The sequence below is a fragment of the Gallinula chloropus genome (assembly GCF_964237585.1).
Source record: "Gallinula chloropus genome assembly, chromosome: 4".
NCBI classification, from domain to species: domain Eukaryota; kingdom Metazoa; phylum Chordata; class Aves; order Gruiformes; family Rallidae; genus Gallinula; species Gallinula chloropus.
In genome coordinates this window covers 41,874,827-42,019,005 of record NC_140088.1, presented here as the reverse complement: position 1 = coordinate 42,019,005, position 144,179 = coordinate 41,874,827, and positions in this window count along the sequence as shown.

Sequence of the window (144,179 nt, the reverse complement as noted above, 5' to 3'; positions counted from 1 at the left end):
AGAGCTATATAATTAACCTCTTTGCAGCTAGGCTTGGTGACAGCAAGCAGCAGGGTATGAAGGCATTGCTGGATCCAAGAGAGCACTGTTTCTTGCAGTAAACAGGCAGCACAAATCATCATAAAACAGCAGTGTGAATATCTTAGATCAGCTTGACTAATTTAAAAGTGTGATTTTTCTGGTCAGGAGCAACTTATCTACAGCAGCCCAAAGCATTCCAGTAAATCTTAGGAACAATCCAATGATTTCATATTATAAAGTTTGTTATAATAAACAGACATTTTAAGTGCTAGGAAAATGTAAAGAACAGTATGTTGCAGCAAAATGTTGTAAGGGGATGCATGCACTTCCAATTACATGCTGTCTTGACCACTCCTGTATGCATTCAGTTGCTTAGCACCACTGTGTACGCTCACACTCTCAGCAGGAGTGTTCATAATTCTCAGCGGAAATGTTTCTCTGATTAGGAAAAAATAAGGGTTAGAGTACAGAGAAATGTATTCAGGATATGTTAAAGGTGATAAAATGCTGGGGAACGATACAATCCCCTAAAGTCTTAAGAGTGGGATTTATTCTGCAAGGCAAAATACAGCTGTTTGAAGTTCTCTCCTTTTTCAAATGATAGCTGGCACAGAAAGAATGAGATTAACTTTTTTTCTGCAGAAGCTGGAAAGTTGGGTCTGTTACCAGGGTTTATAATTTATTCTGTAGAAACATTTAGAAAGTAGATCTTGTGAAATGTACTTTACCAGGAGAGTACCTTGTTTTGTTTTATTTAATTGAATATCAATAAATAGCTATTTTTGCTGCATCATCTTTCACCAGGAACTTGCCAGGTGTTCGTTAAATAATGGCTGTATTTATTTTCCCTGACAGGTTAAAAAATTAGTTCCCATGAAGAAAATTTAAATCAGGGATTATGAGCATGTGTGGCACAAGGCAATTCCAACACCTTTAGAAAGCTCAGTCTCAATACGGATTTGAAGAATACTGGAAGGGGAGAACAGAAATATCTGGAAACACACTTGCAGACTGCTTACTCCATGCTTAGGCACAGCTGCTAGTGACTTCACGGAACTCTCTCAGTAAAGATTGGAAAGCATTAAATCACTGGCTGATGGAGAAGAGGTAAGATCTTCTATTAGACCACAACACTACCTCTTTCCAAGTTTCAGTACCTTTGAATTTGAAGCATCTCTCCCTCATCAGATGCAGGTTCTGTGTGATCCTTTGCAAGGAAGGAAACACCTCAGATAAGATGCTTTGGCTCACAAGTGCCTTGAGCTTAGTCCTGTTTTCAAGCAGATCCTCACAAGGATTTGTATTATCCCCCCAGCCTGCACCTCTAATCTTCTAAATAGAAAATACAGACATTTAAAATACTGGGTCAGTATCTCTCTAAGCATGCAGAGAAAGGGACATGGGACCTATCCCAGCACCTGGGCCCAGCTGTGCTGGGTCCAGATGAAACGAGCTGAGGAAGAACCAGAGGGAGCAGAAGCTCTGTCCCTAGCTTTCTCTTGACAATGCTGTCTGTTGCCACAGGGCAGTCAAACCCTAAAACATTGTCCCTTTCTGCTGGATGCTTTAGATGCTTTCATGCTCAGGTTGGGGATACTGCTCTCAGCCAGTCAACTTTTCCCAGGAGCTGAACAAGTGTTCTGCTTGCCTCAGTGGACTCTCTGTAGAGCAGCAGGATGGCTGCAAGTCAGACAGTCCTTCTGGTCATTTTTGTCATGAAAGCCATAAAGATTTAGAACTGTAACCTGCACACTTTAAATATTTTTAACCTTCTTAGGTACCATTAGCAAACAGAGAGGAACTCTTCTTCAATATGCACCATAAATCTGGCCTTACACTTGCTCTCTGTGCGGGGAGTGTTCAGAGGCCTGGACTAAATTCTGTATGTGAAATAAAAGTGTAGTCATAGAGCAGAGGCTTTTCTGCATGTTGTTTTTAAGGCCCTGATCCAGAAATGCAGGCATTTAATTTTATATGTGTATATGTTGTTTCCATTGAAAGCCACAAAACAAATCATATCTCTAAATGTGCTGCCATGCTTTTCTGGCTTGCAGTGTAAATCCCTGACTGAACAGCTGTGGCAGACTACTTTATCAGATGAAGGAAAAGAAAGATTCTTGCAGAATACAGTTGTATATAATTCTTGCAGAATGTAGTTGCATATAGAACCAACTGACATTCAGAGTTAAAAATTGTCACAAATAACTCACTGAATAGAATCATAAGACCATGAAACCAGAGAATCATTCAGGTTGGAAAAGACCTTTAAGATCCTTGAGTCCAACCCTAAATCTAACACTGCTGGGTCCACCACTAAAGCATGTCCCTAAGCACCACATCTACACATCTTTAAATACGTGTTCCAGTGCTTGATAACCCCTCCAGTGAAGGATTTTTTTCTAATATCCAATTTAAACCACCCTGGTGCAACTTGAGGCTATTTCCATTTGTCTTATCACTGGTTACTTGGGAGAAGAGACTGACACCCACCTTGCTACAACCTCCTTCAAATTAGTTGCAGAGAGCGATAAGGTGTCTCCTCAGCCTCCTTCTCCCCAGGCTAAACAAGTCCAGTTCACTCAGTTGCCTCGTATAAGGCTTTTGCTCAAGATCCTTCTGCAGCTTTGTTGTCCTCCTTTGGACATGCTCCAGTACCTCAATGTCCTTCTCATAGGGCCTGAAGCTGAACACAGTACTCGAGGTACTGGACATTACACAATCTCATTGTAACACTTATCTACACTAAGCAGATAAATGATTTTGCTGTCTAAAAGGCAGAAGGGAAAAAACCCACCCAGCACAGTATTCCACAACACATGCTAATCTTTCACCCTAATTAAACCATTAAAATAGTAAATGTTAATTCTAAGCTTTTATTAAACAGAATTGTTGAAAGAACTTGCACTATGTTTCCTCTGGGATGTACAATATCTTAAGTGGCTTATATTTTTGTGAATATATGGGGGCTGTTTCCTATCACACTGTTTCTATTTGTTTGCTATGAGGGAGAAATGTGTCAAACCTTGTACACAGTGTCTCTTGATCTTGTATCAAAAGGAATCATTCTGCTCTTACTGAAGACAACAGCAAACATTTCACTGGCTTAAATGGGAGGTGGACTTGTTCAAGAATTGCGTGAGAATTTTGGAAGCTTCTTTTTAATTTTGCAGTTCTTGGTTACATTAAGTAGTGCCAAGGAATCACTAGACTTGGGCTGGGTGGGTGGACATGTAGCCTTCATCAGATATTTGATTTTTGTTCAACTAAAATGGACGTAGTTTTGGTGCATGATGGTCAATTTGATTAAAGTCTGTATACAGTTACTCAGGAATAAGTGGATAAAGGTACATTTTCCCTGAAAACCGAGGGTATAAGAAACAGCAGGAGCACAGCATGAAGATTACAAAAAGAACTGAAGTGGACTGTTTAACAGCTAATTAGAGTCATCAACTGAGCACTTTTAGTTTGCATAACTGGAGGCATTATGCCATCGAACAGGGATGTGCATGGAATGTGTCATTAGTTTCTGGGAATTTCAATAATGGAAAGTTACTGAGAAATATTTAAAGAGGGAGAACTAAAATTGCCAGAGGTCAGGGATCAATTTAATACGCTATCTAGATGTGTATGAAAAATTCACACGAACAGGTGGGCAAAACATTAACTGAAAAAGAAATACGTTAATAATCTAGCAATTAGGAATGAAGAAACTTAATTACCTTATTTTGAATGTACTGGTAAAACCAAAATTTCCATTTAAAGTCATATATGTTCTCCCTGATTTCAATTTCACTTGCATTCTCTTATCTTTTAAGTAGTTTTTTTATCCTTGACAAAATCAGCAGTCTTCTTTAATTGCAGAGCCACAAATGGGCATTGCTGCCACCTGTCTCAGCTGGACAAATCAGAGCCACAATTTCTTTAATTAATTAGTCTTAGAAGACGAGTGATATTTTAAAGGTGAAACATCTAGATTTACTTTAAATATGTTCTACAGATGTAGAATTTACAAACCACAGAAGACTCTTTCAGTAGTTAATTATTACCAATATAAAAAGAAACAAAACACAGAAAGAAATAATTAAGCTATTTCCAGTATCAATCAATGGACTTAAACCTAGGACCATGAAGCTCTTCAGTTTTCATTTGTATTTCCCATATATTGACTGTACGTCAATGCAGAAGTCCTGCTCTAATACGTTTAGCAGAGAGAGCACCCAAGACTTGCATTACAAGGAATATTTTTCAATGTTTTAATTTTTCTTGGAGCATTAAGGGTCATCTTTTCTGGACTGTGGATGCAGTTCTTCTGTACCAAGTCTATCACTGACAGCACAGAAGTAATAAACCCAGCTCCTAACTTGATTATAAGTCCAAGAATTAGAATAAACCTTTTAGTCACCACCCCATGGAAGTTAAGCCTTCTACCTGCTTAACTCCCAGGAGCCTGTCTTGCACCTTCCACTGTCACTGTTTCCCCAGTCAGGCTACACTACTCCTCAGCCATAGCTTGATTACTTGTTTTTTTGTAACCCTGAATCCATACATTTAGGTTTGACTGTCTTGAGGAATATATTTGCTAATCTCCATTTTACCAACCCATCCACATCTTTCCATGATTTTGAGAAATCATCTGGAGGATCATTCCCTCAATTTTTCTACCTTCTACCCATTTATCAGTCATTGTCTACTCCTTTGAGATCACTTCTCACAGTGTTAAACTGCACATGGGCAAGAAATTATCCTGAAGACCCTGCTACAAACTCAACCTTGTTTGCAGCTACATTGGGGGACCATGGCTAAGGAAAGCTTTAGTACACGCAGGGTAAGCTGTGCTGATTTTTGTCCCACCTCTGTTTCTTGTTGTGATGCCCAGCCTGTTCTGGGAATCTACCTCCCTGGTAGTTATTTACCCATGCTTACTCTCAAATGCACATACAGCATGACCTCACTCTTCTTCCCTGAAGTATTTTCTGGAAAGAAAACAAAACACAAGCATACAAAATAACAAAAGAAAGCCACTATCCGCTTGCACAACACAGGCATGTAGATTTAACATTATTTGATGATGCTAAGCAGGGTTCTGGAAATCCCTTCCCCAGTCCACCATTCCCTGAAGCCTCCTCTTCAGTGAGGCTGGGAACAATGGATCTCAGTTTAGATGAGTTGAGAGCTCTGCTGCCTGCATTGTCAATTATTCATCTGAGTCCCAGAAGTAAAGAGGGGTAAACTGGGCAAGGCTTGACTTGTAATCTCTGTTACTGCCTGTCTAACACTTTTCACCGCCAATAAATTAATTTAGGGAAAAAAAACCAACCAAACCAGTAGTGTCACTTTAAATGTAAAGAGTCCTAACATGCTGCTCTTTGGTATTAAATTCTAAGAGTGTAGCAGATTACAATAATAAAATGACAAAGAAAAATACACTTTCCACTTTTCAGGCACAAAGAAAGCATTGATCAAACATAATATGCACAGCGGAACAGAGAGCAGGGTTCTTTTTAAAAATAAAGATTAGCTAAAAACATTTAAAAGGCTTTACACACAAAAAACCCCTACAGGGTGGGCTCTCTGAATAATGATTCAAAACATTATCACAAAAGAATATGATTCATTATTATGGCTTTTATCAAGATGACTTCTCACACAGCTCTTCAAATGCATTCAACCTTGGGAGCTAATCCTCCTGCTGACAAGTGAGTTTATGCTATTTGGACTTTCAAATCTTGAGCGTGAATGACAAGGACTGGATGAGGACAACTTGGGTCAATCCAAGCCCTTTTTTGCTCCCCAGACAACTCCCTTGATGTCACTGCATGGGGTGCAACCCAAATACTTTAAAATAACTTTCTCAAAGTTTTTTCTTGTAAAGTACTCCGAGATTTTTCTGAAGGGCTAGATGTCACAGCAGGCCTCAACAGAGAGAAATCTGGCTAAATATTGAACTCAAAAAGATTTAAGATTTCCAAGTAATTTAATTACCCATGTTAATTACATAAATTTTTATTATTACACAGTTATTAAATATATTTCTGTATGAAATACTGAATTATATAATGATATACCCCTAAAGGCCTCCAGTGTTAATTAATACCTGATCAACCTCAAGAGAATTAGTTCTTCAGTCAAGAACACCAGGCAAAGCCGTGTAAATGCTTTGGAAGTGCAGCATCACCTGAATGTTGAAGGATTCCACTAAACTTCAGTAAAGCAGTGACACCTCCAGATAGTACCATGGCTACTGGAAGTACTGTCAGGTGAGGGTTTCCCTGTGCAGGATTAACGTGCATGGGAATGCCCAAGTCATGATCAAATATTCTCTGCAGGGCAAACAAGCCTCTGCCTGGCCTAATCCTCTCTACGCATGCCACCAAGATGAAAGTCTTGAAAGAAAGATATCTTAAGAGATTTTACAGACAGGCTATTTGTTTACCCTGCTGTCCTTTCTCCTAATTGTAATGCTACAGTTTCCAGCTAGATCTAAAAGGTGAAGAATTGGAGAACATATTAAAATGTAGGTTGAAATACCCTAATGACTTTTCTCCTATTTTGGCTGAGCACTGGTCCACACGTGTCTCTGGCAAACCATTTAGATACACAGCTTTCCTCCGTATACCTAACAAGTTTCACTCTTCTGTGTACACATTACGTCATTCCCAGGGTTTTCACATTAGTAAAACTTTCTTTTTCTTTCTTTTTTTTTTTTTAAATTCTATATTAAGTTGTTAAAAACTTTGTTATAAGATGCTTGTAGAGACAGGAAAAGCAAACTTAAGTTGCAACTGTATAGTCCAACCTTTGATAATATCCCCCAATAATGCATGAGGAAGGATACCTGTATCAATGAGCATCCTCTTTCTTGCTTTTGGAATAAAGTTGTACACTATTAAGGCAAAAGACTGTCATTTTTCTCTCCTGATATAAAATGCTCAGTCTTTGCAGCTCTTTCCAGCTTTTTGATCCATTATGCTCTTGATTTTTTTCAGCGTCCCTTTCTTTCCAAACTACGTGCCAACTCTGGACCTTCATGGGCTGCAGATTGTAGCAGGGACACTGCTCTCATTCAAGATTTCTTTAATCCTCTTGGCTAGCATTAGCACTCTGAAGAAAGAAGGCTTCTGAATCCAGGCTGTGAGCATGGCATAAGCACTGATTTTCTGCACACCTCTTTTTAGGGATGTAGCTGAGTGCTTGCCACCGCACGGTGTGTGCAAACTGCCACACAGTGAGTCCCTTGTGGAGACATCCTTAAGAAAATGCTATGTAGGACGGGAAAGGGAAGATTTTTGTTGTTGGCTTTTTTTTCCCCAATATCCTACATGATTCCAAGCTTTGTGTGACTGATGAATTTAGTGGAAGGGAAAGCATTTCCTCTCACAATGCTGCTGATCTTTCTCCAGCCAAGAAAAGGAATGATGTCATGTACACAGCATAATTGGAATGATTCACAGAATCCAATTACAAACTAATTTTGAAGCCATTCCATCTAACAGCAAAAAGCAGCAGTATATATGAAATAAAACCAGAATAAACACATGGGAAGTATAACAGTCTTTCAGGATGGTGCACAGCTGAAAATACCTGGGCAGACAGAGTGGCATAAATGCTGAAAATACATTGCATATGTGATGCTGTGTTGCTCAAAGTCCTCCATTTTTTCCCCATTACTGGGCACAGGATTCGCCATCTCACAACACTGCCCTGCAAGTTACTTCTCTTCTTGCCAACACAACCCAGCTATGAGAGGTGTAAGCTGGAGCAAGGCCGGGGGCTGAGCTCTGTGCCCACATGCGACCATAGCCTGTCACCTGAGGCTGTCAAAGTGCCAGTCAGTGACAGCTTTGATAGCAGCCTCGGATCCAAACTTTGGTGACTGCAGAGGGAGTCCTCATCACTCCCATTTCAGACAGGCAGTCATGCAGATGTCGAAATAGGACTGTCTCACAGCTGAGCAGGGCTCGGTTTGAAATGGTGAAGGTCACTGATTCTGAACTGTTCTTGTCCGAGCCCGAGGAGGGCAAGAGATTCACATTGTTGCTACCAGCATTTACATTCTTGCATCGAGCCAAGGCTAGAGTCATATTGATTCAGGTTACAAATCTCATCAGCAAGTAAACAAATGCACTGTTAGTAAAATGCAATTGATGAGAGAGAAAAAAAAATCCGTTTCAAAACAGCTTAGCTGTGCCATCATGCTGCTTCTCTTTTCAGGTCAGAATTAGTATTTCTGAACTGTCAGTGCAGCAGTCTCATTCCTTCTGGTGATTTCCAATTAAGTTGTGCCCTTCCCTTGTCATTATCAGCTGCCGGGGATAGCACGTGGAATCTGAGTGTGAGCTGCCAGCGGGGCTCTGGGATGCACTGGGGAGCCCAGCTTGTTCTTCTGCAATGATACCAATTCCAAAGTGCTGAGATGGGTGAAGCTTGTTTTTTGTCAGCAGATCGCCACATACATGGTTTGGGAAACACACAGGAAGCAAAGAGCGCAGGGGCAAGATGCCATAAATACATTCCTCCAGGATTTACAGCTTTCTTGTGTATCTACCTGCAGTTTTGACCAAGGACATGACTGAGACCCTGGGAAACCTCTTTTGAACTTCCTCCAGTCCTTATGTTGACTGTGAGGAAATAGAGTCAAATTGAAAGTGGATGGAGGGAGGCTGCATTTGCTTCCCTTGATCTGATATAGGACCAGTTCTGAGCTGAGACATCCTCTTTATCTGTTAAAGGGGTTCAAAAGTTTCTGTCTCTTTTACTTTAGTACAGACTGAACATACTTTAAAAAAAGAGGGATCTTCAAGAATACAGATTTCAGTAATGTTTTCTTTTAAGCAAAATACATTAATTAATGCATCGGAAATTTCTTGTTTTGGCTTATTCCAGCAAAATTATGTAATATACAGGAGGGACAACTGAAGGAAGGAAAGAAGGAAAGAGTAAAGCAACACTAGTCTGGGCCTAAAGAGCTGACAGCTGTTCTTTTTCCTCTTACATAGACTTTAAGAGTTGTGTAATCTATGTAAATACACAAGATTCCCAAGCTAGTCAGCCAAGATATCTAGCCCTGGAGTCAGAAGTAATACAGCTGCATCAGCATGGCACAGTGCCCAAGCCAACAAGCATTGTTAGAGAGCTAACAGAGCAATGCTACTTTGGGGTCTCAAGACAGTTTTGCGGCCACATCAACATACCAACTTTCTTGGAAACCACTTTGCTGTTTCTCATATGATGCTGAATTTTAACAAGGAGCCTCTAAGCCTAACTCCGTGAAGCTATTTCACTGCCTAAACTCCCACTGATTTTCAGGGCCCAGGCATTTGTCTCTCTGCCTTGTTTGCAAAGAGGCTACAACCTCGTCTTTCACCTAAGCTGTATCTCTTCAGAGCAGGGTTCATTTCTTGTTATGCAGTACATCCTTACACAATGGCCACTTAATGTTGATGGAGGCCCCTGACATCTTGTGAATTTTAAATAACAGTCACAATTTGGCTGAGCTTATAAACTATCAAAAGACAGGAATGGCAGGTAAGAAAAGACAACCTGCAGGAAAAGAAGCCATTCGTGCTTTTACGCATCATTGGAAAGTTCTCTTGAGGGCAACAAATGAAGGAATATTTTATTCAAATTACTCACCTGCTCTTTAAAGCAAGCTAATGGGAGCTTATGTGTACCATCCATCAGTGTCAATTCACTAACTGCAGGAAGGGCACTCAGCCTATAGTTTTCATGTTCTGCCTAGCCTGAATCCAGCTTTAGTGATGTTGAAGGGGTCACTGAGACTCCTGCTTCAGCAGAGACAAAATTCAGGGATTTGACAGCTGCTTTCTACTCTTTTGTGCTTAGGAACAGTTATTACATTTAAATAGGTTTCTTCTGAAATGCTTAGATAACCGTTCTCCAGCATTTATTGCAATTGATTAGAAAATTATTAAATCAATTTTCAGAACTCATGAGCTTTAAGCCCAGGCATGACTACTTATGATTTTTATCAATAAACCACAATAATCAGATTTCTACAGTTCTAGTCCAGCTTCTATTGGCTTTTAGTTTGATAAATGGAAAATGGTAAAAAATGCAATTACAGCAGACAAAATTAGAGCTTGACCACAGATGCTCACAGAGGATGAGGAGGTCACAACTTCTTCTATAGTTAGTACAACCAGTGTGGATACTTTCTATGGGGTGCAGTCCTTCAGGAGCAGACTGCTCCAGCATGATCCCCCCTGTGGCACAATTCCCCGCCCTAGCAAACCTGCTCCAGTGTATGTCCCTCTCTCCATGGGCTGCTGGTCGTGCCAGGAGCTTGCTCCAGCGTAAGCTTCCCACTGGGTCACAGCATCCTTCATACATCTCCATCTGCTCCAGCGTGGGGTCCTTCACAGGCTGCAGGCAGGACCTCAACTCTCCATCATCTTCCATGGGCTGCAGGGGAATCTCTCCTCCAGTGCCTGGAGCGCCTCCTACTGTCCCTTCTTCACTGACCTTGGTGTCTGCAAAGTTCTTTTACATCTTCTCGGTACTTTGGAGGTAAAAAGTGTCTGCTTGCATTTTTTTCCCCTTTTGAATATATTATCAGAGAGGTGCTATCAGCATTGTTGATTGGCTCGGCCTTGGTCAGTGATGGGTCTGTTCTTGAGCTGGCTGGTATTGGCTCTGTCAGACCTAGGGAGAGGTTCTAGCAGGTCCTTGCAGAGGCCACCTCTGCAGTAACACATCCCCTCCTCCCCCCATCACCACCAAAACTTAGCCACTCAGACCCACACCAGAACTCAGAGTTGACTTTTGGATTCCATGTCAAATCCAGTGTGAGGGGTTCAATTTTCAACAAAGGAGAAATCATGACAAAATAAACGTTACCATCTGTCCTGGTTCTAGCCAGGCCAGTGTCAACCTCACCAAGCAGCCAGCCCAGCTTGTCTGTCTGTCTGTCTATCTGTCTGTCCTTCATTCCTTCCTTGCTTCCTGCAGCACTGTAAGTACTTGGCTCAGTAAGTACCACGTGTTGTCAATGGATGTGAGTATAATTTGCTGTTGTTTTTCTACTTTCATGGTGGTTTTTGTCAGTAAACTGTCCTTATCCCAACCCATGGAGGCTCTGCCTTGTTTCCCCTTTGGGAGTGAGCAAGGGGTATGTGGTGCTGAGCTCTAGCTTGGGCTGAAACACCACAGTCCTTTTTGGTGCCCCATGGGGGATCCAAAGGGTTGGGACAATGGTAGATCTGACCCAGTTGTGTTAAAAAAGCTGCAATAAAATGTTTATCATGTTATTTGAAGAGGTGATGGTAACCATGTTTATTTCCCCTGTTCACCTGGCTTTGGTATGTGGACCCATACCTGCTTTATGTAATTCCTGCCCAGCTGTTTATCACCTTGGGGACGGGAGTCAGGCTCCTAATTCTGTTATATTATCCAATACTTATTTATGGCAAAATATCATCTGTTTTTATCAGTCTCAGAGAGTATCTATATGTGCCATTTCTGTTATTTCCAACTCTTGGGTCGTGTATCTTAACGTTATTTAATAATGACACTCAATTTATGGGGAAGATGGAGGGTTTGATTCCTCCTCCCCTTTTTCCTTCAGGCTTGTTACAACAGCCTTTGAGAACTTTGACTATTCCTGGGATATTCAGACTAGTGTGTATCTGTTGCTCATTCTCCTGAATGCCTTAAGTGTTACAAGAAATTGTTTTAAGGATATTGTGAGGAGATTTTTCCCTCGGTCTGAAGTTTCAGGGGTGGCATAGTGCATGGGATGGTATGAGCAAATATCTAGACAAGATAAACAAATTCATAGACTCTGTGGCAACACAAACCTCAGGAACTGACCCTGTAGCTGATCCAGAAAGAACCCTTACAACAGGCACTGTAGCTACCCAGACCTCAGAGATGCCATCACATCAGCAAATTGCTCTGGTGAGCACTAGAGAAGTGGGTAGAAGGACAGAAGATTCAGGTGTGCTGCCTTGTCCTTCATGGTCCTGAAAGTCCTCTAGAATTCTGAGCATGACCCTCCTATTTTCTGCCAGTTTCCAAATGTACAACCAATCTGACAAGCAGCATGGTTGAGAAGGGAAGTCTGAACAATGGAGATCTCTGAATATGTTTATTATTAAGGTTTATACTGTTGTCGTGTGTAGAAGTCAAATGGACAATAGTCTATTATATAGATATATTAGAAACATATACAAAACACTGTCTGGCCTCAAAGGGTCTAAAGGGAACCATGGGTTGCTAATCCTTCTGAAAAAACCTAGATTTTAGTGGTTTTAACAGATGATCATGACAACCATGTCAATGCATCTTATTTTGCCCAAAATGCTGTGTTAATTATCAAACAGATAAGTAAACCAGAACATAGTGGGAAATGTTTATTTATTGACTGTATGCACATAACACTAGGCATTAGATTTTTCTCAAATTGATTTCATAATTGAAAGCAAAACACTTAAATGTGACATAAAATCAGTTTTCCCAAAATTTAAAGCACAGCTATGTGAAGTAGTACCATCTACTTTCTTCAAGAAGCAAGGTTTGTTCTACAACACATCACACAGCAACAGCAGAACAACACTGAAGAGGAACAATCCATTTTTCAATGTAAAAATGGATGATGTGAATCCATGCACTGAAATGCAAAAGATTAATCATTTAGCTATCTGAAAAGAAAAATGCCCAGATAAATTAATTGCTAGAATCCAGAATTCGGGAGACTAATCCAATTAAACTTGTAAGTGGTGTACCTATTGTATTCATTTACAGTGTCCTTCAAGTTAATAATTAAATGATGGATTTTAAAACTAATTGTTAAGAAAAGTGTCAGCTGTTAGCCTGAAATTCAGAGGGCCTATAAACATGTGCTGCCACATTAATCCTTGAATGACAAAGTCAACTCAGCTCCAAACCTTCAGCTATTCCCAGCTAAATGTACCGGACAATAAAATTTGTTTTTTACTGTGGAAATTGAGATGGTTAGAGTAAGTCTAAAGTATGTTGTCCCATGTGTTCAGCATCCTGAACATTTGACAAACTAGTCATACTGGGGGCACTGAATAAGGCCACCCTTTAGGTGGCAACATAGCAGTGACCAGGGTGGTTTGGCACTTTTCTCAGAAACTACCGTAGCCTAGAAACAGTTGAACAAATACATTCCTGCAGCCTGGTCTCCAATTGAAATAGCCTCAGACAGGAGCGGTGATGATCTCTGCACAGCAAAGCCACATGATGACCACTAGTTACGTTCTGCTATTGTGTCTTATGACTAATTGATGTCATTTGCCTTGTCAGACTGAGCATGTAAAGATCACACTTTTCTCTGCAAATTCTTGGCATTCATCTTAAAATCAAGTGTTTTAAAAAGAATCTATACATTTTGGTCTCAGACATAAGAACCTTCAAGGTCTGAAAAACGTGGAAGAATGAGAGAGAGCATTTCATGGTCTCATAAGACTGACAGGCTGCCTTTCACAAGAAGAATTATTCTCTGATACAGATGCAGGGGAAAAAAAATCACAGCTTTTGCTTTCAAATAACATTTTTGCCTGCAAATTCCTCAAAAATGTTTGCCATGGTTTGGTGAGAAGATGCAACTGAATGAATTTGACTGTGCTATTTTGGTGTAAATGTTCTTACAAGTATTTATAGTTTTAATTGTCATACTGCTGCTTTCAGGAAAATTATCCAGCTTACCTGAGTACCCAATGCTGCATATACCAAACCAGTGGGTTTTATTTTTCCACTAAATTTTAGTTTTTCTCACCTTATTTTTCTATAATTGGCAGTTAACTATACCTGCAATAGTTTTGCCTGATAGCCTGGCATGGTAAAACTATCAACATACTTTGTGGGTTCTGTTGCATCTGTGTTGTAGTTAAAGCACTCTTACTGGTTTCTCTTCCATATATGTGGTTTTCTACTGCTCACAAGAAAGCTTCACTAGCCTTTATTTTTTTTGTTTTCAGTAAATGTAAATTATCCCACAAGCCGGAATACTGTTCGTGCCTGGTATCAATGTTTTAAGTGGTTCCAGCTACATTCAATATGTAGTATCTGGCAAAAACAAGTCTGAAAATAGGGAGCAATGATGGCATCTGTGAGAGTCCAGTGAGAACAGTGACACCTATGAGAGAGTGAGTGAATCCAAAAATCAACACAGTGCATCACCAAAGGGGTGTGTTTTTCAGAGATGTGTCTCTTCTGGTTGAAGGCTTGCCTCAGAAACTGGTAATGTGAAACAGCTCTGTGATATGTGCTTTATGCTCAGCATTTCCACTTTATTTTCTTTGTTGAAAGACAAGTGGGTTTGGTCCTGTTAGTTAAAAGGGAAGTGCAAAATGAACACAATCAAACCAGAGGTGTGACTCAGTTTCCCAGAAGTCTGAAGACAGCATGAAGTGCTATTGCTTCAGCCACTTTCCTGGAACCTACAGCTGTCAACCCCAAATTATAAACATCCCCAATGTTCCTATAACTTTGGATGCTAAAAGCATCTAGGGGATCCACTTCTGTTTTCTGGAGTAGGCTATAAGCATGCAACTCTTTCTTGTCTTGCACATGCCCTAGAATTCATATTATTTTCTATGGTTAATTTGCCTTATTGAGGAACCAGACATTTAGGGATTTTAGTCTTCTCACTCTGTCTGGAGCTGCATCTAATCCTACAATGAAGAAATAATTGGATCACAGTGCTCACAGCACACCCAGCAGAAGCACTGCTATAAATGAATATGTTTAATTGAAAACAGTGTAACTATACCACTTGATAATCAGTGAAGAATTCAAAAGCTGTCTGTGGGCCTCACAGTAAAGGCAACACAGAGTCAAGAAGGTGGAGTACCTCAGGCTGCCTGGAGTAAAAGCTATCTTCAAAATTAAATCAATGATAAAGATGTTTGATCTGAATAAAATGTTTCCACTTGAGAGCTTCAGTCTGTTTGGGAAGAGGGATGTGGTTGATACGTCAACAGTGGGTAAGAGCTGGCATTGCTGAAGCAGGTGCTGATATTCTGAAGAGCACCTGAGCATCATAACTGCAAGAAAACTACTTCATTGCCTATGAAGCCTCACCACCCAAGCCTGAGTGTCCACTGCACAGCTAACAATGGGTGAAGTGAATGTCGCTCCCATCTGCAGGCAGGCTTGTTTGCTGTTGGAATATATGAGAATCTTACATCCAGCCTGGGCTCACCTGATTCTCCAAGCAGCCCCAGTTTATGATGCAGGAATTATGGGACAGGAGGTTTGTCATGTAAGTGTCAGCCTTGGCACTATGCTTCCAAATGCTCAAGCGATCTCTCTGAGAGACAACTTCAACATGGTGTTTGTAAATGCCTTTATAGTTACTTTTTTCTTTTATAGATGATTCTAGAAAAAAAATCCTGCAACTGCCTTGGCTGTTTTCTCTCCATCTTCCATGCCATATCCTGGCTTTTAAGGTTGCACAAAGCTCAATTTTAGAGAAGTCATGCCACTAGAACACTGCCTAGCCTTTTCTCTCCTGCACTGCCTAGTAAAATCTCAGTCTACACTGCATTATCAGAAACCTTTTATCTTTCCGAACAGTCTTTTGTCTGCCAAGTAACTTAAGATTACCTTAGTCCTTTTATGCTGAACACCTCCTGAGTGGCGTTATACTTTCTTGTGCCTAAATATTGCTCCAGAGTCCTAATGATCTGAACTAAAATGTAAATTTTTTTTCTCATGATTTGGGAACATTTTTGGTGCTAACCAAAGGAAAAACATCAGTTTCAGACAGATAAAATAGCAGCAGCCATGACTTTCTTCATGGTTTCCTTTGTCTCAAGGAGACTGTTGCCACAAAAGTTAAATCTCTTGAAGCACTTTATTAGCTGCTTCTAGGTTTCACAGTACCTAGGGTGTGCCATGAACAGGTAATACTAGGAGCCAAATATTTACTTAGAGTTTAATCAAGTATTCTGCAAGTTTACTTATTTTCTTGCCTATGTCTACACTAAAATTTCTTGCAAGGAGAAATTAATTATGGAGTGCAATACTTCATACTGTACCTGATGATTTTTTTCATTGTTCAGAGGGGCTATAGATATATTTGAGTGCCTGTTCAAACAGAGTAAGTCTTTTGAGATCCCTCCATTTCTAGAAACCAAATGAAAGAATGTATTTCTCTGACTATTTTTATATACATATGCACACTAGCTATCTAGATGACATGTGAGCTAAAGCCCAGACTGCTGCCTTCCCTGGCTCTGAACATCTGCAGTGCCAGAAATTTGTAGCCTGCAGTTTGGTGCAGCATATTACTCGCTGTACTAGCACAAGTGTTACCTACCCCTGCAGATGGGAGCCCTGTAGTTGCCCTGCAGCAGTGCTGGGCGGAATGGGATAACATGGCAGAACATATCCACGCTACCAGTTAGCAAATATTAAGCTTGGCTCATGAAAACTGATGCAAAATTGAGTTTTCCTGCAGTATTCTCTGAAGCTGGTATTATCTATGTGCTGTTACAGTGTATGGTCACAGGGAATCTGGTCTCCCCTTTCAAGTAATAAATATTCTACGAGCTTGCAAAATATCTTCTGTAGCTTTTTCAACACACTCTAGCCATGCTTCTGATGTGTTCGCATATGGCTGCTTGCATAAGTCCATGCACCGTGGTTAGGAAATCTGCAAGTCTGGCTGGATCAGTTAGAGGTATCCTAGTTTCCTAGCTTTTTTGCTTATTACTCAAAATTGTATCATTGCTATCATTACTATCATTAGTTCTCAATGCTTAGCTGTGTAAGTGCCCATTTAATCAGAGTCATGATGTGCCTCCCCCCTCTTACCAGGGCCATAACGAAAACATACATTCCTTTCCTTAGGCCTAAGTGATCCTAAATCCATATTATGTCTCCAATACAGCAGGGTGTCTTGAGTGAGTTGTATTTTGTAACTTGTACATACTGTCAGGTGTACTGGTCTTTTTTTCACTGCTACAAGACTACGTCAACACAAAATTAAGAGAAACTAAGGCAATATATCTCTTCTACCTCCCCACATGAATGAATTAGGTAAAAGCCCGAAGGCAAGTGCCACACAGAAGTGACTAGTTTACCTGCCAAATGGTTTCAGACATGTGCAGAATCCCAGCAGGTGCAGTTAGCATCAGAAGACTCGGAATTTTCTGCCTTTCAGTTGCCCTGTTCACCTGCTGACTTGGTGGCATTCCGTTTCAGGGATGCATACAGCTAGAGCTGGAAAATACTGACCTATCTCTTGCATGGCCAGAACCATGAGGCACAGACAAAGATCTGTAAGCCACCTTTATGCCAAGGGCAGCTTTTGTTTGTAATCTGAGAAATTGAGAGAATTGTGGCTGATGAATAAGGACAGGATGAAATCAGAAACTAAAGGTCTGAAAGCTGGCATAACAACTTGGCCTTTCCTGACCCTGTATCTGCCTGCTCTGGTCCTGCTTTGGCTTGCTACGGTTCATTTTCATTTTCATTCCTTTCAATGTTTTGGGAAATGGCTGAGAAGAATGTCTGCTGTGGCCCCAGATGTTATCCCACCTGGAGGTTATCCCCAGTCTGGGACTCAAAGATCTGTAACCACTCTTCCAACACCATCTAAGTGTGATGGGTTGGCTCTGGGAGAGGGTGAGGAAACACGGCTATTCCTTCCACTTCTCACTATACAGTCTTGCATTTGTTTTGTGCTTGATGGCTTTTGTGGAAGCACTGACTCTTCCCAGAGAGTTGAACCAGAAATTTAGACACAGATAATCTTTCTTCCTTCTGAGACGGGTTGCTAGAGTAAATGAAACTGTAGATGAACATTTTCTTTACGTTGGAAAAGTACCTGTAGGATTTTATTGAGATTGTCTTGTATAGCACACTCATTAAAAAAAAAAAAAATCAGTACAATCGTTAATGACTGACATTTCTTTATATAGATTGCAGAGTTAGATGTCCTTTAGATATCTTCTGTAACGGTGAAGCAGCTCAGCCATAGGTCAAATGCATCAATAAGATCATCCACCATAAATGTTTGGATTCTGGATTAAGGATAGACTATAAAGGACCCTGATTTTCCATGTTTTGTGTTTTCAAAGGGTACATAAACCCTCAAGGGTCTCCCAAGTTTTGCATACAAACATGGAGGTACCTACTGCTTTTGAAATTCCAGACTTTTGAAATTCACTGCTTCTCTGTCATTCAGATCTGGATAAGCTAAGGAAGTTGGTTGCAATGGTGTTCCAGCCAAAGTAATACCTCTACTCTGGCTGCAGATTTCAAACACAAGTAAATAAGTATTAATTGTAATTTGTCTTTCTCCCTGTGCTTTGTAAAGTACGTGGGCACAAAGATAACTTTGTTAAACGGAACAGGGAGGAAGGTGACTTCCTGCAAGTGCCAAATTCGAAGTTCTGGACCGCATCTTAAAGGAAGGGACTTGGCTTTCCTGCTGCCTCTTCATTAAAGAGTCAGCACTCTGGAGCAAATGGCAGCTTGCAGCTTTTGCTTCCTGCCCCAGGCAAAGACCAAGCAGCTCCAGCACAAGGTGCGTCTGGGCTCGGACCTTGGTTCCCAGCTCCAGCAGTCTGTGTCCTTAAGGTGGCAGCAGCTATCAAAAAAGGTGGTTAGTTTTTATATATAATTTTTTAAAAAAAATTTTTTGGTGGGAGAGAAAGGGAAGAGTGCTGGAGAAGCAGTCTTAGAATTGGAAAAAATGAGAGAACTAATTCTTCAGAACTCCTTCTTTAATCTTCCATTTTCTGCTCAGCAGAATCATATTCATAGCTGGATTATTCATTATTAAGAGCTTATTTCAGATCAAACCCTGTATGTTGGTAGATTAGGACACTGAGGAAGATTAGCTCCTTGCTGTAGGTGGTGGGAGTAATTTCTTTATCTTATCATTAGCACAGACTTTCATGGGTTTTGATCGTAATTATTAATTCTACCAGCAGACTTCCATGCAGGGATTAAAATGCAGATAGCTGTCATTTAAATAGCATAATCAAGCTGGAAGTGAGAGTTTTGTGGCAGGTAAATCCTCTGGTTTATGACAGTCAATTTAATTTTTTGAATTTTCAAACTTACTTGGTTGTTTAAAAATGGGTTTGTTTACTTTCATATCCTTGTAATAGAATTTAATTAAGTATTTTTCTCCCCAAGAAAAATATTTTTGGTATTCAAGAGAACTTCTGTTCTAATTAGTATAAATGGCATATAAAATTCTTAAGCGATGTATCTGCACATCCTTGCACTGTTGTAAGTGGAAGCCAAGCATTTAGATGAAGAACTAGTGAATGAATTCAAATTAAATAAATCCCCCCATTTTCTTCCTCCTCGCCCTCATCACTTTTTTTTTTCCTGATGCTTTTGGGCTTTATTCTCTCTGTGAATGTGGATTAGTAACATAGCTTTGAATATATAAGAATCTAAGAGTTCTTAATGTCAACCATGGTGAACAGTCTTAGAACATCAGAAAATGTAAACTCGCCACATTTCTGAATATTATGAACAAAGCAGCAAAGAAAAAGTAGAAAATATTTACTCACCAAAAGCTTTTAAGTCAGAGTTTAGATTAGAACCTCAGCAAAACAGGAGTCTGCTCCATTTGCTAAAGTGTACAAGTGTTTGGCTGCATAAAGGGACTGAATGGTAATATTATGTTACTGAAGTGCTCATAGAACTCTGATTTCACAAAATGTAAAATGCAGGAAGGTGAGGAGCAGATACAACCCACGCAGCTGCAGTGGAGATGGCTAGTTCACAGCTGTGTCTGTTTTAAATTTGAGAGTAATCAGGCAGGTGATATGATGAAATGCTTATGGCAAAGGTAGTGATTATACCCTTACTTGGAGATTTGTCACCTTCACATTTTTTCCACTTATATTTTGAATTTCAGCCTACATTGCATGCTCTCTAGAGAAGGTGTGGCTTTTTGTTGCATTTTTATACATCATCTGGTTTGGTGGGTCAGGCTGTTTTGGATAGCTTGGCAATTAGCCATGAAGATCTACATTTAAGCTGCATATGAGAGGAGACAGACAGAGACGTGGTAGGACAGCCTGGACGACTGGCACACTATCATGGATGGCCGTATGCTTTTCAGGAAAGATAGGCTAGAGAGGTGAGGTGGAGGAGTTGCTCTTTATGTGAGAGAGCACCTAGAATGTATTGAACTCCACCTGGGGAAGGATGAACCATCAGTTGAGTGCTTGTGGGTAAGAATCAAGGGGCAGGCTAGTATGTGTGACATTGTTGTGGGTGTGTGCTATAGGCCCCCTGATCAAGAGGAACGGGTTGATAGTGCATTCTATAAGCAGTTAGAAGCAGCCTCAAGATCCCAGGCGCTGGTCCATATGGGGGACTTCAATTACCCAGATATTTGCTGGGCAAGCAACACGGCCAGTCGTATGCAGTCCAGACAATTTCTGCAGTGTGTAGAAGACAATTTCCTGCTACAGATGGTGCAGGAGCCTGCAAGGGGAAGATGTGTACTGGACCTTGTTTTTACCAACAAGGATGGACTCGTTAGAACAAAGTGACCATGAAATGGTCGAGTTCAAGATCCTGAGTGGAAGAAGCAAGGCAAAAAGTAGGATAGCTACCCTGAATTTTGGAAGAGCTAACTTTGATCTCCTCCGAAATCTAATAGGAGCTGTCCCGTGGGCTACACTGTTTGAAGGAATGGGAGCCTGTGAGAGCTGGCTAACATTCAAACAGCACTTCTTCCAAGCACAGCAACGATGCATCCCTTTGAGTAAGAAATCGGGAAAGAGAGGTAGAAGACCTGCGTGGATGAGCAGGGAGCTAATGAGTAAACTCAAAGGGAAGCAGAAGGTCTATGAGCTGTGGAAAAAGGGTCTGAGCACGTGGGAAGAATACAGGAAAGTTTTCAGGGCCTGTAGGGACGCAACTAGGAAGGCTAAAGCCCACTTGGAAATGAAGCTGGCGAAGGACATAGAGTATAATAAAAAGGGTTTTTTTAGATATGTGAATAATAAGAGGATGACCAGGGATAATGTAGGTCCCCTGATGAACAAGGTGGGTGTCCTGGTAATGGGGGATGACCAGAAGGTGGAGAAACTGAACGCCTTCTTTGCTTCCGTCTTCACTTCAAAGGGCCCCTGGGACCCACAGACACTGGATGAAAGAAATAATGTTTGGGAAATGAAGAGCTTCCCTCTGGTTGAGGTGGAGGTGGTCCAAGAGCATCTCAAAGGGAATAACACACACAAATCCATGGGCCCGGATGGGATGCATCCACGTGTGCTGAGGGAGCTGGCAGAAGTGATTGCTCAGCCGCTCTCTATCATCTTCGACAAGTCTTGGAGAACAGGAGAAGTGCTTGGACACTGGAGGATGGCCAATGTCACTGTGGTCTTTAAAAAGGGCAAGGAGGAGGATCCCAGCAACTATAGGCCAGTCAGCCTCACTTCTGTCCCTGGAAAGGTGATGGAACAGCTTGTTCTGGATGCCATCTCCAAGCAGTTGGAAGAGAAGAAGGTCATGAGGAGTAGTCAGCATGGATTCACCAAGGGGAGATCGTGCTCGACCAATCTCATAGCCTTCTATGATCTCATCACCTGCTGGGTAGATGTAGGGAGAGCAGTGGATGTCATCTACCTTGACTTCAGCAAGGCTTTTGATACTGTCTCCCACGACATCTTGATAACAAAGCTGAGAGAGCACAGGATAGATGAGTGGACAGTGAGGTGGGTTGAGAATTGGCTGTCAGACCGAGCTCAGAGAGTGGTGATCAGTGAAGCAGAATCTGACTGGAGACCTGTAACTAGTGGTGTTCCCCAGGGCTCAGTGTTGGGTCCAGTCCTGTTTAATATCTTCACTGACGACCTTGATGACGGAATAGCATCCACCCTCAGCAAGTGCCGATGATACAAAGCTGGGAGGAGTGGCTGACACGCAGGAACACTGCGCTGCCATCCAGAGAGACCTGGACAGGCTGGAGAGCTGGGCACGGAGAAACCAGATGAGGTTCAACAAAAGCAAGTGTAGAGTCTTGCATCTGGGAAGGAACAACCGGTCGTTTCAGTACAGGCTGGGGGATGACCTGCTGGAGAAGAGCTCTGTGGAGAAGGAACTGGGTGTCCTGGTGGATGACAGGTTGGCCATGAGCCAGCAGTGTGCCCTGGTGGCTAAAAGAGCCAATGGGATCCTGGGGTGTATCAGGAGGAGTGTGGTCAGCAGGTCAAAGGAGGTGATCCTTCACTTCTTCTCTGCCCTGGTCAGGCTCCACCTGGAGTACTGTGTCCAGTTCTGGGCTCCCTGGTATAAAAAAAGACAGGGATCTCCTGGAGAGAGTCCAAAGAAGAGCTACAAAGATGATTAAGGGCCTGGAGCATCTCCCCTATGAGGAGAGGCTGAATAAGCTGGGATTGTTCAGCCTTGAGAAGAGAAGACTAAGGGGGGACCTTATTAATATTTTTAAATATCTTAAATATGGGATGCAGGGGGAAATGGCCAGCCCCTTTTCAGTGGTCTGTGAAGACAGGACAAGTGGCAATGGCTGCAAGCTGGAGCACAGGAAGTTCTGCAACAACATGAGGTAGAACTTTTTCAGAGTGAGGGTGCCAGATCACTGGAATAGGCTGCCCAGGGAGGTGGTGGAGTCTCCTTCACTGGAGATATTTAAGATCCATCTGGACACCTCCCTGAGCAATACGGGCTAGGGAGCTGCTTTGGCAGGGGGGTTGGACCAGGTGATCTCTCGAGGTCCCTTCCAACCCCTACAATTCTGTGATTCTGTGACAGAGCTGCCTGGTTATGGGAAGGCTCTGAAAGGTGGGAGTATATTGAAGCCTGAGAAATGGTAGTGTTACAGTGATGCCAGAAAAGGAGATAATTTTAAAATGCTAATTTGGCAAAAGACTTAATCATGTGGAAATAGTCTGTCCAATGTGCCCTGGGTTCAGCTAGGACAGGGTTAATTATCAACAAAGTTGAGATGGGACACAACCAGGATGGGTGACCCAAACTAACCCAAGGGTGTATTCCACACCATAGGATGTCATGCTTGGTGTAAAAGGACATAGTCTGGGAGAGATGGCACTGCTCCAGGTTGTGAGGCTTGGGGACAGTCCAGATTTGTGACTGGTCTCAAGCATGCAGTCTGAGTTGTATGGTCGCTGGTGAGACACTGTACTGTGTATGTCCTGTTTTTTATGTTCTAAGTCCTGTTATTTTCCCCTGCCTGTGCTGCCCCAGCAAACTGCCTTTATCAAAAAGGTGTGCCTTTGTCTCTCCATTCTCCTCCCCATCCTGCTGGGGGAGCTCATGGCTGGCTGAGGCTAAACACAATGTCATACAGTCACTGACCTCTAAAACCAAAATAAGACCTAGATAATCTGGAGGTTCCTAGGAATTTCTGTATACTTGCCTAGCTTCTCAGTGTTTAATGATAACTTCCTTCTGACTCTTTTTAAATGTGTGGCCATGTCCACGTTACATCCTCCTTGCTCCATGGTTCCTTAGAGCAATTCCTCGATGTTTTTCTGTGGACATAAAGACTACTGCCTTGGGCAAACAGTACATGCAGGGCTCATAGAGCTTTCTGGGGAACATCTGACCTGTTCTCCCAACATCTGAGAACACTCAGCTAGGCACATGTGTGCATAGTGGGGAAGGTTTGTACTAAGAAAAAAAAACAAATCCAGAACTAACTATTGAAGTTTAAGAGTAGTTGAAGTTTATTTTTGTTAAGATATATCCCTAGTGAATATAAGACCACCTTTTTTGAAGCAGTGAATGCACAAAAAAAAAAAAAATTCCCCATGGCTATTATGGTATAAGGAATTGGAGCCCAACACTCCACGTAAGTACAACTATTAAAACTTAAAATATGCTTTAATGTATTCCTATCTGAGGTGCATCAGGGATTAAAACATTGGAAATAAAATATTCATACTACTTATTGTAATCAGTTAACAGAATTAAATGAAAACAGGTGTAATTTTTTTCTCTGGCTGTTCTCAGCTGCAAAAGGATTTCAGCTTTTTCTTGTGTGACAAGGTGCCAGCAAATCAATTCTGATCAGTAGATTTACCTGCTTGTTCAGTAGGGTGTTGTAAACCCTTATGATTTAAGAGCACTAGCTGCTGTTGTGCATTTGTGAGAAATCCAGCTGTATCTTCAAGGTCTGTTAATGCTGAAAAATTTTCTGTGCTGTTCACTCATCCCAAGGTTCAAGTCATATCTCATTTCTCTGTTAATGATATGATTTTATGGTGCAGAATCCAGGATTAATTAAAACTTGCTTGCACTCATTGGGATCAAGTTGTGCTGCCACCCGATTGAATTCAGGGTGATTTTTGGATGTTTTCCTTAACTATCAACAGTATAATCTCTTCAGAGGGACCTCAGACTGAACAGAAACCAACTGAAGACTTTGGAAAGTTAGACAAATATCATGTGCTATTCAATACATGCATGGCCTTAATAAAAGAAAATATCCATGGGACACCTTGGTCCAACCTTATGTCTCTATTATTGTCTTGGGAGAATAATATTATGGAGCTGGAAGGACTGTTTCTGATCCTCTCAGTGGAAGTGCAGAAGAAGATTGCTTGGTAGACTTGGGGAAGGTAGAATTTTATGCTAGACAAGGCAGTAAGGGAGAAGGTGTGGAATTAAGAGAGGGGAAAACCACAAAGATGCTAGCCTTGCTAGAAATGAGGGGGGTGAAACAAAGAGAATGAACAACAGGGTAACACAGGGAGAAGAGGCAGCTGAGAGAGCTTCTACATCAAGAGGTTTGAACTTAATATGAGGTGGAAAAGGGTAGATAAATATCACATAGTCTCTAAATACATTAACTGAAAAAAATCAAGACACAAAGTACAAAGCAAGACCAGAAGAGAAAGATGTTTCTGCCAAGGTGAAAATAAATCTTCAGTTACAGTAACCTTCATTTTTGGAAAAGCAATTTAACTGTTCACTTGATGGAAATCTACAAAAGCTTTACTACTCTATGAGGGCTTTTTACAATGCTTCCCCTGGGCTGGAGTGTATCCTTGAGTTATTTTCAGAGCTTTCCATCTGTTTACCAAACAATTTCCACTTGAAACTTAAAAGTAGAAGGTAATTACCATTAGGGTTATTATGTGTATGTTCTCTCTGTGCCCTTTCCATATGCAGTGAGTAAGCTGTTGCAGAGGAGGAGGCTTGGCTTAAATTAAAAACTCGGGATGAACATACAGATGAGCAAATACATACATTTACTTAAAATATACTCACAGAATAATCATATAGACACACTAATGTACTCCTATAAATCCCTCAGCATATAAGGAAACTGTTATAGTATAAATACATAAAGAGAAGAAAAATGATAATTTATCTCCCTGGGCTCTTTGTTAATGGGAGTATCAGTTTGCAGAGGGGAGAGTAACTAGCTTTAAATAGGTCTTACCAGTCAGGTTAACTGAGGATGTTAAGATACCCTGCTAATGTAGAGTAGGTCAGATTTAATCTATGAAGAAGTTGCCTGGATATGGTAGAATAGATTTTCTTGTTTGTCAAGCAACAAGCTATTAGCCTTTTCCTGTCTAGTGAGTATTTCATGCAGGTGTAGCTTTGGTTGGTCTGGGTTCCTGCATCCCTTCTGATACCAGTTCTGTGGAATGGATCAACACATCTGTGCTGTGTAGGGACTACTGTCGGCTTCACTGACACTTCAGAGGACAAGTTTTGGTCTAGTAGCCAGGCAAGGCTTGTTTGCACATCTAATGAGCTTTTTTCATCCGTTCCTTGATTAATTTCTCCATTTTGTTATATGAGTTCTGACTATGTCTGAGAAGATTTTCCTTATAAAGAAGGCTCACCAAAACTCAAATAAAAAACCCACCGTGTTCTGCTTGAGCACAAGGCAAAAATGCTTTTGAAGAAAAGGAAGCTGCATCGACAGTAGATGAATGAATATATAAGCAGCATGAAATAGATCTCAATTTTCTTTCACCTGGGGGGCGGGATTATAATCATGTAATCTATGGAGTTAAGGCCAAGAGATCTGTCTGTAAGAGTTAGTGTTCTAGCAGATCAGAGCCTCAGTTGCTGCGACAGAGTAATATATGAGAATGCCAAGGAGAAGAAAGAAATCTTAACCTGAAGAGACAGGGCATAAAACAAATAGAAAACTAAAATCAGAGCAAAAGGAAAGAAACTGATTTAAAGACAAATAACAACAAATTGTTGAGTCCAGGTGTGGGCGTGTTTTCAGATAGTCAGAATTATCAGGTCCTCAGGGTTTTGTTATCGTATGGAAAAGATGTAATTAGGGAAGGGATTTCATAGACATTCATAAAGTCCTGAAGGCACATTGAAAAGACTTGCTCACTGGCTTTTCTGATGCAAGGATTAGGTAACATAGTGTGGTACTTTCAGGTTGCAGAGTAAAAATTATGTATTTCAAGCATGAATTCCTTGAGTTTGAGGCAAATGTGGATCAATTTTTTACTCGGGTTCAAAAATGGAATTAATATTTTAATGGAAGACAAAGCCTGTAAGAATTGTTAAACATAAAACCAGGTATGTGAAGAAGTCCTAGATCGAAATTGAAGTCTGGCAAGATGCTCTGGGGAACTATTGTTATGTCCTGATTTTAAACTCCTCCATAGGCACTTGCTGATGGATTTTTATTTTTTTTTTGGAGACCTCTCTGTTACTAACTTGTGTGCAACAGTGGATATGGCAGTTCTCATTTTCTAGTGACACTGAGTCTTGCATTCTCTTTAGAAATAGGTAAATTTTATATATATATATATATAAACATATATCTATATATATAAACACACACCTCCTATTTGAGGCATTTTTATCCTGTTCAGGAAATAAATATCTTTGGTATTCATTAATCCTCAAAAGCTGTTGTAGATGTTAATATTTGCTGTTAAAATTTATTTTTTAAAATTTCATTAATGTTGATTGTCAAGATGGTCAACAGTGTTTAAACAGTGTGTTGAGCAAAGATTTCCAAGCCATGTGGGAAGTTAAAATACTGAAAACTGAAGCTCCCAAACCCAAAGCAAAGCTTCAGTGAAATAAGAGATTTCATATGCCAACTGAGGTGCAGAAAGTAAGTAAAAAAGTAAAAAAAAAAAAAAAAGTAGCATCTTTGCCCTCATCCGTCCTCAAAAATTTTGAAGATTCCTGTGAATGCGTAGGAATCAAAGTGGTAACAATTACATTAATTTCATTACTAAAAGATCAAGGTCACAACAACAGCAATTACCTGCAATTTCCCATTCCTGCAATTATATTATTATGAAAATGAACACTTGCTAACTACAGTAAAGCTTTCAGGGGCACTAAAGTGAAATTCTTTCATTTCAGCACACTTGCTAATTGTGTCAGGACCTCAGTGTAATGTGATTACCATTGCTTTGGTCTCATCTGAACAACAAACAGTGGATAGGTCACATCCTAGAAGTGCCCGCTTCTAGGCTTCATCAGCACGTAAGTTTTACACCAGTATAACTATTTAGATTAGGAGCACTGTGTTTTACTGAGATATTTATATCACTATAAATCCTAGTAGAATAAACCACTTGGGAATGAGCTATATTAGCATAGGTATGCTTATACCAATATAATTTGGTCCAAAATAAGCAGCTTGTGTAGGTTTGTGACACTGTTTAACAAGATGCAGAGAAACATCCTGTTTCTGATCCAGCTATGTTGGTGGAAGGAATTACCACATTTTAACTGCTAGTCACCCAGACCTGCCAGCAAATTACTTTTCATGAGCATTCCCTAAACTGCTCCAGGCAAAATCAGCCCCTATACCTCAGTGAGAGAATATTAAGTGACCTGGCAGCTTTCGCCTGTGATGACTTGGGGAGCACCCGCACAGGCTGCTCGGCTGCTTGCCTGGCTCTGGCAGTATCTTCAGCATAGGGACACTCACACCAGCTGTTGGAAGCAGCTGGCTCTTTCATTGGCAAGGATGAATTTGTAGTGTGTGTCCACAACCCTATAGCTGTGTTGAGTTCTAGTGGAAATATGGTTTTCCCGCACTGGATTTCAGCTAACAAACACCTGATTTCAGCTGAATCTCAAACTGCAGAGAGCCATGGTCCAGAGCATTTTCTAGCCTTGTCCTGTAACATAATATGGGTTTTGCTTCTGCTGCTGTAGTAGGAAAAGTAGACTATTCCAGGGTTTTACTCCTCTAGTAGCTAGAAAGCTTCTCGATTCCAGTCTGTATTTACTCATAGTCTGTTTATAATTCCATGCTCCATGGTCTGTTTACATTTAGCTTAAACAGCTCTCTTCTCGCATTGGCATTTGTGTCCCAGAGTTATCTGTTACCATATCTCCTCTTAGCCTTTGTCTTACCTAAGCCTAGTTCTATGATACACTCTCACTGACTCTGCTCTCCAGACATTGCTTGCTCCTAATACTTCTGGTTGAATTGCTTCAGACTGAATTAGTCATTCTTGAACACGAGTATCCAGAACAGTCTGCAATAAACAAGACTTTTCTGGGTGCTTTTACAATATATAACTTCTGTGTTCCTACTGGAAATGCTTGTCCTGAAGCATTCTTGATAGGTTTTATGGCTGAATCATTGTAGTATCTCATTGTAACCCAATTATCTATAGATAATGTGTTTCTAGCATATAGCAGAAATTCTTCTTTTATTCCTGCATGCATGACTTTGTACTCTGTCCTTTTATCTCCTACTTTGGACCCAGAGGACTTTCAGTTCTTCTTTTGTGATATTCCAATTTTTCTCTGTATTGACCTTATCTCCCAACCAGTGCTGGCAGTGAATTTCATTAGCACATTTTTTTGTGCCAACATCATTAGTAATTTTCTTTTTGTAATGTTATTAGGACACTTACTTGTTCAGCACGATCACTTTTTACTTCTTCATTAACTAGTTCTTATAATTTTTGTGGAATCATGTTCTTTAGCTGATAGTTTGGCAGCCTACAAATGGTGTTTAAAAAGAGTAGGTCTCCCATATAGTATGTTTTTTGGGAAAATACATTTATCTTTGCAAAAAGACATTCTGTTAGATAAATCAACAAGAAAGCAATAATGGGAGAAAGTACTGAACTTTATAAATACTGAAAGAGGAGTGCATGGAGGTACCATCGAGTGAAAAATGTCAAAAGATAGCAAAGGGTTGCTGATTTCTGGGTTTCATTAAAGCTGAAATTATTAAAGTGGTAAAATTGGTCAAAATGAGACCAATGGGAATAGTGTAGAGGTAGGTGGGTTGGCTGGTTGTGGAGAGGGAAAAGGGAGAAAGGGAGCATGAGGAAAACACAATAATGTGATCAGAGCAGGTAGAGAGTATCTGCTGAGCAGCCCTGTGCTCAGTCAGAAGAGCTCTAGAAGGGCAATAAACCAACGATGGGGTCATGCAGAGTATTACACTTGCTTCTGCAGTCAGGGTTGGGCAAAAATTAGGGAGTGTTAGGCATTTCCTTCTCAAAAAGACCAGTGATGACATTGCTTTCACTGCTCTGTGGTTCTACATGAGGTTTTTTTGTTGGCTGGTTGTGTTTTTTTTTCTTGTCTTTTTTCCCCTTGAACAAACTGGCCACCTTTGGGGGACACTGAACACTTGTGGGCTTGGATCCCACACCCTGAGACTCTGTTCCTGTGCTTTTGGGGTCTGCAGTTAGTTACTGGTATGTAGCTTCTCCCGTTGTAGCTCTCCCTTTCAGGATATTCTTGTAATAGGTAAAGTGAAAATGTATCTGTATGCCTTCTGGACGTTTATGAATCAGAATCCAAAGCTGTATAATGGCTTTTCACTCCCATTATTGTATGTTATGAGAGACTTAATTTTTCATTGTAGTGCCAACCTGCAAAATATCTCTCTAGAACTTGTATTTTTTATAAATATCCATATTTATGGAAGAAATTCTGCCTCTTCTTTTTTCTTCCTTTTATTCCACCTTTTTATCTTTTTAATATTTTTAAAAATTTTTTTAGCATGAGCATAATTTTAGGGACTGGTAGTAGTTCTACAGCCCTGAAAACACAGGCAATAATTTAGGTAAATTTATCATTGCTAACAGTGTATCAACATCAGGACTTGGTGTAATAGGATAATTTAGTTGTGATCTTTTATGCTTTAAACAAAGCTCGTGATATTACTTAGCACTAACAATAGTGATGAGTACTATAAAGTAGGACCAAGAAACAGAACAGAATTGCATCACATAGCACAGTTCATTGAATCGCGTGTCCTTTGATGATATTGTCATTATATAAGTAAGTTGGATTTGAGCCCAGATCATTGGCATGTTATCTTTGATAATTAATGACATTTAGATGTCAAGTTGCACTTCTTCTGTACTTTAGTAGCCAGCTGTGTACATTATTTTATTTCTAAACAGGTGTGGTTGTTTTTTTTCTCCAGTTCTTTCATTTCATGAGTCATTTTATTTTAAAGAGAAGAGGAAAACTTAGGAAAAATATTGTGATCTGGTTTTCAACTAATATGTCAATGTGCTGTTAGAGAACTCTTCAGTTAACAAGTTAGTGAACTTACAGCCATAAGAAACAGTTTTGAAAAATAGAAATTTACCCATGCCTGCAGTATTTAGCAGTTTTAACATATGTAGTTAGTGGTGAGATAGACCATCCAGCAGAGATGTGAAATGGTTTAGTATTTTCATCATGCCCTGGAAATATCAAGTGCCAGTAGTGAAAGCTTTGTCTCTACTGGAGAAAAGTAAAAAACTTACCTTTGCAATAACCTTTTTGCATTTTTTTTTTACATCAAAACAGTGAACCTATATAGAACCATAGCATAAGGAAAGAACGGTAGGGTTTTTTACATTGATATAGCTGCTCAAAGTCTAGCAAAAGGTATTTCTGTTTTGGTCTCCAACAGGTTTTTAGATCAAGATAATTGTCTTGATTCTGGAGGCACACCTTTATTGCAAGGAAGGGCTAACTTCAAGTGGGGCTGAACGGTTAAGAGGGTTTTAAAGCATGGATGCAAGTCAAGATCTCCGTGTTCTTCAAACTGATATTCCAGCAAACTCTCAAAGGGAAATCTGTGACTCAGGACAGTGCTGCCTTCGGTGCAGGGACAGGATGGTTTCAGCCTATGTGCAGTGACTAGCTTCAAATTATTGCCTGCTTAGAATTTGCTTTATAGAAAGGTTTCCAAATATACTTGGCACACAGGCCTGTATTTGTACTATAATGCAGCAATTATTAGTGACAACTTATTTATCTGTGTGGTGGGTTGATCTTGGCTGCAGGCCGGGTGCTTACCAGAGCTGCTCCAGTGTTGGCTCTGTGGACCCAGGGGGAGTTTCTAGCAGCTTCTTGCAGAAGTCATCCCTGCAGCCCCTACCCCCATCAAAACCTTGCCATGCAAATCCAAAACGCCACAATACTTTATTTCTGAAAACTCTCTTGCTCACTCTGCAGCCGTAAGCTCTTCATGTCTCTTTGAGGTAGGGATGCATACTCATTTTATTTTAAGCCTGGAGAAACTGAGGAACACGTAGCCAGGTAGAATTGGGCATGGTTTGCGGTCCAAAACGTGTCTGTACTAGAAACCCACATTGCAATGATAGATTTTTTCTACAAAATTCTAGACATTCTGGTTTTCCTGTGAAGTAGCTTAAGTGAAATTAGTAACATAAACCTTTCCCAAGGACTGATCTTACCAATGAAAGCTTGAACTGTTTATCATGATAAAGTGTGGTAAGAGTATGCCAGTTTGGATATCTCATGATCAAACTAATAAAAAAAAGATTAACTGACAGAGGTCACACTTAGAGAATGACAGAGTCTTTATAAGTATTTAAATTACAGCTGTAGGTAGATGTGAGTGCCATTTGGATTTCTGACTAGGACATCCCTACATGATAAGATGATTCCAATCAGACCAGCTTTTTTGTAATGAATTCTATTATAAATGATAATACAATAAAAAAATCACATTAAAATCCTGGAAAGCCCTGTAATTTTTCCCCCAATCTTGCACAGAAAACTGAAGGGAAAATAGTCTTATATCAAACACATGGAAAACTGCGGTAACCCTGCAAATTACCCACATGCCAAATTACCTCTGTATTGGCCCTGTACAACCATTTCTGATAATTTTTGGCTTTGTTTGTCTACCACTGTGTGTAAACTGTATCTGAAATCTGCAATGCCCTCCACAATTATGGACTTGTTAAAGGGGACATACACTTATTTCCTTTGTTGTTTTAGCCTGAAAGCTAAAAACCAGGAAACACATCATGCCTTCAGTAAGCTCTGCTATGAAATAAACCATGATCTTCATTGTGGCTTAAAGGATTAAGGGCATTTTTGTTGGTAGCATGAAATGTAAATTGTAAATAATGTGTTATACTGAAAGGTGTAAATGACTTATGCCTAAGATGTTGATTTATAAGCATTCAGACCTTGGTGGAAGATGCTGCTCAGATTACAGCATTCTTCTTCTTCTGGTATCTAAATATTCAGGGCTTCTTTGTGTTTTGAAGAAACTGTGCAGAGGATGCATAGTCACCTTTCTTTTAAAGGCTGTGATATTTTGAAGGCAGTTGTCAGAAATAAAGTTTAAAGCTTGGAGAATAAAAGCAAGATCTAGTATGTTAGACTGGTCTGACATCAGAGAGAAGAGGTGTCCAAGGTGGCATAAAGAACCTTTGTGGAGTTGGTGCCAGATGGCAGTCCTGTACTCCTTTGGTTTCTCCTCAGCGTGAGGGAATGGGTTTGTACACAGACAAGTCCTAAAATCAAATACCTAGCTGGGTGTCATTGACAGCCAATCTGAAGAGGTTTCTTGCGCCCTGAAAAGGTGAGGGATTAAAATCTGGACAAAAATCTTTTTGTAGGGCTTTCCTAACTACTGCATGTTGCAAACAAAACACAAGTGTACTAAAGCATTAGCCCAAATAAGGGGAGAGTGGTAGGAAGGGTATATTAAAAAGTCTTTTAACTTATTGGAATAAAGCTTGTCTCTTACATACTACATAAATGAATCTGTAATCTGGCTCGCTTTATGTGCTAGTGATAGAAGAATCATATAAAGCCATTCCCCACGTCCCCTGTAATTTGTTGCCAGCTAGGTGACAAATTGCACAGTGGGATCCTCTCCTATACCTTTAAAGGTCATCTGCCCCCCCCCGGAGCTGCTGCTGATAAAGTCACATTAGTAAAAATGAGTAAGTGAGGGGTGGAGGGTGGGGGGGAGAGACATCAGCATGCCTGAAGAATGTCTATGGATAAATAAGCCTTTTAAGTTGGAAGGGTTTTTTTTTTTTTCCCTGAAATGTTGAGTTATCATTGCAGTCAGTTTGCAACACTAATCAACACTAGATAGACAGGAAATCAAACTGCGTAGTGCTCACGGGGTAAACATGAGGATTTGTATCAAACTGCAGCACTTACTTCCTAGCTAAGCCAGATTGTTCCCCCTGAGCTATTTTCAAAATGCATCAGCAAGAAGGAGGTTATGTAAAAGGGCCTTAAACCATATGTTACCAGGTTGTACCCACTTACATCAAATACATTAGGACTGATTCTAGATATCTGTGCACAGTAGACATCACTTGCATTAAATGAATTTTTCCCTAATGCAAAGTCTTTTGCCAACACAATAACCTGACACTAACTCCTAATGACAGAAGCTGATAGGTAATGTATGCTGGCTTTGCATTTTGCTGATTGAATTACCAGGGAAAAGAATACCTGTACATAAAGCAAACATCTCCCTGCTGTGGAAGAACAAGTGTTTAGTGGATTTATCCCAAATATATTAAGTGGACTGCATATGAAGACAGGAAAAAGCTTATTTCCAAGATGAAATATTGGTCTAAATTGTTCAGCAGAACAAGCTAGGACAAGATTGTGAAATAGCGAAGGTCAAACTATCTGCTATTTATTTCCCCTTTGTGGCTAATGTGAGACATTAGATAAGTAGTTCTGGCTACTGGTTTGGCTTTAATTGCTAATAATTGATTTCAAATGAGGCTAATAACTCTATGTATTCTATTCATATTCTTGGTAAATATTCTATAGTCTTCATCCAATATGCATTTACTTTTTAACCCTGATCTCCTTCATGCCCCATTACTTCTGCCTTGTGACCTTGAATTTTCAGCAATGTTTTTATGTTATTTTTCTAAAGTTTTACAGGTGAGTTTTAAAATTATATTATTTTGGCTTGGTTTTTTTTTAAAGTTGTTTACAGGGAGTACTAACTTCTATAGCTCAGCTGTGTGTTGGATAAAATAGTTTCAAATTATGTGTGTAGCTTGGGCAGACAACATAAAGCAAATCAATTCCCAACGTAACATCTTTTGTTTCTATGGGTTTGCCTAGTTGCACACAGGTGAAGAGAAATAAAGCAGCTCAGTTGTTTCTGTTGGGGTTTTTTTTATCTCTCTCCATCTTACTCATTTTGAAGTGCCATTCTTCAGGTGAGCAGTATTTCTTTCCCAGACTTATTTCAAAAATTGCAGCATATTATAAGCCTGGAAACATGTGCGAGTAGAGTAGCTTTGGTTTTATTTGGAGGAAATTAATTCAATTAAATTTTCAGTAGGTTTGTGATTGCATTAGTGTTTTGAGACGGAGTGTGATTTGCAGCTTGTAGCTTATGCAGTAGCACCCGTACTGACAATAAATATCTGATTAGACACTCCAGGTAGAACACCTTTTCCCCTTCATTTCAGACAGATATGTGGTCTCTTCTTATTTAAAATGTAGCCTCTTTCTCTACCCAATAAGCTAATTAGATAATAATATCATTAAAGAGTGGACATTGTATTATTAATCGTGAAAATAATCAAATCAAATTAAATCGGAGAAAAGATAAATCATAAATGGAATCAAAGGGGAGAAAAAGCACTAGGCTATTACATTTAAGCTAGATTCTGAAATGCTTTGAATATAATTTCCCTCACAAACTGTGCTCCATAGGCTTCAGAAGGGCTGCTACTGATGCATGGGAACAAAACAGGCAATGTGAAGCTGGGTATGCTTCATGAAGTTAGATGAAGGGATAGCTGATATCCCAGAAATCCACTCATGTTGTCTCTATTAAACTTGAATCTACTCCTAAAAGACAATGAAAGAAAACTTTCCTGCACTTCTCAAATCCTCTGCTCTTAAAAAGGGGGAAAAAACCAACAGAAGACACAGTCATTTCCAGAAAGCTGTGTGGAGCTATAAGGAAAGTAAACGTAGATGTAAAGGAATGAATGTATTTGAAACCAGGTTTCATTTTAGTTTTGGGTTTCACGGTTTAGTCAAATGAAGACTAATGGCATGATCATTTTTTCTAACAGGTTTTACAGGGAAAAGGTTGAGTCATTTTCAGATGTGAGCAGAGGTAGGCTTTTCACTGGAAATAGTAGCTGCTGAGCAGTGTGCTGGTAATGTACTCAGTGCTGTAGTTTTGCTGTGGGAAAGGATGTGAACATGATATGAGTTAGTCAATTCCTCTCTGACATGGGCTGACCTTCCATCTGGACTCAGCTTTGACACAGTCCTACGGAGTGCTGATTATTAAAACCTTTTTTATTGGCTATTCAGCTGAGACATTGGTGTGCCTCTGTTAATATAAGACACTCTTTGACAGGCTTTCATAAATGGCAAATAAATTCTGAAGCTTATCTCGAGTTATCCTGGAGTTTCTGATGAGTGAGTAGTGCATGAGGACAACTATTGCTGCTGAAATGGCTGCGTGGGATGGCTTGAATCCAGGCTGGTTTAGGAAGGAAACTGCAGCAGGTGGGAGAAAATTCCTATGGGTGCAGTGGATAACTGTAACTAGTGGATTTGTCTTCAACTTTCTAAGAAAAAAATGATACTTTCTGAGACACTTTTTCTTAGAAAAGTTACATATCAGGTTGTATGCCAGTCTAGAATCTGGGAAAAGTTGATAATAAGCTGCAAGATGGATAACACTCAGCTAGCCTTTGATCTATCACAGAATGAAAGCTGGGAAGACATCTGGATACAGGGCTTTGGATGAGTTTATAAATGGAGCCGAAGACCCTTGTAAAAAAAATAACACCAAAGATATGTAAAATGTGTCAACTTCAGCAACAGCATGAAAAATAATGTTTGCTTTCTAGTATTTGTTTAAGAGAAAAAATAGAGAGGGAGTGAGGACTAGTGTCTGGGTGACCACAAAGGCAGAATAACATCCCAGTGCAAGTGAAAATTGTGTATTTTGTTGTACTCTTTTCACAAGTAGCATTATTACATATAATTAATCACATCCTGTCTGTTAGAGAATAGGGACTGAGACATTCCATGTCTTATACACACGTACATACACTTGGCACTGCTTTCTTTTGGATGGAAACACAGCAATTAACTTGCCTGTAGCATGCTGTAGTTATCAACTGGTGTTGGCTTAATCTCCCTTGTAACTTAAATTGTGGGGTATTATTAGAGGATGATTTATTACAATGTACTAATAACTACACTCAGCAATGTGAAAAAACAATGTCAGTGTGCTCAACACATGATATGTGATAATATTTAGGAAGATGCCATTTCTCTGGGAGTTGTTACAGTGAATGTCATGGATTGAGAGAAATCTGGCCTGGTTGAAAACAACTCAGGAAACTATAAATTCCAGTCTATTTGAAGTTTAACTTTTTAATTCAGTTTTACAACTTACTCTTTCAATCTCATCCAAGCAAGGCTATGTGTGTTATTCTGTGTTTGTAAAGTGTTTAGTGGTCAGTGCAATGGGGTTGCTTTAGAGGTAAAAGCTAATACGAAGTCTAAGAAAAGTCAGTAGTTCAGACAGTCCTGCTTGACAAAGAAAGGTGCACACTGTCCTCAGGTCTCTGTTTAGTTTAGCCATAGAATCATAGACTGGTCTGGGTTGGAAGGAACCCCAAGGATCGTACAGTTCCATCCCCCCTGCCACAGGCAAGGACACCAACCTCCAGGCCTGGATATACACAAGGTTGTCCAGGGCCCCATCCAACCTGGCCTTGAACACTCCCATGGACGGGGCATCCACCTTCTCTCTGGGCAGCCTGTTCCAGCATCTCACCACTGTCTCTGTAAAAAACTTCCCCCTGATATCTAATTTAAACCTTCCTTCCTTTAGCTTCAATCCAGTCCCCCTTGGCCTGACATTATCTACCCTTTTAAAAAGTTGATTCCCCTCCTGTTTGTATGCTCCCTTCAGGTAATAGTGATTCCTAACACTCTGTTGCTCTTTGCTTGCCAGCACACATTAGTCCTCTTTACAATATGTGTGATCTCTAGTGTGTATTGCAACCTCTTCTTATTTTTATGTTTACATGTGCCTTTTCCTTTTCTTTGAGATATATTTTATGGTTGCTACCATAGCTTTTGTTTTGGAAATGGGCCCTATGCAGATGGGACCTTTACACTAATGAGAACTAAACCACTCAGGATCTTGCTTCCTTGACTAAAAATAGGTTGCATAAATCCTGGATGGAACCAATATGGGCTCAATGCTTCTTACTGTATAGTAGGTGACTTTTCATACAATAATCTTGAACAGACACATACAGAGGAAACTTATCTTACAGAACGACAGGTAAATTTTACTGTAAGATAATAAATTTCCTTCCTTTGATATTTCTTTTAATGATTTTGAGCATCATATATCTTAGCAAGAAGTGTTCCCAGGCACTGTGATTAACATGCAAAGCTGTTTCTTAACAGTGTTCAGTCTTTTTAAAAAACTGGCACTGAGAGCTTAGAGGCCCTTGTTCTTAATTTTTAAACCTGCTAATTTCATTGTGTCTAACACAAAGCAGAACATCTTTGCCATAATTACTGTATAAGTTATTTTTTTTCCATAAAGTTCTAATTTTCCTAAAATAAGCTAGACTGCTTCAATTATGTAAATCAAATATCTAGAGAATATAATGACTGCATCGGTGAAACACAATAGAACTTAACAAGAAGCCAGCAGAGAGAAGGGAGAGAGTGATGGGGAAGGCAAGAGCCCAAATGAGGATTTTTTTTTCAATTAGAACCGCAGAAAATTCTCTGCCCTGCTGGTAAACTGGCTCCTGCAGCTTCTCACTCTGCCAGATTTGCTCCTCCCTTGGTGCCTGAGTGTGACCATTAAGACTGGCAGGAAGTCTGGGCTAAAATGAAAGCTACTGTGCAGAGACGGAGAGTGGCTGTGAAAAAACAGAGCTTTGTTTCTGTTCTTGCTTTTGTGTATTTGTACTGAAGTAAATGTATAAGTGGTAGTGCCTGAAAGAGCCAAAGAACTAAGGATAAATTTCATGTGAGATGTCTCAAGCAATATAAGGTGAGACAATGACTAGTAGATGAAAAAAGGACATAGTAATGGCTAAAAAATAAGTTAACAGTCAGGACTGACAACCTGCATCAAAAGGCTGGCATGATGTGGCCTTGATCCTGAAACTCCTGACAACAGCTGACTCTTCCATACTCGTCTTATGTCACTCCTCCTATAAATCCCAACCTTCCCTCAATCAAGACCTCCTCAGAGACCTAAATTACACTGTTCTTAGGATGCATCTGTTTCTGTCTCTTTTCTCCAGATGGAATGATCAGATTGAAGACAGCTCTGCAAAGGTGAAGTCACACCACTGATTTATATTACGAAGTCACTCAGCTTTATTTTCCAATCTAATCTGTGTGGGTTTCCGTTTGAAAAATCTTTTTTTAGCAGCTGACATATTCAGCAGAGACCTTCACTGATCTCTTTTCAGTGATTCCCATTTTTTTCCTAAAATATAGCTAATGTAGAAGTTGTGAGAGTATAAGATTATTTCTTTCTGAAATGTTTCTTTTTCTCTAGGTCAGCACTGACTTTTAATGTGGCGTAGAGCTTGATTAAATTCTTGTGACAGTTTGCTTTGCTCAGAGTTCTAGAGTTCTTTGGTGTTTGTTAGGCTTTGGCTAAAATGTGTGCAGAGTATGTATTCGTATGTGTGTATTCAACATTGCTGTAGCTTGAGATCTTGGACACCCAAGTGTTGATGGTCTGTCATGATTTATTGTAATAATTTTGTTTTACACAGGGACTTTACTTTTCATCCTTAACTATTAGTTTTACAGTTTCATGGCAGAAGGCATCCAGTCTGATTTAGCACACTCTAATGACTTGATTTTTGTGTTCAAGTAGCTCCATGTCTTACAAAGGGCTTTGTCAAAGCCTACATTAAATTCCAAATAGAATCTTGCCTGGGGTTTGGCTAGGATAGTGTTAATTTTCCCCAGAAGTTGAGATTGGATACAACCAAGACAAATGACCCAAATTAATCAAAGGGGGCATTCTGTACCATGTGAAGTCATGCTGGGTATAAAAGGGGGCTAGTTGGGAAGAGGTGGTGCAGCTCCAGGGTGTATGGCTCAGGGATGGTCCAGCTTCAGGACAGGTGTGAATTGTGAGGTTCAGTAAGAAACTGGATTCTGTATCCCCAGTTTTGTATATTTCAAGTGCTCTCTTTCTTTGCTGTCCCAGTAAACTGTCCTTATTCCAACCCATGAGGTTTGCTTTTGTCTCCCCAGCCTGCCGTGTAGCGAGAAGCTGTGTGATGCTCAGCTGCAATCTGGGACTGAACTATGACAGTAGTTTTTGGTGCCCAATGCGGGGCACACAGGGTTGGCATAACAAAATATCTGAGCTGCTTGTGTTTAAAAACGGAATTGTGATAAGTGTTCATTGTATTATTTAAACAGTTGCTGGTCACAGTGGTGTGTTGTCTGAAGATGTGACTGTGGTACGCAAGCCCAGACTTGCTGTATGTATTGTTTGTGGAACTCTTTACCAGCTCTGGGAGAGGGGTTTGGATTTGCATTTTACTGTTCTGTGTGATATCAACTTTGACATGGTAACATAAACGGTCATGTACTTAAGCTGGCATTTGTATGGGATCTTGCTGTCCCGTCCATACCTCTGACCATGTTTTTTTGAATCCATTAATAACCATATCCAATCTATGGGTAAGAGAGTGAGTGGGTACTTTTTCCCACTCTTTCCCCTCATCTTTTCCTTTCAAGCTGGTTACAGAAGGTTTTGAGAAGTAGAATACGCTTAAGGTATTCAAGCTGGCATGTTCTAATTCTTATATCTCCTGAATGTGTTTCAAGCCCTGTTCAGGGTTGCAAAATACTGCTTTAAGATACCACACAGATTTTCCCCGAAGCTGAATAGTCAGGGATGGCATGGCATGTGGGACAGCATGGGCAGGTATTTAGACACCTCACCCCTGATGGTTTGGAACTTCATTCCCAAACAAGTACAGGACTCTGATAAAGTGATGGAATATTTAAGTTAAAAAACTGTGGCTATTCCAAGGAACTACAACTCCCTGCGCTAGGCCCTGCACTGTCTATTGAATGTTCCTCCATCAGGGGAAAGAGGGAAAACAATGACAGGCACCGCAGCTACCTCAGCCCCCACAACAGGCAGTGTGGCTACTCAAACCCCTGCAGCAAGCGCTGTGGCTATGCAAAGGCCCATAACAGACAGTGCTGCTTAGCCAGAACCACAACCTGTACTGGTATCAGCTGCCTCTACAGAAGAAGAAAATCACAAAGAAATCAGTTTGCTTCTGATGGCTGGTCGTGAACTGGGACCATCCTGAGAACATGAGGAAGAGGCAGAACCAGAGGCCATCACCTGATGCCTGTCTTTAAGTGAGCTGTGAGATAGGCGAAAAGATTTCAGCTGCCTTCCAGGTGAGTACTTTATTACCTGGCTGCTCCTGATGCTAGGATAATGGGGCCAGTAGCCTGGAATTAGAGCGTAGGAAGGCCAAGCAGCTGGAATTCTTGCTTAGGGAAGGGGGCATTGACAAGGTGATCAGGAAGAAGACGCAAGCTCTCAGCAGCAAGTAGTACTTAATGATAGGATTAATGGCTGTTCCATGTGAGAACAAACATTCTGTGGGCAAAGAATCATTGGATAGCATTAGTTGTATTAGTCCTGCTTGTAGGTCAAATACATTTCACTTGGTCTTTTTTTTTTTTTTTGGAGAGACTTAGTGGTATATTGATTAGAAACTTTCCTTGCATATTCCTTTTCCTTGGTGGCTATGCTGAAATACAAGACTACTTATTGTACTTAATTGCTCTGCTGTACAGAAAACAAACAGCTTTACATCATTTGTGACTCTAGCAGAACAGTGCCAGTACACTGCTAACGTGTAATAATGTTTCTTTCCTTGGTCTTGCATGTCAGTTTAGGTTCTGGCAGATGTGTTTTATGGAGGTTGAAAATGAAGGGCTAGTAGAAATTGTGTGTGCCATAAGAGTAAGAGAAAGAAAAATGAGAAGTGGAACAAATTACATATAACACATAAATACTTGTGTTCTGTACATATACTGGTTGCTGTGAATCACTCAAGTGCTGGAGAGAACAGAATGAACATGAATATTTGCATATTTATTGATTTTATTTTCATGTTTTCCAAAGTTGGTAAGTGAGTGTCATGACAGTGCCATTTGCTAGTCTACAACATGTTTTGCAGAGCTTGCTTCCAAGATGACATGATTTTATTACCATAGTTTAAACTGTGTGAAGGACTGTTTCCGGGTAAGTTTTGCTAATGACACAAGAACACAGAGGAAAAATAGCACTCATAATGGCATTCAGTAGCATGTATTACAGGCACCTTTTGTAGGAAATTATTGTCATGATCCTTCAGCATATGAAATAGGCTTTAAACTCTCAGATATATGAATTTCCAGTATGTGTATTAGATTCCAGTTATTCCAGCATATAAGAGAGAAAAATGCTGTCACTTAATTGTGACTCACAATGGTGGGTTTTGGCTGTACTGTTGCAGCAGAACAGCTACAATATAAGGGAATTATTACTTCCCTTTTAAATGAAGCCTTGGATAAGATGTTGTCTTTGAACTCCTTTGAACACTATCAAAAACAAGACTGAGCGAAGCAGACCTTAATTACTTCATTTACCACATGCAGTTTCATCTGATTTGCTGTGGACATCTGCAAGGGAACCTTCAGTTACAGCACAGATAACAAAGTTCTGTGTATCTGAATCTGAGCACCAAAGGATGCATAACAAAAAATAAAAAGAAACTCACAAGAAAATACTTATCTGATTATTTATTTGCCCTCTTACATTTCATCTATGCTATGTGTTTTTGCTAACCAGGCTTTACCTAAACAAACATGAGAGAAAACAAGATTTTATAGGACTAATCTTCTTCAATTTAAGACAGGTAAAAAAAAAAATTAAAAATAGTATCCTGAATGAATCAGCATGGAGAAACTTTTTCAAAGAACTTTAGGTGCTTATTCTCATTTCAGGAAGGCCTGTGGATAAAATAAGGAAATAATATTTTACCTCAAAGGGGAAAGGGGAAAAAGGTAACCTGACTTTGAGCCAGGTATAATGACAAAAGCTTGGTGAAGCTACAGCTTCATTTGCAATTTTTCTTGTTATCACTTTGGAAATTATAAAAATCAAGAGTTTATGGGATTAAGTGAGCTTGTACTAGCAGTCCATTTTATGAGGAATCTGGCAAAATCCTTAATTGATATCTGGTTTAAGTGGATGGAATTTTATGCACTGTTAAACAGTGTAGAAGCTCTTTAGAAAACTGTGAAAAGCAATTTATCCATCATTAGAGACAGATAAAAACAACCTGTCAGCCTTAGCTGGTCCGCTCACAAACCCTGAAGAAATGAGGGCTCAAAACCATTGGCATAGGTACCAGCACACTGGAAAACCTGCTGGACTCAGAGGGGTTTTTTTTTAACTTTTATTTTAAGATGCAAGTTTTTGCTGGCCATTTGGATTTTCTGTGTGGAGAAGAGAAGCTGCAGGCTCAGTATGGTCTTTTCACTCATTCTGTCTTTTCTGCATGTCAGACTTTCAGACATTACAGAATGGTGAGGGTTTATTACTGATTGTAGAATCATAGAATGACATGGGTTGGAAGGGGCCCCCAAGGATCATAAAGTTCCAACTGCCCTGCCACAGGCAGGGCCACCAACCCCAGAACTGGATCTACACAAGGTTGTCCAGGGCCTCATCCAACTTGGCCTTGAACACCTCCAGGGATGGGTCACCCACCCCCTCTCTGGGCAGCCTGTTCCAGCAGGCTCTCTGTAAAAAACTTCCCCCTAATATCTAATTTAAACCTTCCCTCCTTTAGCTTCAATCCATATCTTGCCGTTGTCTACCCTTTTAAACAGCTGATTCCCCTCCTCTTCCTCTGCTCCCTTCAGGGACTGGAAGGCAACAATGAGGTCCCATTCCCAAATGTTCTACCTGGTACGAATATTAATACTGGCAGCTTTAGCAAAGCTCTGGTCTGATAATCACAATCAAATTATCTTCCTTCTTCCATTTGCACTGTAAAATTAAATAAAGAAAAAAAATCACCCTCTTTCAGGTTTCCAATTGTATCCAATGTCACAATAACCCCCCAATTACTTAGAGTGTTCATTTTCTTAGATATGCAGTGATATATAGCATTACTGTAGGTTTGACATACTGTGGTAACAAATCAAGAAAAGAAAATATAATCCACTGGAAAACATGTTCTGTTCCATCTGTTTTCTCCTAATTACGAAAGATATTTTCATACATGCATGCATGCACATGCACAAAGAAAAATAGTTTTTGCTTTGTCAGAATATGGACTTCCACTCTGGAATAAATGAAAGGAGAGAAAGTACACTCATGGGAAGAATTACCAGCCATTTCGTTTCTTGTTTTTTTTTCCCTTTTAATATTTATACATAAAAGGTACTTGTTACTTCCTAGCCCATCTTCTTTCTCTTATCTGGATCCTGCAGTGAAATCATAATAATGAGGGGGGGAAAAAAGTCCAGCACAGATAATTAGTCTGTTTAACTGGCTCTGAGTTTCTATCACTGCTGAATAATTAAGAAAATTTGTGTTTACTGTCATGGCCTCAGGAGAGGTGCATTTTGTTTCCAAAAGCATCCTGCAGGACAACCATCATATAATACCACTCAAGTGTCCTTCAAAGCAGTGTAGACAGTGTAATGCAGGAGATTTATTACAAAAGAGCAACACTGAATTTATTTCAGTCTATTTAACAATCCTGAGGCTTTTTAAGGTCATGCATCAAACAATGTTTTGTCTTGCTTGCAATAAAAAGTGAGTCCTGGGACTATCCAAACTGTACTATGCTACTCTTTATATAAAGAATCCAGCCCTTCTGCACACATACTGGTCTCAGATGAGGTGATTTACAATATCGTAATGGAGCCAAGCATATACTCTTTTAGCTAGGTAAAATCATCTGGCTGATTTCAGGGAGACTGTCCTTGGCTGGGATTATGAGCACATCCCAGTGGGACATGGTTCTGCTCTTGCTGTCAGTGCAGCTCCTTGGTAGGACAGTCCCATACAAAGTGTGTATGTATGGTTTATTAGCAGAACAGGTAGCATCTGCCCCTTATTTACTGGTATCATTAGGAGCCTATTTTTGGATCTGTGCTTAATTTGCCCCTTTCTGTTTTATATGTAACTCTGAGGAGGAAATTACAACACGAAGGAAAGACAAAGCTTCTATTCTGCTCCTTCCCCTTGAACAAGTGATTAAAATGCACATACTTCACAAAAGATCCCACTGCTGCTTCTGCTCACAGATAAGATTATTTTCAGTCTCAAATGTACCTGTTTGGAGATGCTTTGTAGTAATCTGTTTAGTTCTATTCCCTCCTCTACCTAACAGTCCATGAAAAACTTGAGACTCTGTGAAGGCTGTGTCTTTCTGAAGCCTCTTGCCCCCTGTAGCATGGGTCCTTCTGATGTCTCAGCCCTTGACTCTGTCGCATCTGCACAGCAGATAATAAAATCCAAGTTCCTTTTCTAGAAAAGTCATGGCTCAGTGATCTCATTAGGAGCATACCTTATTCTTTCTCAGCAGATCCTTTGGCTCTGGTCCTTGAAGCTGTTTGAAATTTTGGCAGCTCAGGAGGGAAGCTGAGTAGCACGATATTTGTTCACTCCTCATTGCCAGTCTGACAAGTGAACAGCAGTTCACCAGAGTTCAAACATCTGGCAAACAGCTCGCTGCAGCTCTAAGCTGTCACACATTAATAAAGACCAATTGTTCTGTCAAGAACATGTTGAGAAGTTTAAAGGAAGAGAAGAGCCAAGGGGAAGCATGCTAATTAAAAGTATCTATATAGAGCTGTAGTGAATAAAGGATGATCAATTTAACTTTCTTAAAGTTACATCTATGTTGCAGGATCGGGCATGAACATTGTTTAGCCTAATTGAAGAGGAGAAGCAGCTGCCACCCTTACTCCTGTTGAATAACACCTTATTCACTGGGTAGTTCCATGGGATCCCGTCGGACTCTGAAGAGTAATTCTGTGGTTGGTGTTAAGGGAAGATGGAAGGGTACATTTTCATACCAATTCTTTCTCTTATTTTAAAATACACTAATCTGCTCCTGAAAGAGGACAGTTACATATCAATCCTCTTTGTTCATGTCTTCAAACTCTTTGCTGCTCATTATCTGTCAATACAGTATACAATATATATCACACTGCACATTGGGTTTAAAGAGAGGCATGTGGAGAAGGTCATGAGAAACTCTATTTGTTTCACAGACAGTTCATATGCTATCCATTTCAAGAGATGTAGCATTTGCCCCATCACTTTACAACTGTCAGTTTCTCTGCTATTTTCAAATACATGGCTTTTGTAATGTACTGTGACATTAATTTTTAAAGAAAAATCCATAGTTTTGTTAGATACAGACACAATAGTTTAGCTTTTGATTCCATGTCACTGACTACTCTTTCTAACAGCTTATAAAAGATGAAAAATCTCCAAAAGACAGATTCTTCTCTCTTTGTTTCAGAGAGGATAAATTCAGAAGCATTTTTACATCTGGAATAATCTTGTAAAACATGCTGATAACTTAGGAATGATACCAGGAACAGTCCACTCAAGAATTCCCTTGAATTTTGCCCTTCAAGTGTGAGAGATGAAGGTGGCTCACTCCCTGGGTGTGGTTGGACAGGAGTGAAGGATGAGGGAAGAAGAGCTTGCTTTTCCTGCTGCTGCTGTGAGAAGCAGGGGATCCTAAAGCTCAGCACCCTGGTCTCTTGAGATATTCCTTGCCAGCTAGCTGCTCGCAGAGATCTGGTGAGGGCCATTGAGACCAGGATCATTTTGCAGCCTGCCAGCCTGCGTGAATGCCCACTGTTTGGCACTTAGAGCTAGCCCTAGCCTTAAGCAACTGGAAAGGACTCTTACACAGCTTGTCTGTATAATCGGAGGATTTCATGTGAAAAATTAATGTCTTTTGGAGACCAGAAATGGGTAAGGTATCTGTAAATCTTTGGATCATGATCTGAAACTGTTTTATAGCAGGTGGTCGGAATGATGATTTTTTTTTTTTTTTACAACTTAATGATCTACTTGCAAACAATTTTGTTGGAAACAAGCTGCTTGTCTTACAAATGCCCACATAGGTCAGTACAACTGCCAGATAGAGACTAAAGGCTAGGAAGACATGCAATATAATGAATTAATTGGTTTTCTTTGGAGGCATAATATGGAAATGTATGTTATTACTACAAGTGTCATACTAGTGCTGAGAATACAGACCTGCACTTCAATAAGCTCCTTTCACAGCCTTTATTTTTTTAAAAGCATTTTAAAATAAACGTGCAGTCAACCTGCCAATAAGTTTTCACAGCCAAGACTAAGCAGGGGTGATTCTCTGCACAGTATTTGTCATTGTTGGCCTTGTGGTAATTAATCCATCTGTCCATTGCTGCAGCTGATCCTCTGCATCTGTTCAATGCATCTTTGCTGAGTTGCTGGTTGAAGATAAAGTGCTTAGATGTGGAAAGAAGCATACAGCTCTTCTTGGAGAGGCTTTTTGTCAGCCTTCCCATTGCTAGCCTCACATCTGCTTCAGCATATGACAGCTGCATGGGATGTCTTCGCTATGAGCTTTTGAAAGCATTTGAGAGGCATGGTGAAGCCTCTAGAGAACAGGCTTTATGAGGAACAGTTGAGGGAACTGGGGTTGTTTAGTTTGGAGAAAAGCAGGCTGAGGAGAGACCTGATCTCTACAACTACCTGAAAGGAGGTTGTAGCAAGGTGGGTGTTGGTATCTTTTCCCAGATAACCAGACAAGAGGAAATGGTCTAAAGTTGCAGAAGGGGAGGTTTAAATTGGATATTAGGCAAAATGTCTTATGTGAAAGGGTTATCAAGCTTTGGAACAGGCTGCCCAGGGAAGTCGTTGAGTCACCATCCCTGGAGGTATTTAAAAGACATATAGATGTGGTGCTTAGGAACATGGTTTCGAGGCCAGACCTGGCTGTGTTAGGTTTACCATCAGACTTGATGATCTTAAAGGTCTTTTCCAACCAAACAATTCTATGATTCTGTCATTTCTGGGGTAAGATGGAGGCACAGTTCCAGGCCCACTGGGGAAAAAAATAATTGTATGTTTCTGTCAGGGAGAGTCCAAAGCCTTAAGCACCTATACTGCTTATGGGTGTCCCCATGGGGCATTGCTAGGATGCTCCCTGAGGCAAGGTAAGTCAGTTTATCCCTATGGCCATTGTTGGAATACTGTTGCAAGACAGTATAGGTACAACCTTGCACCTCTCTCTACCAAGCTTCCCTCCATTGTGAGAGGAAGTTTCGAAACATATCAAATACTGTTGCAAACTACTACAATAGATGCTATAAGCTTTATTAAAATTTGCTACTGAGTATCCCAGATGTTTAAAGTGCCAGAACTGAAACTTTACTGGGACCAATTACAGTTTCACAAGAATGGAGATAAGGGCTTTTGTTTCACTTCAAAACAGCAATATTCTTTTACAGTAGTACCTAAGTGTGAAGCATCATTTTAAAACAAGAACTTGAATTACTACAAGTTGCAATTTATTGTGAAACACATTGGATGTATTGTATTTGAGTGATCTGTTTCTCGTCATTTAACATTGTAAATATGTCAAACGAGATTCATTTCCCCTTGGGTTGTATTATGGGGGACTTTGAGGCAGTGATCTTTGCTGTATGTTAATGCACAAAAGCAGGTGGATCAAATAAGTTTTAATATGGGAAATAGACCAAAATTGGTACAGAAGTAGTGATGTCTTTAGAAACCATATTGCTTAGAGATCTATGGCAGACTTTTCTTCTCTCCAAGATTTATCTGTAACATCTGTACTGGTACCACAGAAATTGTCTGAAAAATTATAATTTATCATGGTTTTATGGGGCTATTTTCCCCCTGGATATCCTTAAGCGTTTACGGAATTTCACTAAACACCATGGTTGTTTACAGTGTTCATCTACACAAGTGATGGCAAAATAATCTTCCAACACATGATTCATGGTGAAAATTATTGCTGTTAAAATAATGTCTCTTCTCACTTTCTGATGAGCTGATTTTCCTCAGTGCATCTAAAAAAGGTTCTATGATCATAATATTGAGTGTAGGGTAAAAGAACAGTGAAGGTGAAAGTTACTCAATAACAGCTGACTTCTGAAATCTCAGAAGACCAGTTCTTTCTCTAACAATAATAACGTTGTTGTTGATGAGAATGCAAAGGTGATTATATTCAAGTGTCCCAGCAATTCTTTATTATGCTCAGTATATAGCAATGCTTAATCCATAGCTTTTGGAGTGTCAGAAAATATATTTTAAAAAGTACCTATACAAGTTAATATTTAAGGTGTAAAATGACTATAATAAAAAACTGGAAAAAGAAAGCATATGAAAAGATGAAATTTACTATCTAGTATAAATATGCCGAAAGAGCATCTTCTAAGAAATCAGTACTGTGGAGGCAGCCTCATCATTTTATTATGAAATCATTCATATTGCCTTTCTTGAGACTTAATTTTGCCAAACACTTTAAGGTTCTATTATCCATCATGAATTATTTTAATGCAGGACTTCACTCTATAAATTTTAGAGAGAAAAAAGCTAAAAAATATAACCTCTGCTATACTGTATATTTGGTTCCAACTTGAAATATATAAGCGAAACATGGGAAGCTGTTAATAACCAGTAATAAATTTAAAGGATCATGGTAGTTTTAAAGAATTCATGCTTGACAGGATGTGTGTTTTTCATTGCCACAAAGCTAAAAGAAAACCCATGCCTTGGAACCCCAAAAGGACCAAAATTATTTCAAGCAGCAGGGTTTAAAAACAAATTTATTTGCATTTTGGGGAAGGGTAGATGTTTTGCTCAAGATCTCCATTACATAACTGTTTCTCTATTACATCACTCCATAGGCAAACATATCTCTGTAGATTCTAGGTTGCAGTAACTGAAATCAGTTAGTCAGATCTTCATCTGGTGGATTGACACCGCGCTGGTGATTTCAGTCTGAGACTTTCAGAGACCAGTAAAAGAATGGAAAAATAAAAGCTTAAAACTCCTATTGCTCTTGGAGTTGAAATTACTCTCCTAATTATTAGTGACTTCCCCTAGCAGTATAGAAATATTTATAATAACTGTGCTAAAATACTGGACTACTCAGTGACAGCTAAGAGAGGCTGATAAGAGCTTTTGATATTTCTAAATCAAAGATATCTAAAAGCATATCAGTTGAAAATGAAAGTAGAAAATGAAGGAGAGATAAGGGACTCAAAACAAAATAGATGTGTATGCAAATATTATGTCTTGGGTCTAGTAAGACCAACCCTGCTGATAAAAGGTAAATGGGAAATAGGTTTGGGAAGGTAAATCCAAGATGAATTTTGGAATTATTATTTCTTAGGAAGTATGTTTGTGTATATATACCTCCTCTTTGCCTGTTACATGTGCCTCCCTTTAGCATGCTTTCTATAAAAATCAATACCGCTCTTCAAGCGGCACGTTTATTTTATATCATTTTCACATAAAATAATTTTTTACGAGTTTTCTATTGTCTCAGTTTTCTGGCCTCCACTTCCCCTTCCTGTCCTTTCCCTGGGCTCACAAAAACTATCACTTTTATAATGTACAGCACAGCCACCCATTTATATCCACATAACCCCTCCAAGTCTCCAGGTGTGGCTGGGCAGGCAGGAACTGCTTGTGGGAGGAAGACTTTTCTACAAACACCCACAGCAGTGCCTCTCCCACACCCCTTTTCTAGCTGCTCTTCCTTTTCACCCATATCGGTTTCCATCCCTCTGGGACTGTAAAATCATAAATCATCTGTGTATGACATCCTCCTTTAACTGAGGGTATGAAACCCCCTGACAGAGATATGAGAACATCAACTGTCTACTGAAAGTTACTTTTTTAGGAAGTGTTTCCTGGCTGTACTCACAAGACACACAGATCAGATTTTGTACCCATCATTTTGGTGAATCCTTGCAGGATAGTTCTACTAAATGTAACTGTGTGAATCTTTCTTCTTGAGGAGTTGGCATTCAGCCCTTGAAAGGAGTAAATGTCAGAGGGTTTACTGCTTGCATCGCTTCCATGGGAAGAACTGCAGGTTCTAAAGTGTGACTTTGTTATGACTCCAGCTGGATGGGTCGGTGACCACTAGAATGCTCTACCATGTCTGGATAAAAGGGATTTCAAACACCTAAAGGTCATTTAGTGTAATAAAAATAGCACATAATGAAATGTCCTCATCTTATGGTGTACAAAGCTATGTGTTTTAAACTGAGTGTCCAACACCACAAATATAAACCATTAGGGGGACCCCCTGTGATACAGAAGCAGCTATAATCAGACATGCTGTGGTATTTTTATATTACTTTTGATAGAAATATAACCAGAGCAATATATATATATTTTAATCACTTTTCCATTTTATGGCCTCATTTTCTGAAACAGAGCTGGAGTTCTGCATAGCCATCACTCCTGTGCTGTTGAATGACCTCTTGGATTTTCTTTGTGGTCACAAAAGTCATAACTAAAAAGTCTCTCATACTTCTTTGATACTGATTGTTATGTAGCTATTAAGCATGTTTTGATAAAGATGAAAATCTTGACATCAGGCTAAAATGTGAGCAGGCACAAAAAAAGCTCCAATTGCCTGAGTAACACTTGCTGTTTGGAGGAGCTGAAAGCCAAGTGTTCTAAGTTATGCTGTGGCTCCTTGGTTCATGCTTGCATGGTGTGCTCAGCCCAGAAAAAGCTTTCAATGGTGCAGCAGGGCCAGGAGTTACCAGGGCTGAAGCATAAACTCTCTATGTGCTGGGAAAAGAGAACTCAGGTAAAAGAAGCTTTAACTTCATGGAAGGCAAAACTACCTGAAAGGCTGGTGCTGCAGCCTGAGCAGAGTCTAGCCCAGAACATGGAGGAAGGTGTCTCTCTGAAAGACACTAATGTTTCTGCTTCCCAAAGGCTGCTTCCTTTCTTCCTAGCTGGTGTGGAACAGATACCACATACTTGCTGTCACCGTTCTTGTTACTACTAGGAATTGTAAGCCACTTTTCAGCAGGGTTTGCAAGGTGTATTGTCAGCTCTGGTTGTGTCGTTGAATTATTATTTTGATACTCCTGTTTTCCTGTTGAGTTTGATTTCCTATGTATTTTCTTCTGGATAGTCTGGGCTAAATTTATTTATCCTCTTCATTTGATCAGTTCTTCAGAAATGAAAATTTACTGAAATCATCAGCATGGTATCCCCCTGACTTGATAGACATTGATTATCACCTCCTACTTATTCTTTCAATTTTGATCTGTCCTTTAAACTATCAATGAGTGCTAACAAATCATAGCATCTTCTTAACTTCATCAATTCTTGAAGTTTTATCGTGTGTTCCTACTTTGATGCCCTTCACTACTAGTGAGTTAAACTGTCATGTATGTTTATAGAAGCCTTTTAACCTCAGAGATAAAAACAGCAGAAAAATATTAGTTGCTACATTGTTCAATAGCCACAGACTTCATGATGGGGAGAGAATAACTCAGGGATTTCTTTTTTATCTGCAGAGGGTGCGGTGATGTCTTTCCACCATCAACAACTCTAATAAGAAAACAAAAGGTATTACTGTCCTGGCTACAGCAGCGATAGAGTTAATTTTCTTCCCAGCAGCTAGTATAGTGCTGTGGTTGGGATCTAGGGTGAGAATAGTGTTGACAACACGTTGGAACAAACCAGCACCAGCACCCACCAGGCCCACAGCAACTATCTGCTGCTAGCTACAAGGGGCTGTAGGATGCTGAAAAAGTATCATGTCCTTCCTCTGGACCCCAAGGGGAGCCTCTTTGGTCAGAAGTCTCCTTTTTCAGACTGTAACCCCTTGTATGACAAGGGTACCTTCAATATCAAAGGTGGCACTTAGGCACCAGAAATACCCTTTCCATTCCTACATTCTGAAGAGCAGTCTTCTCTCAAGTCTTTGAGTTCCTTGGGTGTATTCATAATAATCCCAGGATTTTGGGGATTTCTTCAAAGGCTTCAGTAGCAGTCAGGCATCTAGTAAGATTTGGAAAGTCAATGACCCATCTTCCCCCCAAAGTCACTCCTGGCTGTGAAGACTTTGAGGCGATGATTTCGTGTGACAGTACTTGCATTGTACTCCTGTTTTACATATGCAGAGATGACTGTGGTGTGTATCAGACAATACAAACCCTGCTTTTTGTGTGCGCATCTTTAGACAATTAGATTTTAGAGCTTATCTATGAAAATAGTGTTCCTTCTTGCCTCCAGAGGGGAGAATTCTTGGATAGCTTATTAGCATCAAAACCATAGATTTCACTGAAAGAAAATGGGGCAAGTCAGTTCCTCAGAACACAGTGATGGTTGTTATTTTTGTTGTAAATCCATTTCTTCACCTCTTTTGAAAGTATCTAACCCCTGCCAGGGGCAGTGAAAGGAGTGACCTGGAAGTGTGAGATGTCAGTGCACTGCCAATGGATATATTTTTTCTTATTGCTGCGCAGACATGGACTCAGCAGGTATATAAAATGCAGTGTTCCAACCCATTTCACCCTCCAAGTTGGAGTGCAGTATGTTCATTATCACTCTCCGCACTCACTGACTGATCTTGGTCAGAGTCAGAGCTCATGTTGCTGTACAGTCTTGAGGTTCTTTTATGAGCTTAGCTGGAACACTGCTGGGTATCTTTCTCCATTGCATCTTTTTTAATCTTGACTTGCAAAATCTTTCTGCTTCACAGATTATTACTGTACTTTAAGTAAAATCTCAAATACCTTCAAGTATTTCGCATAGGCTCTCACAATGTCCTTTTCCAGTCCCCTTTCAATTCTGCACGTTGGCTAGTGGTGGATTCATTATTTTTGGCCACGTAGTGTCCAGTCTGTCTGATTCTATTTCTTCTTGTGTTTATCCTTTTTATTGCCAGAGTATAATGAGAACCAATGAAAATATTTGACCCATTTAGATGCTGAGAACAGACTCTGCTCTCAAGGGAAAAAAGTACAGGGAAAATTCCAACAACTGAAAAACCCCATTATAATTTATGGACCAAATGAGCAGTTTGCTTTGTTGCATTCAATCATGATGGTTTGTTGGAACATCTAGTAAAATGTTTTTGGAAGACTGCAATGTCATCACTTTCCTGTCTTCACCTTTTCAAAAAGAAATTAGAAGCAAACCATAACCTCCAACTCCGACTTTCCCAAATGGAGCAGAAAATGCAAGATCTAGATTTTGTTGTGGAATCCTACACTGATTGTTGAGCTAAAGTCAGTCTCAAATTTAAATTAATTTGCATTTGATAATTAAACTAATTTTGAGTGAATCTTTTGACTAACTCTTCTTCATCTGTACTTTGAGTCTATCTGGTCTTTTTAGAAGATACTAAGTTTGATTGATAGCAGCCCTACTAAGTGGCCTCTATAGAAAGTGAAACCCCTGAAGACGTGAATACATTTGCTCTTCCCTGGCTTCCTCTTCCACCCTCACTTTACGTATGGGAGGAAGTGGTGCAGAAAAATTAAACAACTTTCTCAAAAAATGTGGTGGGTAGTATTAAGCTGATTTTCTATATCTCAGTTCAATGTTTTGAATGCATGACCAATCTTTCCGTCTGTTTTCATCTGGTGAGATATTTGGGAACAATTTAAAAAACCTGGGATGGAATTTTAAACTGTAGTTGTCCCATCTCTTTCAAAGATTTTGTTCTTATTAAGTTTCATTGTGATGTGCTGGTTCCTCAGAAGCCCAAAGCAGCTTATCATTTTATTGCAGCCTAGTCAGTAGTACCTTACGGAAAAAGTGTTCACACTTAGCAGTAATTGGGGAATCTGATGCTGAATTCCTGGTGTAGATATATGATTTGTCAAGCTCTGATGGGTTTGACTGGCATTTTTACAGTTGAAGCCTCATGCTGAAAAACTTTAATATTGACCTCTCACTTATAATAAGTGTTTCAAACACAAATCTCCAAAAGATATCATTGTGCACTGATTTACTAGTAAGTTTTTAAGATATTTTAATATCTTTTTCATTAACTTTTAATGGATGCTTTTTTTTTCTGTCTAGTGCATTATTCAGTTTGGCGTCGGGATTCAGAAACTTTGGGACTCCTACTAAATGCAATCAAAAACCTGGATTTCCCTATCTTTGTAAATGAGCCACATCCTCTTGTCAGTCTTTTACTTGACTAGCTAATAAATGAACTGTTCCATTTGTGTTAACTGAGTGAAGAGGCAGGGATAATTCCTTTGTGATTTAATCTAGGTGATACTGCTCTGGCAGGGGGGTTGGACTAGATGTTCTTACAAGGTCCCTTCCAACTCCTAACGTTCTGTGGTACTGTGATAATAGAGAAATTCTTGAAAAGTGCATTTCAGATATGTCATGGCAAAAGATGACAAGCATCACATTAACATTTACAGAGGAAGTAGAAAGAGATGACAGAAACGACCTAAAGAAAGTTCAGCTGCTGTGTATCATTTGTTGCTTATGGCTTTACTACAGTGGAACAGGAGTTTGGTGAGAGTTCTTCAAATCAGGCTAAACCAGATTCCTTTTCAGTGACTTTTGGATCATTTCCTGACATGTTCTGTTTGCTGAACAGCAAGCCAGAAGTTTCCAACTCTGTGCTGTAAAGTCCTATATGGCTGATGTTGGTACATCATGTGTCACAATGAGGTGAGGGAAAGTTTTGAAGTCTCATGAGAATATTTGACCCAAAAATTTCATTGAATTAGGCTGTCAATCATCTGATCCAGCCAACTTCCATGATCAATCCTCTACTTCTATATCTGCTAAAAAGGATTTGCAACAACAATCTTTCCACCTTTTCTGCCATCGTGAGGCTGCTAGTTCCTTTCCTGGAGGTGGCTGATATTATATTAATCTTCAGAAGTTATCATTGTGGTGGGTTGACCCTGGCCAGCAGTCAAATAACCTCTTCAGCCTCTCACACCCATCTCCTGTAGGATGGGGAGAACATAGAAGAAAGGTGAGAAGACCTATGCATAGTTATTGTGATTTAATAGGGAGAGCAGTAGCTGATCACACAAGCAAAGTAAAAAGAGGAATTAATTCACTACTACTTAGCAATTTCTGGGAAGCAGGGCCTCAGAATGCCTAACAGCTGCTTGGGAAGACAAATGGCATAGTGGTGAATGTTTCCTCCCCTCTTGCCTTTTCCATGAGGCTTTATTGGTGAGCACAACATCATATGGCATGGAGTAACATATGATATAAACTTTGGTCAGTTTGGATCATCTGTTTCAGCCATGTCCCCTCCCAGCCTCTTGCCCACACCCAGACAGCTTACTGTGGGGGTGGGAGGGAAAAGTGAAAACCTCAGCCCTACCCAGTAATAGTCAAAACATGGCTGTGCCATCTATGTGCTTATAGCCCCAAATGCAAAGCACCATACAGGCTGCTGTGAAGAAAGTTAACTCCATTGTAGCCAGACCCGTGCACACATTTCTCACAGAAGTATGTTAATTGCTTTTCTGGGTATTTTACATAATACCTTTTTCTTCTGATTGCCGTTATTATATTGATCACCTCACTTTAAGAATCTTCAATGTAATATATTGATCATCTAACCTGAACAGACTTCAAGAACTTGAAATCCATGGATATTTGGTGTCACTTGCATATACAAATTATTCTAGTACAATTATTTTCAATGTTCCAAGGCTAAAACTACTCTTTCTTGAATATCACTATTGCTTAATAAATGGCATACTTTCCTTTTGAACAATATTAAATAATTGCCCCTCAAATTTGCAACTGAATGGCTGTTCACATTATGCATAATGCCTTATGAAATACTAATTGATGGCTTTGTGCCGTGCCTCAATAGAATAATTGCTTGTTTAGTGCAACACTTTCATTGAACAAATGCTTATTTGCATTTTTTCTTTGCAAAATAGATTTTCTTCCACTGTAGTATTTTCAGAAAGATTTCTGGTTTGGAGTAATTAGACCACGAGCCATGATATCATTCAATTGCTGAAGCATGAGCTGTATAGCTATTGTTTTGTTGTTGTTGTCTGCAGGCAGTTTTTATACCTTCTGCTTTAAGATACTACATGCTTATGTTTTGTGCTGTAAGATTTGCCATCCTCTATCCAAAAAACTGCCTTATCAAACTGATGTGGTATTATCTCTCTTAGAAACCAATACTTCTGTGTTTGAAGTAAGACAGAATAAAGGCAGGGATAATCACAGAATCGTAGGGGTTGGAAGGGAACTCCAGAGATTATCGGGTCCAACCCCCCTGCCAAAGCAGGGTCCCTAGGACAGGTGGCACAGGTCAGCATCCAGATGGGTCTTGAATATCTCCAAAGAAGGAGACTCCACAACCCACTGGGCAGCCTGTCCCAGGGCTCTGTTAACCTCACTGTGAAAAAGTTCTTCTGCAGATTGGTGTTGAACTCCCTGTGCTCTAACTTCAGCCCATCGCCCCTTGTCCTGTCCCCACAGACCACTGAGAAGAGGCTGGCCTTTTTCCTTGTGTCCTACACTTCAGATATTTATAAACATTGATCAGATCCCCTCTCAGTCGTCTTTTCTCAAGGCTGAACAGCTCCAGTTCACTCAGCAGCCTTAAATAAGGATAATCTGTTTTACATTTTTTTATTAATATAAATAATTGCAATAGAATTGTATCTGGTTGGACGTAGTCATCCCTTATCTTAAATTATTGCTAATTGGCATAGAAAAAAATTGCAAAATCTAGATTGATTTGGGCTTCTGAAGAGATTTGGTTGTTGAACAATTTGTGTCCTGGTGGAATTCCTGTTGGTGTATCTTGGTGAGCAGTCAAGTTCATCAGGCATAGGTTTCCTCTGGTAAATCTCCCTGATTCCTGCATAAATCTGCAGGAATGCATAACTTCTAAAGTAAAAGCGTGGTGTCTTCTGTGTACCTGCACTGAGGCATCACCATTGCATCCTGATGGGATGCGGGAGGGGGCACGCAGCCAGAATTAGTATTTGGAAAATGCTTCTAGGTTCCTTAGCACAGGTGTGTAGCATCATTGAGCTGAGTTTAAACATGTCTTGGAAGAACAACACTAAAATAGCCTGGAATAGGAACCTGAGAATGAATCTGGCAATGAGAGACTACCTAGATAGTTTCTGGTACAGATGGTATGCTTGGTACTTGTCTTACTCACATGTAGGCTACCAGGACTGTAGAGTTAACTAGTAAATTGTGCCACAGCTGCACTTTCGTATTCATGAAGCAGCATGTTCAAATTCCCCTAAATAGGTTTTTACTTAATCATATATTTTTTTAATGTTGCTATGAAATGAAGGGCTTAGTGGGTTCCCTTTGCCTCGAGCTAAACTTCCTTCGTTTTTGAGAGTGTAAAAGGAGCTGTATGGATTTATGTCCTCAGTGAGTTTATTATAATGTAGATCACTAAATCCCTAAAGATTTGGCATGCAGTTCAACAATTGTTTATTTGACAAATGTATTCAGATTTTTTTCCAAAAATATGTGTTTGTTTTTCCTAGGGAAAGATTAAATGAAGAAAAAACAACATCATAACCCTGATTTTGCAGAAGCCTTATTTGTGTATGATAAGGTGGTAGGTAGTTTTGCTTTGCATGGTTCTTCAATTAGAAACCCGCTTGCTATGTTTCTTTCTCTTATTTTTGTTGTGCCTGACAAACTGCTTTTCAGCAGTGATATCATCTGGACCAAGAGGGACACGGTCTGATATTACATTTCCAGTTTGCATCCACATACTGACAAAAGAAGCCAAAGCCGCCTATCATTTGTGAAAATTTCCTGCTGAGATTAATTCATCGCAGATGCATTTGGTAATACACAATACCCAAAATGTTTGAGTTCCACCTCCGTCCCTCAGAGATTTGATTCTAAAGCCAATAGTGGGCATATTCTCATACCAGTGATTTGTATATGAGTCCACTTTTTTTGTCTGTAGTTAAATATGTTTTGATTACTTTAGCAAGTTCAATATTAAGTAAATGGAAAAACATCAATGAATAAATGGTAACTTTCTTTACTGAAAACACAGATGATTTGGACCTGAGTCCCTGTAATTCACAGATCCTAAATTTATTCAAGCATGCTTTCTTATCTATATTACAGTATAAAAACAGCCATCACTGTTTCTCATATGCTGATAAGTAGAAAAAAAAATATTCACTGTCCTTGGGGTAAGGAAAGATGGTTTAAATTTTGTAAAAGAAATATTGAAAAATCATTTTCCCAAAGAAAGCTATCTAGAAATACCTTTGCTAATAAGAAAATAATCTAGTATTTTAGCCATGTTGTCAGAATATCACAGACAAAAGAGCTGAAATGTAAATGACTGAGGACACCTGATGAGACTTTCCTTCTTCTTTATATTACACCATGCTCTCTAACTAGAATACAAATGTTGAACATATTATTATGCTCATGTGCTGAGAACAAGGTGAATCTTTCCACAGGATGTCAAGGAGCTTTGGCAAAAGGTTTGTGGAGCATGCATAGTTTATGACATTTTTATGAAGTAAACTTCTCACTGGATACACTAAAACCCCCTCATCTTCCAGCCACAGAATTTATCTTAAGGAAGACGTTTTGTTGTCTTCGAAAAAACCAAAAGAAACCACAGATATTTTTTATGCATGCTCCTGAAATTTAGGTACATCTAAATTTTGCAAGTATTTACAGGAGGTTAAAACTTAGTAGGAGACTTTGTGTAACTATTTTTATGCACGAAGCAGCTGCATGTTTCTAGAGAAAAATAACTCTATCCTAGCCCAACCCAGATCAGAAGTAGAGAGTCAGACTTCCCTTCTATTCCATGGCAGGCTGCTGTTTATACAACGACACAAAGGCTTTACTGGTTCAGAATCAGATGTCTGAAATGGGGCTGCCCCATTAAAACTCCTTTTGAGTCCTCCAGATCTAAAAGAATAATCCATACTTCTGCCTCATTAAAACTGCTAATTCAGGAGCTACCCTAATCCCACAGCCAACCCACTTTAACAGATGTGAACCACTTAAGTATCTAGAATCATACGTAATTCTCTTTGAATATCTTTGTTGGGAAGCCTTTTCTTTTCTCTTCTTCAGAGTTACTGATGCTCTTTACTTGTATTATTAACCATCAGCTGGTATTCTGTCCTTGAAGTTGTAGTATTATTTTTTAATAGTTATTAATATTTTTATTATTATTTCAAAGCTTTTCTTTGTCCAACATTTCTTTACCCATAAATTAAGCTTGTCAAAGTTTTTGTCCAACAAAAATTTAAACAAGGGCTTCAAACAGGAAAACAAATTTGTGCAGCAAATGCCAGGTTTATGCAGCCACCACGACAGTATACTTTGGAGCTAATGACTTCAGTTTTCTTGTCTGCAGATGGTTAGCCTCTGGGAAGCTCTAAAGGGCGAAAGAGCTTTGAAACCAGAGCAGAGTCTGATGGGAGAGTAAAATATGGAAGTATGTGAAACTTTTTCAAGACCCCCAGCCCACATTCACTTAAACAAATGAGGATGTAAACTCTTCAAGAACCAGAAGCAAGACATCTACCACCTGAAAGCTTACTGGATGGGAGACTGTGTTTGTCCTTTCCTTCAGGGGAAAAGACAAATCACAGAACTTTCTGAAAAAAAAAATATTCGAAGATCCTCAGTATTTCTCTATTATTTGTGCTGTCATCTCTCTGGATCTGGTGTTTCAGGGCATGAAAAATTAAGAATATTTACCATTACCCCAGTGAATTTGCTGGTCTGGCTCTGTAATGAGCTAGGGCCCATCAGAGTCATTGGGCAAAGTCTCATTGCCCTCATATCATGTTAATCAAGATCTGAGTGCTCAGAGAAGCAGAACAGAACAGACCTGAGCAGACTACTCTTTCTTATAATGTGAAATTTTGGTACCAAGAGGGGGGAAAAAAACCCACATAGGAAAGATCAGAAACAGATTATATTTTAAGGCAAAGAGATAACATGTGAAAGAAGGCCAAACCAAAAATAATCCCTAGTACTTTCTGGAAAAATGCTGTGACATGTGGCATTCTCTTGAGGTATACACATTCTTAATGGCTTGGAAAATACCATTAGAAATTACTATTTCCAGCTTTATGAACTCCACCATCTAAAGAGGATTATTAGATTAGTTTTAAGACAGCTAGAAGAATGGGTTAAGTCTCAGCCAGTTCCTGTTTTCATTGCTATCATTGTCTCAAGGCATTAAAGTTGTGCCTTTTGCTATTTCCATTAACCCCTTAATCTGAGAGGTGAGTGTCAATTTAGTCTTGTCAGGTTAATGTCTCAGGGACCATCTGTGCTACTGACCTCTGATTTCTTTGTCCTCTCTTCCATCAATTTGACTGTTTTGCCACTTTCTACTTTTCCCTCCTGTACAGAGTTAGGTATTTTACGAATGTGGTGTCTCTACCAATATTTGGTGTACTGTGGCTCTTTGTACGGTTTGAAAGAAATATTTTCTTCCTGTTTGCTGATACTAGGGCTACACAGCCCTTGAGTGTCAGGCATGAGAATGACTACATGACGACCCACACATGGGGCCATCCCTGAAAGCAGGACTTTTGTCTGGGTGTGGATGATCACCCTGCTGCCATTGAACATCCTACGGAGTCCCTGGCAGTCTGGCGATGTACAATTACGTATACCTCTAGAGCTGACTTTCTGCATACACCAAACCTGTCACAGATAATGAAGGACCAGGAAAGGAAAACTTACCACAATACATTTCCTGCAATGGATAAGGCTGTTTTCTTTCAACTGACAAAGGTTGCAAGGTGTCGCAGATGGGATAGATCAGAGGGATGCACTTCACTCTTAAGAGAGAGGCAATAATATGTTTATTAATTGCTCACTATTTATGGAGTAAGATAATTGGCTCGTAGTCATATTTACATACCCCCGTATATGCCAGTGGACACTGACCAGTGTTTGGTGGGCATATTAACACAGATACCCCTTGGCTATTGTGTTATCTGTCTTCCTGAACTGTGAGACAGATGCAGAAATCACAATCAACACCAATGGTTATCAATCAATCCATGTAAACAGGATAAACAGGAAAATATGGGGACAATGGGGGAAGCATACTGTCACACTAGGGTAATTCCAAAGGTACCTGACCTCATATATGACTCTGTGTTTAGGAAGAAGAACAGAGAACAGTGTTATTTTCCCCAGCACTCATTCCAGATTGTAATCTTATGTCACTCCTCCACTGCTGTGCCTGCCTCCTGTGGAGTGGGACTGCAAGTCCTAAACAGAAGCTTAAATCTAACTGTGTTTAGCAAAGCCTGGTAAAGCAGTTTTACATGCAAAAGAATAATACAAAGGTATTAGGGTTTAACTAAGACAAAAACTCTGGAAGCAGTTTGAATAACCAGCAAGGTAACATCCTAAGGGAAATAAAATACATGAAAGGGTCACAGGAGGAAAAGGTCTTAAAAATGTCTTTTAAAAAATCTCATCACAAAAGTACAGTGATGTGTCACTTAAAAATCAATCAAAATATTCTAGAGCCAGATTTCAGGACATACTGTAGGGAACTGTCTAGCATAGTAGAAAAGAGAAAGGCTTCGCTTTATATATTAGAGATAAGGCTTCTATTTTTTTATGTGAAGAATTCTTTCTCTGTCTTTGCTTTTCCAGCAGAATCTGAGGTATCTTATCTAAGAAAATGGCAATAACAACAGCACTAGCAACGCCATTTTTTGCCTTTTGCCAAAGAAAGCAAAATAGAGGAGATGTCTGCCTTTCATTTTGGGAAATGGAAGGATGATAATGATGCTCAGATTGGCTTGAGGTGTGGTAAGTACGTAGAGCGTGCTTGCTTGTCTGAAACGGCTTCCAAATGCATCAGTCCCTGTAATGAATGCAAGAAAAGAAGATAGCAGTTTTATACCAGTTAGCTAAAGAATGCAGGGCAGCTAAATCAGGAAGCGTCAAGCACAAGGGAGACCTAGTTGTAATTTTCTGTGTTTAACAGCCAAAAGAATCTTGAGTTCCTCCTGATTTCCCAGCATTACTGCTCAAGGACCACAGGCAAATTTTTGTTCAGTTTCATTCTTCTCTAAAAGTGTGGGGATGCATGAGTGGGAGGAAGAAACTGCAAAGGAAAACAAAGTAAAATAAAAATGATGGGCTTGAAGCACAGTAGCGTCTCCCAATAGAGGGAAAGCATAAGAAAAAAAGCCATGTGTTATTCATGAATATCCATGTACACACAAGAGAATTAAATACAGGTAAACACAACTTTATTAGCTTTTACTCTTAAAGAATGGAGAAGAAATAACTGCGAAGTGAGGAAAAAGACCAGAAGTGTGCTACTGACATCCTCCCATGTGAGTGATACCTGGTGGGCAAGATCCATGATGAGCATAAGCAACTTTTTGAAACACCAGGAATGCTTTTGTCAGAGATGGATAGAACCAGGAGCAGTAGTGTCATTGACAGCACATGACTGCTGCAGTGTCAAAAAACTGAGAATACTTGGCTATACTGGGTGTACAGCAACGTGCAGATCATACTCCCTTGAGGCAATCACTGTTACTAATTTATCTTGAGAGCTGTGTGGGTAGTAATTATACTTTTCATGCATATTAGTCTCTTGTCCAGTTGGAACAGAAATTCTTGTATGTTTCTGTGACATACATGTTCTGAGCAAAACCTTCTCTACCACCTGCTGCTTTGTGCTTATATTCTTCAGAAAAAGTCTATTTTGGATAGAAGTTAATTTTCATCTCCAGATCCAAAGCACAAGTCAGTTAACTAATAAAAGAAGGAAAAGATCAGTACTAGGTCCCAAACCTTCTGAGAAATGTTGTTTTGGGGTTTGGTTTTTTTGATGTAATACAGGGCCTGGTAAATAAGGTCTCAATTACAGTACCTATTTTTGAGATGAGAGAGTAAGCCACTGCAAGATGCTTATTTCAGCTTCATACTCATGCAGTCTTGTCATTTTTCACTAGTTTAATACTACACCAGAAAGGAATTTTAAAAACATGCCATAAATGATTGCATTTTCAGATGAACAGGATCTACTTTGCTCACTTCACTCACTGGCAAACTCCAGGGCTGGTTTCAAGTGTTTTTCCCAGCTCGACACCTATGTAGTGACCCATGATTCCTGAAACTGATTCAGCAAAATGCTGTCATCTACATTGATATAAACTCTGGAAATATACAGCTGCTGCAGCAAGAAAGTAATTTTAAGTGATGGGCAGAAATGTCAGAAGGTTGAAAAGGTTTTTGTGAGAGCGAGTGGGGAGCCAGAAAGGAAGTTGCAGCATTGAGAGAACGAATGGTAACTGGAGTCACAGAGGATGGTGAAGGAGCTGAGGCATTAAATGAATACTTTACAAGCAAGAACACTAGAAGATGCACCAGCTGAAACTGGCTGTTGTATCCACTAACATGGTTGACTTCAGAGCTAGTGAGGCACAGACATTGTGTAAGTTAAAAGAAGTTGTAATCAACAAGTCATGCTTGCTGTGTGCAACCTTGAGGCTTTAAAAGGACATTGGAATAGCACATGGCTCAGGTAGGCTGGTCTTTACTCAGCAGCTACAAATGCCAAATTCAAATATAATAACTTTTATAGACCAAATACCATAAAATCTTAATTACAATCTTGTAACTACAGGAAGTCCCAACCAAGCCAGACTTATTTATTTTTCCCTTAGTAAGGGATTTTATTTGTATACTTAGCTCAGCATGTTCCACTCACATGAAACATGCATTTTCATATTCATGCACATTTCTTCAGAGTTAAATGAGCCTTGCAGTAGCAAAGCTTCAGAGGTGCTGTATGATACACATTGCGTCAGCCTTGTTACTAGTTTATGGAAGGACAAAGTGAATTAAACAGTGGGGAAGTGGTTGTCCAATTTTATTGTGGTGCTTTCTTCTTTTTTTGTTTTTCTTTGGTGGGAAGGGAGTGGTGGTGGTAGGAGGAAATCAAGGAATCACTTTTAGAAGTTTACCCACCCTCTCTTTGGAAAGAAAGATGCACTGGATAGGAATGATCCTTGTCACTTGTGAAAAGCCTGTGTGATGAGTCAAGTGCCACAGGAAAAAGCCCTTTGTGCTTCCTCAGTTCCTTAATGACTCTTGTTAAGCAGAACCAAGCAGGTGACCTACTCACCACCTCCATAAGATGCTCGAGTCTCTTTTGTCTGGCTGACCCTGGTTGCCATGTAATTAGAAACCAAAATGTCTGCTAAGAATTTGTAGCCATGTAAATAGTAGATGTTGACTGAAATATAAATACAACGGGAGTTAGGGTTTTGTGTAATGCAAGGGAAGGCAACACAAAGCACCACTGCCTACACTGGAGATTTACTTTCACTCTTAGTGGCCACAGCTAATTAAAAACAGTCTTTTTCCTCATGCGTTAATCCTGTAGCCCTTATTTATACTAGTGGGATCCCTTATGGGAATATTAGCTTCAAGACAAGGTCAGTAGTGATTTGTGCTTCATTTGTGCTCATATATGTGATGGGAGGATGAATTTTTTTCATTTGTTTCGTGTTGATATGTAAAATAGTCACCCCATTTTCACACAACAAAGTAATAGACAAGCCACCATTTAACTTCTTAAATACCTACTGTATATTTAACTTTCATTGCAACATTCCTATTAGGGCAAACATTAATGATAATGTACAAGACCAGTTATGCTAAAATCAGCCATAAATAACTAGATATGACAAGCTACAATCAGAACAATGCTTTTTGTGTTTGAAATGCTTAGATTTTATTGCAAAAAATTTAAACTCTCCTATTTAAAAAAAACTTTAAGTGAAATTAAAGCATTCATTTTTCATCAGGAAACACATCTCCAATCAAATTTAGATTTCCATGTGTTTTGATTTCATAAAGTTGTTGTTCTTTTCCTAAAATATTTTAGGCACATATTTTCACAGCTCCAGTAATGGAAAACTTGTGAGTGCCATTCTGAAGGATTTCTGACTGTTTTCCAGATCTGGAGGAGAAAAACTGAAAAGCAAAGCCAGATCTATTCATGTGTTTACAGTTATATTTAGCTTTCTATTTAGCTTTATATTTACAGTTATATTTTTACTTTCTCTGATTATACTTACTTGTCCGTAGTGAATCATTTTTACTCTTCTCTGGTGGGAAATAGGATGAAAATGCAGGATAGGTACAAAAAGGGAAGTTCCCATCTATTGTGTGTTCTCTCTCCTGCCCCTTTTCTAAAACATATTCTTTTTTTACCTAAATATATGAACCAAAGGAGGAATAGAAAAGCTTGGACATTCACATTATTCTTCAAACCTATTGAGATTATAGTACATCTATTGTGTCTTGTATCATATGGGCCAGTAATAGAAAGAGAAGCCATGCTCCAAATCATTTGTACATCCTGGCTAAGGGTAAGATACAAAAAAGTCACTAATATGCTATGCCATATTTGCACAAGGTATTGTTGGATTAGAGTAAACAAGGGGGGTTTTGTATGTTTAAAATTACTGTAATTTTTTAAGCAATTTAGGTAGAAATGTGCTCTCTGCAGAGTTCATAGACTTTGTTTTCAGCAGACTTGGAGACTATTTTCTTCATACTCATCAAAGAGTAATGAGTAATATTAGAAAATATCCGTTTAATAGAGGACAGTATTTCTCCACCCTATCTGAGCTTTACAACTTACTACCTTGACAGCCTAGCCTTGTTGTTTCATTTGCTTCCACTGGATAAACAAGTCCTCTCCCCCATTTTTAAGGTGATTTTCTTCCTTGGCTTGTAATTCATAATTCTTTAATTCCTGAACCATCATCATCTCTTTTCTTGTATGTAAGAAGCAGTTTTGAGAAGAACAGACTGATCCCGGGTGGGCTATATCAGCTGAACACTATCATCTAATGTTGTTGTCTTCAAATGCCACCCCCTAACCCCTCCAAAATGGGGGGCTGAATGTCTCTTACAGCATTACTTAGCAATCAAAATCCATGGCATGGAATTTCTAGGGGCAGAACGTGATTTCATCCAGAAAGTATTATGCTACCTTTTAATCTGTTTTGCTCTCTGGATTTAAAGAAATTTCACATGTAGGGAGTAACTCTATCCATTTAGAATGTTTCCAGAGAAAAGCAGGCCTTTTTGTTGTTCTCATCTCTCATTTGGCTGTAGGCTCAGCTGCTGAATCCTGTAAGTCTGTAAAATGCCAGCTGTCTTGTCCCTTATTGCCCGCTTCCAAGGAAAGGATTTTGTACAATATAGGATTTAACTCATAAGCTGTCATGAAAATTGCTGAATGAAAAAAAATAGCATTTCCCTCTATCACTATAAAACATATGACCATGTGAAGAGTGATGTAAAGTTTTTATTTTTAAAATTCTGAGGTGAATCATACTTTTAGAGGTGTTATTGGCATGATGAACGTATAATAACCTGAATTAGTTGCAAGGAATAATATTACAATGAAGGTGTGTGTTTTTCAACCCAAACTAGTGGTAAGATTATTATATGCTGTCTCACTATTATTGTTTATTGGAAATGTGTCAGTCTCTATAGGTCTTAATAGAAGTGTCAGTGTTGAAGAAATGCAAATTAAGGGATAGTCCATGCCCATAAAGAGCTTATTATCAAATTAGTAAGGCTCAGAAAAGGAAAAGGAGGATTATCATCTTCATTTTAAAGACAGAGCAGACTGAGACTGTGAGGTATGTAATAACTTGTCATGTTTTTGTATAGTGTGAATGTCAGAGCCACGCTCATGTTCAGCATGTTCCACAGCACGCTGCACACAAAAGCTTTTAAACATAATAGCAGACGCTCCAGTTGGTTTCATATTTAGATGCATGTCTGTGAGAAAAAGCAGTGATTTGCCAGACTACAATTCAAAATACAGTGATATCAGTGAAATTTTAATATCTGCTATAGAAATCTTTAAATATCTTAGCTCTGTAGGCTTCTGTCTTTAGTTTCTTCCACTCTTAGCCTGACTTCATGTTTTGGAAAGCTTGAAACAATTGCTATATAATGATTTATCACACCTGCTTCTGTCTCAGTGCTCTACCAGCTCTAGCTACTGGTTCATAACCCTAGCAGGGCTTCAGGGATACATGTTACCCATTCCTCTGTTCAGAAAAGTAATTTATTGCTTATTTTGGAAGAAAGAATGAAGAGGAGAGAATTACAGTTTATGGGAATGGCAGACAGGTTATGAAAGTAGTGATCTTAAAAAATTGTGTAAGGGAATTGCAAGATTCCCCAAGATCTGGAATATGTCATATAGCATTGTCAGATGTGAATTAATGAAGTAAATTCTTAAGCGCATAAAACACAGTCAAAACTCTACAGGAAGTTTTTTGTCACATTTGTTTTGTGCACATATATGTGCTGGCTCATATACAGCATATTTGCATAAGATGGCCACTCAAATTTTTTCTGCAGAAAGAAAATCATAGAATCACAGAATACATTAGGTTGGACAGGACCTGTAAAGGCCATCTAGTCCAACACCCCTGCAGTAAGCAGGCACATCTGTAACTGGGTCAGGTCTCTCAGAGGTTCATCAAGCTTGACCTTGAATGTCTCCAGAGATGGGGCCTCCACCACCTCTCTGGACAACCTCTTCCTGTGTCTCCCCACCCTCATGGTAAAGAACTTCTTCCTCATGTCTAATTCAAGCCTACCCTGCTCTAGCTAAAAAACATTACCCCTTGTCCTATCGCTACATGCCTTTGCAAACAGTCCCTCTCCAGCTTTCTCCTTCAGGCACTGGAAGGCTGCTATATTGTCTCCCCTGAGCCTTCTTTTCTCCAGGCTGAACAATCCCAGCTCAGCCTTTGTAGGAGAGGTGATCCAGCCCTCTGGCCAATCTTGGGGCCCTCTACGGGACCCAAAAATATATATGATACTTCCACACTGCAGCTGTGTCTGTTCCTAAAGCAAGGTGACAGCTTTCCTGAGCTGCACTTGAAGTGTGTTGGTGGGATTCTTATGGAGCCGTCTGGGTTTTAAAGGAACCAACAGCTAAGAGCTGGTGGGGCAGAGCTTCACAGAATTATAGGGGTTGGAAGGGACCTCAAGAGGTCATCGAGTCTAACCCCCCTGCCAAAGCCAGGATCCTTAGGACAGCTTCTTCTTCCTGTACTGCCTCCATCCTCCTGCACGCATAATATGATGGATATCTGTGTACTGTAATATGTGTTAATGTGTACATATTACATACTGTAATATCTGCACATAATATGAAGGATATCTATATGTATTAGCTATACATCAGAAGAAAGGGATTTTCTTGATAATCATATTGCAGCAGTTTGGGACATCTCAAACACCAAATTAATGAGAAGAATCTGGTGCTGAATCTACAGCAAGACATTGAGGTAAATGGAAATTCAAACAGATGAGTAAACCTATCTTGGGCACAAGTAAACAAATGCACAAGTACACAGATACATTTTCCAGTTGGTTATGTTTTCTTTCACCTTAGGTTGTATAAAACTGCCCAGAAGTCAAAGAATGAAATACCTAAGACTGCAAGCCCCTTCACAGAGATTGTATCATCTCAGCTTGAAAATTATGTATTTATCACATTACTGGGGTACATGGAGTCACATAACAAGTCCCATCACCTTGAGATGAGAGATCTAGCTGATGAAAGATTTGCTCAAAATAGTAATTATTTCTAAAAAAACCCTATCAGTGGAAATTTAATCCCACTCCATTAATTTCCGGATCTGTAATCTCATTTGTTCTCAGGCTTTCAATAAACTACATGAGAGAATATCTATTTATAAGACTAACATCAGTTTATAAGACTTATGAGGAAGAAAAGGGTGTGGATTTGTTTTCCACAGAACAGGCATTCACACATCAGCTAGGTAGCCACATCATCACTGTGGCAGAGTATGAACTGCTTCAAGAGCTGTCCAGCATGTACATTGGAGGGAGTTAGCAATGAACTATCTATCACAAACAGCTGAATGCCCTACCTGAGACTCGCAGAGGGACACAAATCAGTTTGGAAAAAACCTAATGCATCAGTGAAAGATGCTGTTCCCAGTTGTCACCATATGCTGAGGAACAATGTCTATTTTGGAACTGAATTATATGATCTCTTCCTAATTCACTATGCTGTGAAATCAAACAAATGAAGTTAAACAACCCTCTATCAAAGCCAGTGGGGTAAATGGATGCTTCTGCTATGAAATAGGCAAAAAGTGCTTGCACTACCGCTCTTCTGGCCTGAGCCAGGGAAGCCAAATTTGGGAGCAACAGGGTCTACAGAAGCATTTGTAGACGTAGCTTTGGAAAGACGTGGTCTATCTCTCTAGATCCTGTGATGCAACTTCTTCCTGAAGAACAAAACAATAGAATGCAATTGTTTACTTACAATACTACTTTAAATTAAAGATAGAACAATCTACCATAAAAAAAAAGGAAAAAGGAATTCTTTAGATCCAGCTTAAGAAGTTGAGCTGAGCTTTTAGAATGTGTGGTATGAGTTTGCCTTATTTTGCTTTAAACATGAAATTAAACAGAAAAATCTTTTGGCAGCAAGCCATAGGAAAGAAGCAAAATGCTAACTAATCATATATAATGTTAAAATCAATGTCTCAGTGTTATGAAAGCCCGAAGGAGTAGAAATGTCTTTTCTTAGCATGCACAGTAATGGAGTTTGGGGTCAAGAAATGATATATTACTGTAATATCTGCTGCCTTCTAAAATGACGTTTGTAATAAATGGCATATATTCCTCTTATAATTTCTTTATTAGTAACACAAATTTCACCATCTGTGATTATCACCATGGATGGCAGATGAAAAATTCTCCTCTGCCAATGAACATACCAGTTGAGTTACACGAGGGAGGCATGTGGCTTGCCATGCTTGTAGCTTATAAAGAACTCAGCAGCAGTGGTTCCTTTAGTGTCACACAATGGCAATTATAAGGCTCTTTACTAGACAGGTGGCCTCTGCCCTTCCTAGGCTTCTTTGAGCAGTGCATCAGATATCACAGGCAAGGGGATACATCAAAATTAAGTAACCATTTACTTTCTGCGTGCATTTGGCATAGTCCTGAGGATTGGCAATGGATCTTATCCCACAGTTAATTTCCTTTCTGTCTTGATTGAAGGAAATGTATGACTTAGCTGCAAGCTCTGCTGAATTCCTGACCATGATCTCTGCAGATATGTAAATGAACATTAGCTGCAGAGTATCAGATTATGGAAATGCTTAAAGAACATTATGGCTTGAGGAAAACGAAAAAATAGTCTCTTAGCAAGACATTTTCTCTTTGAAGGAAACATTTGAGTGACATGAAGTTAAGGCTAAAATATAAATTAAATATGAAAAGCTGACTGAGAGGTAATTATTAAAATGATTTGGATTAGATCAAGAAATTCAAGGTCTGTTTCAACAGAGAGCTTGCATGCCTGCATAAAGAAATATGGGTATTCATTGTCAGGCATTGACTTTCAGTGAAATGCCACAAAAGAAACAGTAATTTCCACAAACAGAGCATGAACAGACAGGAATTCAAATGAAGATTCACTGGTGTATGACTGAGATGAAATCCAGTGGCAGACTTATCAAATGTGATTCACCTGTTATTACCCTAGGACTGCAGAGGCTTCTATCAGCTGCCCCAACAAGGGTTTCTAGTGTTACCTGAGGTGCCTTCTGTGCCCTGAGCCACCTCTCAAGGAAGATGCAGGGCTCCTGTTACTCCCATGGCACCAGAACCCTGCAGGCATCCCAGATATAGCAGGGCATTTCCAATGCCTTATGGACACTTGTGGCTGAATTGAACTCCAAAGGACACCGACATTGGGAATCAAACACGAAACAGTAGCTGCCTTCAAACACTTGTATTACTTTCTTAAAATAGATCTTTCCCCCTGGTTTTATCCAATATCTCAGTCTGAAAAAGGCCATTTATTTGTGCATGTGTGCAAATTTCCAAAATTATTCTTTTTATCTAGATACGATGGCTTTTTTTCTTTCAACCACAAATTTTGCTAAACACAAGTAATCTAAAGAAGAAATAAAAGCTCAAGGAGGGAAGGTTGGGAGGACATGTTCAATAAATTTTATTCAGCGTTTCACTATTTGGGTTCAAAATGATGGTGACAAATAGATAGAGTGTCAACATTAAAAAGGTAGAAGACAACAATGTGGATCACTGTCCCAAACTACATATAAATTCTGATAGCCTGCCAAGGAGAGTAGATTTATGTTTGCATGTTTATGAGCGTGATCAGATGCTGGATCTACAAGTCTATACAAAGACATCTGTGTGTTTTAATAGGGTTCATGATTCTACCACACACACATGGCTTTGCAGAAGTAAATGTGAGAAGAATTATTCTCCTATTCCCCACTGGAATGCCATCTGGCACTCTTAATTGGCCAATTACCTTTAACAGCTAATGGATGAAATGATAAAGAAATAGTGCTGAAGGATTATATTTTTGGTTACTAATCTTGAACAGACTAAATGTTGACTACAGTTTCTGGCTGCAGAAACAAGCTATTTTCTGGATAAGTTTTAATTAATCATTTTTTGACTGTAAGAAAATAGTGGGCTGTTTGACTTGGCTTCTTGTTTTGATTGTGATCCTATTTTAATCACTTTGCCACCCTCTTCTGTCTGTTAGTGAACCTGTTGTTATTGGTCCAAGGCTCTCCACACTGATGGCACATGCTCTCACCAACTTGATTCACCAAGACAGTACATTTCTAAATTCAACATTTTCTCATTTCAAATGTTACAAGGCACTCAGGAAATAAACCAACGGAGACATTCAGGATACCTGTCTCTCAGCTTCCTGTAAATTTTAACATACATTTTCTTGATAGAATTCCTTTTTGTTCCTGTGATTGTTCTGAATAAGCTATATTCACCTATAATTTAAATCCTGTGGTTGGTTCTGGAAGCCCGTTGTGTGTCATAGCTTTGGCTGCATGCTAAGACTGAAAAGGACTCTTACTTTAAATGATTCATATCATTATATTTTAAATAGGCACATGAAAAGAACATAGCTACCTTGGAGCAAACATTATGAACAACATGTTATAAAATGCTATTTGATCTACTTGTAAAAAATACTTGCTTTAAACTTTGAAATACGTATCTAGCTCATAATTCCTCATAACCAGATGTTTTAAAGTTTTTAGTTTACTCTTTTTGTGAGGTCTTTTGTAGGGTTGAGTTTTCAAAAAAATGTATTTAATACAAATGGATGTTTATGCTTTTGCAAAGAAAGCATTCAGCTTTTTTCAGCTGTTTTTTTTTCCTCTCCCTCTCTCAGTTAATCTGATTTAGGTGTATCAAAAGCCAAAACATGCTTAGCTTAATCCCACAGAATAGGACCAGTGGTTGAATGACATTAGTCACTAAGTGAGTTTGTGCCCTCTTAGACACTAAGCACCTTCATCAAAGCTTTTCCCTCATTTCAGAAGGTGAGGTCGGTGACAGGATCGTTACTCTGTTGGATACTCTGTGAGCCATGCAGTGCTTTACCATGCTAGCTCATACTTCAGTACTTCTTTCCTATTTTTCTTTTGATGTCCATCAAAGAGCTCTCAATTTATAATTTCCCATACAAGCTTCTAAGCTTCCTGGGTTCATTATATTTATGCTAAATATTCTTACCACTGTATACTCTGACACAAAGTAAAAGTTAATCAGTACTGATCAGCAGTGATAGTGTAGATGAATAAAGTCTCCTTAAAAGGAAGCAGCAGAGGCTTAAAACCAGCATGAATGATGAATCAAGAAATGATGCTTGCATTTGTTCTTTGCTTCCATTTCTCTACCAGAAACGCCCAGGTGGTGCTGGCTTTTCTCTATCTCTCTCTCTGAACTTGGGCCAATCTTGCTGACCTTCTGGGTCATGCATACAGTAACCCGAGTAAGACTATACTCAATGATTTGTCTGTTTAAATCTGATTAAATCTCCTGTAGCTGATTGATTCAGGCCCTTTTCTGAAGATAAAAGATGAATCACAGATTTGCCACTGTGTCACTAAAATCAGGATTCGGTTTTTAATACTTTCAGACTTTTTTTCCGTGAGATTTATTCTGGAAAGGACATGTGGGAGGTAAGTTTTACCTTCTCCTGGGCAATTTCTGAATTCTTTGCTGTGGAGAGGTATTCCTTTTCAGCAGAAGGAAAATAATTCCATGCATAGTTTTTTCTTTGAAACATGTCATAAAAATACAGACCATGGTAGAATTAAATTTAATTTTGGAAATAGTGTACAATTTAAATGCAGATTATTATACAGTATTGAATTTAAGTCTGAGTGGCATGACTCAGTGAACAGCATAGCAGAGCACTTCTTCTTGCAGAGGTTTCTTACAACTTATCTACCAGTTATGCTGAATAGCAATAAGACCTGTTTGTATCAAAACGTTACCAAAGATTACTGTATTCTTGTCTTATTATATAGTGGTAAATATTAATTACACATTTGTATGTTGCTAACCTGGCTGACATTCCCCAGTTGAATATCTTACGGCTCTCCATGAAGTACTAGCTGTTCAGGACTACTGATGCACAGCTGAGAAGCTTATTTCCATCCAGGGCCAGGTACTGCTAGCACATGAGCAGTATGTTGAATAACATTTAAAATCTGGAACTGACTCTAGATTTCATCAGATTTGAGTATTGTTAGAGGGTTGATTCTGGGTCGCATTCGACTTCAAACTGATAATATTCTTAATGTTTAGTTTGGATGCTTTTAAAATCTCATTTGAAGATGGTACAAGAAACCAGTGCAATCAAACCAGACTGAGAATTATAAAACCTCTGCTTCTGCATTGTGGTTTTAACCCCAGTCAGCAGCTGAGCACCAGGCAGCTGCTCGCTCACCCCCTGCCTCCTCCAGCGGGATGGGGAGGGGAATGGGGAAGAAAAAGCAAACCTCATGGGTTGGGGTAAGGACAAATTGCCGGGGCAGCACAGGTAGAGTGAAACAAGAACAACGGGAATTATAACAGAAAATACAAAACTGGTGATACACAGTGCAATTTTTCACCAAAAACTCTCTAACTCACACTGCACACTCTAGGCACGTCACAAAGACGGATTGTCCTTGAGCTGTGTGTTCCGGAGTCATGCTGCCCCTCCCTTACTAGCCCCCTTTTATACTGAGCATGACAATAAGGTATGGAATACCCACTTTGGTTAATTTGGGTCACCTGTCCTGGCTGTTCCCCATCCAAGCTTCTGGTGAAAATTAACCCTGTCCTAGCCGAAGGACATTCTCTCTGAAACTAGAGTTTGCATACAGTCTACCACCAGAACCAGATCAGCAAGACCTTGTCTGTTTTATTTTGTACAGGAAGAACTTGTATCTGTGTATGCCTATGATTTCTGACAATGCCCTACAACATCTATTTTTCCATTGAGTAGCAATAGAGAACAGCTTTCACGGAGTTTTCAGTTAAGATGGTACTACATTGAAAACTGGTGTTTAATGATTGGTAGAGCAGGAAAAAACCGCGTTAGAAATTTCTTTCTAGCCTCAGCTGTTCAGTGCTTATTGGTTGTTAATCTCGAAAGAGACAGCAGAACTAAATTATTTTCTTGATTCTCCAAGTAAGGATATAAATATATGGCACGAGCAGTGTAGAGCATCTTGCATTTCCTCTGCTTTGCCATGGATATAAAAGATCTTCTGGTGTGTCACGAGCTATAAAATTATTTATTCTGCAGAACCTTACTTGCATGGGGCATAAAGAGCAGACCGGGCATAAGAATTGTGTGCACTCCAGAGATTAACCTACACATTAGATCTGAAGGCACTGCTAATAGTCTTCTATAGGCATAGAAACAGAATGAAAGGAAATATCTTCCTTTGTATATTACGCATGCTGTTTTTCTCTCTCACCTGCAATACCAGGTCAAAAACCTGAAGGTCAGAAATGCCAAGTAAAAATACCATATTACTTTTTTTGGTGTATAGTTGATATCTTTTCTATCTGAATAGGTTTTTTCTTTCTCTTAATACCTCTGCTTCAAGGAAAAGAAGAATCCCTGTTTATAAACCTGCTATTTCTTTTCTACAACAGAAGTAGAGGTGAGAAATGTCATAATGATTAAAAAGAAAAAGGTGTTCAAGAGATGCTGAAGGTTTCAAAATTCAAAACGTGACCAGCTCTGGCTAGCAAATCCTTGCAGCGAAATACTGTGTGCTGAGTGCAGGGGAACTGTGAGATAAGGTTCCAGAAACCTAAGGCAGATCTGAATTTCTCCATCTATCATAGATTGAACCAAAACTGCCAGCCTGTTTACTTAAATAGAAGTTGAAAATTTTGCTGTTTTGGTCCACCTCTTCTTCTTGAGTATTTTAACTTTACACCATATCATAAACACCTGAAAAGGGGGAGCTCAGAATTTGAGAAGCACTAAGAGCCCCTTATTTACAGTGACAAAATTCCACCACCATAATCTCTATTAAGTGCTCCAAAATTACAGTGTAACAGTTCTGAAATTACATGTGACATCTGCATGAATACCAAATCGATTCATTTATGTTCAGCCCTATTACAAAAAGCACTTACTGATTTTGCACTGATTACAACTCTTAAAAATTAACAGTTACCCATGCAAACTTGCCTCCCAGTGTACATATATTATTTAAAGATATCAGTTCAGTCATGAGAAGGTAGCAGCACAAATAATACCTCCACTTAGCATGGAGTATCATATCTGAGTAAAGTACCCCAATATTTTAAAGCTCTTTTACAGTGCTTGATTTTTAGAAAAGTCTCTTTTCCTTTTTTTCTAATAAATTTTTGATTAAGCATGCCATGTCAGTCTTCCATCCAGTCTCTCAAGAAATGAAGTCTAAAGAGGGAACAACCAAGAAAGAATGTGATAAATGTTCACATTATGCAGAATTTGCCTTTTTGAAATCACATTCCCCATTGTGCAAGCCAGAATTTTATAGAGATATAAATCACAAAGAAATAAGAAGCCAGTAATGAGATAGAAGTATATTTGAAATATGGATGCAAATCCTTACCACCTGCTGAGCAGAAATAGTCTGCAGAGACTCTCCTGAAAACTGAACTGCCATTAACATCTTGTAAGCACTAAATTTGCAGCAGAAGAATGCTGGAATTATATGTCTGTGAAATGCCAAAGGCCTCTTTGATTTATCTCTAAGCAGAATGTTTCAGCTACATCTACATAAATATTTTAACAGGAATTTAATTTTCATTTTAGTCACACAATAAATCTTTTTATTGCATAATATCATCTTGTCCTAAATAAGTTACCTTTTGTGTATGAGCATGAAGATGGTTGTGTTCAGTCTTCTTTCTAGTTTGACGAATCCTGTTTGAATATAGAATGTATCGGTGCACTTATTTACATTAAAAAGCTTGCCACAGGCTGTTTAATTTTGTCTAGAGCATCTATTCACTTAGACATAATTTATCCAATGGCAATCAATTGACTTATATTTAACTCCAGCTCTGGACCTCTCAAAGGTAGACCAGAACAGAGCAACAGCAGAAAAACAACAAAAGGGAATCTGGAGTAGCTGTATTGGCAGCTGTGCATACACTGTCAGAGAAAAAATATCAGAGCTTTACTGCTTATTTTATTTTTAGTGCATTTTACAAACAACAGTAGCAACTCAGGCAGCTTCTGTCTGACTGAATCTCACTTACTGTGCATTTCAGATATCATTGCTGTTGCGGTTTGATTGTGCAGTGTTAGATATGGTGAAAACGTTGGGCCAGTGATTTATAACGTCTCCAGAGGACGATAAACTGGGAATGGATTACTTTTTCTGCTTGGCAGGATGTTGGAAATAAGCTTCTAGGAGTAGAAAGTTTGTCGTGAGCACAGCAGTGTGATGCAGAGCTACCTGCCATTCCCAAGTCTGTTTGGCAATGTGGAGCACAAGCTACAGAACCCAGAGTGCTGATAGTGTGGATGAACAGGTGCATCTGCACGTAGCCTTTTTGCCATTCTCTTTGCAAGCTCCTCACTTACTTTCTTGCTGAAAGAGAAGTGTGATGGAGCTATTGTAAATCTCTCTTCGGGCTTGTGAATTTATTCTGCACGAGTCATAATGTTCTGCCTGCAAATTGATTATCATTTCTGATTTATTCAATCTCAAAATCACAGCATAGAACATTTGCTCTAGCACTCAGAGGGGAACAGGCACAAGTGTAAATAACAACTGGCAGTTGGAATTAGGATGTTAAGGAAGTGATTTTCAAAAGCTTAAACAGAAGCCAGCATCAAGCAGCTCTGATCAAGACTTTCACTGCGAGCTGGGTACCTATCACTTATTTTACCCTCTGAAGATCTTCCCATAAAACTGTCCTGTTTGATACATCTTCAAAACCAGAGGTAGGCATAAGTATTCGTGGTTAAAAATTTGTTGGCTTATTGTTTTGAAAATCGGACTCTAACCTGTTACCTAAAGAAGTTTTAGGCTGCAAACTACATTGGCATAAGTAATTTGAGAAACATTATTATAGCCTCCCCGAAGGCAGCTGACTGCTCTATAGATAGTTAGGAGAACAGTAGATATTAAGGTTGTCTAACCAGCATCATTTAGTAGACCTAAGCTGATTATAAAAAAGAGTAACTGGACCTTATGCAAAAAAACTTGTGCCTCCTTAAATCTCAGGTGACTGTACTACCCACTGCATACAAATGTATGGTACATAAGGAGATAGGTGGCAATGCAAATGTAGGTACAAAATCACCCTGTTGAATGATAGGCTCCAATATAACAGAGGGCACTGCAACAGAGTCTTATTTCCATTCCTGCTTTGAAAGGTAATTTGTAGTTGTCTTTGTAATTATTCAGTTACTGACTTCTCTATTACGCCTATTAAGCCTAGGATTTCTTTCTTATTATCTGCTTTGGTCTTCCTCTTTTCCATTTCCTTGACTGTCATATGTGCTGACAAGAAAAGAGTTTAAAGAGAGCTAGAGACAGCAGTCTATAGAAGACAACATTCTTTCTCCTTGGGCAGGTTTTTAAGGGAAGGTTGTGGCAGAACCTGGGTGATGAACTTCCTTTAAACCACTGTGACTGCCACAAAAGCTTCTCTTTTTCTTCTGAAATGCATAATGGAGAAAAGAGAAAGAGAAAGTATGCTGTTGTACTTCACACACCTTAGCAAGAAGTTAATTGACCTACTTAGGAACAGTAACATGCTCAGCCAGTCTTTGTGCTTCATTAATAGAGTCATTGAATATCTGATTGAATGAGATCTTTGGAGGTCATCTGGTCTGATCTTCAGCTTGAAACAGGACTATTAACCAAGACCAGATCAGAAGAGCTCTGGATTTTTTCTAATTACATCTCCTATCTGCTGTAGTGCTACACAATTATGCTGTATGAAAGTTGTCTGTCTTCTCTAAAGTCTCTTGGCACTACTCACTTTTAGAGACAAGCTACCAGCTCCTCAAACTTTTCTTTAGTTCAGATAGACAATGCTTAGCCCTATTCATTTTTCCCTAGGTTCCTATATCTTCCCCAAATATATGGCCCCACCTGTCAGCCATGGAGCCTTCTTGTCACTGGGTCAACAATTCACATTCTTAGGGACTGTGCAATGGTATGTTTTTTCCACTTGAATCCATTCACAGGTATTCAGTGTCATTATTTCTATAATTGTAGGCTGTTGGGAAAGCAGTGCTCCATGGTCCTTCTGCTCACTGTTCATTCTTTATGGTACAGTGACCTACAATAGACTTTGTCATAAAGCCTGTGGAAGCACGGGCTTATTCCAGACCAGGCAAAAGACTCTTATTCTCTCTGTTCCCCTTCAGTCGCTTGTATGTGACTACTCATTTTTGTGCTGTAAAATCCACTCCCAGACACCTAATGGGTAATGACTCTTTTTCTCTACTCAGGTACAGCAAAGAATTCTGAGCAGATTCATCAAAGAGAAGGCAGAGGAATAAATCCAAGTTTCCTTGAGCCCAGAGGAGAAGTGCTGCGGAGTTAAAAATGTTCACTTAACTGTAAAACCATAATTGGATGGCAGTAGATTTCAAATACTCAGGAGTCAGGTAGCTGAAATTCCCACAAGGATGCAATGCCTTGCAGGAAACTGTGCACTATCTGTGTTACGTGAAATTTCTCATGTCCTGAAATTCTTCTGTTTGCTTCACCACCGAGTTTGAGGGATCTGCTTGAAATAGCTGAAACAGTTAATTGGACTCTTTCTTTAGATGGGAACTTCTTAGCTTAGCACCTTCCTGAAAATTTGAACAGTGACAAAACTTGCTTATTTTCTGAAATGAAGAACTTCACAAATCAGACAAGCCAGATTCTAATGCAAAACCGCCTGCGGCAGATTCAGTGAGATTAGACTAACAGAAAGTTTATTCCTTTGAACCTGCACAGCTCAAGTAACAGAATAGGTTTTTTGCCTTCTCTTACCTGTCTGTCATTTTAGGTTAAGACTTTGAACTTGAACATTTCCTGGAAAGAATTGCGAGATTAAATTAATATGCTCTATTAAAATATTTATCAAACTTCTGGAATCCTTTCTGGGAGAGATCATGGCCACAATTATGTACAGATATATTACGTGAAAGTGAGAAGGCAGCTTGTCTCACCACATATAGTGCACCAGCTTTAAATTATGCTAGTTGTCATTCTGGTTTCCAGATTCGGGAAGAGAAGGACAGATTTCCTGCTATTCCTTTTCCAAACCAAAAGCCCATCATCCTGTAGAGACCTTTTACAATGCGATTCCCCCAAGAAGGCTGTGAGATCCTTGGAGTCACCAAAGTGCCAAAATGTAATGTTTCTTGCAAGGACTCAATAATGAGGTTTATAGATTTCCTGTGCACCTCTCCAGAAGAAACAAACTAATAGTGTGCAAGGCAGGAGGGAGAGTGGAAGAATTCCCTGGGTTATATTTCATACGCTAAAGCTATTATTGAAATATAGTTGCTTATCTAGCTCAAGATCTCTGCTCAACAAAATAATTGTACAAATTGTCTCTGACTAATGACAATAAAAGACCTGAATCTCTGTATTCCCTGGGCAATTTAAAATCTGAGTTTAATATAATGCAGTTTCATTTCTGAGCTAATACAATTCTATAAAAGACATTTTGTTTAAAAGAATGCTTTGCTGTAGAAAAGAGAAGTACAGGAGGTATCTCTCTACCAACTGCAGAGGCTCTTATAAAAAGAAAAACACAGGGAAGAACAATGAAATTTACTTGTTTATCACAGCACAAGAAGCAGTATTAATCATTATTCTTATTCATTTGGGCCATATAGCCTGATAAGACGTGAAATCCTGCCAGATGATTTCTCAGGAACAATGAGGTGATACAGGAATTTCTTCTATTATTTAGAAAAATATACAAAGCCAAGTAGTCTTATAGTAGCTCCCACTGGCTCAAATACCCCCGTTTTTGTGCTTTCTGTGTCAAGAAATTTTTTGCTGTCTCACGATCATACTTACACTTTTTAAAGCCTGTAATACACATAATCTCTTTACCCCTGCCTGTGCAGGGTAGAAAACCTGCCAGTGCATAGGAATCAGCCCTGATCCCTCAAGTCATGGGCAATAACTGCCCCAGTTGTGCATATATTTTCTGCCTAAAAGAACCTGCTTGCTTCTTCTGCAAATCCCACAAGGGAATGGGGTCTGCTGCTAGCTTCAGATCCCACACTGACCTAGCAGCCAATTCCACCTCTGAAGAAAATCTTCTATCACTGGATAATTGCACTCAGCTAGAGCCCAAAGGCCCTGATCAGAACCTGTGCTGCACATATGTAAAAGAAGGTCTTGCCTCTACCTCAGACATTTTTGAGTCTGAGTTTGCAAGGGGTTTATAAAGGAAAGGAGAAAAATCATAATGGAGGTGCTCTTCATACAAGTATATATTTTTGTAAAAACGTGTTCCTCAGAAATTTCTTTAATATTTCAACTTCATGTAGGCATCACCGCAAAAGTATCTTGAGAAGCTAAACTACTGCAGTGAATTTCAAAATAACCAGGGTTCAATATGATTTAGCAAAGCTCAAAAAGAAAAAAACCCAAAAAAACCCTGGAGAACCTATAAAGGCCACTGTAAAGGTTTGAGTGGCTTCTTTAACATGCAGTGTGACCTGAGCACCTGTTGAAAGAGAACTGGCTGCACAGCAACTTCCTCCCTTCCGTAAAGCAAAACCCCTGCAGCAACAAAAAATCTTAAAAACGTGGTAAGGCCTCAATGTATTTTCTTTTCAGTGGGATAAATATGATGTAGTTGCCAGGATTTCGCAATGGAAATGCTTTCATTACCATAAACCGCTTTGAAGTAGTTGACAGAAACCACCCAAGTCCTCAATTAATTCACAATGCAGTCTGTATTTCACAGTCAGTGGTATATAAGACAATGTTATTTCCTCTGTCCTCTGCTCCCTTACAACTCTTCACTGAACCTGCTTTAAAAGCAATGTCAGAGTGTCAAAGTGCTTTTTAAGCAGGGTACAGCTATCTATATCCTGCAAATAAATCAGGGCTCTCCTTCTCAGGTCAACAAAGAAGCCTCAGCAGTAATGTAATCATGTGGATTATATTAAACTGGACCAGCTGAAGGACTAACTGAAGGCCTGTAAAGCTAATGGATGTTGCTCAACTTCGGTATTCACATAAGAGAAATGTACAGTGAACTAATTAAAATTTCTATTTTGTGTACTGTCATTCATTTCAGAGCTTCCCTGAACAACATTCCTTCAGCGATTATGCGGCAGCAAACTGTTCCCAAAGGTCACATATAAAGTCATTATATAGAATCTGATGAGCATTGTTTCTGGGCTCTAATTGGAAACTATATCATCTTGACTTGTCACAACCCAGTTGCGTGTGTGCCTATCAGTAGGTCCATTCATGTCTATTAAACCTCTTGTGGTTTTAAAGACCTTACAATGCTGAAGGAGCTTGCTGAATCAGGATCTCTTATATTACCTGTTCATTCACTGTTTGCTAACTAATCAGGAAAAAACACCAATGGATGAGAACTTATTCTGTCTTCTATCCAACAATGCTAAAGCTCTTTAGAAACTAACTTTAATTAGTGCCCCACGGTGAAGACAAACATAATTATCCTCATTTTACAAAGGTCTACCCCAATGTCATAGTGAATCAATGAAAGGAGCTTCCAGGAAACCATTGTTCATTAAGGCTGTAAACAGTGCCAGACTTGGGCAGAATGCAGCAGTAACTTAATCTGATAGTGTTTTCCCAATACTGAGGCTTTTGAGCCTCAGAAGAACATAACCTTCTACCCAATAAAAGTATTTGATGGAACTTTATGCAGAGCACTAAGAAGCTAGTCTCCCTGGAAAATAAAGATTTGAGTATTACATTATTCAACCATCTCACCAATATAAGTTTCTCCTCTGGATGAGAGACTGCAATATATAGGGTACAAGTAATGATGCTGGGCTCAGGCACCTAATGTTCTAGGACAGCCATTATGAAAGATAAGCACATCACTGCTTCTCTATGCAGTGATATTTCCCCTTAGACTACCCACTGTAGCCAAGCACTTGACTAGGATCCCAATTCATTTCTTTTGAAAAGCTTAGATGGTGGGGTTTCCCCCTCTTTTGTTCCAGTGTATCTTATAGCCAATTTTTAAGTATTTGATCCCAAGTGTACTTGCACAGGAAAGGGTGTGTGTGTGCGTGTGTGTGAGTGTGTGGGCGTGTGGGTGGGTGTGTGTGTGCAGAAGTGCATACAAATGTTATGAACCCCCAGCTTAGGAAGGAAGTTACTTTTGGAAAAGTGACAACAAAGAGGTTCCTTCCAAAGTTTTTGAAAATCACTCTTAAGTTCTAAGTGAAGGTGATCTGATCTGTTTTTTGTGAAGAGAAATGAGGAAAAAAGAATAAAAGGCAAAAAAGACTAGCTGCAATATGACAGAGTCTGGGAAGGTATCAGAAACATGCATGCAGACGGTTCACAAATGATTTGAAAAAATTTTCAAATGCCTGTACCTCAGGATATGTCATTAGAGAACAGAAGTTTGTATTAAATCTGTCAGCTTCAGTACATGCCTAGTGGATAGTAAATCTTTATATAACATTCAGTGGAGCTATTAAATCACAGTTTCACAGCCTTCCTCCTAGCTGTTAAACACTCTTTTTCTCCGTTTCAGATCCTTAACATCAGTTTCCTCCCTGTTCCATCAGAGGAAGGGGCTTAGTACTTTTTTATGTGGTGGAGTACTTTTTAAAAATCAATTAATTTCTCAGCATGGCTGATTCACCAGACCATTCTCACATGCCAACCTCCCCCCTTCCATCACAGTCCAGCTACCTGCTCACTCAAATGAGATTAAATTTCTTCCAGCCGATATTAACTTGGGATCCCAACCGTGTGCTCATCCACTCTGCCTGTTATCCCAGCCCAGCTCCTTGCTTGTGTTGTGGCTCTAATTAGCTAGCTGGCCAGGGGCAGGGCTGCACACTTCTGATTCCCAGGGGAAAGGCCATCACAACACAGCAAGACCTTGTACCAGCGCTGAGCCTTGCTTTAAACCACACGTCTCCACACCATTGGAATGGGAAAGGGAGAAGAGGTGTGCGTCTCAGTCTGGCTCTTTCCTGCAGCTGATCCGTTTGCCGAGAACCTTTAACACGGGTCGGGGCGGGTAAAGCAAGAGTTCTGGTTAAAATGCAGTGGGTGGGTGAGCGGAAGAGGCAGCCGGAGCCTCGCAGAGCGGCTCAAGATGCTGTAGGAGTCAGGGGTTGCCAGGCAACTGCTGCCTGCACCGGCAGCGGCATCGCCGGGGCGGCACCCTGCGGGAGGAGCTCCGGGAGACCCCGCTCCCCTCCGCCAGCCCAGGGCCTGGGGAGGAACCGGCTGCAGCAGGGCTGGCAGAGAGGCAGAAGGTTTTCCCACTGCCGTTTTGGACTGCCTGTGAGATGTCCAGGGAGGTACCCGGGACAGGGAGGTGTTGTGCAGCAAGGGGGTTCCTAGATGAACGATTTTGGCATTTGGCACCATATCTTGTGCTTGGGGAACAGTCCTGTTGCTGTTCTCCTCAGAAAAGTGATTACAAAATAGCTTTTGTGGCTACAGTCGAGTGATGTACACTCCTCTGCATGATGATGAGCTACACTAGCTTCTCAGCTAGGCTTCCTTTATTACGCCTGATGTTCATCTAACACAGGTGAAATTATTTCAGTATTTCCTTGAGGGAAGGTATAAGACCTGGTAGCAGAATTGTGTATGTATGTATCGATGTGTTTTAAATACAGGAGTTTGTTTCCCAAGACTTCATTCATGTGGGTCTGGGATACTGCTCTACACATTCAGGCTCCTGAATGTGGTCCAAGTAACACTCTCCAGCTGCACATTCTCTGTGTTCTGGCTCTTCTGTGTGTGGAAGGATAAAGGTGGTAAGGAAAGAGTAGATAGAAAATTGTAAATCAGCATGAAATTGAAGAGGGATTGTCTGTTTCAGTGGATTTGTTTTGAAAACCTTAAATAGCTAGCACCTGGAAATCCTAGTGGCAGAGTGTTAGTTTTCGTGATTGCTTTTTGCCCGAGACAAGACTGAGATTCGAGGAGAATTAACACAATTCTCTCACATTGGTACTGCGTTCCCTAATTCCTCATGGACTATCTATTCTTGACAGGGGTCTCACTTTTCTCCTGGATCAGTTTTATTCAGCTTTGCACAAATCACCTGACACAGGCATGGGAACCTGGCTGCCTCACATCCCAGATGATGTCTGAGCAACTGGACTAAAGCATCAAGACCAGAGGTGGTTAACACGGATTCAACAAGGAGAAATCATGCTTGAACAATCTTACAGCCTTCTTATGATGGCATGACTGGCTGGGTGGATGATGGGAGAGCAGTAGATGTTGTCTACTTTGACTTCAGTAAGGCTCCATTGTCTCCCATAACATCATCAAAGGTAAGCTTAGGAAAAGTGGGTTAGGTGAGTGGACAGTGAGATGGATTGAGAAGTGGATAATGGCAGAGTTCAGAGGGTTGTGATAAGAGATGCAGAGTCTAGTTGGAGGGCTGTGTGTTCCCTAAGGGTCAGTACTGGGTCCAATCATGTTGAACATATTCATAATGATCTGTGTGAGGGAACAGCATACCCCCAGCAAGTTTGCTGATGATACAAAACTGGGAGGAGTGGCTGATACACCAGAAGTCTGCACTGTCATCCAGTAGAGACCTGGACAGGCTAGAGAGTAGGGTGGAGAGGAACCTAATGAGGGCCAACAAAGACAAGTGTAGGGTCCTTTCCCCTAGGGAGGAATAAACCCATCCACTAGTACAGGTTAGGGCTTGACCTGCTGGAAAGCAGCTCTGCAGAGAGGGACCTGAAAGACAAGTTATGCATGAGCCAGTAATGTGTTTTTGTGGCCAAGAAGGCCAATGGTGTGGTCAGCAGGTCAAGGGGGGTTATCCTCCCCTTCTAGTCTGCCCTGGTGAGGCCACATCTGTAGTGCTGAGTCCAGTTCTGGGCTCCCCAGTTCAAAACAGACAGTGACTGAGTCCAGCAGAGGGCAATGAGGATGATGAGGGACTGGAACATCTCTTATATGAGGAAAGGCTGATTGAGCTGGATCTAGAGAAGAGATGACTGAGAGAGGATCCCATCAATGCTTAAAAAAGGGTGGGTATCAAGGCAGTAGGGCCAGACTGTTTTCAGTGGTGCCCAGTGACAGGACAAGGGGCATTTGGCACAAACTGCAACACAGGGTGTTCCGTCTGCACATGAGGAAAATTACCCCTGAGCACTACAGAGCTCTGGGACAGGCTGCCCAGAGAGGTTGTGGAGTCTCCTTCTCTGGAGATATTCAAAACCTGCCTGGACATGATCCATTGAAACCTGGCCTAGGTCATCCTGCTTTAGCAAGGGGGGGTGGGGTGGACTAGATGATCTCCAGAGGTCCCTTCCCCTCCCTGCAGTTCAGTGATTCTGCTTTCCTGGCTATTAGGGTATGCTGCCATGTAATGTAATCTTATTTACCTGCAGCTTCGTACAAAGCTCCCTTTCACTCATGAATCTGAATAAATAGCACCACTTAAATATGACAAGATTTACCAATTACTTGCTGAATTTTCAATATTCATTTTAGTGTTAACATTCACCAAAGAAAAGAAACGATGTTTATAGAACTACATATTTAAAATCTCATTCATCATCTTTTTTTTCTTCTCTCAGATCATTGCTCATTAAGTTCCTTATAGATTTAAACCACTGGGTATGCTTTGTTCAGCTAGACAATTTATATTATATATAGACAGGGCTTTCCTTCAGGTATTCAACAAAGCAATTAACAACCTTCTGAATATAAACGACAGCCTTATGTGATGGATGTTCATATTTGTATCTTCTTGCATTCTGCTGCATTTCTGAATCCTGTATATTCATTTTCCTTTATGCTTTCCTAGCAGGGATTTGTTTTGTACCACTGTCATCCACACACAAACAAGTTAAATCTAGCAGGTAGTACAGGAAGAGTAGTAGCTCTGTAGTATCTCTGGTTGTATCAGGAGGCCTAAGGGGACAAGAAGCTGCCCTGAGTATGATAATTTTCCTTCAGGTCCACAAAGGTATCCTTTGACATCATATATTGCTCAAGGATGACTCAAGGAGTTGAGGTAGGTGCTACAGGACACTAAATATGATGTGCTGGCTGCTGTGGGAAAAGAGGTGCTTGGTCTCAGTTCAGTAAGAGAAAAGGCCATTTTCTACTCCTTTCTACAGTTGTCTGGGACCAGGTGAAACCCATGTCCCCTATCTGTGGAGGACAGGCTGGTCTTTAAAGAACTTCAAGTCTAATAAATCAATCTCACTATTGATGCATCTGAAAGAAAACAAACCAATTGCCAAACAGGAGAAACCACCTGTGGGCTGTGTGGAGACCATCAGGCTGTCAGCTATTGCTGCTTTTAAATGCCAGTTCATGGTTCTAGCCTGGTTCTAGGTAGTCTTAGGGCATTAGAGAAGCTTCAAATCAGAAAAAAAGGAGTTAAAATATATCTACCTATTCCTGAAATATCCGTGAATGAAAAAGCTGGTGTGGCTGACCTGGGGCCATGCCAGCTGGCTAAGCTCTGAAACAATAGAAAGAAATAGGTCACTTCTACTTTTTAGTGCTTCTTTGACTTCTTAACCCCACAGCAGAGTGCTTTGTACTAGTGTAGACCCCAAAGTTTAGCTGACATCACAGTCATATTCTTGATAAAGGATGCCAACCTCCAAAAGGTGAAGAGATAAGCAGTTCGTAATCAGACCAGTTTTGAGGAGGAAAAAAACAAAAGAAAAAATGTCTGTGGGAAATCTGTCAGGAAAAACCCATTTCCATGAGATTTTTCAGTACATCTTGGTTTTGGATTGCCTTGGAAACATTGAGATGACTCTCATTATATTTCTATGTGCCAATTTTTCTTGTGACAGTGATTTGAAAAATTTACTTTCCTATCAGAAATGAAGATTTTCAAATTATGTAGTTTTGGTTTCACAGAGCTAGTCTAAAATCTAAAAAAATCTAGGTTCTCACATATTGGTCAGTCTGTTTAATCATATCTCTGAAAAAAGAGATTATTACTTTTTAAATAAGCAAAATAGGCACCTCCTCCCGATAAATGCATGTAGGATCATTCATTCCTCCTCTAGGGAGTGTGTCTTGATTCAATTTCCTCTGATTTCATGGCACTTCTCAAAAGAAACACAGCATACTTAATCTCCAGCTTTGGTGATGACTGAAGCATCGACTTCACTTATTTCCAGTGGGTTTTGAAGTCAGTAGATACCCAGGCCTTTTTTCACATGGCATCAATCAATGGAGTATTCCACTTCCTTTAGAATAGTGTGTATTCATAAGTAAAGAAATTATTTTGGAAAAATGTAACTGAAATAATTGCTTGGGTAGTGTTAGAGCATGCAGATTTGAACAAGAAGAGGAATAAAGAGAAAGATTGAAGATGTCTGTATTACTAAATGACCCCTATATAGACCAAGTAATTAAAGTGAAGAACAGCTTTATGTAGGAAGAAAGAGAAACTTTCTTCATCAGGAAACTTAAAGTTAGAACAAACCAAGTATGGTTTTAGAAAACAGCTTTCTACTAACAAGTTATGACCTAAGATATTTTCTGCATCATTATATTCTTAATTAAGATATTTAGAAACTAATCCTTTGGCTCTCCAAGAAGTACTATTAGCAAACTGATACCGTGTATAAATATGTGCACTAAGTGCACTGACACAGGCACGTCTGCATGCATTCCATCCTTACCAAGTCTCCATTGCACTAGCAAATTTTCAAGCCCAATCTAGAGCATTTTAAATGTCTCTTTAGTTCTTTTTCAGATGTGGGTACACAAAGATAAACATTAAATATGAAAAGTAATTCAAATTCCATTCATATGAAGGGGATGAAAGTGACTTTGTCTATGTTGGAGTGTGGCACAAAAAAGATCAAGATGTCAGATATGTGGCTTATTACAGAAGAGAAAGCAATATAGGTATTTCAGTGCAGTGTTGAGGTAAACATTAGTACCTTCTGTGAAGTGTGACACAACCACAGCTTTCAGGATTGATCTAGTATCTTTGTGAAGTGTTTCTTTGCATGGCATAGTGCTGCTAGTTAATAGAACTATTTCTCCAAGCTCTGCACTATTAATAAATGCTAATATTTGCTTCCTCATTGTCATTACAGTCAGAAAAAAATACAATGTTAAATCATTTAGATCTCTATTGATTATAATGCATCTACACAGCGGTGTCAAATTTAGGTCAATCATTAGAACTTATATCCAGCATTTTTTAACATTGGAGAACTCGATGTACAAATTACTATATGACAGACAATAATTATAAACCTATGTCAGAGAGAAAGGTGAGGAAAAGGTCTGGAATGATTACAGGCGAAAATAAAGTGTGGGTAGATTTAAAAAGAACTCTTTTGTGTGCTTTTATGAAGAAAATCTATGAGCTATATTTTTGTAAGGGATCTTTCAGGAAAAAAGTCCTTGTGTTTTTGTTGAAAGGAAAGCCTAATGAGTAACCTATGTGAAGCCATTAACTGGGAAAGGCACAGATTCTTTGGTAAGTTCTCCTGGTATACTGCCAGCACTCTCTCCTTTCAGCATAAGCTTTGGTGGCTGTTTCTTTTGAAGCTTCTGGAAGTCTTTATCCCTCAATATTTTTAGTCCTGGCTTGGTCCAGTCTCTGGCCGATGCTATTGTTCATGTCACAATAATAATAATAGCACTTGGCAGTGACATGGGATGTTAGTGCTGCTAAACATAGACCTCATTTTCCGAACAGCCTTTTAAGTATTATTAGCTGTGGTTTTTTTCAGAATAAGAAGATGAGATACAACACACTGAAGTTACATGTCCAAAGCCTTGTATGTTTTTGTTGTCAACTAAGTTCTAAAACTCTCTAGTTACAGGCTATCTGTTAGGCTTTTTTGGGGCCATGAAACCTGGTTTGCTAAACTTGCAAAAACCTTTCTGCAGGGATTCTTTTATCTTAGGAGTTCACTGGGAAATTTGCTGCAGAAGATAGAGAAATTGCAGAGATCTCAACACTTAAATGATTTTTCAGGGTTGGAAACTTCTACATCCAAATATCAACCTTGCACACCTGAACTAAAATACCCAACTTTGTGTCTCAGAGATGAAGACTGGAATCCAGTGCAAAGATTTCCCTCTCACTCCACATTGGAGTACTCAATTTAGTGCTACGCTCAGCTACAGTGCCCAGCATCTAATATCTCAAAACACTTTTAACTGGGCTGGCAATACATTTAACTCTTGTGTGTTTTCAGCAGTCTGATAGATGGACCAGGCCTTTGTGGGAATTCTGTAACCACCAGAGCTACAGCCCTATGTTCACACCTCAGAAACTGACGTTTTATTTCGTGTTGCCCCTTACTTACTTTTTCCTACCCTGCACTAATTGTTGTTTTCCTTTGGGTTTTTTGAAACCTTTCTCCTCCCAAAACCAGATTGAAAAATTAAAGAATAGAAATGATTGCTTTCGTTTCACATTAAATTGCACTGCTCCAGAGCAGGGAGGGGTTTTTTAATGTTTTATTGCTAAACAAAATGTTGTCTTGAAACAGTGGGCATACTGCAATGTGGCAGACATACAATGGCCATAAAAGTCAGCTCTTTTAGGTAGACTCAGAGCCTAGGTAAGGAGTCAGGTCTCTAAAGGAGGCTTTACTTGCCAAAGGATGTCAAAATCAAGGCCTGGATTTTCAGTGAATGTAAGATGCTGATTTTGAGAGAATGAAAGGGTTAATGTCTGAAAAGTTGTGTTGGGAAACAGTTATGGTCTACTTGGCAGAGGGAAGAAACAGAGGAGGGGCTGGTTGGTGTGGACAGTGGGGAATGTGTCAGAGGGCCTTTGGCTCCTTGTTTAGACTGACATATGTGGCCAGGATTCATTCAGAGTTCAATGAAGGAAGGGACTTAAGACCACCTGAAATACCCCTTGAGCTCACCCTGCCAGTGGTGCCTGTACAGAATACCAAGAAGTTTTGAGAACCAAAGCTATATAAGTCATCAAGGAATGTATCTAGGGGCAGAGATTAGACTATAAAAGGTATAAACATGAGAAGCCAAGCAAATCACCAGAGGATTGCCCTGTCTGTCACTGTCATTGCTGTCTGGTGATACCTCTTTCTATTTTACTTTTCACTCTTTCCTCTCTTTCCCCTTCTTACAAACGTTTCAACAAGAGGCTGCACTGCCTATCATTACATTTTCCAAGTTCTGGTTGCTTCTGTCATAAATACAATATTTAACCAATCATTTGGTGTCTTTTCACCTTAATTTAGCCTGAGGGAGTCACAAACCTGCTATGGTTCCCCAGGATATCCAGGTTGGGTTGTGACAATGAGATCCCTTAAAAATCTCAAAATACTATCCTTTTAGAGTTTAAAATTCTAGTCTTGTCCCAAAGAAATTATTTAGTAGCAGTTATATGAGATACTGGCACCAAGCAGTCTGGGATCGATCTTGGCATCCTTTGGGATCAACATATTTCCCACACAGTTGGATCTGTGAGGAACAACAACAGAAGGTAAAGATCTATGACACTATTTGCAAGTCTATTAAAGATATATTCAATATTTCCTAAAGTAAGCTTACTGCAGTTTTGGCCTTATTCTCACCTGCCATTCAATGACATCTCTCCATTGGTCATCTAATGTAAATTGGAATAGAATCTCAAATGAACAATTAAAATAAAATTACTCCCAAAGCAAACATAATCCTACTCAATATTTTATAAAACCTTGACTTAGATGATCATTTCATTTGCATTGCTTTTCATAAAAGAAGATTTACACAGCCTATGATGGCACTAACCTTTTCCTTGGATAGGTAGCACATCTCATATATTTAAGTAATTATCTGATAGATCTCTTGAATTATCACCAGGAAAAATGTATGAAAACATGTCAGAATTATTTAAAGGGACCATCACATGCAGTTATGTGCCCTATTTTGGTTTTATTGGTCTATCAATACGATGTTACAGATGTATCAACAGTCTAAACACACTAAACAGTCATTGCCTGAGAAACAACTTTTCTTGAAATTTTACATGGTAAAAGCAGAAGAAACTCCCCCCCCACACTCAAAAATAAGGATTTTGTTTACTGCACAAAAACTATTAGGATCTTTTTCGTCCATTCTTATTGCAAATCTTAGTTTTTCCTCTTTGTTTCTCCTAGTAAAAAGTTTTGCTTTACCCTCTTAAGATAGACTAACACTTGCACAGGCAGCTACAGGAAAGGTCAGAGGAGGACAGAACTTAAGTGTCTATTTTCTTATTTAAATGGAAAATTGGTCAAGTTCTGGCCCTCTGCATAGGGCTAATTTAACCCATTAAAAGGTGCATTATGTAACTGGAAATGGACACATGTAATCTTCATATACTGTGGCTCCCTCAGTTTGAAAATGTTATTTGTGAATCTCATAGTATGTTCGGCTTTTTCTTTCATCTGCTCCTGCTTTGTGTTTAGAGTAATCTATGTCAGACTGTACAGAAGATGTGGAAAACAATTAGAATTTAAAACACAGGGGAAAGTAATCAGGTGAAGTGCTTCCACTTAGATTATCAAAAGGAACTTTGAAAATCTCTCTTTGCTTTCCTGTGCCTTGTTTGATGCATCTGTAATGCAGTTTCAGATATGCTGTGGAGTCACTTGTGTACTTGCAGGAAAAAATGTTGGAAGGAAAAGCCTGTATGTGCATGTAGCCATGTATAAACAAACTGCCATTATTAAATATATAGGCTGGAAAAGAAAGACATTTAATAGAGACAATTTTTTCAGAAGAAATACACACCATAACAGAAACTTTTTTTTAAAAAAATGGGAAAGCTGTTTTCTTACTTTGAAACAACAGTGATTCATCAAGAAAATCTGTCTGGACATAAAAAGGTGTTTTTTACTATTCTTTTTAGTAAATTGCAAGAGAAAACCACTTTTGATTTACAGTTGTAATACAATAATAGTAAATTTATTTTATAATTTTATTTTGAAAGCCTACTTTAAGGTTTTGGTGCCTAACCCTTTGGGTAAATTTACATGAATCAAAACACATTTCAACGTGCCAGGCAACTTTATAAATGCACTTTTATCAAGAAGTCACCTTCTTGATCCTGTGCAGGTAGTGCTGTATTTTCATCACACGGGAGAGTCCATTTTTCCAGCAGCTGCTCAGTGCTCCCTACCTAAGCGGGTAGAACTTTTCCCACACAACTTACTCTGCTGTAACTCTAATGTTAGTGAACTTGTTTTTAGCCAACTGTTCTTACATTTTGTGTCAAGCTGCAGCTTTCTTCTGCTCCCCCCCATGTCAAATGACATCTAGCATACAAACATGGGGCTGTAGCACTAATTAAGCAACTTGATTGGATGCGTAGCCTGGACACAACTTACTCTGAAATTCTGTCTTAGTTTTATTAGCTTGAAGTTTCACGTTTTCTGTTTTGGTTCTTACTATACATTTTAGCTCTTCTCAATACTTTTGCAGATCCATACTTAGTGAAATTAAATCCAAATTTGACTTCTATCTTGCAACAGCCTGGAGACTGACTTCATCCCTTCAATTATGGTGTTCTTTTAAACAAGCCATACTTTGCCTTTGGGAAGCTCAAAAAGGAGCTGGCCAGCACTCATGCCCTGGGACCATGGATGTGCCAGACCAGACACTAGCCTGAATCCTACCTTTTTGCCTTTTTATATGCACTAAAGAATTTGGACTGACTGAAAATATCAGGGCACCAGTGATTACACCAACTCTGAGAGAGGTAACCTAAGAGAAAGACACATGGGGTAGTCACAACCCTGCCCAGTACTGAATCTGGGATATTTAAGCCAGTTTAAGGAGCATGTTTGCAGCAAAGGAGAACTCTTTCCAGCCTCAGAGGCCCTAGAAGGGTTTACTGTACAGCCAAAGCATGTCTTCTCCCATGCAGAGGAAATATGTCACTGTTGGGGTAAGTAATGGGTTAGGTTAATCAGCCTTAATGAGTCCAAGATTGTACAGGACATTTGCAGGAAAGGAAAAGGATAGGAAGGGAAGGCAGGCGAGGCGAGGGGTGGGAATTCCTCAGCTTTTGAAAACCATTGCTGTATACAGACAGCTATGGGTTCATGCCTACCAAAAGAGAGATAGGTGGACTTAAAATATAATTTTGCTATTTATAATTCTTACAAATAGAAATTGTTTTTAAATCATTAACGACGTCTCAGATCAGACAAGTATCCAGGTTCCTACCATCCACATATACCTAGTTCAATACCTCCAAGTGATTTTTAATACACAGACAATTCTGTTTATCTACACACCTCCTTTCTCAAAAAAAATTAAAATGTTCCCTGAACTTTTCAAAACAATTTTTTCGCTGTCTCTGAACACAATCAAATGAAATTCACCTCCATTCTTTTCCATTCATCTTGCATTTATGTTTTGGTGGTGGGGTTTTTATTTTGGTTGGTTTTTTTGTGGGAATGGTTCAAATCAGCATCAGGGTAGGTTTAGACTAGACATTAGGAAGCACTTCTCTCTTCCCTTCTCTTTAGTTACAGATGATGCTTTAACGTTGTAGTAATAAAGATAATCTCAGCAGCAAGGTTCTTGATCAGAGTGACACTGATAGGGATGAAAACATTATCAGCCTGTATTGGATGTGGCTGAGATGGAGTTAATCTTTCCCATAGCAGCCCTCATAGTGCTGTGCTTTGTATTGGTAGCTCGAAAAGTGTTCATAATACAGCAGTGTTTTGTCTACTGCTGAGCAGAGAGGTGAGAAAGCATTCATTATTATGAAGTTTGTCTTCCAGAACAACAGTTATGGTACTGAAGCCCTACTTACCAGCAGATGCCTGGACTTTGCCTGCTGATGGGAAATAGAGAATAAAACTTTTGGTTTTCCTTTCCTTTCTCATGTCGTCTTTGCTTTTGCTGTTTTAAACTGTCTTTATCTTGGTCAATGAGGTTTTTTTCCATCTCCCCCCACCCCATCATGCTAAGGAGAGGAGTGACAAAGAGGCTTGGTGGGCATGGTGACCAGCCAAGGTCAACCCACCCCACAGTCCTACATAGCATAGACTTTGTGACAGTGATTCATGATTTGCAACTCAGGACCATCTGCTCCCTCAGAAACTTCCCAGCCAAGGTGAAAGGTAAGGCTTGACATCTGTATCGTCTTTGCTTTCTAAAGCTCATCCAAAGCTGTCCAACGGACAGCAAAATCCTTGCAGTAATAAGATTGTGGCAGACAGAGTCTTCCATATGTTCCAGTATCAATGATCTCATTGAACAACTATCCTTAGTCTTGTCATGTCTGTGCTGAACTAATGAAATATAGTCCAGTTCCTCTATCTAACTGCTCTAATTTCAGCTTGTATTCTCTGACACATGCTGCAATTCACTGACTGAAGCTGCTGTCACATTCTGCAGACTGTGCAAGTGGCTCCTGTAAGAAGAGTTTGTAACATATGCTACTTCTATGGACATATTACAGGAATAACTGTTAGTATTTTTTTTCTTTGAATTGGTTCAAAGTAGTACTGGTGGGATTTTGGAATAACTGCCTTCGAGATGTGAGGAACTGAACAATTGTCTCCTCTGCCCGGTCTCTCAGAGGATCCTTCTGTTGTGGGGTTGCTGAGGGTTGAAGAATAAGTGCCAATCACTACCACAACGGCACCAACTGAGACTCCCTAATTCCCATCTAGAAGCTGATTCATCAACTGGAGAGTCAGAGAGTGATCAGACGAACTTTAATCATGTTTTTTAGGTGACAGTATATAAGTACATAATTTCAGGAGAAAAACATATTTGAAGTCCCAGTGTTGGTGTTAATCTTCTGCATACAAACACATTTTTAATGGATGATGGCAAATTCTGGAATACTATTAAAGTGTTGCTTCTAAGGATAGCAACAACTGGGTTTTGAAAGGCTAAAGGAATCATCAGTGGTATGTCTATTCAACCCTTCTGAGAAATCCCCCTTTTTTGCCCCAACTAAATTATGAGAGCTATACCATACCTTGAGAGTGATTTGACATTGTTCAACACAAATGAGCAATAATTCACAGTAGGCATTCCTAATATAAGGGAAATTCTGAACAGTTAATTATGGCATGTTTTATAGACAGTTTTGAGTAGTGGAAAAGACAGATGTTCCCTTTTTATTTGGCATATGAAAAAATGGCCAAACTCTTAGAAAAATCCTTCTCATACCTCCTGAACATCCTTGAATGCTTTGTCTCCTTCCCTGAACACGCTTCCAAACAGGCATTTTAAACTTATGAGCTAGTTTAAGGTTTAACCCCATGTACTGCATGTTGAAATAATCCAATTTCACTGAGACATAAGTTAAATGAAATGGAGTCTAAAGGAATTTGCTACATTTTCCTGTCTAGGTGTATGTAGTTTTTGTTTTTAATATTATTGCCCTTCCTTAAGTGATGTCCAACTGAGTTTGTAGACTGTGAGTACCAGTCAGCAAGGATACTCAACTAGAGGTTTAACTAGAAGTTCAACATGGAGATAGCATTTTCCCAGTATTTATGGTATTCCTCATAATGGCTTCTTCTGTATTATGTAAATCTCAATGTTTAAAAAAAAAAAAAAAAAAAAAAACAACTAAAAAAGATTGAAAAAAATTCCCATATATATAAAAATTCGATTTTATGGAATTGAAACTATTTTCATTATATGATCTCTTGGCCTGCACAGATAAGTTCAGAGTAATGGCTTTGTTGCTTTATATTACGGTCTTCCTTCAGGTTTTTATTGGCAGCAACAGAATCTTACATAAATTTCAAGCACTGAGTCCAATTCTATACTCTCTATTCTTTCTGAGACTTGTAAATAATCTATTAAATAAAGAGTATCTAAAGTTTGAGCTAAGACACTTAGGAAACAAAAATTTACTGGAGATATAAAATTAGCATGCTTTATGTCACATTGGAGTCCTTTTCTGAATCCTTTGGCTCACAAGTACATACTATTTGCCTTGGCTTAAATCCCTGTTTTGAAGGAAATTTTAGGATCCCTGTGGACAGTTTGGCTCAGTGGGTCTGCAATGCCAGCTGTTCTTTTAGGGCCAAACTGGTCTAGCTGTATGAGAGGTCTGCGATGATTAAATGATTAAGTCAAAGATATAGACCTAAGGACAGGAGGGAGGAAGTGGTCTGTGCTAAAACATATCAAGAGCAAGGAATATGCATGCATAGCTGAAGACACCTCTAGATCACAAAGAGGAAGCATGACATGGTGGACAATTAAGGAAGAGAGCGAAGTAGCTCAGCAGCTGATGAAAAAATTTCTTTCAGTCCCTCTTGTAGAAGCCATTGGGGAAATTCTTATTCCAAGGACAATTTTCAATGGAAATAACAGCACCAGATGTCTCAGAGGAGGAAATTATGGAACAGCTGAGCAACTAGCACAGCAGAATATTCATCTGAGAGGCCTGAAGTAAGGAAAGTGTGAAGTGGCAGAGCTAATGAAAAGAAATTTGTCCTTAAAATGGTGACTGTGCTTCAAATGGGAAAGTCACTTCTTTTCTTCCTCCAAATGAAACAGGACTCGGGAAAAATCCTGTAAATTACATGTTGGCAAATTGTAGTTTTGCTGAGGGAAATGCCCTGAAAAGCCTAATTAAAGAGTAAGGTAAGCGTAACCTGACACAGTCCTACCCAGCCTGGTCCTCTTTTTCCTTAGAGTGACTCATTTCTCATGTGGAGTTGTTTGAAACAGTTAACAAGTGGATAAAGGTGCTTCCCCACGGTGTGTAGTGATGATGCTCCCCACAGTTGCAGCAATTGCATACTCCTCCTGGGGGAATATTTCCTTCCATCCATCCATGCATGCATCCATCCAGTGACCTGCGTACACTGGGATAATCCCTGTCTCTGGGGAATACTAAGGAACTGCAGAACAGAGGGTAAGTGGTCTTGCAGACCCCCAAGACAATGATGACCATGGTAGCCTTGTTGTTGCTGAAGTGATGGTTTCAACGCTGTAGAAGACTGCTCTGAGAAATTTGGATTTATAAAGCACAATAAGCTAGAATATGATGAGATCTAAAAGCAGGTATGTAGCTGCTGCTGCACACTTAGTACCATCTCCTGACACAAGTGTCTTTCTGGAAATCAGTGACTCATTAGTGGTCAATCTACACACTATACTATGTGTTCATGAGGTATACCTGAGCTGTTGAAGTGTTGCAGAGCTAGATACAACAATGATATTTTTCAGCAAGCTGGTCATTCTCCACAAACCACAAAGCAGCTAATGTATAAAAAAAAAAAAAAAAGGTGGAAATTCCTGCAATATCCAAGACCTTAATGATTTTATTTTTCTTTGCCTATCACAAACAAAATGCAATCACAGAACAGTGAATATATAAAGGCAGCAGTATGTACACGTAATATCTTAAAAATCCTGAATGACTGCACACTTTCAGAATCAAAATTTCTGATACCCCTTTTACAAAAGAGATAGTGGATCCTGTATTATTTACTAAGAAGTTTCATGAATAGCAAAGGTCCTAAAACAAATAAAGGAATGTGTTGTTCCTGTACCAAGAGGAATCAGATATTCAGTCCTTGGCTGGTGTTCTTATTCTTCAAAACCACAATATATTCCAAGGTGGCTTAAACCAGAAGCTGCTCTTTACATTAACATATCCTTCCAGGGCCAGCAGGAAATTTACTTCTGCCTTCATCAACTGAGCTATTGAGTGTGTGACTGACAGAAGTTAAAGAATTACTCTATTTTCAGGTCTCTCTAGTCAAACATCATGAGATTCCTTTGCCTTCAGTCCTTTCTTCCATTTCTTTGTGACACCAAACCAGGCAGTTCAGGGTTCCCAAGAGAAATGGAGCTGATAAAACTCACTCAGTGACTGCCCTGAATGACAGGGCCTGCATACAGCAAGATCCTTAGCTTTGCCCAGCTCTTTCTGTCAGCAATCAACATAACCCCATAATCAAGGGCATAACCCTGAAGGATCATCGGCAAGGGACTGGTAAATGAATGAGGCTGTCTTGCAAGAGGAGAAATCTACTGTCGAATACAGGGACACTGCTGTAGTGAGGATGAAGAACAGGCAATGGTAAACAGGGAGATGAAAAAGAAGAAGAACTGTATGGCCTTGAGAAGTTCAGTAATGCAAGTTGGATCAAATGTAATAGTACAAAAATCATGTACTGAGAAGGAAGGGAATTTCTGCTGTAAGCTGGGAGCTGATCAGTGATAGAGTGGAAGAACGATGTGGTTGTACGAATCAATCAGAGAGTGACTCTGAGCAACCAGCATGATGTGCCTGTAGAAAAAGATTAATTCCATACAAGGGAATATCAGAAAGAAAAGCTGTGTCTGGCACAGAACTGTGCACTATGTATTTTGTACAAGACTCTGGTAAGACTTTGTGTATAATTCCAGCTGCCTTTTTCAGCACAAATGAGGGAGAATGGGATAATGGCAGTATCACAAGGGGTCTGACTTCGGTCTCTCTCAACTATGTTTCTGAATGAAGAGGAGATGAACAGCTTTGCTGTATTAGTATATACTTTCAAGCATTTTTACCGTATTTTCACTTGATTAGTTTTACATGTCTTAGTGAAGTGTTATAATGCACAAATGTTACAGTTGAATTCTAGGTAATACAGATAAAATTAAGGTAAACTCCAGATAACCTGCCTTTCTCACTAGTTGATGATATTGTTCAGACAGTGTCTCACTTCCTTAGGATGAAAGCAGATGCAGTTATTAAACACCCTCTGGCTTAAGGGTGGCTGTTCTTCCCTGGACAATTTGTATTTGAAATAAATGCCATTTATTTAGCTCCCACCTTTCTTTCCCTATTGTGGTTAGTTTTTAAATCAAGAATATCCAAAGAAATGTAGACAAGAGTAAGGCTCAAAGTATGTATCCATAGAGCCATTTACAGCAAAGTCTCTAATTCTAATCTTGCCAAAGTATTTAAACAAATTCCTGTAGTTAACATGATTTTAACGAATCCTGAGGATAAGGTGATTTCATCTGTCTTTGATATTTACCAGTCCTTTTTTAACCCTGCTGATCTGTCAGTCCATGACCTTGAAATCATCATTACTCAGACTCTAGCAAACTTTAGCTCATTACAGTTTCTTTTTTCCACAGGCAACAAATAGCTTTTTTAATGTTTTAAATGTTGAGGTTTATAATTAATGTAATTTAAATTACAAGGCACCTAATTTTAGTACAGTAAATAGAAGGAAATTTTAAATCTTTTTTTGTGCCCTGGAGCCAGGAGTGTCTAGGTTTCTGAAAATACTTGGTTTTCTAATCATCTGTTTCTAGTGGCAGAATAATTTAATTTGTATGGACACATACTAATCAGTGAAAGGTGGATTGTTAAAGAAATGACTATTTAAAGAAGAAACTTAGAGATTTGAATAATTTGAGATGGAAACCCAATCTTAAGGCTTTGAAAAAATGTCCCAATCAAATGATCTTAAAAAATGTATTGCAGAAACATATTTTTGGCATGGCTAAATACATGGTCAGAGTAAGTTGTCTTCCTGGTATTTTAACCCATGTTAAGTCAATGGTCATTAGGAAAGTGGATATAAAGTGTTTACCTCTAATGTTTAATGATCTTTGTGACAGAGATGATCAAGTTTGGTTTTGGAATAGTGGGATGATGATCCAAATTATGTATATTTTTTAAAAAAATTATTTTATTAGTTCAAAGAGATAAAGTACACAGCAAGAATGTGATTCTGCAGCTAAGAAAAGAAAAAGATTTCTGCACCAGTATAAAGTAATAAGATCATATTTGATAGTGAGTCTCACCCTGCAGAGCCTCAACATACATTGGCAATTGCATGCAGTACAATCGAGATAGAAGATTGTGTTATACACTCAGCAGATGGTACTCTAGCTGGCAAAATAAAAATGAAACCTAATTTACCTCTGGAATTCCAGAGCATTCATTATTTTTTGACAATTCAGAAGAAATAAAACCTGAAGATTTTTTCTAACACTTGCTGTGGATAAGGGACAGTGTTCAGAGAGCTTGACCTTATGTAAGAGAATTCAGTGGGAATTCTTATTCTCACCTCGAATCAATTGATGAACTATGCATTGCCATATTCTTCCTGGAAAAATCCTGCTCATTTTATTTTTCTTTTTCATGGATGAATTTCAGCAAAAAAAAAATATGAGGATGAATTCTTGATTTTGTTTATAAAAGCCCTTGGATAATAATGCAACTCCTATGCTTTCATCCCTGTGTTCTAACATCCAGATGGTCAGGGCTATGGCTTTGAAGAAGTTGCTGAATAATGCATTTGTCTGATAATACTCGATTCAATGTTTTAAATGACTGTTCAGTTGTCTATTCCGAGCTTGTCGTCTCACTGTGGTACATAACCATCCATTTCACTTCTTAGCCATGTCTGTCATATAGCCCAACATGGTCCTTCTTTTTTCAGAGTTTTTAATCTTGATGGGTAAAATGTTTATGAATTTGGATGATAAAAATCTTTATGAGTATTTTACCATGCATGCTGGAGTATTTAAAATGTCTTATTGTGCCTGGCTGTACCATCTGCAGAGAAAGTCACTAGACTTTTCAATGGTTCCAATGGGAAAGGACCTCTAGTTTGTTCTAATCAGTGATTTTGCCAATGCCACATAAACTGCATATTAGCAATAAAAAGAAGAAAAAAAAAGGGTTTCATTGTATTCACTTTTAACTAAGCTAAGGAGTTAAGCTTTTGGATTAATGATACACTAATTAATACAGAAATTCTGTGCCTTTCTTTAGGAAGTAGAATGTTAATGACATCAGCTCTGGCCCAAAGGGAATCTTCCAGTTCAGTCAGAATAAACACAAAAAACCTGCTAGCAGCTCTGCCCTTAGATTTCAGTTATGTGAAAACATCTTGCTAGCGTCTTTGATTGTAAGATAAGTGACTGTACAAAATGGCATTATGTGGCTTTTCATATTTGTCATTGTTCTCCATGGGTTGCATATTGTCTCTGATCAGTTTACACTTCAAAAGATGTTTTTCCCCCCATGTCCTCATAGTAAAGGAATCTGAGATTCCATCTGCCGGATAGAGTGTGTTGATGTAATGAGACCTACCAGGCTGCAGAAAACCAATGTTGGAAGCATATCTATTCTTTTTTATTCCTAATTAGCAATACATCATATATTGAAAATTATCACTATTGTCACGAAGAAGTGATAGGAATTATGATCATTTTAATAACCAAGAGATATGACCTTTTTCTATTTCTGTGTCCAAAATTAAAGTATTAATGCTTCTTTTGCATGCTTTCTCTAAGAAACGTAGAGTAAGAGTTATAATTAAACAAAGTTTCTGTGGCAGTACTGTAACATGTCTAATAGTAACAAAGGAGCACAGATTTTAATTGTACAGAGGACACACTTAAAAATCCCAGAGTAGTTATTTTATTACTAACTCTCTAAGACAGGAATTCCCTCTCCAGACATCTGTATCATCTACAATGTTTCTATGAGCTGTTTCTTATTGCCCCATTTCTACCAAAGGAAAAAAAAAGAAAAAAAAAAGAAAAAGAGCATTTCAGGCAGTCGGACAGGTTAGAATAAACACTGGAGGACAGAATCAATTTATAGACAGCGATGAATAACTTGGGATGGGAAGAAGTGTATAATATCTCCAGCTGGCACAGCAAGAGTCAGAAAAGAAAGTATGCCTACAGCCTAAGTCATACAAGCTGCAATAAAGGGGTGCTGGGCCTGAATCTTTCTCACCTTCACCAGCACATATATCTATGCAAGGGGATACAAAAATACAAGCAAACAATACTTCCCTACTGATTTTTATGATAATATGCAAACCCTTGTTACCTGAAATTATATATTAAAGGTTACCAATTAGTCTCACCTTTCGGCTCTTTAAACATAACAGGTGAGCTATTTTGGATATTATAGGGGAAGTTTCCAATCTCAGCTAAACTGAGAATGATAAGAAATGTTGTGCATGGTTTACAAAGGATACTTTGGTCATGCTAAGCATATTTAGAACACCTAATGTCTGACACCCTTCTATTATCTTGTTCCAATGATATTAGAAAAAAACAAACAAAAAAAACCAAAGAGGGGTGAATCATAGACACACAGAATCATTAAGGTTGAAAAAGATCTCCAAGGTCATCTAGTCCAACCATCCCCTTACACTAAAACAAGGCACGATGAAATGCAGAGTTATTAATGTTAATCTCTGAAAAGTTGGAAGAAAGGTGTTTTTCATGTTCCTTGCAGAGTGTGCATATGCTGAGTGTGCTATGTGAAATATTTCATAGCTTATATAAAGCTATATAAAAGGATAGACTTTAAAAATGTTGGCATGCATTTAATGTACCTGGTTCAGTTCTGACCATATAATTCTGGTTCAGTTCTACTCATATAATTGCCTTCACATACAAGAAGGAAAAAGAGAATTTCTTTTACACAGCTGAACATCTGCTGCAGGGTAAAAATTTTGACAAATTGACACATTTTACCTGTAATATTTTATGGAAAAGAAAAAAAATAATCTCGTGGGTATTAAATATTAAATATTTCATCCAGTAGCTGAAAAGAAACATGTTGGAAATAAGTTGTGCTTACTTCCAATTCAGAGCTAGCATTCAAGGAGTTTACAAATTACTGAAAAAGATAAGCAGAATTAATTGTTTTTATTCAAAGCTTAAGGATGCAAACGCCAGGTTTCTTTCAGAGAACTGATATGGAAGCAGCAGTGGCATAACTGTGCCTGTGCAGACAAGCATAGAATGGAGAAAAATCATGCAAGGAACTGTGCTTGTCTCCTTGAGCTTCTTCAGGGAAACTATTTACATTCCTAGTTCTTGGCCAAAATAACTTACTTTCACCTGACAGCTTTGCAGTTGGTTAAATGGCTTTAGTGATGTTAAGGGATTCTAAAAGTCTCTAATATAAATGCTGCAGGAATATTTAAATTGCATAAGGTACCCAAGGTCTTTCTAAAGCCTGGAATAGCTTAAAGCCATCCATTCTGCTGAGATACCATTTCAGATAATTGAATCTCCTGCTACCTGCATGAAGCTTCATGTCTCCAAAGTAAGAAGAGATCTTCTGTCATACAGATGTCAAACTGGATAAAAAAAAAAGAGACTTAAAACCAAAAGACCGCCTGACTTGAGCTGTACACACAGAGAGAAAGCTGAAATACCTTTTCTTAAAAGAAGAAAATATTTCAGGGCTGTTCTATGATACCTTCACTAGCCTAGTTGCACTCACAGGGTCATCTTAGATTCATCACTGTTCCAAGACAGACAAACTAGTCAGAAGAAATGCATTCTGTCATTACTGGCTTGCCAGAACACATTACCTTTTTCAACTGGACCAAGCCCTAGTAACTATGATTCATGTCATCTAAAGGTTACTCAGTACCAATCTAATTCTGAAAAGGGTGGGAGAAAAGGCAATGGTCCCTCTGCATTAAAATACGTATCCTTTTAAAAGTGAAAATAAAATGAATGGGTTGTATAAACAAAGGTTGTCTAGATACATTCATGGCAAGGGATTATTACTTATCTTGGGTAATGTAGACTGTTGACCTGCAGATGCCATATAAGAGGAAAAGGATCAAACTTTATTCCTTACTTTTTAGATATCTGCACTAAACACTTTAAGTAAGTGATAGTTTATCATTCAGGCTATAGAGCCTGCTAGATTATGAAGTACCAAATGTTCTTCAGGTCTATCTGTTCTTGGAACATAAAATGAAAATGGCACCAATTCTTCTCTCGCTGTATTAAGTGCAGTGAGTCCCTGAAGGCACTAATTAGCCAAATGTCACAACAAGCAGTTTTATGTTTTGCACTTAAACTTGCCAGTCACTTAAGCTAAGATATAAAAAAAAAAAAAAAAAAAGTTGAAACAATACCAGAACTTTATTTCAGGAAAATGGAAACCTTTCTTCAGATGAAGACACATGCTGTTTGCAACACTGATGTCCTGTGTCAAACATACATGCCAATTATGACAAAAAATGATCTGGTTCCATTATGAACATGTACTGAGAATTTAATTTCTCCCCACACCCTGTATGTATATGAATATCACTCTGTGTGTACATAATTCAAGAAATAGATATTTGGGGAACAAAGCAAGGAGCATTACAGCAAGAAAAATGCGTTCAATCAAGGAAGTAAGTTTGGAAGCAGATATTCATATTGATACTATGAAAAGTATTGTGTGCATTTACTCAGATACAGAGATGATCTTCAAGTCAATCCAGGTTTTCTCTATCTGATTTTCATATAATCTTAGTAAATCACTGGAAATATAGTCTAACCTCCTCCGTTTGCCTTCCAAGAATGCCTTTATTTTGAACTGAGGCATTTCCTGCCAGCAGTTGCACAAACAGTACCTGTGTGTAAGTAGTTATCTGAAGTTGTCTTTGTGAAGTTTAAGAAGCTCCTACTCCTCAGCTACCTGGTATTCTTTTTCAAATATAACGACTTCAAAAAGTGACTGGCTAAATTAATGGAAAAATCAACACCTATTTTCCTGTCTGATTGGAAGCAGAATATAGATACAATTGTCTTCTTGCACAGGGAAATGCACATGCACACATGGTGGATAACACAAAAGATACAGAGAATTTGTTGAAGTAATGAAAAACACTTAGTTGACCCCAAAGTCCCATCAGTTTCCCTGACTCACAATGGACTGTGAGTTGTGAAAATTACTTAATACAGTAAGTGTTAGACCAGGTAGTAGGGTACTACCTGAAAAGTTGTTTTCTTCCAGCTTTTGTTGCACAGGATGAAGTACAGTAGGACACCACAAAGGCATATGTAACATTTAATAATATCTGACAAACCCACTTAAGATAAATGTAATGTTCTGAAGAAGTTATTATTCCTTTCTGTCTCTTTTTGCTCTATAACTCCCTGTTACTGAAAAAATGGGGCTTCTGCTTTGCAGACTTCCCTTTAGGATGCATAGATAACATTACTTTGGCACATATCAAAGTAGCTGCCTACACTGGTTCTTACAATATCCCCAGAGATATGTTTACCTGTTTGATTCTGAAGTCATTGCTAGCCTTGTAGGAGAAGAAATTTGTGTTTCCTTTTCTTCTCTGGCAGCAAATGTATGTATCTGAAAATCATTATGACAGCAGCTTAAAAGCAGGGACTCAGTTTACCATAAAAGCCATATCTGGCTTTAAGCACATTCTGCTATTCAGAAGGCTGATTTGAGGAAAAAACCCAACATTCTCATAGTTATGACATGTATACATATGACATACATACATGCCATGACATATCATATGCATACATGTCCCATGCTCTACTGTATAACCATACTGTTAGGATGGTTTTGTATAAACTGCAACATCACAAAGATTTTAAAATATCTAGCAGAGAAATTCAAGTATAATCCGCACATCAATTATTTGATGTTTGTATAGCAAAATTCTAATCACTGTCATCACTTTTATACTAGTGTAAGGCAAGATAATCTTCCCAGAGAAAAGATTGAAATGAATTGGAAACAAGACTGGACTCTCAGCCCTTCCATATCAGTGAACCTTTTAGCCCTCAACCTGCTTAAAGGAAAAAAGATAAATGTTTTCATCAGTTATTGCATCTAACTTAAATAAGAATTGATTTTCCAAAACAAATCTATTGTCACTTATCAGGCACATTATTAATAGATATTTTTACACAGCTATAATTCAGAAAGCACTCAATTATGTTTCACACAACACAAAGCCTATTGCATCTATATTGAATCTTTTTGGGATACACTTCATTTAAAATGTCACTGCATTTGTTCTATCTATAGAAGCTGATTTTATGCATTCAGTTTTGAAGATCTGAAATAGGAGGCCCTGTACATTCAGCTCACAGAAGAACTATACTGATGGAAATGTATTGCATAGATGGCATTCTCCTGAATTTTACATGAATTTTTAAAAGTATCTTTAATGACCTGTCTTCCTTCTGATTTTTCTTATAACTGGAATCTAAAGCCTTATCTCAGAGCTGGACAAAGAACAGAAGGTAAAGGGTATTTTTGAGGGCTGTATATGTGTGTGTGTCTGTCTGAGACCTCAAGATTTACAGCTGTGGACTAAAAATAGGGATGTCTGTAGAGATGAAAACTATTTGGAAATAGTATTTCAGTTTTGTCGTCAAACAGTTTTAAAATTCTGTTATGCAGCTGTACCAAGTTGTGTACCATTGATACGTGATGAATCTGCTGCCCCAAAAGTTCAGGGAGGTGAAGTCCTACATGATGATTTACCCAGCATGTCTTGTGTTTCCAGGCTCTTCCAGACACATTGATTGTGTGATCACTGGAGCTGGAAGACACATGTTCTAGGTGAATTCATCTTTACATCTACACATTTATGTGAGTTTATCTAGCATACTAGTCTAACATACCAGCAGGATTTCAGCTGAATAAATACTGCTTGATATGAATACAGATGAAGAAATCCTTTCACACAGCGTGTGTCAACATGTTTTTGGAGACTGCTTGATTCCTAGGAGTACTGCCTAGATACAAAAGTATATGATATGCCTAAATACCTGTTACTTCCAGTGAGGAGTCTTGTGTCCAAATAGGATTAGATCCTTACATTTCTTCCCTTCTGTTGATAAATAGTACTTTAAATACTGGTTTCATATACCCGATTTTCTTTATTTAAAAAACCCCCAGCAAATCCAAACAACTTCATTAATGTTTCCATACATTATACATTTTCTTATAATAATTTTTCATTGAACATGTTCTGCCTGATGTCAATACTTTCAAGCTGCAGTAGGGATAGCTGGTACTGGATAAAACCTGTAATTTTTACATTTTCAGGAAAGTACCAGGAATTCCACATCACTTGGTTTAAGTTTGCTACGTGCTCAAACTTTACCTAGTTTTCATATTCTTTTAAATTCTTGGAGTCACAATAAAAGAAATGGTTAGAGGCCTTCAGAAATCTCTTTATGAAGTCTAGTGCCTAAGCAAAGACAGGAAGCATTTGTGATATTTTAAAAATGAAAGTTCTGGGAGTGTCAGACACTATTGTGTGACATAAAGGCATAGGGAACAGAGTAAGAGCAAGGTGGTTAAAAAGATTGGGGAAAACTCAAAATTGTCCCAATTTTGAAACGATGTTGTGCATACCCAGAGCTTAAAGTAGAGTTACAGTTACTAAAGCATGGTATGATTTGTATGGTGACAGAAACATGGTGGTCTGGAGCTTTTGGAGCTAGTCTGTAGTCTGCAGAGTCCTTTCAGCTGCAGTAAGCTGAATGTCATCACAAACTGTGAACTGATAATACATTCAGACCACATCTTAAAATCATTAGATATTTACTGCTCTAAAGAAGAGATCTTTTAAATTAGAATTTTGTTTGCATCTTTCATTATTAGATACCTTGGGCATTATAAAGATAAAATGTATTTCTGACTAACAGTAAAAGTAAACCAAGAGGGCTGTGACTTACACAATCATAAGAGCCAGCAACAATGCACATTTCTCTAGTGGCTTTCATCACAGGATTCCAAAACACTTTGGTGCATAAACATAGTACTCGGAAAACATAGAAGGTATTCTGGACCAGCAGTACTGCTAACAGGTTTTAGGAGAGGAAGTAATTAATAACTTCTTTAATTGAAACTCCAGGAAACATTAGGGAGAGAGAATATAATTAGCCAACTTGGAATTTAGCCAATGAGCTAGCATTAATGCACCCTTACTGTTATGAAAAGTGCCATGGGATTGTCTATAACATCACTCCCGTTTCAATTCTTACAGAAAGACAAAATTCACAGTGTCCTCCTGTGATTTCTAAGAAAATGTTGGGAGACTTTGAATTCAGGACAGGCAGGAAACTCGGTTGCTATGGTGGTAAGACTGTTCCTAAGATGTGCTTAATAATGTCTAAAAGACAACAAGCATTGAATCAAGTGAAAAGAAACTTTCCATATGCAGTCGTCCTCTTCAACTGTAATTCCATGTAATATCTGTCAACACCAGTTATTGCCTCTTTGGAATCCCACTCAAATCAGAAGGATTTCTTTTTACTTATCTAGAGGTCTTAATGTACACTAAGATCTTAAATAAAAGTAATGGTTGTGATAAATGCTTTCTTCATTGTCTTTATCTAGCTTACAGCCTCTGTCACTGTTGCTTGAAGAACAGTGCTGATACTATGGTTGTCTCAGAAATACTGTGTTGCATATCATCTCCTGGCATCAGACCCTGCATTGATCGCCTGCCAGTTGACTTTTTAATGTAACAATATGAATCTGAAATGTTTTGCTTTTCAGAAGACCAAAATGTGAAGTGTTTGGCTGGCTGTGAAAGGCACATCTTTGCCAGACTAGTGAGACAGATGTTTTCACATGTTGTCGTATTTTGCCTTTTTCGCTCCTCTGTCAGTAATGCTCTGATCTCTAATCCCATCCATATGGATGGTGGAGAGGCCTGCTCCTAATGCCTGCGGCAGATTGCATATATACCATCATAATGAGGTTAAAAACAAGAGCTACAGATACTCATACAAATTGTAAAATAAGAAAGCAGGCAAAGAAATGTTTATGGATCAGACAAGTCTGCCCTTTCTGTAAGGGAGAAGAATGTAGTAGTAGGATCAGTGTAGTCTTGTGTGAATTCAAAGCCATGGATAAAAATGGGCTAAGATGGAGCAGATTGATATAGAATAAACGTTCTTTCAGTTGTTCCTGGCTGGGGGATATGTATGTGCTGTCATCAGCCCAGACTGTAGAGCATCTAAACACCAATTTCAGAAATTAAAGATTTCAGTATGTTCCTAGAAAGAGGAATGTTCCTTTCTTTTTACAGTGTACTTTGCTGCTGAAAGCCTTACCACACTAATATATGGCTGTTTGTGGACAGGAAAGGTTATTGCAGAGAGATTTGTCTTAGAGGTCTGCAAGGTCCCAAGTGAATGAGACTTTTACTATTGATGTCAAGGAGGGCACAGTCACATCCCAAGCAAGTCAAACCCCATGATAGTTTCCTAGGGGGTCTACATCTGCATTTATATTTTTACAGGATTATCTTGATCTCAACAGCACCTAGCTCCATTATATTCAGCAGCATAGTCTCTGCTAACCTTGCTATGCCCAAAATAATGTAGGACAGGTAATCCTTCAAACTAGAGCTGTTAATATATTTCAGTAAGAGTAATGATGCTTCTAACTAGAATCAATTTTTTAAAATCTTTTTAAAGAACTCATTTTACATGAAAATATCTTGTAAATATTGATCTGAAACCATCATCAGGATAACTTATTGAAATCAGTGAAGTTGTATACTTTGTATGAATTTGACTTCTGGCTTGGAAAAATCTTTGATTTTACTGCCAAAACAGATTTAGCAATGAACTACATGTTTGTAACACAAATAACTTTTCCAAAGGATTGTAAGAGCTATTTCATTTCAGCCCTAATGGGTCTTCAACATACTAACACAATTGCCAGTGCAATCAAATGTCCAGTTATTTTAAATCATAGTGGAGCGCATTGTTTTTTAAGGTCTCACTGAAATATTTTTGGAATTGCGACTATTACTGGTATCAATTGCTATTTATGATGGGTATCTAGGCACACTCTTCCTGCTTCCAAATCTGAAAGCAGCATCTAGTCTTGTCATTTGACATGCAATGAGATTACTTCTTTTTAAATAATTTAATCTGAATCACAAAAGTCTAAAATTTTAGGGTGTTGGCTTGTAGGCCAACCCCAAAGTATATTTAAAATAATGATATCAAAGGAAGAAGCTATGGTAAATGCTAGTCATACTACATGGCTGTCCTGGTTCTGGACAGGCCAGATTCAACCTCCTCAAGCCTAGGTGAGCTGAGTTAGCCCAGGTAGGCTGAGTCAGCCCAGGCTGTTCCCACACTACCTGACATCACTCTCCCATAAAAGGGGCTGGTCCAGGAAGGTGCACTTCTGGATGCTTCCAGAGCAGGCTGAGTGTGTTTGGGGAGTTGGGCTGGTCCTTGCATTCTGCAGCACTCTGTAATCATCCAGTAGGTAAGGTACTCTCTGTTATCACTGGGTGTGAGTGTAATTGTCTGGTTTTGTCCCCCTTTCACAGTGCTTTTATCAGTGAGCTGTCCTTTTCTCAACCCAGGAAGGCTCTACCTGTTTCTCCTGTGGGAGTGAGTAAATGGTGTATAGTGGTCAGCCACTGTTTGGGGCTGAAGCACCACAATGGCATAGTACTTAGAGACAAAACAATACTTGAATACAAGCCCCAGATACAACATTAGGAAGGAGGAATATAAAAATCACTAAATGTACCCAAATGCTCTTCAAAAGAAAACCATGTATGAGATGACAGTCAGATTAGTATATCTATTAGACAAGAATGTTGAAAACCAGACCACTTTTCTTCAGTCTCTAAAGTGGTTATCAGTCAAATCTATGAATTAGGGAACAGATTTTTAACAATCCACTAAGTAAAGACACACAGCATATTTTTCCCTTTCAACAGCAGATATCTGGTCCTTTCTTTGCAGGTGTAATAACAACTAGGAAATTTTTCATGCCCGTAGAAAAAGCTTGCTGTGTGTTACTGCAGCTTCTGTTAGCTGTGATTTTGGTGCCAGGCACCAGTACATGGCAAGGCCTTTAGTCTGTTGGTACTTCTTGCCTTTGAGGCTATTGCAGGAAGAGTCACAGCAACTGCCATAGACTTGCTGGCACAAACATGCAGCTCAGGTCAAGGGCATCCCCCAAAATCTGCAGTGACCAATGCAGGACAGTATAGACATTTGACATTTCTCAAACACATTTGAGAAATGGGTCTTTGAAAAGCTACCTGCTACTCATGTGCTAATCACGTGATTGATGTTGCCAAGCTCATATATGTCAATGTCACTATTCCTTAGTTGGCTCTCAGAGAACAGATTTGAAGTAGAGAAGTTCTTTGCCCAGTTATGACTTAGTTCTTTACCCCCTTTATTGCCTGTACCAAAGTACTGGTTGCTTGGTTAAGGAGTTCAGTTGAATCCGTCACACCTTCACTTGATGTGATTTGCAAGATATAGAACACTTGTGAATAAACTGTGCTGCAAAGAGGTTATCAATTTATTTACAAATTTTTATAAAGCCTTGTGACTTTGTTCCTAAAAATACTTCAACCTTATCTTGAACAAATCTTTTATTTACTTTGAAGTATAACCAGTCAGATGAATCCTTTATTTCCTGTATTGCCCAAAGGATATAACAATGATTCTAAACTACCAAGACATAATTAAAGTTACCAGACAAAGTATTAGTGCACTATAACATAAGGTTAACAGGAATAGTAATTCCTGTTATTTGCTAATCTTTTTGGGCCCATCACCTCTGTCCTTTTAGCTAATCTCTGTCTATTTGAAATATGCAGCCCATGGCTTTGATATAGTGAGTTATAGAAAGACTCAGATTTGACTGGTTGTGTCGGGCATTTAGCTGCACTCAACCTCTGAAATAACCATATCAAGTGGAAAATTCTCAGACCTTTCTCAGGAAACATGCAAGATATCAGCTGAGGGTCTTCAATTTTTCCCAGTACACTGGCATTTGAAACTGAATTTAAGCAAGATCACCCATGAGACTTTCCTCCTGTACCTACTAATCATTTATAAGGAGAAAATTACCTCCCTGCCTGTGTCCCCTATGATCATTACTGTTGTTGACTTAGCTGTATAATTTGAAAGACAATGTGCTATTGTTCAGTAATTATAAACATTGAACCCACAAAGTGCAACAATAATTCTATAGATTTGGTTCTTATGTTGTTATATGTACAATGTCCTATTATTTAAAAAAAGAGTTAAGAGATCAAACAGCTATTTTCTCCAACCCACACTTTGTCTCTGGGGCATCTGAAGACCTATTAGATTTTGAGAAACAGGATGATGAACCTTTATATCACCTTTTGAAAATACACTGAGAAAGAATAACCTTTTTATCATCTGTGGTCAACAAATCCTCCCCATTAGTGTGGCCCTGGAAAGAGTGCCAAATGGTTTGTCATTAGAGGTGTTTGAAATTCCTCACACAGCACTTTTTTTGTGCTTTTGCAGTTGTATCATTTTAGCAAATAAATGGCTCACATAGCATGTTTTACAAGGAATGATGATCTAATACTGTGGAGTTTGTAGGAACCTTTCAAATCTTACTTTAACTGTCAGCCCAGATAGTAGCTTTTCATAGGAAAGAATGTGTTGGCTTCCTTATCCATTTTTTCCATTTCCTTTAAAATGTACTTTGAAAAACAGTAAGAAAGAAGCTGACCTTTGTATGTACAAGTTGATATCTTGTTGGATCAAAGTCAGTGAATGTTAAGTTCCCCATTGCATTCTGGAAGGTTGGCTGACAAGATAATATTGTGTTGTAAATGTTATTAACTTGTTATAGGTCCTGCAAGTTATATAGGACCGATAGCCTCTCTGCCTGTTCTTGGGTATATATAGGATGCCAATGTCCCAGAGAAAAATGGCTGTGTTTGTTAGAATGGGAAATAAAGCAGAGTGGAAAGTAAGAACACTAGTGCTGAAAATAATGGAAGCAAACAAACATACACTATCAGCCCCCTTCCTGAAAAATGGGTCAAAAAATGAAAACCAACACTTGAGTCAATAATATTTGCTGCAGGGCTTCTGGCTAGCCTTTTCTCAGGTTAGCAGAGCAGATAAACTACAGAATGCTTGAGGATTAAGTATACAGATCTAAAAATGCTGAACACCTCCACAGATCCGTGTTTTGAGTGGTCATTGCTAGTAGAAATTTAGCATTGAATGCTTGAAGATTCGGACATATCCAACTCTAACACAGTTAAGCACCTAGAAAATATCTTTATCTAGTTAATTGGAAGAGAAGCTGCTTTATTTTTTTTACTCTGCTCTGTGGTAATTGTAATGAAAATTTGTGATTGAAAGGGAGCTGGCCCAAGCATGGGTTTAGAATTGGAGAAAAATCACTGAGTTATACCAGCAGAACTGCATGTGAGACCTAAATATCAGAAGAAAGATCAAAGTTTATTTGCCTTTGTGCTTTTAAGTACTATGTTTTCATCAGTAGTACATTCACTAACCTATAGTATATGACACATACACATTTTAAATCCATATGTTTTCTCTTTTTTTCCCATTCAAGAACTGAAATTAGACAAAGAATCCCTGAGACACAAACTAAGCATTTCCTACTAAAAAAAGTAGTACAGCCTTATAAAAAGTTTGAGATAGCTGTACCAGGAGGCAGACTCACAAGAGGGGGATCTTGTCCTTTGATACTGGTAAAGGCTGGGTTATTGATCCAGTCTATATATTCCTAATAACACACTCCCCTACTTTTCATGGGCTGAGGTAAATAACACATTAACGTTTGACACACACCCTCTCTGACCCAAGATGAACGCTCATTATGTACTAATGCAGGTAGATTTAACAATCCAGACTTATTCTAAGTGTGATTCTTACTACACGCTGCACAGATGTGGTTTATCTTTTGCTAGCAAAATAAAGGCACATGCTTGTACTTGTAGAAAACACTGCCTGAAGGAGAGAAGTGTGTATGCACGTCTGCCGCTTAGATGGAGATTGCAAATTGCCTCTGTTGGAATGGGAGTTGCCTCTGTGTCAGCTTCAGAAGCCAATATAGTAATAATGCTTTGTGCTCACACAAAGGAGTACCTTTCATTAGGCAGTCTTCAGGGCTTGAGAAACCCCATCTAATGAAATCTCCCACCAACTTTGAGTTAAGTAAGTAGCAACATTAAATGCATTGTTAGTACTAATTGGAACTCTGTGGTTTTGTTCCTGTAATTTATGATTTTTTTCTTCATTCTGCACTGCAAAGAGAATTCAGCACTCTAAAACCATCTGCAAGAGAAGTTACAAGAAAATGTTTTGGGAAATGTTGAGAAGACCCTCTGACACACTTATTTGGCTGTATTTACTCTTGGTAAAAGAACAATCAAAGCAACTGAATTAGAGCACTTTGCCATTGTAAAATATTGTCGTCTTCCACGTCCATAGATGTAAGTAGTTCTGATAAATGATTTGATTCCAAATTGCCCATATCTATACCAATATCTATATGCACTTTTCAAGAGGATGACCTATGTGTTACAGGTAACCATTTGCCTGCAGCATTTTAGTATGGTGGAACTCCCTGGCAACTCTACGCTCAATTTGCTAGGCTTAGCTTACATCATTTGGGGAAAACAGGCTAACATACGAGGCTTTACCAAGCGTATTTGCCATACCTTTTTCTTACTGCTCTTCAAGTCTTATTCCATATGTCCATATGGAATAAGACTTGAATAGTCTTACTGGGCACCTGAGAAAAGCATAGGCTGAAATGTACTCCAACCCACGCATTTTGCCTTGCCCTGTGTTCTTTACCACAGTTGAAGGCTAATGAAAGTCATTCATTTGTCAGATGTCCTTCAGGGCAAAAGCTCCTTTGAAGGATATTTCCTTTCATTTAGTTTAGTTGCTAATTTCATTTGTTTTAGGTGCCTCTTGCATTTCTTTTTGTATGTCTCAGTCTTTCACCACTGCTTGATTAGCAGCCAGCCAATGGCATGTCATTACAGCTCCACTTGTTTGTCTGGCAAGTGTGATCCATAGATATTTAAGAGTACAGTTTAGGAAACTGTTGCGTGGTGGTTCTTAGGAAAAGCATTTACAAAATGGTTATTTCTAGGTAACTGTAGGAAGGTAATAAAACATTTTAATATTTTATACTTTTTAGATTCTCATATCAATTGGATTTTTATTGCTGGTGCTCCGATTCTTTTCCAGCTGTCATTTGTCTAATTCACGTCAGTGACCACCCAAATTGCTGTAGCCAATATGAGAGCCAAATTACTTTACCTGTTGATGTTCTGCCTTTGTCTTCATTCTAAATATTCAACCCTGTGAATATTGTCTCTGCAGGTGCAGAAGTGAGTAGGAATGCCAAAAGAAATTAAGTGACATTTTATCACTTCTGAGATAGGATGAGATTTGTTTGCAAGAGATGATTGCATTTTCTACACATCTTTCATCAACTGGCATCTCTATTGCTTCCTGATCCAACTTTCCCTGAAGTCAATGATAATTTTTCAGAGACTTCATAGGGAGCTGGATTAGGATCAGTATGATTGATAGAAAGAGATTTATGAAATACAATAAATTTAACAATTAGATTAGCAATCATATTACCTCTGTAGATTTAAGATGCCTAAGGAAATAGTAGGTATCTAAGTAGATGAAAGCGCTGATCTTTCTAGTCTAGGGCTATGTTCCTGCAATGAGCCCTTGATCTAGAAGGGGTCATACTGAGGATTCTGCCTGTTGAGTAGCAGCATAGCCATTCACTTCCTGACTCTAACAAGTCTTTTCATATCTAACTGTGGAGAAAAGAGGTCAAATGTTTCTGTTCTCACAGTAAAAATGGTATGAAAATGACAAAAGATCAAGAAAATAGCCAGAATCATCAGAGTAATTAAGTGTGGTGAGATGCACAGACCGAGTAGATTGCATATAGCTGCCTTTCATTCACTTTAAAATTTTCTGTGTTCTGGATATGCCTTTGCTGAACTGTCTTCTTCCATACAGAGTCAGTACTGTTTACTCAGGACATGTCAAGGTAGTTGCCAGGTAATGGATCAACAAACTTGTATTGACAGTGACAAGAACTTTTATAAGCTCACTCCATCTCCTAGATAACTGAAGGGATAAGCCAATGCAGCCATAGCTTGTTAAAACCACACTGAAAAAAACCATCCTCAATGCAAGTTTAGTGATGTCTGCTTAAAACTAACTTCAGAGCAGGCGTTAATAAAACTCAGTGCGCGAATGTTTGATGAAAGTAATCATACAAAGGATTCAAAAGAGTATTTCATGAATTCATGTGTCTGTCAAAACAAGTATGCACTGAAAAATGGTTTTAGTATTAGCTCAGCTCTTGGAGTAACCTAAAATGTAATTACTGGTAACAGACATACCTTCAAAAGGATACTTTTAGGTGAAGTAGAAATATATGCGGAAGTAGAAATACAGTTCTGATACATAAAAATGCAATGGTGCTGCTGAAATGTGCTGCATGACATTTTGCTTTTTTTCAAGCGGAGGGCTGCTTACTCCTCTGATCGATCTATTTACTTCAACAGGAATAGGATGTTGCTTGAAGAGTAAAACATTATTCAGCATGAATAAAGATGGCAGGTTATATTTTGTTTTAGGATGGGGAAGACCATCTGTCAGGTAACTGGAACCTTTCAATACATACTACTATTCACTCCAGCTCTGGCAGAACTCTGAATACTTTTAAAGCTTAAGTTTTATCACACAAGTCACAAATCCATGGGCAAAACTCAAGAGAGTAAAAAAAAGACCTACAGAAATAACCCTCAGATGACAAACTACTTAATTTAAATTGTATGTTCAGCTACTAGGAAATAGTTGACCAGATAAAAATTGGAGCTATGGAAAAGCAAGGAGCAGGCTTGCTGATGGTCATTGTTAACAAAAAGATAATAGTTTTACGTATTAGTTGTAAAATAGTTCTATGAAATTTTAAGTCACCTGCCAAATTAACTCGTAGCTAAATTCATTACATGTTCGAACTTATTGTCCAAAGAAACAATTAATGAATAATTTACATTAAAGTCTTGTTTGCTAGATCTACAGGTTTTTACCAACAGCTATTTGAAGAATATCCTTGCAAATAACTCTTATAAGTATTTATCTTGCTTGGTGAGGATACTTGATGTGAAAAAGCTATCACTTTATACAGAGACTAGAATTACTGGTTTTGTTTAGATTTTCATTTTGGCTTTGTTGTTGAATTTTGGGTTGCGGGGGTTTGGTTTGTTGGGTTTTTGTTGTGGTTTTCTTTGTTTTGTTTTCTCTGAAGATGTATGGTACGAAAAGCTTAAAATTTTCAGTGTTAAAATATCTTAAAAATACATATCTTTAATCAAGCAAAGCAGTCACTTCAACAGAATCAGATTATAACTAAGTTTCCAGTTTTATGAAGCGGTCTCAAAACAATGTAAACAAGAAATGATGCTGTTTTGAAGAGATTGCAGTTGAGACATTGACTTTACATAAAATATATTTCCAAATATTTTAGAAAGGGAATTTCATTTACATCATCACATTAGTGCATAACATTCTTGGGTTCAACAAATTTCCTGTTCCTAGAGAACAATATTCTACTGATTTTCTTTTTAAACCAGTTGCATACTATACCAGTTGCTATAGTCTTGGGCATATTAATTCACAAAAAAGTACAGCATGGTAGTAAAACAAGTTTTATGTCAACCCTGGGGGGGGTGGCGGGGGGGGGGGACAATGGAGGGAATAGGGACACATAAACTAATAAAAACCCTGAGTGAGTTTTACAGAGCTAAGTAGAAGGCAAAATCCCCAGCAGATGCTAAAATCAGTGTGGCTTCCCTCAATCTAATTACTCTATGCTGATTTACACCAGCTGAGGTTCAGGAGCTGAATGCCTGAGCTACAGACTTGAACTACATAAGCTACTCCAACCTTTGAGGGTACTTCTGTCTTCAAGTCAATAACTTGTTACTTTGGAGCTTTGATTATATTAATATTTATTTCTTTCCATTTACATGAGTTAGATTGTCATGTCAGCTATTCTTCACTTATGTAACTAATAACACTTGTTGCTGGAGTTTTTTATACTGGTCTTTCTTTTTCCCAATGCATGCATAGCTACTGTGACTTTTCAGTGCCTTTACAGATTTAACTAATGTTAGAAATGTGTCTTCAAATTTATGCTGCATATTCCAAAGGTCATAGCTAAGCTGAAGCTTTCAGATTTATGCATTGTAATTCTTCTGCTTCTGCACTTATTGCACTGAATCCTTGTGAAATATTGTACTGTTTTTATATTCTAATGTGGCTATTTTTAGAAAGCTTCTAGTATCTCTCACCTTGGCTGATCAGATAAATGACTGAATTAGATACATCTTTCTTTTAGTTTATCCAATCAAAATATTCTCTTGCATTTAGTGTATTTTAAAATGGCTTTCTGTGCTTTAATTTTTAACCTATGGAATACCATCTCAAGGGCAAGTGAGCCTGAAAGCCTCATTGCTACTTGCATACTTCAAGGCATTTGTTTGTTTGCAGTGTGGTCTTGTTACTGAAGCTTTGCCATTGGTTTAGCCATATCGAATAGGTTGAAATGTATTTGGCATAACTTTTTCTATATAGACTTAGGTACATAAAAATAGGAAGGGTGATATTCACTGCTATTGTACAAGTACCTACTATAATATGAAACTCTCTGAAAAAAATCACAGGAAAAACCTTGAATCTATATTAATGAGAAAGTAATATATTAAATATAAGCAGCTGCTGTGATTACATAAGTCTGAATTCAGTTTGCAGGAGCTATTGAGCTTTGGAGCACAAGCCAATTACCAGCAGGAGTCAGAAATTGCTCCACCTGGAACAATTATCCGAGTTATATGGGAGGTAACAGGGAATCTCCATTCTGAAATGTTTTAAATTCTTGCAGTTTGGAGGGAAACTGTTTCTTATCTGGCAATTGCAATCATTCTGAGGCATTTGCCTAGTCAGAACTATACAGTGAAGGACTATGTCACACAGTCATTGAAAAAATAAGCAACCAATGTTGGTACTACATATCCCACAGAAATCTTGGAAATAAACTCTCTAGCACATAAAGAAAGGTCAGGGGCTAAATTCCTTTGGATCTAGAATTTCCAGTTAAGCAATTAGAGAGGGCTTTTGTCTAGATTGAGCTTTTGCCAAGGAAGTTTACACCAGATGATCCTTGAGGTCCCTTCCAACCTGGTATTCTATGATCTATGAACTTCTCTTTGCCTGTAGTGGTGGTACTGGCCTTTTTTCCTGGATCCACCCTGTGGTCTTGAATCCAGCTTTAGCTTTATTTCTTGGGTTCCTACAGCAAAATGTGTGGTTTTTACATTATTTTTCCCCTGTACTAAAAGAGACCAAAGACAGACACAGAATGCCAGAGCTGACTCAGAGTCTAGGTGTGTGCAGAGCCCCAAGACCCCCTTTTTCTAGTTTCAGTCCTCCACAACTGAACAAGATACATCAATGTTATTTCTTCATAAGACAGAGATTCTCTATGCATCAGTACTGTATGGGGGCAACCTGTTCATGAGGAAAATGGTCCATTCGCATTGCAAGCCCCATGGCTATTAGTGGAAATCATATTAGTAATTTTGGACTCACCATGCACAATTTGCTGTAGTCAACTGTAGCATGCTTGACCCAGAGTTCTGGTCATATTTAAGTTGCAATCTTTCAAATTATATCCCTGTACACACAGATTTGTTTTCCTCTGATTACAGGCTTCACCCCTACCTGACCATGATTATGAGCAGATTCCATCCCTCCTCCTCCTCTGGATGGGATGACAAATGTTTAATTGGAAAATGATGACGGCTGTACAGTGAATAACCCCAACAGAAGCTGGGTCAGTGTAGCTGACTGCTTAATCAACATGCTACTCCATGCTATGAAACACGTGCACACACATAATACAGTGTTTCCCCTCTTTAACCTTTTCCCAAGGTGAGTCACTGGGAGGGGGGCGGGGGACTAAGAGCCCTTGTCCCCTCCTGGTCTGATCCTGGAAAGAGGAACCATGGCACTATCCAGATGCAGAACTTATGCTGTAGGGCTGCAGAGAGTTGAGCATAATTTAAGGAGCCCCAGGGCTTTTCTAAATTGCACTGGAGACTGAAGAACAACAAATATGATTTATAGCCTCGTCGGATTTTCCTCCTTTCCTTAGCCATGCCAAGCTTATACTGGCTTTAGTTTAAGCATCTAAATTAGTTCTTTTTGTACTTTATTCATGCAATTCATGATAGGTATAAAAAGTGTTTCCTTCATGTGGTCCTTTTGGCCTTGTAAATCACCACAAGAAAGATAAAAACTGTGTGATGTAAGTTTTATGATATTGCAAACCCATTTCTCAAAAATGCAGCTGATTGTAACTGCATTCTTTGTAATAGTTCTGCAGCAATGACAACAACATGCTGTCTGTATTGAATAATCAGGTTTTTAAATCATTAAAATCTTTAAGGTTTCTTAGAGGCTTTGTATAGAAAAGGATTGAAGCAGTAAGAATAATGTAAAATATAGATTCCTTATACATCAGAAATGAGGTTTAATTAGCTGAAATCGTGGACATGGTGCTAAATGGGGCATGTCACAATGTACCCTGCAAGAATTTAATGCAAGATCAACATTTATTACATTAAAAATGATGCTATTCAACTACCGAGCCTGTGAATCCCCAAAATAACACTATGGATACATACATCTGTAGGGTTGCTGTAAAAATAGAAAAGTGATATGTACTCTCTAAGTAAAAAAAGAAGTGAGAATAAATGCGAAGCAAATAAGGATTTTAATTTGCTAAATATGCTAGTTTAGTCCAGTTTTGCATTCACTTTTCTTCCTCTCCTTCTGAACGCTTGCTTTGTTTCCAAAGCTATAATATTGGCCTGCTGCAGTCCATGGGTTCAGCATCAGCTTAGAAGTGGCTATGCAACATATTGCACTGGAAAAGGAGCCCTTTCTGCTCCCACTAAAACTAGCTGACTTCTGCTGGAATGTAGCTGGGTCATGCTATGGCTGCAGGAGAACAAGTACCCTTAGCTTACTATCATTAGGTTTAATATCCAGTGGGTAAAGCTTCACTAGCTAAAGTACATGAAATATCCATGTTCTGGTGACTGCAGCCTACTTCATCCTCCTGTTACCCAACTTAATAGCTATACTTTTTTCCCAAGAAGAATTGCTGCTCTGTACTGAGAGAAATCAGTCTCTAAGTAAATTGCACTTCGAAAACAAATTTTCCAAAGACATTTTCAGTCAGAAGACTTAGCTTGGCAGCCTGTTGGATTTATTTCCTTTCCAAATTCCTGCATAGTCTAAATGATCATTTAGTGGTCATCATTTAAGTAATCATCTCCATCTCAGTTATGCCATCACACATTACAATAACTTTACCTAAAAGGCCATGATAATATAAAATACCAGATCTTTCACATCTCCAGTGTACTGGTTTGGACGGAAATAATGTTTTTCATAGTAGCTGGTATGGGACTGTGTTTTGGATTTGTGCTGAAAACAGTGTTGACAGCACAGGGATGTTTTAGTTACTGCTGAGGAGTGTTGAGACAGAGTCAAGGCATTTTCTGCTTCTCACATGATCCTATTGGTTAGTAGTTGGGGTGCACAAGAAGTTGGAGGGGACACAGCTGGGATAGCTGACCCCAACTGCCCACAGGGATATTCCATAATATGTGATGTTGTGCTTAGCAATATAAAGCTGGGGGGGAGAAGGAAGGGAGGAATTCTTAGAGCTATGGTATTTGTCTTCCTAAGTAACTGTTGTACGTAATGGAGCCCTGCGTTCCTGGAGATGGCTGAAGCCTTCCTGCTGAATGAATGAATGCCTTGTTTTGCTTTGTGCACATGATTTTTGTTTTACTTAAACTTTCTTTATCTTAACCCATGAGTTTTCTCACTTTTATTATTCCATTCTTTCCCACCTCACCGTGGGGAATGAGAGAGCAGCTGTGTGGGGCTTAGTTGCTGGTTGGTGTTAAGAAGGAAACATAGGTTTGTAAAGGTCTACTAAGAAATACAAAAGCACTGTAGACTTTCAAGAAAAAGAAATCCATGATTCAGTGTAAGAAATCTGAGTGTTACTTTCCCACCCATTTTGGTAGTGTGAAAGGGTTATACAATTTTCCAAATGCTACAAATTCCTTATCTACAAATTGCTTGATGATGGAGGTATGCAGCTTGTTCTATGCTGTACTTTTGAAGCACTCTAACAAGGACAAGTGTCACAGAAATCAGTACTTGCTACCACAGAGTTGAGGAGGTGGCTTTAAGATAACCACAGAGCTGTGAGACAATTAACGGACAACAATCATTGGCCTTGTACAATCAATGCTTCCCAGAAAACTATGAAGTATACTTTGCTTAAAGTTATATAAAGCCATCCAGATAACTAGTATTTCTTCCCGCAATCCTTTTCTTGAGGTTTGTCTTAATGTTCTCTCAACCTGGTTGTTGCCTCATCCGTTTCAAGGGCATTTGGCCATGTAAAATAATAGCATGTTACATTCAGGGACAGAATATCCTATGAAAATCAGTTGGTCTATTCACTTAGCTCTCAATCCATTTTATTATACATTATTCATATGTTTTCAGTGTGCTTCAAGCACTTCCCAGTAAAGGCCTATTTGTTCACACCATTTTAATGAAAGTCTAAATGTGTTGACTTCATGAGCTTTACTTCTTATTCAAATCAATGTCTTAGGTTTATAATTTACTCTCTGCTTGAGTTTAATCTTACTATCCCAGCTGACAACACAAACAAGGAAAGAAGCAGGTCTTAACACTGTTGTAATTGAATGAAGTCATTGACCTCTGAGGAAAAGCAACTTCTGGTAAACCACAGATCTTAATTTTTCAAACTGTGGACATCTACTTTATTTTTTCCCTAGTGTTTTTGAAGATTCTGAGGTCACAAGTTATACAAGTCTGAACTTTATGAATTAAATTAGGGCTTAAATATTTTGTGAAATAGTATAGAAGACTGTGATTAAAAAAAGACCCAAACTATAAAGAACGTGCCCCAGAGTTTAAGAAATACAACAAGAGGACAACTTAATGAGACATGCAAGAGGAGTAGCATCGTTTGTGCTGAATAGTGGCAGCAGGACTTTATCGGCCTTGTATTTTGGGACACTGAATAGAAAAAAGTCTGTGACCCCAATAGGCATGCTGTGCTTTTTTCTTGCCTTTGTTCCAGATTTACCTTTTTATTGAGTGTCTATTTATGGAGAGAGTGTGCAGCAGAGCTATGCTATCATGCAAGAAGGTGGTAGGTCATGCTCTGGTTTCTTTTTGGACCAAGATCTTGCCCTGTATGGAGGAACATTAACAGTTCTTGTACATCACAGATGGCAGGCAAAGAAACTGAGTGGATTGCTCAATCTCCTGATGGAAAAGGCTGTTTTACCTATTTAGAAGCAAAAAATTATTTGGGCCCAGAAGATAAAAATCCCTTTCCTTATTTCTCCCTCACTTTAAAAAAGAAAATACACAAAATGCTTTCCACTTACATTTTCCTAGATTCATGTTTATAAAAGATTGGGATAACTCATAAAGCCTTGAAAAGAGCCTCCAAAGAGGAGGAAGTGAGAACTTTAAAAGGAAGAAACAAAAAAACTATCATTACTTATAAGTGATACTATTTCAGCAATCCCAAACCAACATGTACTGGGTGGCACTGGCTTGCAGTAAGTGGCTCCACTCTGTAAACAGATCTGACCTAGGGCTGTAGGTCAGTGAAGCAATTTGAGTTCACCAGATCTGTGTGAATTTTGTGATTGAATTTTAGTGTGGAATAACAAGGATATTCTTAAATGAATGCATAGAAAGTATGTCAAAAGCAAATTAACTAAAATTGACACAAAAAATAAAAGATTAATGATGATGCTTGGCTGCCAAAGCGTCTCCTGGCAGTAGAAGAAAATAAAGCATATAGCTTTTTGCTTTCTTCCTCAGCCTTACAGCCAAAACACTGCATCTAATCCTAGCTTCTGTTTTGGTAAGTATATTACACTAATCTATTATATTACTGATTAATAATTAGTAAGTTGATTTTTAGAGGCTGTTTCAGGTTAATTACTTTCTTAGAAATAATGACAAAATTTAATCCAGTTGGAAGTTAATAATTATTTTTGGTATTTAAAATATACACAACACAAGTAAGTGTGCTGAAAAAAGTCTATCTTCATCGTAGTTTAATTAAGCTGCTGAGAAGCAGCTAGTTGCTATAATCTCCAATTTTTATATCTTTTAAAGTAATATTCTTTATTTATTAAATTAACTGTTCTCCAGTTTTGAATTTGCTGATCCTAATCTGGTAATTCCTTTCATTCCCGTATTAGGATTCTTTTTCTTGAAACATTAATCTCTTAAACTATTCTCATATAATTTTAATTCTCCATTCTGAAATCCTAGCTCTGCAAGATAATGGGAAAGATCTCATCTATTTTAGTAGGACCAAGATTTCATTTTATCATAGAAAATAACAAGCTTCGTAACTGAATGCATGAGGAAAGTATTAATATTTGTGACTGAATGTCACTGTGTTGAAAGTGGTTTTCTTTCTAGGCTCAGTGTTAGCACATAGCATCAAAGATTCAATTAAAAATTATTGCACCAACCATCAAAGGTGTTATGACAACCATAGTTGGGTTATTAATTGAAAGGAGAAGATGCCTGTCTGCTTTCATCTGTGCTTGGTGGCTTTTCTTTCTTGGAGAGTAAGGTATGTGCCAAAGGAAGGATTTGAGCACCCAGAGCCCAAAGAGGACACAATGGAGGGGAACTGTCAGGAAAGTTACAGCTATAAAAGCTTTGCAGAAGTCAAGCTGCTTCACTGTGCAAATGCAGAAGATAGTTCAGCTGTGGGGAAATTAGAAAAGTATAAAGAATAGCCTAAATCTAGGCCATTTACTGTGCTTATGTGTTAGGCTGAATTTGTTGTTCCTTGGAGGAATGGATAAACCATAGTAAGTTTTGAAGAAGTTGACCCGAGTCAACTTCTATCATCTCCCCAATTGGAGATATTTACAGGATCCAGCCTTGCTGAAAACACTTGGAATAGTAGTAGCTGGTACCCATGTGACTGCAGCATCAGCTATGGTTTGAGAGAAGATTAATGACCTATCTCTGTTTTGGTTGTAGGCTTGATATCTGACAGCAAGGAGAGGAGGAGGAAAGGGGTTGGATGTGATCTCAGGCCAGTTACAGATGTGCAGGGAATTTAGACCCTTGAATGAGTTCCTTTAAGCAACACCCAAAAGTCAAATGAAAAAAGGCCAATCCCAGGTTAGTAGATGATAAAGTAGGTTAATTAGCTTTTAAAATACAGAGAACTAAGATGAAATAGTAATAGAAATGAATTGTAAGCCAACTTCTCTTTGTTCACTGTGTCCTTGCAGGCAGACCATTGTCTCAGCCAGCTCAGTGGCTTTCTGCAGTGCCGCAAACTCTGCACAACCCTTCTGGACACCTTTTGCAGTGTCTTGAGAAACAGAGACACCAGTTCCTGTTCCTCTGAGCAGTACCTTGGCAGCTTTTGGAGCGGCAGGCTCTTTTTTTCTTGATGTCCTTTTTGTAGTCCTCCTTGCTTGTAACTCTGATTTCCTGAAAAATCTCTTCTCTTTGTCTGTGCAATTCCTACCAAAGAACATTTTCTCTCATCCACCAGCAGGTTATATATGATCCTCAACTCCCTTTTTGAGTAGCATAATGTTTATACAGAAATCCTGTAACTGCAGTCAGTCAAATGGCTACTCTCACTAAAATCCTCAAAAAGAAAAATGGTCCTCCTTCTTCTGTTGCCATGACAATGACCATTTTTACAGAAAGACATATTGTGGTTAAGAAACATATTATCTAGCAGTTTGCACAAAGCATCAGCATCATAACAATTACCTTCCTGAATCAAACTAATAGGCTGCCAAGCACAATATCCTTTTTCTGACAGTAACTCGTACCAGATGCTTCAGAAAAAGATGAAAAAAAAATAGTTTTAAACAATTATTGAATAAACTGCCCATAGAGGATGTTTCTAACTGCTTTTAGGTAGAGATTAGTTCATAGTATAAACCAAGACTTTACATGTTTTTCTCAGCATAGTCTTCCCATGCAGTCAAACTGCACCTGTTCTCACTAGGCATATCAATGCTCAATTTTCTTTAGTCATCCTATACAATCTTATTTCTGAAGTTGCTGGTGGTGGGGAATTGAGTCAATAGTTTTACACTGTTTGTAAAGTTATTTTTATTAGTTTCTCATAGATCAACTTTTTTTCATGAAAACTCTTACGTCAGCAAAGAGCAAACAAAATCCACTTTCAACACTTATTTGACATGTCCTTTACTTGATTTTCTCACAAAACTAAGCAGACCATACATCTTTATGTTCAGCTTGTCCACATGTTTGTCTCTGTATAAACTCTGGCCATCTCTAAGATCTGAATGTGATCTGAACTTTAGGCTAAGCTGTGATATTTGTTGTGATAAGGAAATCACATCAGCTTCAGTGTTTATTTCAAACTTATTTGCATGAAACAAGATAAGGGAGGTGAGGGTATGGAAAACATGCAAGGAGTGAAGAGGTAAAAAGCACAAAAAGAAAATGAAATATGCTGACAGTTACACCAGAACATTGTTTTATAAAAAGTAGAGTAAGAGCACTAAAACCAGAAAAATCCACTGACTAAACACTTGGTTGGGAACCACTTAGATCACACAGATGAATGGCATGGATAATCAAATAGACTTTGACAGTCAACTTGAGAATCTTTTGTCCCTTTTTGGATCTTGCTAAACCAACGGTGTCTTTTGTGGGCAGGTGAGTGATTTAAAGGACTAAGTGTGGTTGTTCCTTTTCCGAGGTAAAGACTAGATCATGCAGGCAGTGGCAAGAACAGATTTGGGGGTACTTGAGACAAAATATTGAACTAATTCTTGGGAGTTATCTCAAGTTTCAACTTGATAATAAGAAGCAATAATAAACATTTTCCTCCTTCTAATAGAAATGACTGTTTTACAGTGTTAATTATCCTCTAGTACATAAAAAAGTGTTTGAAATAAGGAAATAAAATCAAGAATATTGCTCACAAGTCAGGTGTAAATCCATTTCACAAAAGGAATAGTAAAATTTCAAGTAAAGCCTGAAAAAGTTCAGTGAATCTAGGGTGGTTAAAAACTATAGAAGTGAAAAGATACTGTGGGCTTGATATTTAAATCATAACATCAATGGAATTTTATGTATTTACACATGATTTATGGAATGTTCACTTTTCCCAGTACTTTAGAGATGTATATTCTTGGCAAATATGAATACACTATAGTACAATAAAATAAACTATGTATGATTAAGTTAAATACACGAACATACAGCAAAACCACCAAATCTATTTTCTTGGGGGGCATTTTAAATAAGTCCATATTTATTTTGCTTATATCAACTTAATACGAATAAGTAATGAGAAAATTTCTGGGCAGCCGTGTCTTCTCAACAGCTAGCTACAAATAAATGTCAGGAAACTTTTACAGCTTGTAATTGCTGAAATTTTCTCTAAAAATTAAGTTTGGATAGGTAAGATGAGAAAGTAAATGTGTTGTCTGGTAAGGGCAAAAGAATACGGTAGCTACTATGCCTGTTTGAAAGGGTGCAAAAGTTTGTAAATAAGACATTAAACACTTGGTCAGTGATCTAGGCCAGTGTCATGCATGAAAATACACCCATTGTACACCTCTTGTGTCCTAATTCCACATCTTAGCTGTGAAGCATATGTCCTTCTTGCTCAAAGAAGTGGTTTGGGAAAACGAAGAAAAATGGTGTTTGAACCCCTTTTTCTATTCATTTTATAAATATCTGTCAGCCAGGCCAAACAATGTCTGTCTGATACCCAGAACACTATCCAAATTACCATACAGTGACGTTCAGGAAAAAAATGGGCAGGGTTCTATTTTCACAGAAAAGCATATGTTACCAATATGTCTGCCAAAAAGCCCAAGTTCTTTCTTCAGTTTGCTAAAGCATAACATGCAGAAAATATCTATGAGACTTAGGTATTTAAAAGGAATCAAATTAAATGGGGGTGAAGGGTGAGGGGAGCAGATAATTTTCATGGGGACCAGTTTGAAGGCAAAAAATGAACCTGTAAGTGATCTTGAAGGAATCTAATTCATACTAGAGACCCAATCTCATTGTGCAGTGCTTGTAAGGGGGACTTATTAGCAGAGCCATGGTGCATCCTGCTTTAAAGTGCTCCATAACTGAGTCTCTATTCATTTCTCTGTAGGATTACTTGTAATCCTACAAGAGGCCCTTGGTTGTCTGGTAACGGCCTGCTACAGAGAGATTGAGCATCCAATTGAATTAAGGCAAATGTGCTCCAAGCCAGGGAATTGCGAAGGAGAAATTGAACAGAAAATAGATGGAATATTGTATTAATTGGGGGCATGACTTTTCTATGGTAGTCACCATACAGATCTACTGACTAACAGCACACTGCCTGGGTTGAATACAATAAATTGATGTGTGTGGTGCAATATTTGCAGGCTCAGAGCAGCACATGCTGCCAAAGAGGTCTTTGTAAGTCAGAGGATCAAACAGAAGTTAAGTTTAGGATTTACAGGGGGTAGGTTTGTGTGACCTCAGTGTTATTGGTGGCTGTGAACTTGAGCAGGTGGCTAAGGCAAAAAGAATTCCAGAGTACAAATTAATCTTGAGAACAACATCCAAAAAACTCAAATTGTTTTATTTTGCTTTTGACAAATACAGTGTAACTTCATATTAAAAATTTGCCTCCCTTTTTCACTCAGCCCATTAGGACCAGGACCACTGCATCTGTAATGATACACTCAATTTCATCAGTGAGCAATGATTATTGCTCCTACTTGCACAGGAGATCTCTGAGACTACCCCAGGTCATTCTTGAGAAATTAAGTGTAATATGGGTCATTCTTCCTTGAGAATGAGCACTGAATTAAAATCCTAGCCTGCAACAGGCAGTACTGATGCTGTTTTCAGCTGAGATGTAAAGTCAGAATCCAAGAGGTACAAAAGGGCTTTGATCAAGAGTGAAAAAGTTACTCCGAGCATCTTAAATCCCATTTGCCCATTAAATTTGCCCACAAATTCTGCCTGTTTAGTTTGTCAAAAGAGTTCTGCTGCATGCTGTCATTTTACAGGGGTCTTTCACCTTACAGATGTTAAAACCAGTCAAATACAAAACTTAAAAACACTTATTCCTGTGCTAGCAAGAAAGAGCTATGTCTAAATTTGGGTAGCATAGCTCTAAAGGACTTAAGTCATTGGATTTAGGTGGGTATAAAACTCGTTTCCAACTGAGAATAACCCTTGTATTGTGGTATAAAATTTACCATGCTAATTTATTTTGATTCATTTGTTTGATACCACTTATGCTGTCAAAATTATTCATGTCATAAATATTTTTCTGAAATATGTTAAATGTAACCTAGAAACCTCTCAGGAACTGAGAAGTTCAGCTGACAAACATTGCTTATTTCTATCCTCTTCTGTCAGAGATTCTAGTTCCTCTGACACTAACAATCCATAATAAAAGTTTTTGCTGTGTTCTGCTGTGTGAATCTCCCACTCCCAACCACAGGCTGCTTGAATAGATACTAAAGGTATTTCAGGAGTAATTAATTAAGTGGCAGCTTTATATCATTTGAAGTAGCATTTAAAACAGAGATTGTAAGCTAAATATATCCTTCTCTCTGTGATTTCCATTTTCATTTGATCATAACAATCAACTCATATTACTCACCTGAATCTTATATCTTAGCTATGAAGTTCACAATATTTCCAGAGTTATTTTACAGTAAACAGAGCAATTGATCCCTTAAGCCAAAACAAAAGTCTCTCATGAAAGAAGAAATGAACCAGTCAATTAACGTGTGTTCATAGCAGGATAATCTGGAATGGCAAATGATTACTGCAAAGCAGTTTTTGGAGAATAACACACAAAAAAACCACTACTGTAGTAGAACCTTTCTGTTAGTAATGTGATCTCAAACCCGTGATTACGTGGAGAAATTATTTTAGAATGGTCTAGTTTTTATAATAGACATGTATGGCACAGCGGACTGTAAACACGACATGCGTAATTAGAGGAAGAGAGGGAAACAAATTGACTGAGTAGTGAACCATGCTACAGCTCAGTGTTACAAGCTCTTCTCTGCAGTAAAACCTATTTACTGCAGCTCCAATATTGTATTAAATTTCTGTACATTTTATGCTATAGAAACAGGCAGGCTGGATGAGTTAAAGGAGAATTATAAAAGCCAACATGGTAAAAAAGGCAATGGTCTGTAACCATACACAAAGAAATCATGGTGGGCAATGTTAAAAGCCAAATTGTTAACAACTAATTGGAAGCATAATTAACATAGTGAAAAATAGGTGAATAGAAAGAGTAGATTGAAATTAAGAGCAGAAAAAAAATGTAGTTTTTAATAAAAATCTTCTGATAGCAATTATAGAAACCTGTAGAATAATGTCCCACAAGAAATACTAGAAAACCCATAAATTGGGCTGGTCAAAACAATGGGCAGCATCTGACAATAAATGGCTCTACAGAGTGACAAGTTAGTGGTCCTACTCCCAGCAGGGTCCCTTTTGTCCTTATAATTTCTCTGGGCTGAACCCCCTGCAGATGCATCTCTAAAACCACAGAAGGAAATGGAAGATAGTTGAGTTCAAATATTTGGTATATTTTTTCCCCCCTTGCTCTTCTGGTTCTGTGTCTTTGAGTAAACATACTGCAGGATAATTAAAAATCACTGAAAGCGCAGTGATGGGTTATACAATCAGACTGAATAGGTCTGACTTGAAGTTATATTATGCTAAGACAGTAGTAGGAGTTGAGAGGAGCTGATCTTGACAAGTCCTTCAGGCAGGCTGTCTTGGTAGCTATAGCCAAGCGTGCTATCTTTGGTAGCTGAGCTTTATGCTCAGCTCCTCTGGGCTGACTCATGTTTGCACTGCTTGCCCTAATTTGCTTGTGACTTTTGCACTTCAATTTCTAGAGCCAAGTTCAGTGCCACTGACTATGCCATACAGTCTCCCTGGTGATTGATGGGCTCCTCTAAAACCTGGTCCTCTGTATTGCACACAACCCATAATCTGCTGTACTGGTGAAGATGTGGTGCTCCTCCTGCTAGTGAGATCGCTGAGGGCCAAGGGCTTAATTTCAGGTTTAGCTTTTTGGGAGATGCCGTGTGTGGGAGGAGGGGAAGGCTCCTAAATTATTGCTAATGTCCCAGCTGACAGAGCTGCAGCTGCAGTTTGTCCAGTTTATTTTGCTGAGAATTATTCTTTCCAGGGAAGGAAGGTCAATGGGCAGAAAGTATTTGCATGACAATGGCTCCTCTCTGGTGCTTTGTATTGATGTCTGCCCCAGCAGTCCACACACAACCTGGAAGACCATTATCTAATGCCCAGAGAAATTACTAGTTTCTGTATTGTGGCTATTTGTAAGTGGAGAATCATATTGAGATAGCAAAATTTATCATTTGTTTTATCATAATAAAGTTGTGAAGTCTTAACAGATGTTTCTTCTGCACTGCTGTGGCAATCATGAAAGAATCAATGTGCCTTCAAAACATGGGTTCATGTGTTTAGTCTGCTGCCCACTCCCAAGAACTATAACTGTAAACAGAAAAGGATATTATTTCCTTACAGCATAAGACCTGGGAACATTTATAGCTATCTCATGGACTGTGAATACACAGGCTATACCAGATTTGTAAAGTTCGTGTGCTTTCAAAAAAAACCAAACACATTCATTTTCACTTCTAACCTGTTCAGTCTCAGATACTGCAAAATCCCTGTCAATAGGGAATAAAGGCTTATGTCATGGGCATTGCTCCAAACTCTCTGCTGCTCTTGGTCATTTGCTTGGACAATACTGGGCAAAGCTCTTTAAGCAAGCACTCATTTCCTGCAAGGCAGCTGTGGAGCCTGCATTCAGATAATTAACTACAAATGAAGGATTTTGTATAATTTCCTGGACTTCATTGCCTTAAATTTCCTCTAATTATCATAACATCCTCAGTGCTTCATAACTTTGTTGATGTCCTTATGAAATTGTTCTAAAAGGAGTCTTCTGTGACATCACCATGAAATTGTTCTAACAGGAGTGGGCTGAGTAAGTTAGGACAGCTGGATAACCATGTACCTGCATATTCCAAGAGGAAGAAATAGTTTGGAAAGCCTTTACTGAAGGCTATATTAACACAGTCACTTGAACAAATAGCTCCTTTTCACACACCTATGCCTTTATACATAGTTCGTTGGTTGTTTTTTTGGTTTCGGCAGAGGGGCGGGGTGGGGGTGTGTTGCAGTATCCTGAATCTATCCCTGCTTTCTGTTATGTTTCAGTTAAGTATCGATTCCCTCATTTCTTCTCCTAATTGCAGACTCTGAACTAGTAGAGTTTGTTAGATTTCCTATCTAAGGCTCTGTGTGATACAAGCACTGGAGCTGCATATGGCCCCTGATTTGCAGGGCTGATGACACTAGCACAACGTTTTGTCAAAGACGATGAAAGTGCAATATGCCCAGAAATGCATAAATTGCAGAGAACTAGTAAACCGTTACACACATTCCTTCATGAGATTGACCAAATGTCTTATCATAGTTCTTTTTTAGCCTGTGGTGAGTGCATGAGCAATAGGATAATACAGAAGCTTTTTAAGTACTGTAATGGAAAGCCTGACTGCAAAGTAGCATCATCATTATCCACCTGAAATTCCAAATAATGTCAGGATATGTTTGGTCCCAGAATAGGATAATTACATTTTCTCAAGAAATTAATTTGGTATTATTTAGGACAACATATAGTCCTACACTGTATTCCACTTGGAAAACAATAATATAGACATCAGCTATCATTTCCTTCTTTAAAGTACAGTAGCAAAGGAAAAGCTTTCAGTTTCCTCCTCCTAACCAGAAGATAAGAATGAAGAAAGGTCCTCTTGAGCTTGAGAACTTTAAATACTGAAGAGATCTGTTTTTATGTCCTCCAAGTGTGTAAGTAATTAAAAATATTAAATTGAACAAAAAATAATTAAGAATAGTCCTCTTAGAAAATTTTCCCAGCAAACCAGCAAGAAAGTAGATGTTCCCAAATTCTTATTTGCATCTTCGCCCAAGTAAATTTTCCACTCTCATCCTCTGCTCCCATGATCTGAATGACACATGCCACAGGTACCAGAGGTAGAGAAACCCTAGTTGCTCACCTGGCAGAGGCCAGGAGAAAATATCATAACTTAATGTAGTTCCAGGATTTTCTGAGGTGTCAACCACTCCCCAAGCTTTTTCTTTCAGAATATATCTGATTAAGTCCTCATGATCCTTCCTTAGAAATGTTTTTAATTAAATCCTAGTGCTCACACCTACTGGAAAAATTAAGCCACACAAACATTTTTAAAACCTTCCTCCGGTGATTGACGTAAGCAATATCCTAAGTTCTCAATCTAAGTCTGCTCTAATAGATATTTGCACTGGGGACTGTTTCACCCAGCATACAATAGGAGTACAAAGAAATTACTCACAGGAACTCTTCTGAAAATGATGAGTAACTAACTAATGAAAAATAGCGCTTGGGCTTTTTCTATTATTTCATTCCATCAATAAGGATGTCATCTGGCTGTCCAGCTTTAGCTGTGAGCTAAAAAAGGGACGTTTTGTAAACATCCATTTACAGGATTTTTCCTTACCCTAATGATGAGTTTAATGTGTCTGTTCCTTACATCCTAGCACACCGCTGAATGGGGAAGTAATCTTTTCCAAAGCACATTAGTAAAATCTTTTGAAGGTACATAAGCAGCATGACACACAAACCTGTATCTCCCACATAGGATATAAAGCATAGTTTAAAACCTGACTGGAAACCAGAGGCTGCTACTTTGTAGTTTGTCTTAAAGTTTAATGAAAGCCTAACATTTGAAGTTAATACCTTTCTGGATAGATTGCTTTTCTAAAATAAAAAGAATATCAGTGTTTCAAAAGAAGATTCTACGTGGTACAGTCCAAACCCTGTACACATAACCCCCCATTTAAGAAGGATGTTGGTGCAGCATGCTGCCTACACCAAAATAAAATCAGCCTAACAAATAGAGTGCATATATCTTTAGCATGGTATTTAAATGGGTGATGTTTGACGTATGCAGTACAGATAGAAATCAGGAGATTGTACTTGTAGAGAGCAGCTCTTTTCCTTCTTCTTTTATTAGATGGGCTTTTTTTTTTTATTAAATTGCAAATTAATAGCTGACATTTCTCTTCCCTAACATTTCTTAAGCTGATTAATTCTGAGAACTAATTCCAGTAAAGGTATCAAGCCAAGCTACATTAAGTGATAAGGATTACACTAATTCATCTGCAGCATCTTGATAAACAATCTTTCAGTGACGGATGAGAGGAATTTAATTTCTACCAGCTATGGCCTGAATTCCTTCAGAGTTTTATGACCTACTGAAAAAGGTCTTGAATACAGACATAGCAACTGACTCCAGCGACCAAAGCAATCAAAATAACTTCTGCCCGATTATCAACTGCATATCTGAAAACAGTAGTTTGTGCATTGGTGGTATTGTACCCACAAAAAATAATTGATTTATTGGGACACTGTTGTAGTTTAGCTCCAGCTGGCAGCTAAGCACCATGCAGCTGCTCACTCCTCCTTGCCTTGCCTCCCAGTGGGATGGGTATGAGAATCAGCAGAAACAGTAAAACTTGTGGTTTAGGGTAGGGACAGATTATTAGGACAGTAAAAGAAGAGTAAAGTAACAGCAACAATACTTGCAAAAGAATAAACAAAGTGCGTGATACCTGCTCTGAAACCCAATGCACAACCCCTCCCCAAGCAGCAAACCTTACTCCCTGGCCAGCCTTCTTTATATGCTGAGCACAACATGATATGGTATGGAATGCCCCTTTGGCTAGTTTGGGTCAGCTGTCCAAAGTTTTTCTTTGTGTCGTCAGTGTTGGGCAGCCAATTTATTCACTGTTGGTGCCTCTTCATCTTTCCAAGCTGGTACTGCCAAAGATTTGGCTTATGCTTGTGGTGTGCTCTGACCACATCTCTGCCACATGAGTCGGGTATACTGGACTTGATCTGGGGGTAACTGTGTATTGTGCATGTCATAGCAAGCCATCTTCAGCACAGCTAATTCTGTCATGTACTGGATACCTTTCTGCATGGTAGTCTACTTTCCTGGGTGATGTATAACATCCTCTGTGAAGAGTTACCTTTCCCTTATTGCTTTGTGACCCTGTTCCAATTGTCTTGTTGAGGCCCCCTTTCCTGGACAGGGATGCCAGCTGCTTGGCCTTCCTACCCTCTAATTCCAGGCTACTGGCCCTGCTATCCCAGCATTGGAGCAGCCAGGAGATAAGTTGTTTGCTTAATCAATGACTGAAAACATTTTGTGCATCTTGCAGCTCAATCAGGGACGGGGATCAGCTGTCTGCCTCTGGTTCTCCCTCTTCCTCATATTCTCATGATGGTCCAGGTTCACTGTCACCCCTTACTAAGTGAGTTGATCTTTTTTGGTGTATTTCTTGCTGTGTATACAGGCAACTGATTCTGGCACAGGCTGGCTCTGGTTCGCATGCAGTGCTTGTTGTTGTGGTTTGAGTAGCCACAGTGCATGTCATCATGTTTTGAGTAAGGATAGTCCCTGTTACTGTGTTCCCTCTGATGGTGCTGCCTAATATTGAGTAGTGTTTGGTAGATACTGGTCAGGGTCCAGCGCCATCCAATAAGTTTTGCCTCCTTGGAATAGCCACAACATTTTCTTTCAATTATTCTGTTGGTATTCTATCACTGGTTTAGCCCCATCTGGCAGCTGAGCACCATGCAGCTGCTTGCTCACTTCCCCTCCACTGGAGAGGAGAATTAGAAGAAAAAGTTAAAACTTACGGGCTGAGATAAAGACAGTTTACTGGGACTACAAAGAGAGGGGAAAATAACAGCATCAAAATTTATGCAGAATATACAAAACAGGTGATACCACTCCAAAACCTGATGCCCAGCCCATTCCCGAACAGTGAACCCTCCTTCACAGTCAGACCCTGTTATATGCTGAGCATCCTGTCATGGAAGACCCCAGCCTTTTGTGAAAATTGACTCTACCCAAGCCAAACACCAGGACAGACACTTTACAGGAATCTTTATTCTCAAAGTGCTTAGCATCTCACAAGATCTGCATCTTTATTAGCCCATGATTCATTATAAACCCCCCCTAACTGGGAAAAAATACATGGAACAAGTTTCATACGGAAGGAAATGTGCTATTTCGCAACACATAGGCAAGCCTTAACAAGATCGTCTAGGTCAGCATAAACCATTTTAACTTGACTTTACAAAATAGTTGCATTCCAGTTATAATCCATTATCCAGCTGAAAAATGGACAGCAAAAAAAAAAAAATCATACCAGCTAATCTGGCCCCATAAATTTCAATGTAATAATGATCACAAACTACATATAATATAAATGCATTTCTTTTCTCTGTTACATTTTCAGTCATTACTTTTACTGATTTATCCTTGAGTATTTCTCCACCCTATAAAGTCCAATATATATATATAAAAACCCCAATGAGTTCATATATGGAAGATACTTTGTAGTGGTTGGCTACACAGTATATGCACGTTTAGCTTCTGCAGTCCAGTACTTTATATTTTTCTCCATGACTAATGTCTACACGATGCATTTCAAACAAACCCCGCTAATCTTCTTATCCATTGTCATTCCTAATAGGCAGATCAAATCCACTGGAATGGCAATATCAAACATTTATTCTATTATGCTACCCATTTTATTTGAAACCCAGCAGTTTGGAGACGTTTCTGTTTTCAGGAATAAAATCTGGGAATCCTGGTTTGTATTTTGCTGCTGAGAATAGGATGACAATGAAAAATGGGGATGAAAGGTACGGTGAGACTAGATGTGTACACACAGATCTCAACTAAGGAGCTAAACTATAACGTCATGGTACCACTAGCTGAATTCTACATCATAAAAAAAAAGAGATAAAAGATCAGTGCTTAGGAAATTCATCCAAATATCTAGTTGCATGCAATACCCCATTGCTTGCTCTTATTTCTTGTCCAACCAATCTTGTACCTTGTAATATTTGTATTAGAAAATTGGTTTAAATACATCAGGTGTTGTGGAGTGAGTTTTTGTGCTCTGCAATAGAATATGAATGGTTCTGCTTCTTGCAAAGTTACTTAGTATTCATAGCCCTATACTCTCAGTTATAACTCTGCATGTATTCAGGACTTTCTTTCACAACCAGCCTGAGTCATAATTCATACCTCTTTCTTCACTCCCCCTTCCCCCTCGTTTGTCTGGGGTGTCTTTTCTACAGGAATTATGGCATTACTTTGATATATTAAAATGCATTACTGAATTACCTTTATGATGATTATTATGAAATAACATAGGTTGAAAATGACAAAGTGAACACTGATTTCAGGAGGCTCTCAGAATTTGATAATGCTAGATCACCCCTACAAACCATCTATTAAATTAAAACTATTTCTGTAGCTAATATTCATTATTTTTTTCATTCTTGTCAGTAGTATTCTATGAAGCACTTTCCACAGCTTCTTATATACTGAGCACAAAAGAGAGTCTCGCATTCCAATTTAGGGCTTAAATAAACACAATCCAGTATGAAATCTCAGCTATGACACTGTGTAAAGAGTCAATGACATTAAAGGAGAGCTGGTGACTCCTCTTCTTTGCAAATATTGCTGAACCAGCAGTTTTGCACAATGGGCTTTATTTAAATTAACTTTGTTTCACATTCAATTTGTTGTGCATAGTTTACCCTGCCTTTCATGGCAATTAGCTTTCAGAAATTCTTAGTGTGCAAAATGAGAAAGACCTAAATGAATTAAATAGAAACTTAATTGTGCTATGCGGTAATAGCAGCTTTGCAGTTTATACAGTGTTCTCCATTAATGCATGTATGTTTTAATAGGTTGCATTTTTAATGTGCCCACCTCAAAACCATCTGGGAACTCAAAGTATGTAGCTGTTTCAAAAGCCAAAAATGTCTTCTATTGTTATATTAAAGAGGTTAAAAAATATTACTTGATAAACCCGCAAAGATGCTAAACTTACCACTTTGAGAAGTTGTCTGTTCATCATTAGTAAATGCCAATTAATTAGCAGAATGTTCATTCCCTTTAGATGCACCAAACACAACTGGGTATCATTAACTGAAATAACCTCAGAGGTAAATAGATATATTTTTCAAGTGCTGACCAAAATATTAGCAGGCATTTTCCACTGCTCAGAATACCAGTCTAGCAGCCAGAAATAATGGATGCTTATGAGTGGCTCCTCCACAAATTTAATCTGATTATTTCAGAAACTCCCCAACATTAATACAGGAAATATATATATGTATACTTACGTATATATGTATTTTCACAGAGATTAGTTAATTGTGAAAGTTCTTTAAGATCTGTGACTGAATTTTTTTGCATGGGTCTGGAGAGAGAGGTAAAGCATCTGCAGAAATATTAACTTATGCGATTCTGTGGTCTTTATGAATGGTTCACAAATAGTATGAATTTATCTGACCTGGAATAGCATAATTTATCCAGCTGTGAGCTCTTTGCCTGCATTTATATATGAATATAATTAACTCCCATAAGCACTATTCTCATTGTCTGCACCTATAATGCAGGACTGATACACCCAATGTGAACATCACCTATGAGACCATATACATTGGCTGTGAATAGTCATGGCCATACTTTTCAAGGTCTACTAGTATAAGACAGCTCAGGATCGGTATGAATTCTTCCCCGTGAGGAAGTAAAGTCTGCTGTTCTGTCAAAGAGGGTCTAGCCATCTGCTCCTGAGAATACAGAATTTCCAAGATCAGTTATCAGTCATCTGTGGTTGTAGCTATTTACCAGGATTTTGGAGAGTAGATCTCATGCATTCAGGTGTTAATGTATTTTATGAAGTTTACAACAGAGTAACATAAGATGTTGCTTTGTTCAATTGACAAAGCTGAGACACCGTCTCACTGTTCCTAGGTGATGAGGTTGTATGTATACTGCCATAGAGATGAATGTATCATAAGCATTAAAGAGAGAACCATAAAAAGACAGAATCAGACAGTTTTCTTCCTAGCCCATATTGTAACCAGTCTCCAACACCAGTAAGCAACTGAAAAACCTGACAGAAGTCATTGAAGTAAGAATGTAATAGAAGTAATGTTATTGTCTCTTCTCTTAAAAAGTTGAATGCAGCCCTCTATACTTGATTTCTGAAATGTGCCATCTGTGAATGTAACCTGCAGATATATCTCAAATATGTATTTATACATGATTATGTGGTACATCAACTGTGTGTGTAATACAGATCACGTAGACATATTTGTCCATTGTAGAGCACTTCAAGAAGTATATAACCTGGCCATTTCTGGACCTCAAAGCTCTGGAAGATGGCCATTGTGGACATCTCTTCTATAAGACTGCAAAATTAAAATGAGCAGGCTTAGCCTTTTATGAAAACTCTTCAACAGAATTTTGAATGCATTGTGGAGATGTATCCCGTGTTTTCTGCTGGAGGTAGAAGAATGACTTTGTTGTGGATCAGAGATGTTGAGAACACATACCATGTTGCACCGTTTTTTGTCTGTCTCTTCTACCACTTGGATAGAAGGGATAGCAGCTTCCCCCTTTGCTTGACAGCTTTCACTAGTAGCAGGTGAAAGCTCCCTGCCAGATGAACACTTGAGGAAGCCCAGATCCTTTTATCCTCAGAAGCGTTCAGATACTATTGGGACAGCAGTGGGACAAAGTGTATTTGCACAAGTGTTTTGCAGTGCCAGTGCTCCTACTGGTAGAAATAAATGAACAACGAATCAAGAACTGCAAATCTTCTCCTTCTAAGTCCTATCCTGGATGATTAATATTCAGAAGTGAAATGTCACACTAACAGCACTATATTATAAACAATACAACTGTAAAAATGGTCTTCAGAATGTGACATATGAGAAATTATTTTTTTTACCATTTGTAGCCTGCTTTTACACCTTATTTCATGCCACACTATTTTGAAGTGCTGAACAGGACAGAATTTAGCCCAGAGATACATGAGAACTTCCTGAGATGATTTCTGAGAGATGTGGTAAACTGTCTAAATATTTGATTAAATGCTATGTAAAATGTAGAAAAGCTCATTTTTGGAAAATAAGCTTATTTTTCACTTCATGCAACAGGAAACAACCTTGTGAAGCACTTTGCAATGTAACATGAAACTGAGAAGGGCTGTTTCCCAGTGAAATACAGAGAAGCCAAATTAGAACCCCCTGTACAATTCCACAGGACCCATTAGAAGGATGCCCAGCACGATGCATCCACTCTGATATCTGCAGTCTTGTGAAGAATAGTTTAAGGTGAGTAATATGTTTGCCTGGAGGCATGACCCATATCAGGGCTAATTTTGCAGATTGAGGGACCAAGGAGTAGTTAGACAAGTAGGGGCATTATCAGTGTTGTGGCGTGTTTTCTTCTCATAAATTTCAGATACAATCATGTTGTTTGTGGAAGAAAGCGGAGTCAGTGCTTGTTGCATTATTAAAATTATGAATTATGCTTTGACTTTCAGCACATACCATCTTTCTCAAGACAAATGACTGTAGCCAAGCACTAGTTTCAACCACTTGATGAGATAAAGAAGGTAACTAGTTATATTCACTTTTCAGCACAGAGGTTTATCTGTGCTCTTTTTAAGGATTTGCTGAAACAAAAATGTATTTCATTTCCAGCCACAGTAATGAGCTTACCTTTAATCTTTTGTTTTCTTTTTTAATAACAAAGATTTACTTGCTTTGAGCTGTCTAAAATGAGAGCTACCCCAGATCATCCAAGAGTATTAATCTCTGTTCTCTGCAACCTGATTTCTGAAAACTGGATGCAAAGCAAAGGGTTTTTCAAGTGCTTACAGAAAGTCAAATAAAAACATTTCTTTCCAGATTTTGAGTCCGCTGTCACTAAATTAAGGTGTGGCCAAAAGTGTTTTTCTCCTAGGAAGCTGCAGTATTTCAGTTTAGGTATAGTTCTGCAGTAAAAATTTATTGGGTTGTTTTTTGGTTTTTGCTTTTTTAAAAAAAATTTATCTCCACAAAATTTGTTGGCAAGTTGCTGTCTTTTATTAAGATATCTCCTCCCAGAATACTAAGCACCAAGCAAGGATTAAAAAAGCCAATCAGCAGAGTCATTCATCATGCTGATGGGTGTCAGAATTTGGCAACACTGGTTGAATTAGGCCTTCAGCTTCAAACTGAGTGAAACTAGCTATTAGTAACACAGTTTATATGTTACAAATCTTAATTAATCTTATTAATTTCTTGCTTGGTCTAGTTGGAATGATAATTAATTTAGTTATAATTAATAAAGGAATGGGTAATTGCTATTTTGCCTATGTTTGTATAAACGTGTGTCTTTTTTTTTTTTTTTTTTTGTTTAAAGATGGTATGTTGTGTAACTTGTATTGTATGTTTCTGAAGCCCTGATTTATTCTTACCCCCGAGTATTTTATTACAAATCTATGACAAAGAAGTAATTACTGTCAGACCTGGGAAAAGCATGTTGCATGGTCATAAGTATTATTTACATCTATTGCTGCATTTGTCAACTTAGTTTGTGAAAGTTCAGAAAGAGGACAAAAATAAAGCCAATTATGCATACATTTAGAGTAAATGTTGAATATTTGTAGGAAGCTTTGTTTCTTAATCTATTGAGATCTAATGAAAGTTTTTAAACATTCAAGGTGGGGTTTTTTTTGGTGGAGGTGAAATTATTCCCTTTGATTGTTTCCAAACTACTTCATTGTTTGGCTACCTGAAAATCAGCTGATGTTATGGATCCTACCCACACTGAAACATTATGATACATTAGCATCATTTTGATTATGTCAAAGCTGCATCACGTGATACTGTTCCTCGGTATGACTATGGTATGAATAGAGCTTTGCTTACCAAGTTCTGACAGTTGTCTTTCATCATTCATCAATGATAACACCTGGTCAGTTCCACATATGTTATTCATGTCCTTTAAAACAACACAAACAAATGAAAGCTGACCTCAGGATGATCTGATAGTTCTAAGCCTTGAGTGGATTTCTTCAGCCTCTGAAGGTAACATCATATGTTTCCTGATATTATTAAGGACGATTATTCTTCTTGAAACTCTTGTATGCAGCTTGTTGTGTAGATATACATTTAACAATTTTATAGTGTCTGATACAATTTTCCTGACAAGAACTTAAAGTAATTTTTTAATAAAATTTTTCTCATTGAAGCAAATGTTTCTTTTACTGGGAGCATCTCATGGTTCCAGTCAGTTTGGCAGATAGCTTATGATGGACGATGATCTTATCAGGTGTTATTCCGTGTAGGATTTGACCTGTCACGGCTTAGAAGGAAAACTTTGGGGTGGAGGGTGCGTGTGTGCCACTTATTAAGGTTACTGTATTAATATGATTCAGATTAGAAGTAATGTTTTAATATGCAATTAAAAAGACTATTTCTGCTGTTGCATTTGATGTTTACCAAATTCCTTTTAAAAGAAAAACCTTGACCACTTGTCAGCATGGAAGATTCTTATTTTTCAACACAGGCAATCACTTTCCACTAATTTATGTTCTCCGATGCCTGTGGTGTTTTTCTACAAACATCCTCTAAGCTGTTGCCTAGTGTTTCTGTGTGCTATGGAATAGCTAATGTGCTCTACTTCAAAAGCCAGGTTGGATGGGGCTTGGGGCAACCTAGTCTAGTGGAAAGTGTTCCTGGTCATGGCAATGAGGTTGGAACTAGATGATCTTTAAGGTCTCTTCCAACCCAAACTGTTCTATGATTCTATGATTTCAGTTACAGAAAATGCACCTGTTAAATGCTCACAGAAAGAAAAAAACCCTGCTATCATTAAAAGCTTGCTATTCTTTGCTCTAGCTAGCTGCAGTAACTATGATACTGTGGTGCACATAGCGCTAAAGGTACAGTACAACAATCCCTGTGGAATAGCAAATGTTGAATTTTAATGATTCCTGCTTTATTCAGGTTGTAAAGTGCTTTGGGATAGGTATCCTTCAAGATGAAAGGTAGTACAGAAATGTAAGCTATTGCTATTATGCTTTGAATTAATCACTTGCTTTCCTCTCCAGAGCAATGCAGAAAAACATCTTAACATTTATTTTACTTGCAGCCTGAAAAAAGAAAGGAACTTTACCCTCATAAAATAGGATAAAGCAAAGCAAAATAAAAAGCTTCAAATTTGAGAGGAGAAAAAAATCAGTTTCATGTTGTTATATATAGTTTTCACCCTGCATTTCTTGAAATCAATATTCATCTGAAGGAAAGAGAATGAGCTACAGGAACTGGATTGAGTCGTTGGTTATTAAATATCTGCTAGGAACTGATTCTGACTGGGTAATGTCTGTGAAACCCTAATGCAGGGAAGAAAAACCCTACCACCCACTTAACACCACTCGTGTGAACGAGCTGCTATCATAATGTATAATAATTATGATAATCAAGATGCAGACCCTTAATTAAACTTCACTGCAATGTCTAAGGAACAATACATTTATACAAATTAAAAGTAGAA